This window comes from Vicugna pacos, chromosome 3 (assembly GCF_048564905.1).
Source record: "Vicugna pacos chromosome 3, VicPac4, whole genome shotgun sequence".
In the NCBI taxonomy this organism is placed as follows: domain Eukaryota; kingdom Metazoa; phylum Chordata; class Mammalia; order Artiodactyla; family Camelidae; genus Vicugna; species Vicugna pacos.
Genome location: NC_132989.1, coordinates 101,250,960 through 101,395,138, shown reverse-complemented (window position 1 = coordinate 101,395,138; position 144,179 = coordinate 101,250,960).

Here is a 144,179-nt window from a genome sequence, read left to right as displayed (position 1 = left end):
AAAACTGATGGCTAGAACTCTGAAATCAAGTTGTTGGAAGGGCTATGCTCCTTCTGAAAGCTCTAGCTCCTCTATCATCTGTTCATTAAAGGCAATCCTTGGCATTCCTTGGTTTACAGCTGCATATCTTCAATTTCTACCTTCACCATCACATGGCCATCACGACTCTGTGTATGTCTGTATCCATGTGTGTGTGTGTGTGTTTCTCTTTAAAAGGACACCAGTCATTGCATTTATGTATTTTTTTAACTTTTTATTATTGATTTATAATCATTTTACAATGTTGTGTCAAATTCCAGTGTAGAGCACAGTTTTTCAGTTATACATGAACATATATATATTCATTGTCACATTTGTTTCTCTGTTAGCTACCATAAGATCTTGTATATATTTCCCTGTGCTATGCAGTATAATCTTGTTTATCTATTCTACAATTTTGAAATCCCAGTCTGTCTCTTCCCACTCTCCGCCCCCTTGGCAACCACAAGTTTATATTCTATGTTTGTGAGTCTATTTCTGTTTTGTATTTAATGCTTCGTTTGTGTTTTTGTTTTTTGTTTTTGTTTTTGTTTTTTTTAGATTCCACATGTGAGCAATCTCATATGGTATTTTTCTTTCTCTTTCTGGCTTACTTCACTTAGAATGACATTCTCCAGGAGCATCCATGTTGCTGCAAATGGCATTATGTTGTCGGTTTTTATGGCTGAGTAGTATTCCATTGTATAAATATACCATATCTTCTTTATCCAGTCACCTGTTGATGGACATTTAGGCTGTTTCCATGTCTTGGCTATTGTAAATAATGCTGCTATGCATATGATCATCTCAATCGATGCAGAAAAAGCATTTGATAAAATTCAACACCCATTTATGATAAAAACTCTCACCAAAGTGGGTATAGAGGGAACATATCTCAACATCATAAAAGCTATATATGACAAACCTACAGCCAGCATAGCACCCAACGGTGAAAAACTCAAAAGCTTCCCACTAAAATCTGGGACAAGACAAGGATGCCCACTATCACCACTCCTATTCAACATAGTCTTAGAAATCCTAGCTGCAGCAATCAGACAAGAGAGAGAAATTAAAGAGATCCAAATTGGAAAAGAAGAGGTAAAAGTGCCACTATATGCAGTCATTGCATTTAGAGTCCACCCTAATTCAGTATGACTCATCTTAACCTGATTATATCTCAAAGACCTTTCTTTTAAAAAAGGTCTCATTTAGAGGTAAAGGGCAATATTTAGTTTGAGGGAACACAATTCAGTCCAGAACAATCATGTATATTTATGAACTCCAGATTCAAAAAAGATTTTGGAAAAGAGAAGATGATGGGCCAGGCTGTTTCTAATGGATATTATTAAACTGAATAGTTGGCACTTACATATTCCTTTTATTTAGGGTGATCAAATAATTTTTTGTCCAAACTAGGCCACTTCAAAGAGTGAAATGGGTGTAGTTAATTATACTCATAAATCATAGTCCTAAATCAGAATCATCCCAGGCAACTCAAGATGCATGAACATCTTAGTTCTTTTTTAAATTTTATGTCCATAATGTTTCAAAGGAGGAAGATAATTTTATTCAGATTAATTCACAACAATGTTTATGGCTTTTTCAAAAAGTTCAGATAATGTACTTTGACACACAGTCATACATCATTTGTTTTGAACCTTAAGTTGTTGATTTCATAGCAAATCAAATCAGAAGAAATAGCTCACAAAATTGCCCTGTTAATAAAATTCAGGGCAAAATATATATATATCAATCTTCAGGGCTAACAAAGCATGATAATGCATTGAGATCTTTTCATATTCTTGCCACTAACTCTTTAAATAAAAGGCAAAATTTTTGCAAATAAATAATGTTAAAACCTTGCTTGGACTTAGAGTAGAAATGTCCATAATAGTTGACTATCATCCTTTAAACCATCACTTTGAAAAATAATTGCTTATCTGTGAGACTGCTTATGTAGGAAAGATATATAAAAATAGGCTACTCAATTTTCTCCCTTACTGAAAGAGCTAAGCTGGCGTTCCATTTTGTATTCAGATTTGACCTTCCACTCACATTAAAACTGACCATCTGGGCTAAAAGCAAACATCAGTTTCTCCAAATGTCTTGACAATTACAGACTAAAGTTTCACTACCTCCTTTGGACTCCCAAGGGGCACTTCTGCTGTATACTTAATGCATTCTGTTCAATACAGTAGTTGTTTATATAATATTCTATACCCACATAAGTTTTTGAGATTATTTAGTTTAGAATAATAATTTATTCATCCTTATATTCGCAGGAGAAATAGACTAAACATTTTGCATAGAGAAAGGTCATTAAATATTTGTTGAGTGCATATTGTTGAGTGGATACAAGAAAGACCACACGTAGCATGGAAACAGGAATCTTGTGGTTTACCTTGTCTACAGTAAGGCCATAATATATTCTTTCCATTGCATAAGGACTAAGAATTTGTGCGTCATTTAGAAATTTAGTTATGTATTGTTTAAAAATGTTATGACGATAACTGAACCACAAGTATATCCTCATTTTAATTATTATTGTCTCTTTAAGCATTTTTCCCATTGACTCTTAAATGAAATCTCCCATCACAGGTCATCAAAAATTCTCCCAAACTCCAAAACTTCTCTATCATTCTGTTGTAATTCATGAAAGATGTCAGATACTCAGTTCTTATAGTCTTTCAGATATTTTAATCTCAGCAAAATTTTATTCAACCGATCCTGGTGGCATCATCTACATCTTTTGATATTCCTTGTCATCTCTTGGAAATATCTTACTGAGCAAGCAGGCAAGGCAATTCTTGATGTTTCTTATTAACCAGAAGCAGAGCTAATGATTAGTGCATGTTGGGAGGGGTCCAGAGAGGAGAGGGTTGGCAGGAAGGAAGAAAAGAATACGGAAGTTCAAACAATGCATAAACTCAAAATAGTGTCTATTCAAAGGTGAGACATTGACATGACTTTTAAGGCTAAATGAAACAATTTAGACTAAGGAAGTTGAAAGCAAGACCAGGAAGCCTGTAGGGAAGGTGGTCAAAACATGGCACTTTTATATTCATCTATTATCTTCACCAGCTATGGGGAAAGACCCATACCCTGAACCTCACTGTGTCAGTTGTGGAGTTTTCATGTGTTATTGGAACCTGGGTGTACTTAGGCAAATAACAGAATATTTATCATTGACAGATGAGGAACATATTTTTCTCACATGATCTAATACCATTGGCAAAATCCTTCTCTCTCATCTGAATAATACTGTGAAGGTAATTTACAATTAGTCATATTTTAAATTGACAAAATGTTTTCTTAATGACTATTTCTATCTGAAAATGTGATATGCCTAGTATTGAGAAGGAAGCAACTATCTCCATCTATTTATTATACTCATTCACCTTCAAGCACATGTCCTTGTGCCTTTTCAGACTTGCAGAGTGGTCATTTGAATATTACTCTCTGTCAGGAGCAAATAGGAAAGAAAATGTCTCATTTTCTTCTCCCCTGCTCTGTGATTGCTCATTAGTAGTTTAACACTTTATGTATTCGCAGATGTATCTGCAAAGAGGTAAGCGTCTGTGTTCTCAATTGAGAGCAATTACACAGATTTTTGTTTGATTTTGCTAAGTGCATTTTTCTGTTAGAACCTTTTTCTATATTTAGAACTTCAAAAGCTATTCAACCTAAACTTCTAAGGAAAACTGTTTGTATGTCTAACTGAGCAATAAATGCAGAGGTACATTATACTAATTATGTTGACAAGTGAATTTGCAATCAATAAATTAATTCAAGTCTGGATAACTAGCATAATAAATATGGCATTACCTAAAATAAAAACTCAAGGGAAAAATGTGAAATACTAAGAGTACTGAGAGTAATTGGCATTACAATTTTTACTTTATTTTCTATAGCCGTTTGCATTTTTTAAGCACATCCACCAGAATTATCTCAATTATGTTATTTCTACATACTCATACCTTCAAATTTATGGCAAATCATAAAATTAAGTTCAAAGAAGTTTTCTCTGAAATGGAAAAAAATGTGACTTAAACAGTCTCTATATGTACTATGAACCTTTTTTATTTTTTACCTCTTCTTTTTTTGAGGTGTGTAGATATCTTGAAATCAGTCAAATTACATAAACAATTATGCAGTGAGACTTTTTTTAGTACAAAGGAAATACCAGCACATAAAATTGATTCACGTTATTCTGACCATGATAATCACCTTGTATTTAAACAGAATTTTGACTACACTAATAATGACATCCAAATTTTTGTGGCAAAACTATGTCTGCATTGCTTATAAAGTGATCTGTTCATATCTGTAGATCTGCAAAGACTGAGAGTACTGCAGTTATGGACATTTTTGATAAGGTGGCTCTCTTGATTCTCATCTTCTGGTGACTATGGAAACACAAGAAATTATTATAAGGTTGACTTAGTGGAAGTCAGCACTCTTTCTGGAATTCTTTGATTTATAATCTTTCTGTCGTTCTTTTCATTGGCAAGAGAGTGTTAAAAATTTAGCAACTCTAACTAACCAAGTTAGTAAAATAATTCTTTCACATGTTGTGGTACACAGACCCCAAAGTGATCTTCAAAATCCCACCTCTTAGTATCTACCTCTTTATGCAATCTCATCCTCTAGGGTGTGAGCAAGACCACTTACTTGTAACGAATCCCTCAATTTAGTTACATTATATAACAAAGAACATGGGATGTCATTCCTGTGATTTCATTATGTTATCAACAAGACTTCATCTCAGCGACTGTAATGAAAGTGTCTCCATGCTGGCTTGATGAGGTAAACAGCCATCTTGAGGAAGCTCATGTGGCAGAGAAATGCAGGTGGCCTCTAGGAACTCTGAGCAGCCTCTGGAAACTGAGAGTGGCCTCCAATCAAATCCGAGATTCTCTACCATTCAGCCACAAGTAAATGAATTCTTCCAAACACTTAAATAAGCTTGAAGGCAGATTCTTCTGTAGTTGAGCCTACAGGTGAGAACTTAGCCTCCACCTTGAGGGCAGCCTTGTGAAACCCTAAGCAGAGTGAATACAGAGCTGTGCTGGGACTCCTGCCCTGCCATGAAATGATAGGTGCGTGCTGTTTTAAGCCACTAAGTTTGGGTTGTGATCATTGTTTGTGCAGCAATAGAAACTCATTGCATGTACATAATAATAATTTTATATATACATATCTCCAAGTTGAAGTGTTATATGCCAAAACATATACAATAGATGGATCCATTTGTATACATATAATCATGTTCTTCTCTTTCTTGATAATCAGTGCCACAAAATGGGTTTAATAAAAATGTTGATTTGTTTCAGCCATCTTAAACACAAACACTTGACCAGGCCGCAAAAACATCAGGCCATGAAGCCATCTGTCTGTAATATCCTGAGTCCAAGTAGGTCTTATAAAGCTATTTAGTGGGAGAAGAAAATGGTGAGGTGGGAATGGCCACATGAGTGGAGCAAATTGAAGAGCAAGTATCAGGAATGTAGCCAGTGGAAGATTCAGAAGCTGCTTCCAACTGCCACTCCCCATCCCCCATTCCACCCCAGGCCAGAGCTATTAAATAGGAAAATTTGTCTGTCTGACAAATGCTCTGGAACATCAAACTTCATGGAGCAGAAGCCTTTTTCTAACAATAAATAGATCTTTGTGAGTAAGAATAATCTCATTTTTTTGGTAATTTACCCCCCCCAAAATATTTTGGACTCCCAGTAATGAAAATCAACCTACATAAAAATGTGCATTTTTAAAACATTACTAATTTGGGTATGGCATATTGAGAAATTCAAAGATATATTTTACAGATGCCAGTCTATACAAGATCAATATATTTTAAATGTGTCCAATAAACAAGCATTGCCTATCAAAACAACCTGGGTTTCCTGTCAAACTGGACTATTTGATGAGGAAGTATCTATCGTAACTTCCAGCTTCTATACATGCCTCAGGTGTACTAGAAGTATGATGTATGATTGGAAAGTGCTATAGAAAACAATTAAATGGCCTTTGCCAAATAGTGCACTTTTAATGCAGCTGACCTCTGTTAATTAGAAAATAGGATCAAATAGAATGTAGTAGCAGTTTTCTGGAAAACCTTCCACTGTGATTTTTTAAGGAAAAAGAAACAAAGGAAAAGTGTGAAATTGATGTCACCTTTTTTTTTCTCTCATTGAAGGAACTTCTGCCTTATGTTCTGTGTTCAGTATTCACATGGATTAACCATTACTATTTCTGTATCTGTGTGCAGCTCACTGGGCCAAACCAGAGCAAATCCATATACTTGGGACTCTGATCCAAGCATTAGACTGATTTTAATGCACTGATCCAGTGTTTTTGATCTGTGAATGGACTTTGTACATAGGCCTTTCTTCTTGGCCAGTGGCATCTTTTCATTTGTAAAAAATTTCTGTGGAAATTTTCTTTTTGTAAATTTTCCTTTGTAAAAAAATTTGCTAAGTAAATTTTGTTGAACAAATTTAAATTTATTTAAGTAAATGATATATGTAGGTAATCTGTACTGGAATTTCTCAGAATCCTAAAATATCTTAATGACAGAATAAATCAAGATTAAAAAATGAAATAAAATCATTTATTTTATTTTATTTATAAATAAAATTATGTATTTTACTTTATTTTAATGAAATATATTAATAAAATCCTCAATTTCATCATTTAAATATAAAATAAAAATATTTAGAAAAACCTGAATGAAAGAGAACAGTAATTTAAATGAGCAATTTTCCTTGGCTGTAAATTTACTATAGATTATCATTATAAGACAAATAAATGGTTGAATTTATCTAATCTTTATTAAGGATGAGTAGACAATATAGCCTCATTGGTACTAGCCATATCACATCTAAAATAGAGTAAAACACCACATGAATTCAAATTGTAACACAATGTCATTGGTACTTCAGTCATCCACCGAGACCGATTCTCTTGGGGTAATGCTAATGCTCTTATTTTGAGGGAATATTGAGAAAGATACAAGTATGAGAAAACAAGGCTTGGAAATTTGCTCTTCCTGGGAATCTCATCTTGGCTATTCACAAGGCGGGGGGATGGTCTCAGAGTCCCTGGAGGTCTATTTTTAAAATAGAAGACTATCCTGATTTTGTTGCCTCAGGGAAGTCTGTCTCAAACCATGAAATTAGCTGGAAATGACTGTAAGTTTCTTGGGTTCACCCCTGGAAGCTTCAGCTAGCCACAGGAACCAGGGACATTTGGATCATCCAGAAGGACCTCTGGAATGCTTGAGCTGCCTGGATTCTCTCTAGCTGTGTATTTCATCTCAAGAAGTAAGAACCAAAAATTTTAAAGAGTTTTTGTTTCTAAGAAATTTTTGGTTCTCATTTATTTAAATGGGGCTCAATATATTACAAGAGGAAAGTTGAGAGATGAGAGGATATTTAGAAAATTTAAATGTGCTATCTTTGATCCCAAGGAATGCCACAGAAATTTATGTAAGTACAGAATTGCTTTGCAAATAAAGAGTCTAATAATGAGATTATATTGAATTATTCTTGGAGGTAATGACTTGAGTTCCTCATCATTTAAGTTGATCAATGAGAGACTAGTTAACTATTTCTCCATATATTGTGGGAAGAAGTCTTAAACACTGGATATCAATGGATTAGATGAATGCTCTCATAAGAAATCCCATTCCTGCTAGTTCTTGTGATCCAACAATCTTCAAAATGCTAGTGTAGGTAGAAATTGTGAAATCCTATTTAAAGGATTTGTAGGATTCTGATTTCTTGAACAAAATAGAAAGAAAAGTTCTTGAGGACTTGAGTTAAATAGACTTGATTTAAAACCCTAATTCAGTCATTTTCAAGCTAAGTGATTCTAGGCAAGCTACTTAAACCCTTGGGAATTAAGTTTCTTCATCTATAAAATGGGGATAATAAGACAAAATTACAGAGTTATCAGTAGAAGCACATGAGAACATGATTATAAAATGACAATCACAGGGCTATAAAAACTCAATCATAGAAAAGAAATGTGGCAAATAACACAAAAGATCCATCATGCTAGAAACTGAAAAGTGCTTGACTAAACTGTGTAAAACATACAGTAAAACCCAACATGGCTATTTAGAATGTATAGAGACGTATAGTATCCGGATGTTACATTTGTGAAACTATTATATTTGGGGTTTTTTGGTCTTTTGCATTGCTGTGTATAAATGTCTTGTAGCCCTCCGTATTTCAGACTTGTCTCAATGCCTTCAACAACAAAGTAGACTCTTGGGGTTGGAACTGTTTCTTAGGTACCTACTGTCTTATCTGTCTTGGATTGTTTACTGGACCTGATTTAAGGTAATGAAACATCAAAAAATGTTATTTGTGTTGATTTATTTTAGGAATAACTTGCAATTTTACTCTCAATCATGTATAGATATAATAACGTGAACAGAATAGTGTCATTTTATTTCTGTTGCTTAATATGCTCTTTGAATATAATTGTGCATCATCTGTTTTGTGTTTTGTGTTGATAGAACATCACTTATTAAAAATCTAGGCAAGCACACACTTTGTTCCATCTGTTTTTAGTAAGAAAAATACAGAAAATAGGAGTCATGTTGGCAGGAAAAATTAGTTTACCATATGAATTAGAATTTTTATGATACTTTAATCTCAGAGGAGAATTGATGAAGCAAAGAATGCTCAAAGTTGATCAGTTGCATTTTTATCAATATTAGTTTACTTATGTGCCACTATAACCAGTTTGTTGTGGATCACAGACAAAATTCCAGAATAAGCAATTTTAAACAGATACTTACCTTACACAATTCAATTTAACAATATTTTTCTAGTATCTATTCTGTCCATGGCACAGTGTTAAGATATAAATAAATATCGATCATATTTATTTTATTAATAATGTAAATAATTTTATTTATAATAAACATTTATTCATAAATAATTTTTATAATAAATAATAAATGCACTTGCTTATAATAAATAACATTTATTAATGATATAAATACATATACAAATATAAATAAGCAATAGTCACTGACCTCAAGAACAGATTACAAAAGGCATCAATGTAAATGAGTATTTGCCAACGAGGGGATAAAGGTTCCTATGGAGGCACATGTAAAGTTATAAAGTGTTAACAACACACAGCCAGGGAAACAATTAACTCCAATTAACTCTGCTTCATCAGAGGGGTTCAGGAGTAAGGCAGCTAAATAATTCTTTAGGAAAAGAGTTCATGTAGAACAGAAAGGAATGTTAATATATAATGATGATTTAATTGTATTGTATCCAAAGATGTTTAAAAAGAAAGCTGTGTATTTCTGCTCATGGACTTTGAACTGAATTTCTGTGCCTAAAGCCATTGCTTGAAATTTAACAAAGCAGACAGCTTCTCCAAATTCCAAATAGCAACAAATCCTAAGGAACAGATAGCTACAAGCAGATTTTGTGGACTTCCTTCAATGGTCACGAAAATTACAGAAATATTAAAAAAATGATAAATTGTAGATGGCCCTCTCTGAGTCAGCAAACTTGCTCTCAATATATTTCTACCTTGTGCCATGCCCAATAAAAAAGAAGTCTAAATTTTGCTCACAATTGATTGTCTCTTAATAGTGTGAATAATTTGCTTGCCTTCACCCTCTCTATCTGAGGGTTCAGCCTGGCTGAACTCTTATCTGGAGACTCTGAGGAAGAATTGGCTTGCATTTCGTTTCAGTTGTTGGCCGAATTCTGTTTCCTGACCTTGTCCCTCTTCACTTAATGGCCGTCAGTTGGGGCTGCCCTCAGCTCTTAAAGGCTGCCTGCATTCCTTGGCACGTGACCTCTCCCATTATCGGATATTACTTGTGCTTCTAACCTCTGGCTTCCTTCCTTCTAAACTGCCAGTGAGTGAAAATCTGCTGCTTGTAAGAGGCTAGTGTGATTATATTAGGCTCGGTGGAATAATCCAGGATAATCTCCCTATTTTAAGATTAACTGATTACGAGTCATCATTACATCTGGAAGGTTCTTCTGTCACGAAACATGACATATTTGAGGGCATGATTATCTCCTTATAGTCACAGTCCCCTGATATCTCCTCACATTCAGTCCTCATATTCACAGTCCCCTGAATCAGTCCTCTGGAAATCTTGGTGTGCGTGCAGTTTTAGAATTCTGCTACCATAAAAGAGTTTTAACCAGTCCTCCTGTGCTGTGTCCTACCCCTCCCTAAGTGGTGATTTCTGCTTCAGTAGAACTGGGTACCCCGGTGTCTGACACTACCCACTGCTTCTCATCAGGAGACTCACGTGCAGAGCAGCAGTTGTTCGCCTTCCCAGCTCTGACACATCAGTTACCATGCTCCCCCCCTGCTTGTCACTCGAGAACGTTAAGGACATCTCCCTCTTATTGCCTGATTGTCTATCTCTTTGTTCTTTTTCTCTCCCCATCGTAGAACTTTCTGGGTTTTTAAATGGTGTCAGAAGTGAATGTGTCATCCATTCCACCCTATTTAAACAGCTACCCACATCGTTTGCCCCTGGTGGGCTCCCTGGTGAATAGGCGAAACTAAGAAGTACTTAACATAAATGATGAGGTAGTGTATATAAAGTCAGGTAAATGTGGTCTTCTTGAAGCCACCTTCTGCAAGTAGTTGCTTTCAAAGAAACATGAGTATGCTGAGAGTCTTGTAAATTTTTGTGGACATTTAATATAAGTATATTAAGAAGAACAGTGTGGGGACTTCACACATTACAGTAGCAGGCAGCAGCAAATCAGAGAAGAGGGAGGAAGGAAGGACTAGGTAGCTCACTGTCACACTACGTGTCACATTCCTGTACACAGTCTTCTCACTTCTCCATTCTCCTTTCCTTCGCACCCTCTTCTCTCTCCATTCTGCACACTTGCCCAACTCATCGAAACACACGTGACCCAACACGTGGTCTTCCCAGCTGTGCACAGCCTTCCTTTAAAAGGTATTATTTCTCTTCCTCTGACACCCTTTTTAAAACAAAAGCAGCTACTTTAAGAAATCTGTTAAAAATGCCTCCTATGTGTAATCAACATAATTACTATGTTTTCATGGTAAAATCAAGCATTATGATGGGAAGGAAAAATGGGTAGAATTCAAAGACCCTTGATGTTACCAAGAAAACAAGCATGTGAAAATATTTTGGCCTACTTGTATTAAATAAATATTTTCCACACTGGCTCGATATAAGACACTATTTTATGCACTTCTCTCTCAGAAGATGATTATACCCAGTACCCCTGGGCCTGGTAGCCACAGTACACTTTCCCTTTCATCCTGTCACAGCTACTATTTATTCTTTCTTGTTCCCCCTGTCGGTTTCTCACTGCCACATCTTAATTTCTCTCTGTAGTTTAAAACCTTTGTCACCCCCAGTTATATGTCATATTTTTAATTAAAAGTGGAAATTACATATTAAAGAGGAGAAAAATGTAAAAATTAAATTGACCTCTTATTTTTATTTTCTTATTCTTTATTTTTGGATATTTTCTTTTTTCCCCAACTTCATTGAGCAATAATTTACAAACATAATTGCATATATTTGAAGTTTACAATGTGATGACGTGATATACAGGTACATTGCAGAATGATTACCAAAATAATTACATTTGTCACCTCACATGTTTAACTTTTGGTGTGTGTGGTGAGAATGCTTACGATCTCCTCTCACCAACTTTCAAGTATATGATGGTCTTATTAACTATAGTCACCATGCTGTATATTAGTTCTTCAGAATTTATTCTTCCTATAAGTGAAAGGTTGTACTCTGTGACCTACATTTCCCCACTTCCCCTGCCCACCCAGCCCCTGGCAGTCTAATCACTATTTCATTCTCTGTTTCTATGAATTTGTCTTTTTTTTTTTAAGATTCCACATATATGTGATACCATGCAGTATCTGTCTTTCTCCATCTGACTTATTTCACTTAGCATGATGCCCTCCATGTTCATCTATGTTGTTGTGGTGGCAGAATTTCCTTTTTCCTAATGGCAAAATAATATTCCTTTATATATATTCCATGTAGATATATATATATAAAATATATTTCTATAATTGTACATTTCTATCTATATAGTATATGTATTCCTATATAATATATATTCCTATATATAACATATATTCCTTTGTATGTTTATATATTATATATCACTATATATGTGTATATACATACATATCACATTCTCTTTATCCATTCATCTGTTGGAAAACTTTTAGATGTGTTTCCATATCTTAGCTATTGTGAATAATGCTGCCGTAAACATGGGAGTATAAGTATGTCTTCAAAATACTGATTTTATTTCCTTCAAATATATATCAAGAAGCAGGATTGCTGGATCATATGAGAGTTTTATTTTTTATTTTTTTGAGTAACCTCCATACCGTTTTCCTTAACGGCTGTGCCTTTACATTCTGACCAACAGTATGTAAGTGTTGCCCTTACTCCACAACCTCAGCAACACTTGTTATCTCTGTCCTTTTCATAATCATAACAGGTGTGAGGTGATGTCTCTTTGTGGTTTTAATTTGTATTTCCCTTGATAATTCATGATGTTGATCACCTTTTTTATATACCTATTGGCTGTATGATTTCTTTAGAAAAAATGCCTTTGTTCATGTTTTAATTGGATTATTTGTTTATTTTTGCTATTTAGTAATATGAATTCTTTATTATTTTGGATATTAGTCCCTTATAAAATATATAATTTACAAATGTCATCCCTTATTCTATAGGTTGCCTTTTCAATTTATTATTTCCTATGCTGTGCAGAAGCTTTTTATTTTGATGTAGCCCCAATTGTTTTTTTGTTTTTTTTAACTTCTATTGCTTGTGCTTTTGGTGACTTATCCAAGAAATCATTGCCAAGACCATTATCAAAGTTTTTTTCCCATGTTTTCTTTTAGAAGTTTTACAGTTCATGTCTTAACATGTAAATATTTGATCCATATTGAGTCAATTTTTGTGACTGGTGTGAAATAGATGTCCAATTAAGCTATATCTCACTGGGAACCTGTGTTACCATTTTTTTTTCCTACAATCTAGTTTCATGGACTTGTACATCTGATATGTCTGATTTCCAGAAATCAGACATTTTATGGCAGGATACTGAATAAAAGAAATTGTATGTTTTATTTGTGGTAATGGTTGAGAGGTTTTCAAAATGGGTTAAGTTGAACAGCTTTTTTTCTTTTATTTAAATTCTGAAATGAGTTATAGACTTAATACTTCTCTTCCTTTCCATGAAATATTTTATTTATATATTTAAAGCACATTTACTGAAGTCTAGCAATTCTGAATAACATTCTAGGAGCGGGAGACTTTAAAATAATAATAGTAATGATAATACTAATAACAAGAACAGAAACTATCATTGAGAGAACCATTGCTATCCAAAAATATACAGTCACTAAACGTGTTTTGCATGCATTATGAAAATGCTTGGAGTTTCACATGTTGTTCCTCATTGAGAAAACCAAGCTTAAATAAATTCAGCAATTAGCCAGAAAGCAAAAGTCTGGTGCCTGACTTGGGTCTACCATGAAAGCCTCTTAGCTGAGATAGTCTGCTGAGTCATTTTAACCCAGATACCCATATTCCTAAGTCTGGGGACTTGAACTTAAACTTCATCACAACTCTATAACTTAAGGGAACACCCAGAAACTTAGAAGTAAAGACACAAGTTAATATGATCTATCAATTACTTTCAAAATTGTATGGTTTGTCTGAATTACCTTCTAAGTTAAGTCTCAATGTTTCTGAGGAATTAATATATGTTGGGAATCAACAAAGGAAATGACTAAGGTAGAATTTGGGAGTATAATGTGTTTTAGCAGAGGAAAGGCCTTGCTGTTACCTTAAGAGGTTCTGGATTAATCAAACAAACAAACAAACAGCAAACATCATGAAGGTAGTGGGTCCCAGTGGTAGGAAAGGTTGGGACAGGTGTGAAGAATAATATTGGGTCTCAGCAAAAACAGATTTCTGATAACAGACACTATACTGTCTGGCAATTTTCCATTCCTACATTCTTCCTTGCTAATGGAACCACTGCTCAGAAAAGGTGACTATATCATCATTTTCAGGGAGAATCATAAATCATTTGAACCAATCAAACTATTGTTGTCACTAGTGACTGCTTTTGCCATAAATATGTTACCCAAATCTTGACGTGCTAAAAAGTCAGGTGTCTTATGTGGTTGAGCCTTCTGGGAAAGGTTTCTTTCCTCTAAAAGACACCATAAAAATGTATCCATTGTATATATAGGATTATATTCAACTTTTTAAAGGATGTTAGTCTAACATAAAAGTGAAGGGCTAAAGAATGGCAAAGCAGAAACATGGAAATAATTTGAATTCTTAAGGATATCATTGAGTGGCTGATATGAAAATATGCTCTATGATGTACTTCACATAGTTAAATTTATTCTTTTTAGTAAAATTCTGCCTAACTCACATCCATAAAATACCAAGATGAGCTCTTGTCAAACTAAAATGCCATCACTGACCTGCTTTCTCATAACCTCTGTAGCATAAGTTAAGAAATAAGGCTGTAGTGAGTTAGGGGATAAACTAGCATAAGTGAGAGAACTCAACGGTAAAAATTCTGAACTCACTCTCTCAGGGAGGTCTGGAATTAGCTGTTTACAGAGCATAGATGTGCAGAGGGAATTTATGAACTGCACTTTGCTGATTAACAGAAATTGTCTTTTAAGTTTCAGGTAATTTGTTCTTTTTTGAATTAATTTAAAGCAAATCAAAGAACTGAGGACTCACACCTATAATGACTTATCAATTGAAAGTAAGAGAGAAAATAAAAGAACGTTTAATTCCGCTCTCCTAGTCTCCATGCCCTTTGATCTCTGTCTTATTGATGTGATCCCTGTTTCCTTGGACTGAGAAGGAGCTTATAAGATATTCTGCTTTCATGTACTCAACATAAAATGTGAGCCGAATCAAAACTCTTCCGTTAAAAATTGGTATGTTTAATTCCCTTGATTCAAGTTAAGCAAAGTTTAATGTAATGCTATTTAAATAGACAAATAGCCAAGAATTTTCAGTTCCTTCATACAACAAATATTTACTGAACACCTATTACTGTTCCAGGCATCTAAATATTCAAGAAGTAAACAAAGTAGAAAAAAAGTGTTCTTGACCTCATTGAACTTATATTGTAGTGGGAAAATGAAGAAACAAGTAAATATATTAAGTTAGAAGTTATGCAGTAAAACAAGGCAGATAAAGGGATAGGAAAGACTAGCTATGTATGTATATGTCTGGTATCGAGAGGTTAGTTGTACTTTACAAATGATGGTCAGAGAAGTGTCACAATTAGGCAATATTGAGCCGACACCTAAGAGAAGTGAAAGGGTAAGTCATATAAATACATATTCAAAATATATTCCAAGTAGAGAGACAAGCAAATGCTAAGACCTTGCTACATAAAAGTGTTTGACATACACTCTAAGGAAGCTGCTATTGCTGGAAATGAATGAGGTGCCATAATATGGGATAAGATCAGAGAAATAGCAGGGGACCAGGTATCCTGGGACACTGTAGGCAGTTAACTTCAAGGATGTTGGTTTTTACTCAGAGTGAGATAGGAACCCATTGGAAGGTTTTGAAAAGAGTGAGACTCAAGAGTTGGTAACTGTGATGTTGGGTGGGTCAAATCTTTGTTGTAGGGGGGCTTCCCTACGTCTTCTAGGCTCTTTAGCAGCATCTCTGGCCTCTGTCCACCAGATGTCAGTAGTTTCCCCCTCAGTTTTCACACCAAAGTCATTTCCAGACGGAGCCAAATGTTCCAGGGGAAACAAAATCACCGCTAGTAAATACTCACTGTTTTAAATGGATCACCATGATTACTTTCAGAGAAGAGACCCGAGGGCTGAGGGGGTGGAGGAGAGGGAACATGAAGGAAATTCTGTAACAGCTTTTACCAGTAACCCCAAAACACTCTATGAAGCTATGGACTTCCATCCTAGTAGGTATTGGTGAGAAGTGGCTGGATTCTGGGTGCATTTTAAAGACTGAAGCCTTGCAGGATTTGTTAATGTGATATAAAAGGAAAGAGAGGAGTCAAGATATTGACATGCTTTCACCCCAGTATTTATAAAATCTACACTATTATATACATGTTTAGATGGTTCTCAAATATAGCTCAGTTAACAAAATTTATTGTATTAATTCTAAGTCTAAAAGTTTAAGAATATAAATATCCCTTGGAGTTTTGTTTACTAAGGTAAGAAGGGCACAGAAGAAGCAGTTTTGAGGCTGAGAAGGTGTAACCCAAGACTTTAGTTTTGGACCTGATAAGTTTGATCCAATATGGATTTGAGCATATGAGGTTAGAGGCAGGAGGAAAGTTCTTGACTGAAGTTACCCACTAGGGAGCTGTCAGTACACATATTAAACCTTACAACCGGGTGAGATAAATCATCAATTAGCATAACTGATACAAAACCCAGTGATATTTAAATGTTAAGACATTAAGGAGATAAGCGAGAAGCTGGCTAGGAGACTGAGAGAGTCTTCAGTGAAATAAGAGCTAACCAATTGTGGGTGATACACTGGAAATGTGAAGAAGCTGCCAAAATACTATGAATAAGAGAAGAAGAAAAAAGGTAGAGAGTTTATTCAGGAACATGGAGACTCTCTGTGACCCTAGGTAGTTGTTTTAGTGGGTTACTGTGATGCTCACCTGTTATAGTGTGTTCCAAACAGAATGAAAAGAGAGGAAAGAAACACTGAGGATGTGGACAACTCATTCACAGAATTTTGTCATCAAAAGCTGGGGTTGGGGTTGGAGAGAGAAGTAGATTGAAGTTTTTTTCTTGTTTCTTTTGTTTGTTCTGAAATGGGAGGCGTTAGAACAGGTTTGCATGCTGAAAGAAATGATCCAGTTGGGAGGAGAAAATGGTGCAGAGGAGAGGAGGGTAATTGCTGAAGCGATGGGCTTGGGTACACCCGACGGGAAGCAATGGAATGTAAAAGAAAATGGTTGACTAAGAGAGAATCTAATTTAAGAGTTTATCTGTGACAAGAAGAGAGAGGACTGAGCACGTGGCTAGCAATAAAGGTAAATTGCTGTGGAGACTGGAGTATGTGACAACTCTCTTATGATTACTTCTGTGTTCTTACTGAGATTGGGAATAAGGTATTCAGCTGAGAGGGGTGTTGGAAAAAGTGGTGAAAGTTTCAGGAGAAAATGATGTAAAATAATCATTTAGAGAGTGGGAGATTGTTCTAAAAAAATAGAAAAAGTTTCCTGGGACCAATTTGTGTGTGTGTATGTATATGATTGTCTTCTTTAAGTATAATATGTTAAGCAGATGTTTTCACATTCAATCTACATTGGTTTTGCTTGCATGTTTAATTAAGTCCTCTGCACACCCATCCTCACTATTACATAAATGTTTACATAGTTCTCAAATACAGCTCAGTGAGAAAATGTACTGTATTAATTCTAAGTCTGAAAGTTTAAGTTTGAAAGGATGTGAATATCCCTTGAGGTCTTTGAGAAGGTCTTAAAAACTGGAAGCAATGTAGAGTAGTCATTACTTCAAAAGAAAGATGACTTACAGAAGAAGAGATCATAAAATAAGGTGAAAGTTAGTCCTAAATTATTCAAGCCTCTATTAGTTCCTACTATGCTGTGTCCTAAACACATAAGCAAGTCATGCAGAGTAAAAAATGGATCATTATTTTATTGTAAGGGCTCTAACAGTAGCTTAAAAAAAGGCCTGAGTGTCATATTTCAGATCAGTTAATCTATGAAGAGTGCTTTAATAAAAAGCTTCATGCAGCAGGTGACATATAATCTGGATCTTAAAGAATAAATAGGAGTAGAGACTATTTAAAACACAGAAATTAGACGTTGGAAGGACATATAATTCTGTGCGTAGTGTGAAGGAAAAGCAACTAACTCTGGTTACAACCACTTTGGAAAGAGGGAAATAGAAAGAAACAGACCCATCGCTCTGTGAGGTGTAGATTCTAGAGGTTGCTGAGGAAGTTATTTGGAAGTTTCCTTTAGGCAATGAGCAGCTGACCCTTTTCAAAATGACTTGACCATCTTCAAAAAGAAGAATTGTATGATAAGATTTCTACTTTAAAAGTTAATGGCATGGAGAGTGGACTGAAATGGGGACGACAGAGTACAATGAGGTCAGTTGGCTGATTGACTGATTGACATCGTTGGGTAGCTCCTGATGAGTGACAGTGTCAGTGAAGTGGGTGAAAGGAAGCATCTGACCTGTAGAATGGGAGGATGGGGTGATCAGTGAGAGACTGAAGCAGTGACATCTCCCTAGCTATCCTTTGAAATTACTGTTCAATGACATTCAGTGAACTGGATTAAGAGGTCTTAGACTCAAGTGAGTCATATTCAAATGTGAGTATGATTAATAGAAGGAATGCTTTGATAGGAAGGGAAGAGATACTGCCTCTCTACTTTTCTCAGGGCAAGGGACACCTAGGTTAACTGTGTTTTCCATCTCCTTAACAGATGTTTTTAATAAGGTTTTTTGAGGATTTTGTCATAGTTGTTGGTAGAATGGGGTTGATTTTGGTTGATCATTGAGAAAAAAAGAAAATAAAGTCTACATTTCCTTCATTCCTTATGAATCTGTGAGTTATACTTTTACTTGGATACCCTGACGCTCTTTTATTTCTAGATCCGACAGTGCCGTAGACTTCAGAAAGCAGCAGTTAATGAAATAAAAGCCTAGAGCACACACAACAGTCTTTTATTGGCTCTATAGTTGATATAGCAAAACTTTCAAAGTAGTAAATCCTTTCTTTGCTAGAAGGGTTAGAAGCTGATCTGGCAGTTCATATACTAAATCCAAGGGCAGTAAATTAAATACCCTCAGAAAATTAAAAATCACTTTATAGTGAACATTCTTATTGCAAAACTGAACCATGATAAATAACAGTCCATCTCTATTCTACTGTAAAGGACTATACATGGTAATTGGGAAGAATTAATTCCAGTGAGACTCATGACTTTTCCCCCTGATGACATTAGTATAAACTGACAAGATTTTGTCAACTGTTAATTAAAAAAAAAATCTGCACTAAAATTATCAGATTATTAATTCTATTTTCATTTTTAGTTGTAGCTATTTTTTTAAATCATTGACAAAAGAAATGCTGCCAGAAATAAACATGCTACTGAGGATTTATCTCCTTATAGATCTGCTTGCAGACAGTCAGACAGCTGCATTTTCACCTTCCCATCAAGCTAAGCTAAACAATTGATTTAAATTATAATCAAGATATTCTGGAACATTTTCCATAAATAATGCTTTTCAATTAATAATATTATCAGAGGATGCTTTTTACTGTAACATTTAGTGAAATATGATTTTCATTTTCTTGATATTTTACACTAATGCATTTAACATTTGCCAGCACATGAAAAATCATAGTTTTCAAAACCAACATAAAATAGAAAGGGCTGAATTTGTCAAAGAGGAAAAATAATTCTTCACAAAATATATTAATTTGTTTTTTTTTTCTGAAAATGTTAAAATATAAACCAAAGAATATTAAAATTGTTAAGAAGCTGTTTGACCAGTGATTTGGTTTGCTTACGTGTGCCATGATGGCATTAGAGACCTCTCTATCTAATGGCCTCACTGTTTAATTAATTTAAACTCTCCAAACACAAAGAAAGAACCAAGAGAGCAATCAAAATTACCTGTAAAAATTATGCTGATTTTGATTAATCTATTTTATGGCCTCTTATATCTGCATATTCATTATAATAAACTGGGAATTATGAATATTTAAATATACATTGACCATTAGATGAGAGTTTACCTATAAACTTATATATTTGTTTGGACAAATATCTTTCACATTATACTTTTCATGCACAATCAGTCACAATTTTATTTTGTGATGCAAACAAAATGACAACCAAGTTTAGAAAAGAACCTATATTCTCTGGGACCTTAAATGATTCCTCTTTATTTGAGAAATTTCCAACATATACACATGTTGCCAAGAACTAGTCAGGAGTGTTTTGATCCCTGGAATCAGCATGGAAAATACTTCAAATGGGTTTCCATTTGCTACTGAAGTAGTGTTGTTAATCATGGGGCATAAAATAGTGATAGCTGTGCATCATGATCTTGTATGTGTGTGTGTAAGTATGTGTTTCTATTTAAAGCAATAAAGTGTAAAATAAAAAACAATGAAATGATGTGATATTGTATAGAGAAAACCCTAATGACCCAACCAAAAAACTACTAGAACTAATGAAATCAGGAAAGTTGTGGGATGCAAAATTAATACACAGAAATCTACTACATTTCTATACACTAATAATAAACTATCAGAAACTGAAATTAAGGAAAAAATTTCATTTACAATTGCATAAAAAAGCCTACGAGTAAATTTAACCAAGGATGTGAAAAATTTGTACTCTGAAAGTGTAAGATATTGTTGAAAGAAATTGAAGACAACAGAACTAAATGTAAAGATTTATAATGCTCATGAATCAGAAGAATTAATATTGTTAAAATGTCCATACCACCCAAAGCAAGCTTCAGATTTAATATTCAACCCCTATCAAAATGCCCATGACATTTTTCACAGAACTAGAATAAAAGGCCTTAAATTTGCATGGAAACACAGCAGATCCTGAATAACCAAAGCAATTCTGAGAAAGAAAAAAGCTGGTAGTATCATGCTCCCTGATTTCAAATTATACTGCAAAGCTCTAGTAATCAAAACGGTATGATACTGACACCAAAAAAAAAAAAACCCCACATAGATCAATAGAACAGGGCAGAGAGCTCAGAAATAAACTCTCACATATAAGGTCAATTAATCTATGACAAAGAAGACAAGAATATACAATTGAGGAAAGAGAGTCTCTTCAATGAATGGTGTTGCAAAAACTGGGCAGCTACATGTAAAAGAATGAAACTAGACAGTTTTCTTATACCATATGCAAAAATAAACTGAAAATGAATTAAAGACTTAAATGTAAGACCTGGAACTATAAAGCTTGTAGAAGAAAACATAAACAGAACACTCTTTGACATAAATCCTAGCACTGTTTTTTGGCTCTGTCTCATAATGCAAAGGAAACTAAAGCAAAAATAAACAAATGGGACCTAATTAAATTTAAAAGCTTTTGCACAGCAAAAGAAACCATTGACAAAACAAAAAGACAACCTACTGAATGGGAGAAAATATTTGTGAATGATATGACTGATAAGGGGTTAACCCAAAAAATATAAAATAGCTCATACAACTAAATATCAAAAAACCAAGCAACCCAATCAAAAATGGGCAGAAGACCTGAATAGATACAGTTTTTACAAAAAAAGTCATACAGATGGCTAACAAGTACATGAAAAGGTGAACAACATCATTAATCATCAGAGAAATGAAAATCAAAACTATAATGAGCTATCATCTCGTATCTGTTAGATTGAGTATTACCAAAAAGATAAGAAAGAAGTATTGACAAGGACGCGGAGAAAAGAGCCCTCATGCACTGTGGATGGAAATGGAAGTTAGTTCAGCCACTATGGGAAACAATATGGAGGTTCCTTAATAATTAAAAATAGAGCAGCATTATGATCCAGCAATTCCTTTTCTGGGTATTTACCCAAAGAAAACAAAAACACTAATTTGAAAGATATACACATCCCCATGTTCATTGCAAAATTATTTACAATAGCCAAGATATAGATGTAATTTAAGTGCTCATCAATAGATGAATGGATAAAGAAGGAGTAGTATATATAGACAATGGAATATTACTCAGCCACAAAAAAGAATGAAATCTTGCCATTCAGAACAACAGGGATGGACCTAGAGGGTATTATTCTAAGTGAAATAATTCAGACAGAGAAAGACAAATGTTGTATAATTTTACTTATATGTTCTCAAACAAAAAACAGAAACAGACTCAGAAACAGGGAACAAACTAGTGGCCAGTAGAGCAGAGGAATCTGGGAGTTGGGCAAAATAGTTGAAGGGTGTTAAGAGGTATCAACCTTCAGTTATAAAATAAGTAAGTCATGGGAATGTAATTTACAGTATAGAAGATGTAGTCAATAATTTTGTGATATCTTTGGTGACAAACAGTAACTAGATCCATAGTAGTGATCAGTTTGTAGTGTCTATAAATGTCAAATCACTGTATTGCACATCTGTAACTAATATTGTAAGTCAACTGTAATTCAATAAAAATTTTAAAAAAGAGAATAAAAGTCAAAAATGCAATGGTTATGAATTAGAGACCATGCTCTGTTACTTATATTGTTTGATAATTTTGTGAAGTTTTTTCATGAAATCTTTAAAATAATAATTCCAATATGGTGAAGTAAACTGGGTAAAATCTATGCACATTCAGGTTCTCTTAGACCTGAACAATTCTGTGACAGTTTCAAGCATGATGTTTGGCAAATTTTGTCTCTGGGGTGAAAGCCTGTGTCCAAAACACAATACATTTGTGGCAGGCTCATTTAAAATATTAAATTATTTTTGACCTCCCAGTGGCTTTCTCTTCCTCATTTTAAGCACATAGGTGGGATTTGTAACTTTTTGTGTCCTAGAGTTTGGAGAAGCTTATGTCAAATGAACGGTTTGTTTTCATGAATGTCCATTTCAGTGAAGAGGTAACTTAAGCTGTTCTAGAGAGTAGCAGAGGGTTTAGGAGAAACTACTACAAGGAGAGAAATCCCCAATATTTTTAAAAAGACTAGGACCTGTGATTCCCACCAGCTGTGATGACAGAATTCTTGATTCCTGGTCATGCCCTAGAAAGGTGGTAAAACCTAAGGAGATTGTTAAAACAGCAAACCCAGGGGTGCTGCGTGATATACTCAGCATTTTCCAGCATCATCAGAAAGTTCAAGTCGTTTTTGTGACATTGAAAGAACAGAGAAGCATATAGAGTTTCCCCTCAATGACATGGAGTAACGTAAGATGGAGAAACCTTTAGGTGATATGGTATATGATGACAAACTCGGAGACAGAAATTCTCAACAGTTCAATGTTAGGAATTTAGTGTTGCATTTATTTTGACCAAGGGTAGACAGGCAGGCAGATGAAAGGCAGAGAGTGACAGAAGAAAAATTTCTGTGTGGCTTGCACAATGCAGTCCTGAAACCAGATTCACACCCAGTACTGTGTGTGAACAACCAAAAGTGCTAATGCATCCGACCCTAGTGCTTAATTTTGTTCTTTTTAAAGAACTATTCAGTGTTTAAATCCATTTCCACAGCTGTGAAATAAGTATTTTAATATTGTGAAATAGACGCAGTGGTATTTTCCCCTTGCCTTCAGAGATGATGCTGAAAGTATGAGCTGTCATGCCAAACATGAGTTATTGTATTTGCAAGGTTAAACTGGGAGCAGAACAAATGATTTCCCTTCTGTGAATCCTCTGGTCTCTCCCCGACCTTTCTCTGCCTGGGTGTGGACTTTTTTTTCCTCCTTATAGAGGTCCACACATGATTATGTCCTCACATATCCTGCAGGGCAAGCCATGATCATTTCTGTCTGGAAAGCGTTAACTGTGGCACGCAGGATGGAGGAGGTAGTGGGACAGCGGCCAATTGTGCATCTGGAGGAGCTGCTCATTTTATGAGTTTGATGAGTTCGGAATCAGAACTACATTTTTGCTTTGCCTTTTTACAGCAAGCAATATATAAATGTTAAGAAAGTAAGAAAGTCACAAGTCAATTTGGCTACTGTTGCCACAAACGTGAACTTTTAAATGAGATGCGTTAATTAAGATGTCTTCTAAAATCCAGGTAGTTTGCATTTTCTTCCTCGGTAAAATTGTGAAGGAAAGGAATGATTTCCGGAATTTAACCTCATTAACAATGTGCATGTCACATTGAGTAATTCCACATTTCACCCTCTTTTTATGGTTTTGGTCATTGGTAGCCGGAAATATATTTAATTTTGAAGAAATTGTCCTTTGGACTCCAATCGACATGAGGACAAAATAAAAATAAGTTAGCAAATCTTTCAACTGTTACTTCTTTATACTTTTTAAAATACTCTATATGCTTCAGCTTTCAAAAACGTGAAAAGGCAATGCAGGCAAGTAGGTCCGTTTCCTGCCAAAATGAGCAAGTTTGGTTGTTTGCCAGCAAAAATTCTTCTGTAGTTCAAGATTTTTTTCAACGTGAGAAATCTTTCGGAAAAAAGTCCTATTCTCATTTGTAGATCACGGAACTATTTTTGCTTCCTGTCCATTCTCACATTTGGATAAAACAATTTTGGTTTTGAATGCATACATAAGCCACCTGGCTTGCTTTTTATCCTCAGCCTAATGGGGGAATGGAATGAGACTGCCAGCAGCTTGAAGCAAATCTAGAAAGGGCTGTTCTGACAATTTCTAACTCCTGAAAATAGCACACTGCCTTGCTGATAGTGTATTCAATTTATTTAAATTGTTGTGCTGAGCGAAAATCATTTTTCCTTCTGTTGCTCTTTCCATTATTTTCAGCTCTTTTGCCATTTGCACTTGATTCCCTGACTCTTGGACCCCTATCACCTTCCTGAATACAACCTTGAAAATAGATAACTTTTCCAAGGATGGAGGCTTTTTATTTTTCACAGGTCAAATTCAATTTCATATCTAATTAATTATTAAAATATACATATACAACATATATGGATATGTTTGCAACTGGAGACCAATTGATAAAAGCAGTGGGTCTGCAGGGGTCAATATCCCACATAGAATTAGAACCCAGGCAAAATCCTTACCAGTGCTTACTGACAGAATAATTCCTAGAGAGGGAAGGAAAAAAAAAAAAAGATTGGGGCATCAATTCCCTACATTTTTGTCAAGTATTTATCATTTTGAGTTGGAAATGCCAACATGTTTCTCTTCAAGATTTTTAATTTATATTTTGTATTCGTGTTTTTTTTTTTAAATATATAGATGTCTCACTTTGTTTCAGAAAGGATTTAAAGTGATTTAAATACATTCAGTACAAAAGGAGATGTTGAAAAATGCTTTGGAAAAAAATGATATGCAGAGAAAACATGAATGAGAAGGATAGTGCCAGCAGAGCACAAAGTACGTGCTTCGGTCAAAATTATTTGCCAAACTTATTACTAATAGAGGGTAAAAATGATCTCAAACCCATCTCAAAGTTAACGCAAAGAAGGTGAATAACGCAAAGTCAGTTAAATAATTCATGATGGTAATAAAATCAAATTTATTACGTAGGAGCTAACTTCCAGTTAAAATTCAGTAAAATCAGTTCTTAGTGAGTTGGAATAATGCAGTCCACAGATTCTTTTCTGCCGTTGCTGAGAGTACCTACTTAATGACACCAGTTAAATGGTTTCATTGTATCCCTTAACATAAGCCAGTCAAATGCGGGAATGTAGCAGTAATAACAGCAACAGAAGCAACACTCTACCCCATGACCTTGACTCCGTAAATTATGATTTACTGCCCTTCAGTTGATTCTGATTTACAGAAGTAAGAGAAGAGGTGGGATCCCCCAGAGGAGACTTCTCTGATCATGATTTCCATCAACTCTGATTCTCCCATGAATATTAAAGTCTTTTATAAACATCAGTATCCAGAGTTCTCTGCTCAACTCTAGCTCTTTAGCTCGTTGCGCCACTCTTAGCACAAAACCAAAGACAAGGCAATAAAGTCCCCAAGCTCATATTATTCCTAATAGAAATCTCTTATAAAAGTGAAATAAGGAATCACTTTTTACCTGGCTTAGAGTAGTCCTCTACAGCTTGCAGAGAGAATATATATATTTAGAGAGAGAATAACTCTGAGGTAATATTTAATACCAGAGGTGCCATTAAAAATGTTCTGTATTTATGATTTCCCTAAGAATCATTATTATTTAAAAAATGCTATTTGATATATCTGTGTCTAAACTGATTATCTGTAAGAAAGGTATCCAGTATTTTCACCAATATCAGGATTGAAGTCCCTAAACATGATCAGTTCTGCCCTGCAATAAGTTTTCAAAATAAGAACAAAAGAGTTCTCAGGAAGAGATCCTACTTCTGAGACAGCAACTGCTTTGGTTTGTAGTTCTCAAGCTGGGTCTCATATTAGAATCACATTAGAATGTCTGGTCCCTGCTTCTGGAGATTCTGATTTAATCACCCTGAGGTTGGATGCAGGGGATTGGGTATTTTTAAAAAAGCAAGCAAGGTGATTTTAATAAGCTGAGATTCACCATGTTAAACCAATCAGTTCCAGCTTGCCAGGAAATTAAAACAAGTCTAGTGAGAAAGCTCCAGGCTCATAAAGTGAAAAGATCAATTTTCTTAAAGTTTTCAGAGTTAAGTCAACTACTCAGTTCTTGTAGCATGTATTTGTGTTTTTCCTGAAAATGTTGCTACAGTGAGAGAACTAACTATGAAAATGGAGACACAAAATTTCTAACACACAACAGAAAGTAAAATTACAGCCCAATTGAGGAGCTAAGACATGGAGGTCCTAACTTATGAAAATCAAAAAACAAAACCAAAGATCAATAGACAGATCTTTGTCATTAGGTTGAGCTTCTAATATAAAACATTACAACCACTGGATTTGGTTTGAACATATCTGGAGGTTCCTCCCACTCACCCGCAGATCTCCTTCTACACAAAGCAAGCCGAACCCTCTGATCTAGGGATAGAATGTCAACTTGGGTATATGAAGTGGAGACTTTGCAGGACTTCTGGCTCAGATCACCTGTGTTGGATTGGAACTTACTGATGAACTAGCTAGATAAAGAGTATTCTTAACATGAGAGTTTCAACCACTGAACAATCAATTCACAAAGCCTTTCACCCTGGAGAGAATGTCAGGCAACCCTGAAGTCGGTCTCATGAGCCAGTCTTTAATCAGAACGAGGCCAGGGAAATGCCCTTTTCTGAAGAGAATAGAATGGACAGTAGTTAGGAACAGACTCTCACTATGCCTTGATGGAGCATGTAGGGAAATGTATCTTTCCTATAAAGATAAAAATATGTGAATTTTTAGATTTAGAAATTTTAAAATGTTCTCATTGTGCTAAAAAAAAATCTAAATCTAATTAAATTACCCTTCCAAGTCTTTAATCTTCCAATATTTTTTTCCTTGAGAGAAGGACAATAAATTAAAGATAGTCATCATTCAGAATTTTCCCTACACATCACTGATGCTCCTGGGTAAGACAGGCTGCACTACATTCTCCAAACAAATTTTGTATAAATGTAGTCAAGTTAAGGAAAAGATAAAATTTGAGGCCTTTCAAATTTTATTTTTACTTGAGGAGAAAGAACTATACTTAACTCATGCACAAATAATTAGCAGATATAAAAATGGAAAATTATAAATTATATATTTTCCAGTTGTAAAATTAGAGTCAATAACACCATCCCACAACACCAAGACAAACTAATTTAAACACAGTTATTGAGTTTTTATTTTAAGAATATTAATTTCTCAAAAATATATTAAACTGATAGAATATGTGACTTATCTCTAAAATATTTTTGTCTGCATGATCTGTAATAGGCTCTGCTTATGACAATAAGTTGATGATGTAATTTTTTTGGTAGAGAGAATATAAAGATAAATCAATCTTTCTTCCAGCGTGGTGATAAGGAAAAAAGAAACATTGTTTTGATAATGTCACAACTTATTATTTGCCAAGTCAAGTAAAATTTTAGGATTGCTACCCATTTGGGAAAACTTCTATCAAGAATCTTTCACATCTAAACTGTAAGATTTCAAGGCGTTTCAGGTTGTTTTTTGTTCTTTTTTTTTTCAAAGATTTATTTTAAATTCTCTTTAAGGTGATGGCTCCCATTAAGGTCTTTGTTATTGATATATTCGTGATGGCAGCATATTGTAGGTTTCATGTTTTCTTTGTCAATCACAGTATTTATTCCAGTCAGCAAGAAAATTAAATGTTTTCAAAATATGCCATATGATTGCTCTTTTTCATGAACTGAATGGTCAAACCATCCAAGAATTAATTCATTACCTGTATTGAGAAGTTATTTCTTCCTCTTAATGAATTATGCTATAATTCAATCCTCAATACCAGAATAATTTCTGATAATGTTGTTGCTCATCTTTAAAGACCTTGTTCCATATTTCATTTATTTTTAGCTGAGTATTCTCTCAGTTCTTTAATTAATTGAATGATGTCAAAAGAAGGATACCTTTATATATAATGTCCAAATTGGAAGTCTGTGATTTCTCTTTTGTTTTATGGAAACATTTAAAAATGGCTTTTCAAATTACAGTCAAAATGGTATATTTGAGCTTTATTAACTTTTTAAAAAAACTGTTGCATCTTGAAAAAATTTATTAAACTGAGAGCGAAATAATACGTTTGAAATATAATGAAAATATATTTCCAATAAACACTACTGGGTACATTCACTACTGCTGTAAAATAGCAATACAACAAGCTATTTAAAGAGTATTGATAAAAATATGGTACAATTATTTACCAAAATAAATCTAGGGTTTTTTAGTTATTTTTCTGAACATTTTTCAACTTCCTCTCCATCACCAATGACATGGCTTTGTTCTTTCAAATTGAGAATCAGTGAACCAACCCAATAATATTGATTGAATTAGAATGTGGCAGGGCACCTGAGTTACTGACAGTAGATAAAATTGAATACATTTGTATTAGAGGGCCCAATGCATGAAGTCAGAATTCCTCTGTGCCATGGGTGACATTTTAAAAATATCCTATTTATCATACCATCCTTTACTTACCTGAAAGTAGGGGAAGGACAGTAGAGACTGAAATAAGTATTTTTTACCACTCCCTCCATCCCCTCAATAGGATATGCTTCATCTTGTGTCAGGTCACCATGTTGTGTGTGTGTATGTGGTTTTGTGTGCATGTGTACCTTTTGACCTTCTCTCTCATCTATCCTTCCTTGCCTCTCCTTTTGGAAGGTTGCTGACTTCTGTCTTACCAAGGGCAGCGGTCTGCTTGATTCTCATTGGCTTCTGATTCTACAGATATGTCATACTTAATTTAAACCTTCCACACTCTTTCAGGGCAGATAATACTCCTCAAAGAATTTGGGGATTAAGTGTACATAAAGGTCACCTCATGTATTTTAAGAGACATTGCAGGGAGTCTTAAATAATTGCAAGATTATATGATTTGAAAATTATATTACCTAGATTTATCTAGGTAGTAAAAGGAAAACAACTCTTGGACCTAGGCATATGGAAAGAATTGTCTGAGGAAAATGCCTCCAATCATAATTATATATTTAGCAATATTTATGAAAATTACTTGTCATGGATTTTGCAATTAGGAAGGAATTACAAAAAAGGAAGAATTTGTTTACACAGTGTGTGACTGAGCAGGAGTTAACAATATGGTACAGAGTCAAAACATGGACCAAATACACCTGTTTTAGACTCACAATTTGCTTGTCCTCTAATTTTGTGATAGTTTCTTGCACATCATTTCTTTCCTTAAAGCAAAAAAAGAAAATAGATTGATATAAGGGTAATTTTGATAACAAAATATCAGTTATAAAAATAGCTAGTACAGTGCTTGACATATATTTGATGGCTTGTTAACTTATAGCTACTTTAAGTAAGACAACTTGTTGCAGAGCTGTTCATTTTGTAATCATCAGACAACAGGTATAAAACTTCACAACAATACCAGTAATTGTAAATATTTGCCGAATTTATGTTTTGTATCTAACTTGGTGCTAAATGCTTTACATAGATTATGACATATAATTTTTGATGCAACTCTGTCCAAAAATATTATCTTACTCATTTTGTCAATAATGATACTGAGTCAGTTTTCCAGATCAGTAACTGATGGTATCAGAACTCTACTCCAAAGAGTCTCAATCCAAATATCTTAGTTTTAGCCTCTATACTATCCTATTTCCTTGCTGTGTCTTTGCCATTACATGAAATTCATGCTTCCATAAACGCTTATCCCAACATTTGCTCTCATTATTTTGTTCACATTTTATCTCATGCAACTTTTGCAATTTCTCTATCATAGGTTTACAGACAATTTGTAATTAAACTAGGACTAATGTTTTTTTTTTAATTAATTCTGCTCGCAGCTAATTTGATGATCATTGTACGTTATCTGAAACGGAAGGAAAAACAACCTAGATGTGTGTTCAGCTATCTTAGCCAGCAGAATTATTCTCATTAAAAAAAGTCCAAAGGACATAGTGATATTTTCGTTGCATGCGAAGTTAGTCTCCTGGCCTTTGATGTGCTGGGAAAATTCAGAAATACTTTGGCCTAAATTCTCCCTTAAAATCTTTAAAAAGAAATGTTGAGTGACTGCAATGGGAATAGTAGAGTATGGACCTCTGAAAATCTGCTCCACCATAAAGGCAATGAGAACACCAGAAAAAAAGCACGACTTTTTCAGTGTTGTAATCTTACAAGAGTTTATTAAAAACAAAAACTGAATCTGCTAAGTAAAAACAGCAAGTCATGGCATTTTTACTTATCTATTCCAACACCACTCTACCACTCTCAGAGCTCTGTAATAGCCTTGAAAACCAAAAGCCTTGTAGCAATAACAGTAGCCAGGGAAACCAGCATCCTAGAAATCACTGGAAGGGGCAGAATGGTTTTGAAGCTCCCCAGAAGCCTTACGTGTAGGTGGTTCATGGAAACCCCAACTTGCAGCTTTATGTTTATTTTACCTGATTCAGAGCTTATATTTACTGCAAGGAAAATGAATTTGGTTTGTTTTTTTGTGAGTAGAGGGTTGTCCAAACAATCAATAGCAATTGCTTAATATTTCTGTTTCCTGAGGCAGTGATAACCACTGGTGCAAATATAGAATAAAACCAGAAAACTTAAAAGGAAAAGTTGGGCAATTGATGTGCATAATGGGCCACAAAAATTCCAGCCTAGTCCTTGGAATTTAGAAAGCCATGTGCATGTGCAGGGCTGTGTGCATACTCAGTAAAGATGTGAAAGACTGATTTGTCACTTCTGTTTGGCCTTGAAGCTCCACACCAGCAGACAGGGAAGCTTAAGGCAGAATTATAATCTCCCAGCTGAAGTAGACCTTGGAAAAACACTGAAGAAAGGAACACTAGGGAATAACTCAAATACACTTGAAGAAATAAAGAATGCTAGTAAAGATAACTGCATAAGTAAATATAAGACAGTACACGTGTTTTTGGCATTTTGTAGGGGGAAGACTTTTATTTTCCCATTTAATTTAAAAAAGCAATTCCATAAATTAAAAAAAATTGTGTTGATGGACTTATAATGTATAAGTATACAATTGTATATCAATATTAACACAAAGGGGGAAGAGAGATAGCATTGAAATGAAGTTGCTATTAATTGGAAGTAGATCACTGTAAGTTAAGGCATTAATTGTACTCCTCATAGCAACCACTAATAAAATAATTCAAAGAATACAGTTAAAGTAAAACTAAGGGACTAAAAATAGCAGTGTAGAAAACACTTATTTAACACAAAGCTAGGCAGTAAAGGAGGGACAGAGGAATAAAAAGGCAAACAACATAAAAAATAGTAATATATCAGACTGAATGTTACATTATCAGCTTATCAGTAATTACATCAAGGGTCAGGGAAAACTCTTCAATCAAAAGACAGATTGATGGATAAAAACATGATTCAACTAAATGCTGTCTACAAGTAACACTAGATTCAGTGTCACAAATGTGTTCAGTAAACAAAGGAGAGCAGAACTGGCTATACAAATATTGGATAACATAGATTCTGAGACAAAAATTGTTTTCAGAGACAAAGGGCATTTTATAATGAAAAAAGGTCAAGTCATCAAGATGTAACAGTTGTAGACAAAAATAACTAAAGCACCAGACTCCCCATATTTTATGAAGTACAATTGAGAGAATTAAAAAAATAAATAGGCAATTTAAAATTAATAGTTGGAGAATTCAGTGACCCACTTTTAATAATGGATAAAACAACTAGGCAAGAGATCAGTATGAAAAGAGAAGACAGGAAAACCATTATGAACTAAGTAGAACTAACAACCATCTATAGAACACTCCACCCAATGGTGGCCTAATACACATTCTTCTGAAATGCATATAGAACATTCTCCATTAAAGAGCATATATTAGACCACAAGAAAGCCTCAGTCGGTTTAAAAGGATAAAAATCATACAGAATTTGTTCTCTTACCAGATGGACTAAAATTAGGAATCAAAAACAGAAGGAAATTTGTAATTCATAAATATATGAAAATTAAACAAGATACTACCAAATAATCAATGGATCATAGAACAACTCACAAGGGAAATTAGAAATAGTTTGAGATGAATGGAAACAAAAATCACAACGTATGTAAACTTATAGAATATAGCTGAGAAGTGCTTAGAGGTAAATTAATAACTATACAAGCCTATATTAAAAAAGAAAGCATCAAATTAGTACCTAACCTTCCAACATAAGAAATTATAAAAAGAGTTTTTGTCTTTTCTGTATATATGCTCAGGAGTGGGATTGCTGGATCATATGATAAGTCTACTTTTAGTTTTTAAAGGAACCTCCAAACTATTCTCCATAGTGGCTGCATCAATTTACATTCCCACTGACAGTGTAGGAGGGTTCCCTTTCCTCCACACCCACTCCAGCATTTATTACTTGTAGACTTTTTGATGATGGCCATTCTGACTGGTGTGAAGTGGTACCTCATTGTTGTTTTGATTTGCATTTCTCTAATAATTAGAGATGTTGAGCATCTTTTCATGTGCCTGTTGGCCATCTGTACATCTCCTTTGCCATCCATTTTTAAACTGTAGTATGTAGTTTTAGAGGTGGGTTGAATATAAACAATAAATAAAAACAGTAACAGCCCTTTAACTCAGAATATCTTCAATTTGGAAAGCAGTTTGCTTCTCTCAATTTTCAATCAGTTAATAACTTAGACATAAATAAAGGGATACAGATTGGTCTGTCTGAATCTGCTTCTTTCAGGAAATTCATTGTGAATAGTTGTAGTTGATGAATTATTTGCCATTACACTTCTAAGATAAGTTGAAAGAGGAGAATCATTTTGATAGTTTTGATTATTACAATGTTGAAAACCTCATGTTTAAGATCTGCATCTCAACATGTGTTGAGTTTACATGTGCTGTAAAATGAACCACATAGATGTAGGGCTATTTAAATAAAAATAATCATCACCATAGAAATAAGCCCCTTGAATAAGAACTTTTATTTAAATAAGTTATTTTTCTCCTTATAAAACTATCAGTGTTTATAAACAATTATTTGTTTTATCAAGTATTTTTAAAGGATATTTTAGATAAATACTCCAATCAAATATGAGAAACATTTTTTCTCTTAGCCTTATGTCTCTTGTATATTAATCTATTTCACAACCTGTTTTCTTTCTCAATTTGCCCCCTTCACGGTGAAAGCACACTTATGGCAAGTTGACATTTTTATAAATAATCTGTAGAACAATTTCAAGTGCAAGAAAAGGTAAAATAAAATTTAATAAACAATCAAATCCCAGCTGCATCTCATGTCTAAATTACTTTGCACTGCTCAGTAAGAAGCTTTCTGTGCCATTCTGATGGAACCCTTCTGTTGCTTTCATCAATTTTATTCATTTCCCCCACCCAGATCACAACTATAGATTATAGGGGAGTTTGTTGGAAGCAAAATGAGTGAACTATGCTTGGTTATGGTTGGTTCATTCCTTTTCTCCTCATCTCTTCTACAATTCATGAACTGCCTTTTGAATTTTGTAAGGCAGTTTTCTGATCAGTTGGAAGTCAGCAAAAATTTAGCATTAATGAGTTCATTTCCACAAAAATTGGCTCATTACCATGCAGACTTGCAGTGTTATATGCTAGTGGTTTTTTAGTCATTTTCCCTATTCTGCTATAAAGATATTCTTTTACCTGCCACATGTACAAATAATGAAACTTGGAGAGACTTTCTTTTCATAAGTAATTATAAGTAATAAAAACATCACTTTCATAACTCATGGTAAATGAGCTAAGTAAAATAAAATTTATGTATAAGAAAATTATATATGATAGCTGAGAAATCTTTATTAACCCTATTGTTTTTAAAATAAAGATTATAGTGATGATTTTGTTAATAATAAAATCTCATAGGAAATTTAGATAATTGTAAGTATAAGGCTTTTTAGTGAATATTACATAAAATGTTATGTACTCAAGAGACTTAAATATAGGCATCTGAAAACAAATTCATATCTGAAAATTATTTATAATGATTGATCACAATTTTTTAATTTGCTTATTTTCTAGTGTAAATGTTTATCATAATTTATAAAGTGAATGTTAACTAATAAATATTATTTTCCTGTTTCTTTTTGCTTTAGTTCATAATCCTTCCTTGATAAAACTAAAGGTAATGTAAAATAAATTATCTTCAAGGAAGAATTTTATAAAATCATACCCTTTTCAATTAATAATTAAAGTTATTCTTATATAAAAAATATAGAGGTAGCACCTTATAAACTATCCATGATTAATACTATTTTGTCTGTTCTTTGAGCAAATGGTCAGTAAAACATACTGTACACCAATACAATTTTTGTATAAAATTAGAGATTAGCTTCAGTGATTATAACTATACTGAGTAGTTCAGACGTGATAGTTTTTCAATACATTGAACTAGAGACATGAAAATTTCCTTTTTTTACCTTATTGGAGGAAAACAAAGTCATAATAATAGTCATTTTGCAATTTGAACTGTAAGTGAGTATTTTTGAAAAATTGATTTTTCCTAAAATATAGTCAACTCTAACTTTAATAGAAAATGTTTTTGAAAACTAGTTTTAACATTTATACCAATGATTTTTGAGAGTATTTTTATAAAACAAAGTACAGATATTAATAATCTTTCAAAAAGAAAATTCTAGTTTAATAAACATTTCACTCTTTTAATTTTGTAATTTTCATCTTGAACATCAAATCCTTTTTGTTTAGGAGCATAGTTTTTCATATAGGAGCCAAATATTTCAAACACTTATTTTTATTTCTGTATTTATTTGCCCTTATACAAAATGACACTAATCTTTATGGGTTTTATTATTTTTGTTGTATTTATTTTCTTTATCATAACTTACCTTTCTCTTTCAGTCATCAGTTGCAAATTGTGATGATTTGTCATTGTTCTTCTGTTGAGCTGTATACTCTGTTTTCCAAATGGCTCCTTTTAATATACCCTGGGCCTGGAAAATGATTAGTATGACTAGGAAACTATATTTTTTATAGAAGGTTAAAGCTCTTGATTGAACTATGCATGATCAATATTATAAGAGGGCAAGGCAGTCAAATGTTCTGTGTTTGTCTGTAAATTTAAGCTGTAATAATTCAATATTTTTAAAAAAACCCACATATTCCAGAATGAGATAAATTTCAATCTTCTTTCACATTCAAAGAATAGGCAAGGGAGATAAATGTGATGTCTCCAATCAAACTACCAAAGATCTGTTTGTCCCTTTAAATCCCCATCTTCCCTCGCATATAGGTGGAGCCTTATGATTGTGTTACAGCCAATTGCATAACGGTCAGAATGATGGAAGACACTTCTAGAATAGATCATTAAAAGTATTTTTGTGAGGTTCTTTGGTTCATTCTTACCCTGATATGGCTTCTTTGGCAGCCATGTTATCTTAATAAGAAATAGTACTTCTCAAACTTAATGTTCATACTGCCATCTAGGGTTCTGGTTACAAGCCAGATTCTAATAGAGCATACTTGTGATGGAGTGTGAGAGTGTCCATTTCTAGCAAGCTTTCAAATGATGCTGTTGCTGCTGGTTCCTAGAACCCCCTTTGAGTAGCAAGGTGCTGTTTTGCATAACTCAAGATAAACTGAGAATCACTTAACTTAGACCTGATTTTAAATGAGTAAGAATAAAACATCACTCTTTAAAGACAATGAGATATCGAAGTTTTATGGTATTTTGCTATTCCTTTTAATTTTAACCATTCTAGTAGGTTGTACCTTATAACCCTAATTAATAAACTGGGTGTGGGTTTTTTTGTTTATTTTTTTTAATTGATAATCTAGAGATTTTGAGTTTGTATAATCTTTAATGTACCTGTTCCTAAACAATCTGAAGGATAGCTGAAAACAGACCTAAAAGTACACCTTGACATCTCTGGACCAAATGGGCTGACAGGGACCAGTTTCACCTACCAACTTAAACAACTACTAAATGGGCAAAATATCTGAGGTTATGTTTTTCAAGACACTGACCATCAGGCAGTTAAGAACAATAATTGATAAGAGACAAGGAGCAAATAAAGTAAGCCCCACATCTGCCCAAGTTTACTGCCTTGAAAGAATTCCAAGCCTTGGGTAGGGAGGGGAAACCCGAACAGAGCTCGAGAGAACCCATGGTGTTGAGGAGCTTGAGATGAAAGTCCCAGGAGAGCAAAGAGAGGGTGTCAAGGAGGAGAAAGCTGCACAGCATGCACTGCAGGATCTCCCTCCACTGTTTAAAATATATTTTCAATAGCTGGTACCTGTTTCTGAGTGAATTATTCCAGGTTCCAGCATCCTTCAACAGAAAACAGAAGGGAAATACACTGCCCTAATTATTATCTAGGAAAAAAATTTCCATATGTCAATTTGAAGTATAAAACCAATTAATAAGGAAACAAATAAATAATGTTTCTAGTTCTCCATATAAGTTCTCTTAAATAATCCATTCTTTCCATTTTCAACTTTTTCTTGGCATTTATTTAATCATATATTCTTCCATGAAAACAATTACTTGTTTTTCTCGTCTTGTTGTGTTTTTATTATTTCTTTATTTTTAAAATTGTATTAAGGCACATTTTACAGGAAATATAGCACATTCTAAGTGTATCATTAGATTGACTTCAACAAATGTGTGATTGTGTGTGACAACCACACCAATCATGTTAGATTACAATGCTGTCACCCCCAAATGTGCCACCTTGTAGTCAAATCTACAGTCGCCCTCACTGATTTGCTGTTATTATAGATAAGTTTCACCTGTCCTAGAATTTGAAATAAATGAAATTATACAGTATCTATTTTTTTTGTGTATGACGTCTTTTGCTCAGCATAAGGTTTCAGAAACTAGTTCTTTTGCTTGTTTGCCTAAATATTTTGACCTATCTGAGTAGTATTCAAATGGATGAATATGTGAAAATATGCTTATCCATTTATCTGTTGATGGAGTTGGGTTGTTATGTTTTTACTTCTTATGATTAATGCTCATATGAATATTCATATACAATTACTTTTTGTAGACAAATGTGATGTGTGTGTTTGCAGTATGACATGTGTTCGGTGTTTTTACAAGAAAATGCTAGACAGTTCTATAAAGTAGTTATACTATTTTACACTCCCAACAGCAAAATATGACTTCAAATTGGAATATATTTTTACCGACATCTGACGTTGCTATTCCTTTTAATTTTAGCCATTCTAGTAGGTGTTTAATAATAGTTTCTGTGGCTTTCTTTTTCATTATGCTGATGAATAATGGTAGTTTCTTTTTATGCATATACTGGCCATATATGTCACAGTTTATGAAATATCTGCTCAAACTATTTGTCAAAATTTTATTACATTGTCTTCTTTTCATTAAATCGTGCTATTTAAATATTCTAGATCAAGTCACATGTGAGATATAGATATGGCATATATATTTTTCCGAAGAGTGGCTTGCAGTTTCGTATTTTTAATAAGATAAATAAATTTATAATTAAATTTTATGATTAGTCAGGAAGTATATTTTATTTTTTAAATCATTTTCTTATATAATTAGTGATTTTAAGTCTTATGTAAAACATATCTTCCTACCATACTGTTGTAAATGGCTTTTCATTTCTATTACAACATTTTCTGTGCATTTTCTTTTGTTTTATAAATGTCAAGATTCATTTATTGTTAAACATGAATGGTGTTGCCGTCACCTGTTATCAGATGAGCTGATGTTTGGTGTGTAGGTGTATGGTTTGAAGAGCTTTCACAAGTACATGAAGTCATGTAGCTGCCACCGCAACCAATATAAAGAAAAAACCCTTCATTGTCCCCAAAAGTTCTCTTGTTTTGCTCTGCAGTTATTATCTTCCAGCACCACCTGCCTCAGGCACAGTGATCTGCTTTTTATTTCCCTAGACTGAATAAACCTTTTCTAAAAGTTGACATAAATAGAATTACAAAAAATGCATTGGCATCTGGGTTCTTTTCTCAGTGTTGTATGGTTTTGAGATTCATCCATGCCATTACTCGTATCCGTAGTTCCTGTTTCCTTACCTACTTCATGTTTTATTCTATAAACATATAAAGCCAAATAATTTGCCTATAAGCGTCTTTTAAAAATAACCATATCATTGGGCACTCTCTCTCACATAATACACATAGTTGAATTAATAACCAGTAAATATATCATCTCAATGGTGAGTTCAAAAGTTGAAATAAAATCTGTAGCCCAATTTTCAGCTTTATGGAGTACTCTCTCAGAAAGACAAAGAACATTAGGGAGTTATTCTGAGATGCTAACACTAACATTATTCTTACCTCACTCAACTTTCTCTGCTTTACTGCCTTCGAAATAACGTAAGTATAATTTCTATCGCATGTAATTCATAAAGCCATGTTTGTTTTTACTGATTTTTGTTATTACTTAGAAAAACTATAAAAGATCTCATGAATTCAGGAACTTCTCAGAAAATGCTCAGTAAATTTCATATTTTAAAATATAAACAATACTCAGAAATGCATAGACATATTCTTCCCTTATAAATGTGAAGCATCCTAACACTCTTTACATCACCCCGACTTGGACAGTAGGCATTTTCTCACTATAAATCTATTTTCTATATTAAAATATTTCTGTGAAAAGTCTTCAGAAACTTAAATACATTAACTATGGTTATTATTAGTGAAAGTTTTCTATAATGCAATAAATGAATCATTTATTTTGATTTGTATGGCCACTAAATAAAACATGTGTCACAGAAGTGATGCGTGGTACATGGTATTCTGAAATACACAATGTATACGTAACTACACTGTGTAGCTACACTGCTTCTGCCCTCATTGTTTCAGACTGATTTAACAGCTGTCACTCACTGGCCATTGCTTATGTAAGTTTCAGCATACAATATTAATGGAAACATAATATAATTTACTGTTAGTAAGATGAATTTCCAAAAATAATGGAATCATTCATTAGGCATTATTTATTTACTACGTGAAATAATGTGAAACCATTAAAATGTTGATATCTAAAATTCTTTAATGTCATAAAAATATTTAGTGAGATAGTAAGCAAATCAAAACCTAGGGAAGATGTAGGCCCTATATCTCGAATTATAGAGCTTTAGATGTACATTCTGACTGTCCCTCTGTCTCTCTCTCTTTCTTATATGGTCTTTTTTTCTTCAGTTGATCAGCATTTTTCTCATTTTAAAAGCAGAAGTCTATACAAATTTAATTTCTTTCTAAAATAAAACGATGTAACAAAATTGAACATGTTGAGGGATAGCCCCATTGTCTTAGTTAAGTCTGATTGAATTCAGATGTTCACAAAAGAGTGTGTTTGAAATAAAAGAGAACTTTATATAAGCCCTGTATTTTAAAAATCATTTACATTTACTATAAAATACTACAATGCAACATGTGAGAAAAAAAGTTTAATTTCATGAAAAACAGTTGTCAAAAATAATTGTTTGGGTTTCTGTACATTATTAACAATGGATTTAATAATTATTTAAAATTAAAATTACCTTTCAAAGTTATGATTCTCTGAAATTAATATAATAGAAATATATTATTTGTCAGTTACAGTTTATATAAGAATATTAATGCAAAATTTTTTATATTCAGTGATTTCTTTCTGTAACTTAAAATTCATACACAATTTAGAGAAAACATGTTTAAAAATTGTTTCAGAACACAATGTGTATTTTCCAACCAAATGAAATATTTGAAATTATTCATTATTATGACCATCTAGGTAAAAAGTGACATTCTGATTGGCTGTTTAGAGTATATTCTATTTATTTTTCCTGCTAGAAATTATGCAGTCTTCTTTATATTTAAGTTTAAGTTAAACAGGGTTGTGTTTGCATGCAGTCAGTTAATTGTAATAATAATAAGGACTACCCAACTCTACCTGTGTTAAAGCAGAGTTCAGTATACTTCGTTAACGTCTTTTCTGTTATTATTTTCATTAATTTTCACTATGCTCAGCAGTACTGGTGCTGATTTGCATTCTAAAAGATAGTTTCGAATGGTATCTTGGATTTAGCTTGAAACATAAAAGCCCAGAAATTCAAAGTTAAGCTCATATTCGATTTTGTTATAATCCCCATTAAAACTGGGCTATTTCTAAAAATTTGCATATTTTTCTTTTATAATGCTCTCTAATAGGGTTGGCCTTACTGCTCAAAGAGACAGAATAAACACTTTAAAACTCAAGATTTAAGAGACTTTGTAGAACCCTTAGTCCATCTGTGATTCTATTTACCCTCACTGACTAAACTATTTACTGTGAAAAAAAAAATGTTTCTGTTATCCAGCATTAGTCAATGTGTACCTACTGTGTGTGACACTTAGCTTGTTGCTGGAGATTCAGAGATAAAACTCACAGACTCTTGACTTAGAAAAACTCACAGTATGATGGAGAAGACAGAATTGACTCCCCAAATTCAATCTCTGATGATAAGTGCTTTCAAAGATAAACTGCTAGATTGCTTGGCAGCACAGAGAAAGGGCACCTAAGTCAGGCCTGGGAATTGTGGAGGGAGTATGTTACTGAAAAATTGGTCTCTGTGCCCCAAAAGGTGAATTCAAACTCAGGGACAGAGTTTGGGAGCAAAGAAGAGAGCAACTTTATTGCTTTGCTGGGCAAAGTGGAGTCACAGCAGGCGACTAGTAATGTGACTCCATCTTGGGGTTGGGGCTTGGCAAAAGGGATGGAGCATATCAGTGATAAGGTACAATAGTCTTTTACAAAAGTTCATCTTGTGTCAAGGGAACTTTTGGTGATTTGTTGCCTGTGACCTTGGCATTATCTGGTCTGATTCCTCTGGTATCATGGGGGCTTTTGGAGGATCTGGCCATTCCTTATTGTTTTATGACCTTCTTTTTGGAAAATAGCTCCTGAGTTTAGATACAAGTTATTTAGGGTAATTCATAGGGTTGGGGTCATTAAGCATGCAGTCATTCAGGCAAGTTAAACAATACTAGTAACAAAGACAAAGACAGGTTAGTCAGTTAGAAGTAACTCAAAGAAAGCAAGTTAATTAATCACAGTGCATTCCTGAAGCTGCCTTAGAGTCAGGGAAGCCATTTTGTGACTCCTTCAAGTATGTTGAAGGTTTCTTGAAGAAGAAAAGTGATTTGACTCAAAGAAGAAGCTATGGAGGAAAAGAATATTTAGGCCCCAGCATGCAGTTTGTCTTCTAATAGATCCACTTTCCCTCCAGCCTTCCCTCTACATGGGCAGCAGGGAAATGAAGCTGCAGAGTAGACCAGGGCACCACTTCTCTCCTATTGTGACCAAGATGGCTTGTTGGACTAAACCTTATACAGGCTTTTATCTGACTCTGGGCCCCTGACCTCCTTTGTTTTTAGATCATTCACTTAAGAAAACTTTGTATTGTAAATTCTTTCTTCACCCTTTTAAGGTGTAAATCTTCTCCCAGCCTCAGGCCAGTTTTATAAACCACTGTTGTCCCCTCGCTCAAGGACCTGGGAGCTATCCCATTGGAATGTAATCATCAAGAAAGACAGTGCCTTAGATAAACAACACGATCCTACTGTATAGCATAGAAAACTACATTTGATATCTTGTAATAACCTAGAATGAAGAGACTATGAAAAATAATATATATGTACAACTGAATCACTATGCTGTACACCAGAAACTAACACAATGTTGTAAATCGACTACACTGCAATTAAAAAATGAGTAAAATATGTAAATAAAGAAAGCTAGTGCCCTTATCTCCTAGTAAGAGCCAAACATCCCCTAAGGACCAGTTGGCACACACAGATGACCTAATGACAGTGAGCAAACTCTCTCCTAAGGTCCTTCAGTATTTTTCCACCCAGTTTCTCTAGAACTTAAAAACTCTCCCTTTTTTGTTTCAGTGGAATTGAGATCAATCCTTCTTCCCTGTTGTAATAGTCGTGAAAAAGTCTTTCTTGCCTGTTTAACTCCATCTGGTGTAATTTTTCTTTGACAGTTCAACGTATGATTTTTGTCATGAACCAACCTTGGTGTAGCTGCACTGAGTCAGTCCTTGTCAGAGAGAAGTAACATCATTTTACAAAATAGATTTCGCATTTTAATAGTTTTGATCCCAAAGACATAATATGCATCTTTGTAGTGGAAAACCAAAAATGAAATATAAAATATGCTTTAAGATTAAAAACATTTTTTAGAAATTTTAACTTAAAGGTTGGCATTAATATTCATCCTAATTACATGCAAGACTGGGATGTCGTGACTATTGTTGAAAACTCATGGATGTATTTTCTTTGCTCTGATTAAGCAGAATTCTCCATAGAGAGGTAAAATTTGTTCATTGTAATGACAATGTAGATGTATCAGATTTTCTGATGACAAGAAAAGAGGAAAAGCATCTTTTCATACAAAGTTAAAAGGTTAAAGAGCAAGACTCAAATGCTTTCCTGCGTGTATGTTTGTACTTGCACGTTTGTGTGTATATTTATATATTGCAAACTGTAAGAAGATTACCATTTATTGACCATCAACAAGGACACAGTTATAGAAAAATGTTTTGGCATTTACTTTTAGTTCTAACCTATATATAATTAGTTTCTTGTAAATATCAAAAAGACATATTTATTTAAATGTCACAATGTTTACTTACATCCTAGCATCATTTTTCTCGTGTCTAGGGCTTGTTCTTTTAAGAATTTTGCTAAATAAGTACAAGTAAAAAAGGCATTTTGTTTAAACTTACAGTTCCTTTTAGCTGCTCTACTTCATAAATCAAGAACATAGCAAGCTCACAGAGAGCTTTCCCTTTAACAGACATGGCTTTCATGTATTTCCGAGCAATTTTAAATGGTTAGAAAGCTGTCTGAACCAATTCATAGCTAATAAGTTAGCTTTGCATAATCTTGACTTGAGAAGATACTCTCTTCCTTGAAGTTGGTCAGGAAAGTAAGAGTGAAATATGATACCAGGCAAACCTTCACTCAGAAATTGTAGACCAAAGACATTTTATTTCCTTCTCTTGGTTTTCATTTATATTCTTGACTTTTTAGATGACACTGAGGTTACTAAAAATTATTTCCACTAATTTAAAGCTTCTGAATCATGGGGAAATCTTTTATAGCTATGTAAGCATAGGACATGTGCTTTTAATATTTTGTCTTCTACAAAATTTAAAAGAGTAATGTGTGGTTAGATGAAGAAAAGACTAAAGTTTTCATTTACTTTTGATTGTATCTTCTCCAAAATGTGATGGGAATCCAGTTTGTTATTAAAATATTTCAATGGTATGTGTAAATAATAAAGATTATCTAGTTACTATAACAAAATAGCAAAACAATTAAGTTTGAGTAAAAAAATAGGGTTCTTTGTCACTTCCAATAAAAAAAGTTGTACACAAGTTTTAACAATTCAGACAATAGTCTTGTAGTTAAGCAAAATGTAATTGATTCATTTAAGACAAATTTCAATTTTTAAATTCTGTTTTTCAATATTCTACTACACTGTTTATATTTAAGTAATTTTTGTGAGTTCAAATTAACACATAACTTGACTGTTAGTATGAGAAAAGGTTACACTTTATGTCTGCATGAGATATCTTTTCACCTCTACTATTTCCTTCATCCATCAATTTTGTGTCAATTAGGATTACGTGCAACTGTACATAATGAAAAGGAGATCTTATAGTGGCTTAATCACAGAGGTACATGCTTTACTACCATGAAATGAGGTCCAGATAGTTCAGCTCTGGTGCTTTGTCTTAACGAGGACTCAGAATCCATTTTCCCTCCACTGTCTATATTGTCATTTTCCATCTTTACACATGTTGCCTCCCTGTTGTAATACGACTGCTGTATTTCCAGACACGACAAAGGAAGAAAGGTAAGAGAAGTGAAGGCTGTCATTCAATGAGGCTGTAGGAAGGACGCTTCCAACACTTCCCATTGCCAGGCGCTCTGCAGTATGGCCACATTTAATTTCACACAAAGGGTTTTCATAAACAGAATCAGACTTCTTCTAATAAGGTTGTTCTATATGAAAGCAGAACCTACCACAAGCCTTCACCTACTTTGAGATAAACAGAACCCAGTGATCCCCCTAAGGCTCTAAGATTTACATGATTCATTTTTCTCACTCATCTTTTTAGACCTCGGTAGTATGTACTAATTTTATACCCTTTCAGAAATAAACTGTCTTGAATGGATTTTACTTTATATCAAGAGATAAAAAGGCTCACATTTGTTGAGTATTTAATCTGTACTCAGCATTGTTTTTTAACTGTTTATGCATAAGGATTATCCACAACAATCCTCTGAATTACTAATATTTTCATTAAATTTAAGGATAAAAAATTGATCAGAGGGGGATGAAGTAACTTACTTAAATTCTTGTAATCAATACGCTTTTGAACTTTCTGACACAAAAGAACACGTTTTAGTTGGTACCGTGTATAGTACCACCCACCAGTGTGACTAAAAAGTATATGACAGAAAATGTCTTCTGTCTAGTATCAACATGTTAACCTAAAAATGAATTTTGAAACAAGTAAATTTTCCAGTAAGGAAACAGTTTTTGGTGTGAAAGATTTTATTTCACTCCATGATTTTTAAAACATGACTTCCTCTTGTGGTTTTTCTTTCAGTTATATTTGTTCCATTCCATACGTTAATATTTTTAGTTATCCATGTTTCAGTATGAATGAATTTATTGGTTACATTTAGTTATGAGAAAAAAAAAGTTTGCTTTCAAAATATTCCAATCATTTTTATTACTATGCCAAATAATTTTGCATTAGATTTAATAACCTAATATGGGATAAAATGATACCATATAAGGAAGTCTTCAAAACTTTCGAATATTCTTGAATGTATTCAGTCTAAAAACCCTTACACATATTCAAATCTCAAATAAATTATTTTTATACAAAATAATGTGAGAGCTTAAAGTATTAAGCAGCAGAATCCTTTTGAATCCATGACTACTATCTGTTAGTGGCCAGAGTTGTATTTAAATATATTTATATCACATCTACAAAAGAAAAAAAGTAATATTATCTTTTTATTGTGTCTTTCTTTTCAAAATATACTGTAACTAATATCCCCAGAAAGTCTCTCATGATAGAAAGCCTGTATATAATGAGAGCATCAACCCAGGCAAGTATTTTACATTTATTCAAACTATAAAATTGCTAGTATCTAGAGAACTTGTGCTGAATCAACTTTATTTAAATGGAATATTGCAGCACATTCACAATGGAAGACTATACCTTTTCCTCTGCATGATAATATAAGCCTTTATGTTGTTCAGAAAGAAAATTCTCAGAACACTAAAGAAGGGAGAAATTCTTATTATTCAAGAAGTAGGGTAGAAGAAATGTGATGACTCTGACTTCAATAAAAGGCAAGTTTTATTCCAAACAGTGGATTCATTTTTATTAGGCTCTCTACGTTTTTATGGTAATTGCCAGTACGTGTGGGGAAGTTTGAACTATGGGCTAATATAAGTTTCATTATTTTCTGTAGAAAAGAAAGTCTATCTTATCTCAAAGACTGATATATTCTGATTTTTTATTTAATTTTCTCACAGTATTAAACTTAGGGGCCGAGGGTTTTGGGAAAAATCAAAGTTTAATGATATACACCTTACACTTACACAATGCTATGTGTCAAATCGATTTCAATTTAAAAAACACACGAAGTGTAATGAGTTTTCCATATTAACTACGTATGTGTGGCCTTTAAATTCTCATCATCAGTTTTGAAAATCTTTTTCAAGGCTTTTTTTCTTGCTGTTTCTAACTTTTCATTTAAGTATTGTATATCCATGCTTGCTGCTACCTACAGACAATTTTCTTTAAAAATTCTGTTCCATTGAAGTCAATTACATTTTTTTTGGAGTCAGTGTAGAGTTCCTACAGTGCACCAGGTGCTATTCTTGACCAAAAAGCGAAAATTACATTTGATACAATTTCTGCTGTTGATGAGTTAATTGTTTAATTAGTCCATCTTCCAAATTAAGTATCAATCATTAAATAACTACTTTTATTCAGTAAGTATAGTTGACTATAGCTGTAACACATTTAATTGAATCCAAAATAAACTTTTCTGGTAATGTCTTTCCCATTTTAAATACATGTGACTGAGGTTCCCATGCTTGAAAATAAGGAGAGAAAGAGATGTGATGAGAGATGAGGGTGTGAATGAAGCAAATGGCTAGACCATAACTTGTAATTCATAGTCAAGATCTGTGTTTCAAATCCAAGTTCATTGGAAAGTTTGGGAGAGTTTAAAGAAGGGAAATTCCATGATTTAAATGATTATGCTTCAAAGTTATTTTAAAAGATGAAATAGAAGACTTGGAGCATATAATAAAAACTCCAGATGGAGTCTAGGGAAGTAATATTAAAAGATAACATTTCAAAACGAATGAAAACCATGAATCCAATCCTCAGACCAAGAAAACATAGTTGGCTTGGGCAAGATAAGTAAATATAAATGAATATCAACAGGTCAATTAGGACAGAGAATATCTTTTTAAAAGTAACTCCAAAGAAAATGCAGATTACTAAATGGATGGGATATATCTTTAAAAAAAAATGTAAGCCAGAAAGTGATAAAATAATTTCTTTAAAGTGCTCACACTTTTGTTTGATTTAAATGTCAATAAACTATTTTCAGTAAAAAATACAATAAAACACTAAGATAAATGAACTACAAGAACTGCTAAAGATGGCATTTCAAAAAAAAGCAGCATTGAATCTAGATAGAAAGAACAAAATGTAAGGAGGAATTTGGAGAAAATAAACTGCTCAATATAGAGGAATTTTAAAAGATGTTAAGTTTGGAGGTGGAACATATTGCATGAATATAATGCATCCAAATGCCATGATAGGAGCATGCAGTAAACTGACTTAAAGATTTTTAAGGATCTTATACTGTTCAGCTGGAGGGAGGAATACTAATTAATTTTTCACCTTTAAAATAGATACACATGTATTTTTAAAAAAGATAAACATAAAAGGAAAAATGATAGAATTTAGACATTCTAAACCTTCTGTGTTGGGTGGAATGGCAACTAAACGCAAAGAAAACAGAAAACTTGATCAATCCACTAGGAGGCAGAAGAGGAGAAAAACTAGATAGAAAATGAATGATAATAATACAAAATATGAGAGTAGAAAATACTAAAATTACATTAATGGTAATAAATACAAACCCCTCATGATATTTAATAAAGGTAAACAAAAGACTGAATAAAAATGTAAATTATCCAATACTCAGATTACTAAAGACAAATCCAAATCAAAACGATATAGAAAAGTAAAAAAAGGTGGGATGGAAGATACATGGGTAGCCAGATAGATGATAGATAGATAAGATAGATAGATAGGTAGATAGATAGATAGATCCCACCCACATATACCTCATGTAAACAGAGACCAAATAATGCTGGATTAGTCCTGTTAGTGTCACATAAAATCATCTCATAAAATGTCATTGCTAGGGATGAAGATAATCACTACAATTAAATAAAATATTAAATTACTGAAAATTACAGCACTCTTAATGTGATATACAACTAATAAAACTCAGCAATATATGAAGCAAAAAAATCAATATAATTACAAAGATAACTGATAACAATGCAGTCAGAATGAAAGATTTTTAATACCTCTCTCATAGTAATAGATGAGGCAGAAAAAATTGATGAAGATTTAGACAACTGGCAGAACATAATTAATAACAACGATTGAAGATATGTATAGAAATCACTACATGCAATGCATAGAAATACGGATGATTTTCAATTACATGAGGAACACGCTATTTTAACATGAGCTAGGCTGCAAAGAAAATCTCAACCATCTTCAAAAATGGCAAACATAAGAATTTGTTCTTTGATCAAAATGCAATTAAGATCTTCGAATACATATATGTCAGTACCTAAATACTTCAAAGAAATGCTGTGTTCAAAGAAGAATTCACAATATAAAAGTGGACATATTTATAAATGAACATTGATATTTCATTTTAAATGTTTTAGTATGTAATTTAATTAGTCACTAGAAGAAAATGCAAATTCCCAAAGATATACACATAAATACACACATTTATCAAACTCAAGCAATGTACATTTAATACTTGTGTACTTCATTGTGTTCAATTTTACACCAAAAGACAAAAAAAGTCAGCATTTTTTGAACTCTGGTTAATAAATGCATTCTGAAATATTTAGGAATAAGCATATTAATATCTTCAATTTACTATGCTAAAAAAATAAGATGGATGAATAGATGGATAGAGGCATGGATAGACAACTGATAAAGCAAAGATAGCAACATGTTAATGTTAGAATCCAGGTTAAAATACATAACAATTCTCTGTAAAACTCTTTTCATCTTTGCTGTATGTTTGAAATTTTTAAATAAGATATATCTTAAAGGATGTAAAGCGTTTAATCAGCACAGATTGGGAGTCATCTACGGTATCACAGCAATGAGGTAAAGGAGATTGGTACAGTTGTAGATACGGCTGTTGCTGCTGGAGTTAAATAAGGGCTACTCTCCTTTTATGGATATAGGCAAGATACTTTGTGTACTTACTACTCAAAAGGAATAAAAGCATCCCTCTCTTATTGTGATGCTGCTCCCGTTGTTGCTTTCAGAAAATGTTTAATAGCTTGGCATTGTCATAGACAGTGTACTGGAATGTAGACATCTGATTTTTTCCAAGTTAAATCTAAAATTATTTTATTGAAGTATATTGATCTACAATATTATATTAGTTTCAGGTGAGCAACATAGTGATCTGATATTATTATAGATTGTACTCCATTTAAAGTATTTATAAACAATTGGCTATATTTCCTATACTATATGGTTTATACTTGTAGCTTATTTATTTTATACATAGTAGTTTGTGCTTCTTAATCCCCTCCCCTTACCTTGGCTCACCTCCTCCCATCTCCTCACTGGTAACCACTAGTCTACTCTCTATATCTGTGAGTCTGTTTCTGTTTTGTTATATTAATTCATTTATTTTACTTTTTAGATTCTACCTATAAGTGGTAATATACACTACTTGTCTTTCTGTCTGACTTTTTTCTCTAAGCATAATACCCTTCAGGTCTGTGCATGTTACAGCACCTGGCAACTTTTCATCCTCTTTCATGACTGAGTAGTATCCTAGTGTGTGTGTGTGTGTGTGTGTGTGTAAAATATTATATATATATGTATATAATATATATAATGCTTCTGTGAACATTGGGGTGCATGTATCTTTTCAAATTAGTGTTTTTGTTTTCTTTGAATATATGCCCAGTAGTAGAATTGCTGGATTGTATGGTAGTTCTATTTCTAGTTTTTTGAGGAACCTCCATACTGTTTTCCATAATGGCTGCAACAACTTACATTCCCAAAAAAAGTGTACTAGAGTTCCCTTTTCTCACCATTCTTACCAGCATTTGTTACTTGTGGCCTTTTTGATGATGGCCATTCTGACAGGTATGAGATGATATCTTATTGTGGTTTCTATTTGCATTTCTCTGATGATTAGTGATGTTGATCATCTTTTCATGTGCCTGTTGTCCATCTGTTTGTCTCCTTTGGACATACAGATCTCTACTGGAAAATGTCTATTCAGATTTTCTGCCCATTTTTTAAATGGGTTGCTTTTTTGATATTGTGTTGTATGAGCTGTTTATATATTTTGGATATTAATGCCTTATCAGTACTATCGTTTGTAAATATTTTCTCCCATCCAGTAGGTTGTCTTTTCATTTTGCTGATGTTTTCCCTTGCTGTACAAAAGCTTTTAAGTTTAATTAGGTCTGTTTGTTTATTTTTGCTTGTGTTTCCTTTGCCTCAGAAGACACATCCAAAAAATATGGCTATAATCTATGTCTAAGAATGTTCTGCTTATGTTTTCTTCTGGGAGTTTTGTTGCTTCCAGTCTTGCATTTAGGTCTTTAATCATCTTGAGTTTATTTTTGTATACTGTGTGAGAAAATGTTCTAATTTCGTTATTTCACATGTAGCTCTCCAGTATTGCATTGCCACTTATTGAAGAGACTGACTTGTCTCCATTGTAGATTCTTGCGTCCTTTGTCATATATTATATAACCATAAGTGCATGGATTTATTTCTGAGCACTCTATTCTGTTCTATGATCTATGTGTCTGTGTGTGTGTTTTTTTTTTCCTTTGGCCTGTGCTGTATTGTTTTGATTACTATAGTTTTGTAGTATAGTCTGAAGTCAGGGAGAATGATACCTCCAGCTTTGTTCTTATCAAGATTACTTTAGCTTTTGGGGGGTCTTTTGTGGTTCCATAAAAATTTTAGGATTATTTGTTCTAGTTCTGTGAAAATTATTGTGGGTATTTTGGTAGGGATTGCACTAAATCTATACATTACTATGAGTTGTATTGACATTTTAACAATATTAATTCTTCCAATCCATGAACACAGGGTATCTCTCCATTTCTTTGTATCATATTCAATTTCCTTCATCATTGTTTTCAGAATATAGGTCTTTTAAACTCCTTGGCTAAGTTTATTCTTAGGTCTTTTTTTTTTTTTAATGTGATTTTAAAAGGGACTGTTTTCTTGCTGTCTTATTCTGATAGTTCATTATTGCTGTATAGAAAAGCAACAGAGTTTGTATACAATCTTGTATCCTGCAACATTACTGATCATTTACTAGTTCTACTAGTTTTTGGTGGAGACTTTAGGGTGTTCTATATATAGTATTATGTCATCTGAAAATAGTGACAGTTTTGGTTTCCTTTTATTTCTTTTTCTTGTCTGATTGTTGTGGCTGGGACCTCCAATGGTATGTCAAATAGAAGTGTCAAGAGTGGGCATCCTTGCCTTGTTCCTGATTTTAGAGGAAAAACTTTTGGCTTTTCACCATTGAGTATGATGTTATCTGTATTTGTCATAAATGGCCTTCATTATGTTGAGATATGTTCCCTCTATACTAACTTTGAAGAGAGTTTTATCATGAATGGATGTTGAATTTTGTCATATGTTTTTTCTGTGTGTAGACATCTGAATTTTAGACTTCAGCTTAGACATGCATTGTGACACCAGATATCTATTTCAGGCCATACACCATTCAATTATTACTTACCTACTATGGCAAATCACTAGACTAATCTTTGAGAAATTCAGATATTAATAAATGTTGGTCTTGCAGTAAAGAGAAAGTCTTGGTAAGCTAAAGATGTGTGAAAAATGATCAGTATTTCTGAAAAACTAGATTTTATTAGATGGCAGAGATGGAGATGATGAGAAATATTTCAAAGGTAGAGCTAGTAGAATTTAAAAATGGGATGGCAAGTAAAGGAATAAGAGAGAGACAGAGAAAGAGAGAGGGAGAGAGAATCTTCTCTGTCTCTAAATCTTTGATATGGACATTTTATATTTAAATTTAACACCATGGAGCACAAAGTTACCACAGGGGACATAGAAAATGCACAGGGTATATTTTAAATTTTGAGGGAAACACAGCAATGCTCAGAACTATGTGAATACACCAGCTGGAAGAAGTCATTCTTCTCAAATAGATTGCACTTGACTTCTCTCAGTGACATATTTTGGGAAGCTGAGTTTTTACAGGGCCTTATGTAAAAGGCAAGTGCATTGCAAAAATCAATATGGAACGTGCAATTAGAGTGGTAGTGTCAACTCAGAATGGTGTGTTTTAGAAATTGAACAGTATTTGATAGGTATTGGTATTTTTTGTAATGGAACAGATGATATGCTGAATAAATGGAAATATTTGCTATCGTTACTGATGCTAGGTGACAGCAAGCCTATACAAGAATTAAATAAAGTATTTCTTTTTCAGTTTTTGTAGATTATTTTTTAAATGACCATTAAGTTGTCAGGACATAAATACTTTTAACTTATAGAGCTCACTACCTAATAAATTGAACTGTTATGTATTTCTTTCGGGCTACATGTGTCAGGACCAAAAAAAAAAAGGTTACTATGGGCATCTTTAACTCTGATAATATGAAAACCTCTGATTCAGCAGAAAAGTCAGTAAAGACACCCCAAAGCTAAGTACATTTCCCAAAGCTGTACATCTTTCAAATGACCTCTTGAAGTTTTAAATTCAAGCTCTTTAGGTCCTAAGCCTGTGCTTATTACATTGTAAAATATATAAAATGTATAAATATACAAAATATGCAATCAAATCTTATGAATTTATTATTGGAAACCCTAGAATATTCTGAAAAATAACAATAATTAAAGTTTAATACTGTAGATATATTTACAAATTCATGGTCTGCAAACATTCTGTAACTGTGACAGCACAAAAGACAGTAACATTTTTGTGTGTATTTGGTATGAGTCATACCTGGTGACAAGATGACACTCCCAGCAAATACTTTTTTGTCTTTTGTTTTCCCACTGAGATAATTGCAGGTTGTGTGTCTTTGTTTAAGAGTACAAAATTTCATACATTTGAGATATCTTGAAAAAAACTATTGATAAATTGTACTTCATCAAAATTAATTTTTTTGCTTCAAAAGACCAGGTTAGGAAAATGAAAAATCAAGCCACAGACTAGGAGAAAATATTTCCAAAATACATATCTGATAAAGGATACTTTCCTAAACACTCAATATAAGAAAAAAACTGTAACAGTTGGACACAAAATTTGAACAGACATTTCACTAGAGGCGATAAATCAATTACAAATAAACGTATGAAGAGAGAGTCAACATCATTAGTCATTAAGTAAATGACAATTAAAACCACAATGTGATATCACTACTACATAATGGCTAAAATCAACAAAATTGAAAATCTTAAATTTTGGTGAAAATGTACTAAAACTGTTACTCTCGTATGTTGCTGATATTGTTCAGGAACCTGAAATAGTGTCTCTACTTTGCAAAAATGTTTGCCAGTCTCTCACGAATTAAACATACATTTACCCTATTGCCCTCTAATATTGTTTCTAGTTGTTTACCCAAGAGACATGAAAATGTATAGCAAAACCCTGCCTTTGAAAGTATAGTAGCTTTATTCATGATCACCACAGACTGCAAAAAATTAAGTGTTCCTCAGCTGACAAACAGATAAACAAATTTTGGCATATCTGTACAACAGAATACCACTCGTCAATAAAGGAGGCCAAGTGAAGTAACATGCTGACAGGAATGGATCTCACAAATAGTAAAAGAATCCCAGCAAAAGAAAAGGCTTCATGATTCCATTCATATGTTGTTCTGGGAAAGACAAAACTACAATGAAAGACTCAGATCAGTGGTTGACAGGGTTTGGGTAGAGGGGAGGGGGCTGACGAAAAAGAGGAACAAGGGAAACTTTGTGATGATGTGGTGGTGGTTATATAATTATATATATTTGTGAAACATTAGAATTGAATTTTATAAAGGTAAATGTTACTGTATATGAAATATGTTTCAACGATCCTGACTTCTTAAAAACCCAGTTTTACTTTACAAGACTCATCTCATATCAGAAACACAAATAGATGGCCATTTTTTTCACAGCTTTCTAAATAATGCCTCCAACATACGTCATTATAATTCATTGTTTAATGATCACTAATATCTTTTTGTCATCTAGTATAAAAAATTTAAGATGTAAACCAGATCTCTGATTTTCTAAACTATCATATTTATACCATATAACTTTAATAGATACATATTTATACTACACATAATGCAATGAAAAACCAATTTAATTGTCAACTGAAATCTGATAGTCTACTCTTTATGCCCTTCCAAGCACAGGTGGATGCAGTAATAACTAGCCTAAGGCTTTCCCCCTCTCTCTATTCTCTTCTGGAGCAACACATACTTGGACAAAGATGAAAAATGTCACCAGTCTCCCAGCTGTTGAGTTTACTTTTTTTTTAAAATCAGCTTAATACAGTTAATCAGCTGCCAAATTTAAAGTATCACTTTCTCCATTTTTATTATAACCTAATCTGTCCCCACCTTCTTCTTGCAATTAGCGTCTGGCTGCACATAATTTCATGTGTAATTCCGAGTAAGCTTCTAGCACACATCTGGCACAAAATATGGGCTCCAAACTTACAGCCATAATGATGATAACTTCTATTATTATTTTATCTTCAATATTTTATGTGATTAAAAGGAAGTTACTTTCTTTGTAGACATTTATTTCTCAATCCATTAAGTTACACAGGCAACAACTTCTCATAGTATATTATATTTCTAGGCATGGTTTAAGATGTGTTTCACTATTTTCTATTTTGAGAGGTTTTTAAATATTAGAATACAATATTAGTATTCAAAAATAAATGTATTAAAAGTGTATTCTATGCCAGACATTATGCTAAGTGTTTGGGATTCAATAGTGTATAAAACAGATGTCCATTCAAATCATAGGAACATAGTTCATGTACCAAATGGTATAAATTGCTTATCCCAGTCTGTCCCTGGGATTTCAAAATTTGTAGATACTAACAGGCATATGCAGAATAGATAAACAAGATTATACTGCATAGCACAGGGAAATATATACAAGATCTTGTGGTAGCTCACAGCAAAAAAAAAAATGTGACAATGAATATGTATATGTTCATGTATCACTGAAAAATTGTGCTCTACACTGGGATTTGACACTACATTGTAAAATGACTATAGTTCAATAAAAATGTTTTAAAAAAATTGTTTATGTAGAAAAATATATGATATTTTGTATTTGTTACATAAAAATTGGATAACGTAATCTTCAGTAGGGAAAAATTAGTCCTTTTTGGTAAAAGTTTAAGGCTTTAAGTGAAATATTGAAAAATAACACATTTAGGTTTTATATGTAATTTTTACCATATGAAATAGTCATGTTAGTATTATAAGGTTTTAGGGAAATTTTATCTATGGGATTATATATATGTGATTTCAATACATGAATAGTTATTTCACAAATCAAATGAAAATGTAAATGAAAACAAATTGGACACATAACCAATCACAAGCCATTAAAACTACATTTTCAGTGAATTAAATTTTTTGTTTTCATTAAGTTATTATCTCTTTGTTTAGATTTGGTGAGATATTTTAATCAAGCAGGAAACAGCAGCTATATAGAAAGAATGGACAACTTACAAAGACTAAAACTTACAGATTTCAAAAACACATTCAGTAGAAAACAGATATTAAGAAAATATTTACAATCCAAATTATCAATAAACTCTTACAATTTAACTACTCACACAAAGAAAACCATGACATTATATAAATAAATACTGACAAAGTATTTAGGTAAGGAATTAACAAAGACCCAATCAAAATAGCCAAATATGCATTTATATATAAAGTTACTGAAAACTTACAGTAGTCAATTAGAGTAATCCATTAAATAATTGTGTACCACCTATTCTTAAAAATATGTAGACATTTTTTGCAAAGGGACAAACAAAAAATATTTTGGGCTTTGTGAGCCACATGACCTCTCTTACATGTATTTGACTTGGTCATCATAGCACAAAAACAGCCATAGATAATAGTAAGTGAATGGGTGTGTTCATGTTTACTTACAAAAATATGTGGTTAGTTAGATTTGGCCACTTTTTGGACTCTGCCATTATCATATTTATAATTTTAAAAGAGAAAAAAATATCTTTCATCCAGTATGTAAAAAAAAAAGTGCTGTTACATGTTGTTGGTATGAATGTTAGTTATAATAGCTTCTTGAAAAGCAATACTAAACATATAAATACCTTTGGTCCAACAGTTACACTTCTAGGGATCTATTACAGAGCAAAGATGGAGGAAACAATCGTACACATAGATATTGATGCACAGACACACGACATGTTTTGTAGCAGAGGAAAAATGAAAATATAGAATATAAAAAATGCCCATCAGTCAAGATATGGCTCTATAAATTATATCACATCATCAACATATTAGGCAACCATTCAACAGACAAGCAAACAACACATCCAGTACTAACTACACTGGTTGCACAAGTACTACATGTATCTGAGGAAATACTTTCACCAGGAGCAAAAGGTGTAAAGAGGTAAACACTATAATAATGTAACATTATGTTGTTTAAAAAAAAAGGATCCTAAAATATCTAGGCAAAAAATTCTGATTATCAATGAAAGAGAAGGTAAACTCTGCCTAAGAGTTGTTGTAATACTTAATACTGTAATTCACAAGTCACTGATACACCTTACACCTTCCTTTGTGTTGGAGATTAAAAAAAATAGTGTCCAAAGTATTATGTACATCTCATGAGTAGGTGCTAAAGGATAGGGTATTTAGGTTTACTTCCAGACTATTTAATATTATTGAATTTATGGTGTGCATTGAATCAAATTGATAACTCAAAGAAAATTGTATTGATAGACACCAAGATATAATTTTGTGATATTCTTAGTTGTTATCTTTTAAAATATTATGAAAATAATAATGAAATTAAGCCATGGGAAGGCTCATATTTAATATATGATGAACCCTAAACATCTAATAATAAGAATAAATAGCATCTCATTAGATAACTTCACAATTAAAACATTGTGGAAAACACTCCTATAGTTTTAATGATAATTAAATATTATATGTATTCGACAATATTGGAGACATCTAAACTGAACATTACCATCATCCAAGGAAAGTTGTTAAAGGTAGACACTCATATTAGGACTGAGAGTTCATACAGGTACTGCCTTTCTAAAGCAGTTTTAACGTGGAACATAATGAGCTTTGGAAAGTATATATGCTCTGTGATATACAAATAAACTGTTGAAAGTTTATGTATAGGATATGTTTGGATAAGTCACTATGTTATTGATGAAGCTGAATTATAAATAGTATGTAATTGTGATTGGATGATAGAATTTTTGGTGATATGTATTACTCCATTTGCTTTTTAAACGCTTCATTTACTTTTTAATGTGCATGTATTGCTCTAATATTTGGGATATGTAAGTAAATATATTTCTAAGTTGTCTTTAAATCTATTATTTATAAACAGATTAACATTTCACTCACATGCCCTGAGGGGCTTGTCTCATGTATAAATTGTGATGAAGTCACCACTTGACAGATAATATAACAAAAAGTTTTATACCATGAGACTATTTTATATATAAAAAAACCCAAATATGGTAACCATCTTAAAAGTCAGAAAAACAGAAATGTTTTATCTCACAGCTTTGGGAGCTAGAAGTCTGACATCAAGGTGTCAGCATGGTTGGTTCCTTCTGAGATTCGTGTAGGAGAATCTGTTCCATGACTTTCTCCTAGATTCTGGTGGTTTACTGGCAGCCTTTGACATTGATCACCCTGATTTCTGCCTCCATGTTGATGTGACATTCTGCCTGGCTGCATCTCTTCTCCTCTTCACATTACTTTTTTTTGGAAGAACAGCACTCATAATGGATGAGGGGTCCTTCATACTCTACTATGACCTCGTCTTAATTAATTATGTCTGTAATAGCCCTATTTCCAAATAGGGTCATATTCTAAGGTGCTGGCGGTTAGGACTTCAACACAGGAACTTGGGAGGCACAATTTAATATAATAGACCCTGTAATATATGTTCCTTGAAAGAAAAAGATGTAGTATTTTATATTCTACAACGTATGATTACTTCAGTGATTTCAGATGTATTTTTTTAAGTTTACAAATTTCCCCTTTCGTTTTTTGTGTTCTTATTGAACATGTGTTACTTTATTAGAAAAGAATATTTATTTAAAACTAAATTAAAATAAATGAATATATTGAAATACGTCATACTTTAATACAAGTTTTTTTCCAGGAAATATTCTTTAAGGAGAGCTGTTTACCTTGTTTTTACTTTCCTGAGAATAAAATTCTTGACAGTAAAATTATGATAAATTCTCTCAAGCCAGGATTTATCTTAATTTTTGAAGGGATAGTTTTGAAAGAATTTCTGAGCTAATATACTGGAACAAAAGCAACATTAATTACTGAGTTTATGAAAAAGATAAGTGACTCATATTGGAGATTTAAAAAAATAATAAAGAGTAGGGGAAACGGGGCAGGAAAATTTGAGCAGAGAAATACAGAAGGAGAAACTGCACTCTTAGAAGGATGGCCTCCTAAAAGCTCATTAGGGATTTCTGCTCTTTTAATGTGCCAAGACTCAGAAGTGCTGTAAATCAGCTCCATTTGGTGAAGGGTTGGAAGAGAGAGAAGGAAAGGGAGGTAATGGTGGTGGTTTACAACCATATGGGATGTGTTAGAAAGGATAGCAGGCAGGATTTTCATTCCCATTCTTCTCTCTTTCCTCTCTTCGCCTCCAAGAAAACAACTAAGAACAATAAATGATGCAGATGACTGACCGCCCTTCCTGTGGGTTTCCCCACTTCTTAGAACACCCCCTCCCCACACTCACACTCTAATTCAGAGCTTTGCAGGCAAAGCTGAATTAGAGAATTCCATTTAGGGACATAGATCTGAACAAACACTTCAAACCTCTGACTACTGAATTTCTGAACTATTTGCTGAGGCACAGAGACCATACCTGACTTGAGTTTTTCAGACTCAGACATCAAAGAGCAGACCAGCCCTGAATGGATATCTTCTCTAATTGTAATAGGGAAGCAGGAAGTATCTGAGAATAGTGATCATCAGCTTAAGAAGTTCACATTTCACCCCAAATTATTATTTTGGAAGAATAGAAGAATTAATTTTGGTGTATAAAATTAGTATAAATATTTTATGCTAGTATTTTGATATCATGTTTAATAACTACTCTATATCCATGTCTTGAAGATATTTCACTCCAATACCTTTCATATGTATGTCAGCAATACCCAGGAAATTTTTGTGTACATTAAGGGACAAGAATACTTGATGCAAAATTCACCAGCAACTTTACAGACGGGGGAAGTTCTCTTGTTTATAAGACACTTACAAAAATAGTATTTGCTATAGACCTGTGTCCTGTACTTGAATGGTTTTTTAAAGAGTTTTCAACGTTGGAATTTCTTATATTATGTATGATATAATATAAAGAAATATAATAGATATATAGTAAAGTGTATATGTATGTATACTTTTTTCTGATTATAAGTTTAAAGAATAAGGTTAATAAGTATATGTTTAAATTATCTGGGAAGGTTATTTGTCTTAATGACTATGGAAACATCAAAGGATAATATGTCCAGCTCCTCAAGTGTGAATTAAGTGAACACATTATGGAAAGAGGTAGCTTGCCTCTGTGCCCATGTGAACAGCATCATGAATATCAGGGTGAACTTTACTATAGCAACAAAATGAGAAGTTGACTGTAGGAACAGCCTAAGAAACAGATTTAAAAAAATACCAAAAGAAATGTTCGCCGAATATGGAAATGGCATTCAAAGAAGCAAAAGATTTCAGAAGTTGTGTCTTGCTGTCCAGCTGAAAAATATACTAATTTGGGAACCATAAGAAATTTGTTTTTTTTTTCTTTCTCATATCCTGATTTTATAATCATATAGTGTATTATGAAGGTGATGTTAAGTATTTTAAGCAAACACATAACACTACAAAGTCCAGTGGATTCACTGATGGTGGGCTAACAAGACTGACAGATGGACGGAACAGTTAGAAAACAGGCAATTTCATGGGGGTCTGCAAATTAAGCAGGACAAGCCAAACCGAGATCACAGGAACACTGCTTCCTGTGCCAATACTGACATTCCATGGGTTTAATGCTCCACCATTAGATCAGTCACTACATTAATCACTTACAGTTTGGTAATCAGGGATAGAGGATCTCTGTAACCCATCTTATCCACTGTAGACATCTTCAGTGTCTGCCATACCAAGTAGCAGAGGGAGAATATGGGCCCTTCTTACTTTTCATGGGAGGCAGTAGAAAGAAACAGGCATCAGGGATTATCATTCTTTTGAGACTACATAAAATATGGGAGTTCTCCAAAAGGACACCTAGAGAATATTTTTTTAGCTGAGGAAAAAGAGGACAACTGTTGTGTATGGGAAATAGAATAGAAATAAATGTCTGCTACACCAAGGAAACCCTTGATAAGCAACATGATTTCTCAAATACTTTATTCCATGAGAAATGCTCTTGATAAATTCATTTGTATTCCAGTAGCTGAAAAGAAAATATACATTTCATTAATAAGCAGACATCTGGTTTGTTCAATGTACATGTCTGAAATTAATCAGTATAGCTTCATAATTAACATATCTGTGGATAATGAGAAAATCTACTTTCTCTAGATTTCTCAGAGGCTGAAAGTCACTTTAAATGTAGATGATGCTCGATTTGACTCCTAGATGGTTAATTATCAAATAGCTATTCAAAAGGAAAATCCAGGGATGTGTGCTTAGGAAGTATGATGATGTATACTTAGCCTTAGGCCTTTTCACACTTAACAAGGAAATTTGTCTGAAATGTAGAATTCTATTGAGTTAATTCTTCTTCTTTTTGTTTTCTGTCTGGGATATATTCTTCAAGAAAAATTTTTCTACAACCCTCTCCATTTTTCTGATGTATCTGGCTAAAGGTTTAGATCAGACCGCACCCTTATTTCTTTATTTTATCTTATTTACTTCCTTATTGTCCCCATCTCAATACACAGTTACATTGGAAGTTAGAACTTCAACATATGAATTTGGGAGGAAGATACTAATATTTAGTCCATGACATTTGTTCTGTGAAATCATGGGATTCCATTTTCTTAACTTGCTCTGTTGATTTTCCTTCTTGATTTTTTCCTTCTTTACTTGCTCTGTCTTCATTCTCTCCTGACGCTGCATCTATTTTCAAAATATAGCAAGTTAGGTTGACAATATCAAAAAAGCGATTAATATTTTGCATTATGTAATCCAAGCAGGATAAGGAAATAAATGAAGGCAAGAGAGAGACAATAAAGGCATTAAGGAATTAAAAGTGACTAGTAAACATAATAACAGCTATAGTGATAAAAATGTATTTGAGAATTAGTAGGTGATTATAAACACATTTTAAATATTCAAGCTATGAATTAATAGGTAGAGAATTTTGGGTTTATGACAATCAACAGCATGGATGCCTGAGTGCAGCAGATGTGAAGAATTATCTTCTGTTAAGTGCTCAAAACAACGTAGGGCAAGTTTGTTTTGTTGTTTGCTTGCTTGTTTTTCCATAAAAAACATGAAAATCACCTAAGATGATGATTTGTGGCTGGGGAAAATTATTAACAACTGTATGTAAATGTGTTGATTGCTTAAAATAATTTTTAGGATTGATTAGTGACTTAAATATTCCTTATTAATAAGAAGTACAGGGTATGCATATGTGTGTATACATTCAGATTTTAAAATATCACTTTTCTTTATGATCTTTATATTTTGAGGTAGCTGGAATAATATTATTAATTCCTGTTTATTTTTTAAATCTTGGGTCAAGTTTCACCTCTTTCTCTGATTCCTCTTCTCCACTAATATCCAAATTCTTGGTTCTTTTGTGTATCTTTGCACATCGGTAACAATTAACATTTCCAGCCAGTTATGTATTCATGTGTGTATCATCCATGAAGCTGTAAATCCCTTGATGAGGTAGTATATTTCCTGTTTTTTTTTGAACCACAGTAGGTATCCAGTATAGGTTTCTTAAATAAGTGAATGAATGAATGAATAATGAACTCTTTTCAACATTTAATAACATTTGGTGTTTTTCATTCATGACAGACTCATGTTCCCAGTACTAAGAGAGGAATTTATTTTTAAGTACCCAACTTTTATTTTGATTTTTGATAAAGAACTAAAAAGATTTTTGGCATTATTGCCAAATTAAGGAGTTTATGTTACCAAAAGTTACCTATATCTTTGCCAGTTATGCTCTAAGTGATACAATCAGAATATTGCAGAGAAATAAAAAGAAAAAAATAGAGTTATAAGGAAATAATAATTGCTCAAAAAATACTGACTGAATGTTTGAAACATATGAACTACTGTTGTTGATATGTTTATAGCAAAGGAAGAATGAGAAAAAAATAAAAGTTCTGTCTTCATGAGTTTATACTCCAAATATAGATATTTATATTCACCTACCTATTTCTATAGATACAGATATTTACTGAAAATTGATGGCTTTCATTTATGCTATTTTATTACATATTGTACCTATGAAATGCCATAGATATAATTATATTTCACAATTTTAAAATAATATACTGTGCTTCATAAAATAGCATTTACTTTACCTATTGTGTTTATATTGTCTTTGAAATAGTAGTAATAATTTACAAGTTCAAGGTTCTTAGATTTTGGTCTCTATTATGAATAAAATAAATTATATATTCACCTCTTCCCCCCTAGATTTCAACCTACACCTCTCCCTTCCCAATAAATACGCATACTCCACAGACACAGCAAGATATGCTGAAATATTTTTTAGTATGTATCTGAACCAAAGTTATTGTGCAAACCTAATTTTCAATAAAAATGAAAACTGACTTTATACTTTAAATATATATAGTACAGTTTGTTGAAAGACACTAAAGATGCCTGATTTTCCAGTGGGCTAAAACCACTAATTTCCAGGCGGTGAAAGTAACATTTTATATAAAGAAATGCAGGTACTTTGTAAAAACTCCTCATCTAGTCCTTTGCCCTACAATCCACTTTGAAATTGAGTATTATACATTTGTTTTAAGTTAAATGCCTACCATGACTGGTTATTTTAAAAATCAACTTATAATGGAAGCTTACATATTTTAAGCATCCACTTCTAAAACTCAGCCTGTTTTAAAACCATATTTTACATTGTGACCTTTCATTTTCATTAAATGTGCAATGTAGAACTGAATTTTGATGTAGTCCCTGCCTTAGTCATAGCCCTCAGTGACTTATAAAATCAAGAAATTAACATATTTTGAAAAAAGTCCTTTTACTTCAGATTGTCCTAGTGCATTTCTTCCACACCGTTGTGTCTGACTTGACCCATGGTGCCTGACCCTGTAAATGATTGCTCACGGAATACTTGGAGATCATCATACCACAAAAACCCACATGAATGTAGCGTTCCTCTCCCTTTTAACAAGCTATGTCAAAGTAAGGAGACCTAATTTCACACTTTAGAGAAGAGACAGAAATGCTAATCAGTGATGAAGGAAAGTACATGTGAAATGAGTTTGGTGTGGGTGAACATCTTTCCAGTTACCCAGCTATATACTACAGGGGAAAGATGATAATAAACAGGAGAATGAATAGCCTTTGCTTCACTCCTTTGTAGAAAGGAAAGACACTGATATTTAATATGAAGTGTTCACTGACTTGTCGCACAAAAATATGGCAGAAAATGATTTAAATTTCATAGAGTGGCAAGTTATTTCCCAAACTGAAAAGGCATACAGATCTTAAAATTGTAAGTGTGACAGTGGAACTGGCACAAACAAATGGTAGTCATAATGCAATTCCCCCTTTTTAATTTTCATTTAATTAGAAAAATGTGTAAATTTCTGTGTACCCCATTAGAGAGCAAATACAATAAAAGGTTAAATTGTTAGAAAATCAGAAAAACATGAGAAACTTTTTGAAAAAAGAAATAACCCAGGCCTAGCAAAAAAAAAAATAAATAAAGGTTCCTTTTTAAAAACAAGAATTAGACACATTTCTTATGCTAAATGCTCACATGTGCACACACCAACACAAACAAATAGACTCACCAGGGATCACCATCTACACTATATGTTCGAACTCTAGTTGCTTTTTCCTTCTTTCCGCAGCCCCATGTAGATAATGATTGCCACCTCTAACAGATGAATATTATCCCCTTGGGTTCTCTACTTCCAAATCAATGGGTAAAGCAATTACTATGGTATCATCTTTGTAGCTCTACTTCTTATAATACTAATTACAGGCTAATACTTATAATAAGGATATATATATGTATCAGTATAAACTTTGCGTTTGTCAGATGTAATTAACATTTAAATTAGGCGACTTGGAGTGAAGCCAGTTATCCTCCATAATGCAGGTGGACTTCATCCCATCAGCTGAAGGCTTTGAGAGCAAAGACTTAGTATTTGCTGAAGAAGAGCAATTTTGCCTCAGGACTGTAACATAAAAACTTGGCCTTATTTTCCTGCCTGCAGATTTGGGACTCAAGACTGCGAGAGCAACTCTAAGCTGAATTTCCAGCATGCCAGCCAGCTCTTCAGATATCAGGTTTGCTAGTCCTCATAATTTCATGAACCAATTCCTTACATCTCTCTTGCTCTTCTGTTGTTTCTGTTTCTCTGTAGAACCTTGATATGATGATGACAATGTGATAGCATCCATAATGTTTGTAACATTCACATCACTGGAATTTCAGAAAGAGAGGTGAAAGGATGTTGTGTAAGAAAAAAATGTTTGAAGAAATAATAGTTAAAACTTTTCCAAATTCAAGCATCTTAGAGTTTGTATAAACATACACAAAGGTTTTTTGTAGCTGCATTCATAATAGCCCCAAAGTAGAAACAGCCCAAAGATCCCACACATGTGAAATGGATAAACAAATGTTCCAGACCCAGTGGACAGTGGAATACTGTAAAGAAGCAAACTTGATACATGCAGCAACTTGAATGAATATCAAATTACAATGAGTGGAAAAAAAAAACAGCATCAAAAAGTTATATACTGCATGTTTATATTAATATAATCTTTTGAAAAAAAACACTATGGTTTTAGAGAAGAAATTAGTAGTCAGCAGGAGCTGGTTACTGAGGTAAGTTGTGACTGCAAAGAGATAGCATAAGGGAGCTTTTTTGAAAGTGACGGAACTGTGGTGATTATGTGAATATACACATGTGCTCAACTTTATATAATGGTACACAAAACAGTCAACTTTACTGTAGGTTAATTAAAAATAGGAAAAAAATTTAAAAAGGCATATGTGTAATTTATGCATTTTAATTAAGCATTAGTCTCTCCAAATCTCAGAGCATGGATATTATGTTTATGGTGTTAGATTTTTGGGTTTTTGGTTTTTTCTATTTGCGAAAACACACTTATAATGATTCATATGCTATTTCTAATTCCTTTTCTCTAAAGTGGGATGATATATTTCAGATACTTCATGAATAAACTTGAGTAAAAATCCACTCAAAAAATGGCAAAATGAATAGGTGAATACAAGGGGAAAGTACTACATCATTGCATGCTCCGGAACTTATTTGACTCCTTATGAGGCAAAATTTGGCCTTGAAACTCAGGAAAAGTCTGTACTTACATCTCCATAGTGTTTGTGAGAATTTAAATGCCTTTAAGTTTCTGGGATAGATTTCTCATTACATAAAAATTATTTTCCTATTGTGACTAAAGGGATTTAGGAAATTTATAGTGTTTTATTAAGCATCTAGATGCTCTATCCATTTTATCTCATTAAATCCCAAAATTTTATGAATTACTTTTTATTAGCTTGATTTTGCACATGTGGAACTTGAAGAAGAAATTGTTTAGATATATTCTCCAATGTTAGGCAGCTGGTAGGAATAATAAGTAGAACAGAAACTAGATATTCTTTTTTATATTAATAAGCATTGCTTGAGTTCCAGTTGTATCTAAGTTGGTGAAATATAGAATAATGAAAAATAAGAGTGATGGGGGTTTCTAGGAAAAGTATAGAGAGGAATATGTCTGGTCTGTATGACTGAGAAATACAGATGTTCCTCACTCGGGATTCTGGGCAGCAAATTGCCAAGTGATCCCGAATCTTGTCTTTCCTCCTCCCAAGAAATGTTGCTGGGTACATGACTGTATTACCATAAACTGTGTTTCTGGACGAGAAGTACCCATGAGAATTTGAACTTGCCAGTAGGAAGGAAGTGAAAGATAATTTTTCTACTACATTATTTGCATAAAATGAAATTGCTTGTCCTCCTCCTCTGCTTTTTTGTCCTTTCTGCATGCCAGAATGCATATACAGCGATATATAACCTAGCTGCAACCATGCAGACTAGGACAATGTCTTTAGGTGCAGAGAAGGAAGCTTAATCTCTGAATGGCATAGTGGATCTGAGTCACACTCCACTGCTGGTTTTACTCCAACCTGTCCCTTGAGAGCTATGTGAGGAGTAGGAGAGGTGAATAAGAAAATGAAAGATAAAACTCTAATTTATGTGCCTATATTTTTGGATAACTATGTTGCAAAAGTTTTTCTATGCTCTGGAGGCTGTATTTGGAAAACTTGCTATTTATATGTATAGAAATATAGTGAAAAATTTTCACAAGACAGGTGAGAAGAATAAATGTAATAAGGTATAGTGGAAGAAGTAGCCATGTCATTTTGTATGTTTGGGTGTAATCTTGGTGAAATGTAATGTGATTGTTTTGATTAAGATAACCATTTTCCCCAAAAAGTGATGTTATATTTAAAGGAAAGCTCATATATTCATATTTATATTCTGATTGTGTATATTCTCATATGTATAATATTTCAGTCATTAATAGGCCATTAACATTTTACATAATCATTATGATCAGACGTCTGTCAAGATTATAAAGCAATCCATCATATATAGTTTACTATTACTCATTTAATTTCAGTTCATCAAATTGCAGTTAATAATTTCAAAGGCTAGAATAATAACATGGACCATATTGCCACCAAATGAAGATACATAAAACAGTTTGCCAAAGAAATAGTCTTTACTAAAATATAAGAAATAGAAAAATATATATTAAAAAGCAAATTAAAAATCTTTACTTATAATAAAGTACCTATTCCTTGGACTGTATTCGGAAGTAAATTATATGAAGAAGTTAAGAAATTTTTCAGGTCCACAGAGTGAAGTAAAGGTTAAGGACTGAGAAAAAAATTGGAACATCTTCTACTGGAACACATTTACATTTCAGGAACAAGTAATTTGTGTTCCAGAAGTATGTTCCTGAATCAGTCGTTGAAAGCTTGAAACACATATCCCTTTCACAAACACTGTTGTCCATGGAGTAGTTTCTCACACTACCCTACAAAGTTATCTTACCTATAAACTACCTGAAGGAAAGTATAAATCATACATCTCTATCTGTCCTATCATTTTAATTCTCCAGTCACTCTGCCTCATTCCCAAGAGTTGACATTTAACAATTTGTCTCTTCCACAAATATCACAGTTATCCCAAGTAATTAATCGAGGTTCCTGGTCTTTTACCTTATTAAATTACTTACTTCAGCCAGCAAAAGCATGGCAGCGTCATAGTTTTTTCCTACCTAAAACACATTCCACCACTGAAAAAATCTAAAGCCTCTAAAACATTTAAATAATTCTAAATGCTTACCACACATGTATTTGATTTTTTTCATAGTAACGATACTTGTCCCTAGGTCAGCCTACTTCATCTGACCACCATTTGTCATTTCAACTATTCTTCTTAACTTCTTTGCTCAGTTGGCATTCTTAACCTTTTTTTCCCCCTTATTCTGCTTTCATTCTAGGGTATTAATTGCTACTGAAAAAAACAAAACCCTACATTTTGGTCATTACATATTCATTACCAAGTTCACCTAGTCTTTACTGCTGCTGAGCTGCACCATATTTGCAAGGTTTACTCTTTCTCTTATTCTCTGTAGGGGGATATTCAACTCTCCCTTTTTATCACTAAATTTGTTTCCTACATTTCAGATCGAAACTCCTTCAAGTTGCAGTCACTGTAACTGTAAAATGTGTTTGCATCTGCTTTCTTTCTTTGTCAATCAGGACTGAGTCAGGAGAACACAAACTGTTCTAGATCTTTCAACTGGATATGGAGGGAGTTAGGTATTGGCAAACCTATGGAAAAACTAATAGATTGAAGGACCCAGAAAAATGCCTCTGGGTTTCAGAAAATAAGGAAGCCCTCAACGATGATCTCAGTCACTAGGAGCACTAAAAAGGGTTATTTTCAAGAGCATTCTCAGAATTAAGGGAAAATTTTTATTTCTTCTTCTTTTTACTCATGAAATTCCTATCCTGCTGGAAAGCATTATAGCTTCCAGTTTCTAGGTATCATGCAAATGCCTCCTGATGGTGGATCTATATTGACAAGAACTCTGAGAAAAATTGATTTAAGGTTTCCAGTCAACATATCAGAGACGCAAAGTTGATAGTGCTGAAGCTTAACTGACAATGGCGTCTCTGACTCACATCCCTTTGCTTTTGCCAACAATTGCAATAGAAGAGATGTCTTCTCGGGGCTAGAAGTAAGTCTCCGTATGTTAGCTGTATTCCATTCATTTCTGTGCTCCCTAGAGACATTTTTCTATCAGTGATGCCTTTTATCACTGTTGTCTTCAGGATATTCCTCTTTGGTGGTTCCTATCAGCACTTAAATTCAATTTTTCTCCTATTTCAGGAAAATATCACAAATACAATTTTGTAGACTACATACTGTCATTCTAACACATTAGTTTTCTGTAAAATCAATTTTTTTATTTCCAATAATCATTCTCTTGCAATGTTTCTAAAAGTAATGCCTATTCACTGTATTTTTAAATTGTTTTTACTATTTCAATCTCCTGAATGCTTTTGGTATTTAATGCAGAATATTCTGAATGCTTTAAGCATATATACTAATACTTAACTGCGTAATCATTGTTGTAAATAATGTCCTTCAAAAGTGTTATTGATGAAAAGTCCTCTACCAATTAAGTTAAGGTTAATCAAATAATTTTACTTATCCCATTGAAGAAAATTATCTTAATTACAATAAAGAATAGACTAAGCAGCTCCATATTCTGTTAAGGAAGGAAATTTAAGCTATTATCTTCTTAATCCGGACAATCGTGGTTGATAATGTCTGAGGAACTAAGCCTGTCAATTCTTTTGGAAGCACAGAAATTTCTCCTAAGTCCTAGCCATACCGCAGAACTGGATATGTTAGAGACTTACTTTTCTTGTTTAGTGCATCTTCTCAGTGTTAAAGTTTTCAGCAGTAACATGGCATCTAATCTTAAGTATGCATCACATTTCTGACTAAACAAACATCCATCCATCACAATATCTTCCTAGTCTAACAGCTGAATGCAAGTAGTTTCCCAAATTAAAGGCTGTGAAAATAAAATAGAGGTCAGTTTCTTAGAAGTCTCCATAAATCATGCTAAGTTGTCCTTAGACCAGCTATAAAGTTACTATGTACTCTCTAAATAGTTAATAATACAACATGCTAGGCAACTTTATAGAAATAAAATTATTTGGGAACTTTCTCTTCACTTACATATTGATAATGTTAATGTCAGTAACTTACTATACTGGGAAAATCAGATATAAAATTGAAATAGAATAAATGATAGGAGTTACCACCACTGGCTATCAGTAATAAGAATTTACATAAACATGTGTTGTTACAATATAAAAGTATTGATCTCGAATTTCTTATTTAACATTCATTTACTAAGCATTGGATGAGGACTTGGGAAAATAACAGTTTATTAAGGAATGGTCTTCATCCTTTGTAAGAATACTTATAGTGTATCAGTGAGTTCTCCATAGAAACAGAGCCAACAGATTGTATTTAAGGAATTGGCTCACGCATTTGTGGAGGCTGACGAGTCCCAGGCTCTGCAGGGTGAATCAGCAAGATGGAGAGGCTGGAGAGCTGATGGTGCAATTTCACTCTGAGTCCAAAGACTTGAGAACCAGAAAATCTGAAGGTATAATTCCAGTCTGAAGGCCAGCAGGCTTCAGCAAACCTGGAAAGAGCTGATTTTGAGTTTAAGTTAATAGACAGGAACTGCCTTACTTGAGGGAGATCAGCTTTTTTTTATCTATTAAACCCTTGAGCTGATTGGATGAAGCCCACCCACACTAGCGAGAGCAGTCTGCTCCGTTTACTGATTCAAATATTAATGTCATCAGAAACCCCTTAACAGACATGCCGAGAATAATATCTGACCGAATATGTGGGCACTCCTTGGCCCAGGTCAACTTGACACCTACAGTGAACCAGCACAGGTAGTCAGACTTCTGACTTCATAATTACAGTGGCTCTTCATTTAGCTGAGTTAGTGTTTTGACTATAATTCTAGGAATGAGTAAAACAAAAAGTTTTAAAACTTTACACAGAACACTTTCATATACATAGAAATTACAGTTTTAGTTACAGCAACTAAAAATTTATAATGTACTTTTGTACATATTTATCTCATTAGATCTTGACAACTGCATTTTTTTGGTATATTAACTATTTTACTAAGTGAATTTTATTAAATTCCATATATCATGACTGTTAGAGAGAGTGACATTTCCCAGTTATGTCAGTGGGTATAGAAGTTAAATTTACAAGTTTATTTCCCATGTATTCCATAGTGAAAATTAAAGTAGTATTCTTGTGTACATTAATAATATGTGTAAGTGAAATCTAATGAATTTTTATTGCATTTGTTCATGATTGAATGAATACATATGATTGGTTATATGCTGGTCTGTGATGTTGCAGTTCAAAGTACTACATCCAGATGAATGTATATTTGAAGTAATAAATGAGCAATTAATGAATAGATGCAATCTAAATACACTAGAATAAGGGGTAGAGTTTGCATTGAAATCACAGTTGTTTTGGGGAGTAGTAAATCATCAATATTATAGAATTAATCACAACTTTTTATTAAGGTCTGAATTTACAAGTTAAAGTGGTGCATACTTACTGAAAGGAGCAATGATCTATTTGCTAATCATCAGAGGCTCATGTGTATATTACCCTCAAGACATAGCTTCTGGGGTCAAATACTTTATCAGATATAAATAAACTCTCTGAATTAAGGAGGCACTTGTCTTTGATTAATAAATCACAGTACCTGAGAATTTCATTACTTTGATAAATGTGAACATAAATGTGAATGTACTTAACATCTCCATCCCCAACAACTTGGATTAAAAGTTAGCGTGGAAATAGAGGATGAATGGACTTTGTAATCGAGTAATCTAAGATATAAATTTAAACTTTAGCACTGGCCAGTGACATAATGTTAGGCAATTTACTTCATTCTAATGTTTTAATATTTTCACATATATGTTGGGAAATAATAGTGCTGACATATTTGTTTTAATAAAAGAACATTTAGTTTGGCACATAATAGTTGCTAAACTAGTATAGATTTGCCCTTTCCATATCATTGAATTAAATGCTTGTATTATCTCTGGAGAAAAGCTAAATACCTGCATGTAAATACTGCTCCCCTTTTGGATAAAATTATGTAAAAAAAAATGAAATTACTTATAATTGGTTAAGAAATTCAGAAATATACTTTTAAGTTAAACTAATTTTATTTGATAACTTAAAAGCAACAAAATTATAAAATCCTTTATACATTTGTTTTATATGAGGTGTGAATAACTATAAATGCTTACAAATTTCAATTCTACATATGAAAATTGAAGTACAATTTATTGACCAACATTAAAGTGTGGCAACAAACACTAGAGACCAAGTAGGTATCTCTTTGCCTCTTTTGTGTTTTTCCCCCTAACATCCCTTTTTCTAACAAGGCACAGGTAACATCTCCTTCTATCTGTCCTTTAAGATGAAACTTTTCATTGGAATGTTTGGTTTACCAAACCTAACAGTGAAGGCTCAGCCACAACATAATAGCCCTACACTAGCCTATGAAATTCAATCATTTCTACATTCAAATTCAAATTACATTTCAGCTTAAGTCCTCAACTTGCAACTTGAGTATCATAAAACAAGCCAGATTATGATAATCGTTGTATCTAACTTATTCTAAAAACATATGAGATGATTGGTAATCAACTATGACAAAATTCTGAGTGTAATCCTGGCAGTAGGAACAGGTGAGGGCCAATTAAAATTCTAGGGTGGAAAAGAAACATAACATGTATCACATGATTGATGTTTCTCCACTTTTTTTTAAATATGGCCACTTTTTATTTACTTGAATAGGCTTTAATGCAAGCATATTTGAGAGTTTTTAAAAATGATTTTTTTCTCAGAGGATTGTATAAAAAATTCATATTAATACTGAATATTATCCTTTTGAAGGCTTTTTCTGATTTTTGAAATGAGAGGCTCAAAAAGCATTCTGATCCTTATTAAATTGTTTGTTTTGTAATGACAAGCCCTATGACATTATGTCTTACAACATTATGTGCGCTAATCTTCTGAGACCTCTTGCTTTAATAAATTGTCAACCAACTGGGAGGTGATTTTCCTTCTTGACATTAAAGAATCCCACTTCAAAGTAAAGTGCTGTCATAATGGAAAGCTTAATTCAAATTAACTAAAATCAAAAAGCCAGAGATTTCTGAAAGCAAAACAGAATCCAAACGACTTTTGTCACATGAGCACTCTGTAACATCTAACTCTTTAAGTTCCATTAAAGTTTTTATAACATCAAGTTAATACAAATAGTCTTGATAGTATTTTATACATAAGCATTCATATTACTAACTCATAGAAATGAAAGCCCTTCTAAACCGTTTTAAAGATTTCAGTAACACGTTTGCACTATTGAGAAATCTGAGAATGGTATTTCCAAGTAATGCATAATTCCTTAACAATATTTGCCTAAATGAAGTGAAAGATAGTTAAAAAGGGATGTAACATTATTGATAGGATGATTTTATGAACTGAAGGTGCTGACTGAATCAAGTCACAAGGTCTGTGTCCAGAAAGTTTGCATGTGGATATGTGGTTAAACTATTACATGTAAATTGCTTATCTTAAATTATAAACACCATTGCTACATTTCTCTTTCATTCATTCAAAAACAAACGTAATACAGGATATTTTGTTAATCTTGAACATCTAGAATGTTGTCAAATAGTTTGAACTGATATATACTCAATATTACTATTATTTTTCTGACAGAAAATGTAGAAGTGATAAGCACCTAATTATCACTAAATAGTTGTATATTTATTTATGAATGAACAGTTTTAAGGAGGTAAAGAAGCAAAACGTAGAATCATTTATTCAGAAAGTTATTTCAAATAGCTATAATCCCCTCTCTCTTGGCAATATTGTAGTTTACATTTACTCGAAAATGGCCTACTTTATTTGAATGATAAAATAAATCTAGTTTTTAAATACTGGATTAAAATGATTATGTATAAATTTCAGTGCCTCCAAAAAGACCCTTTTTTTAACCATCAAAGACATTCAAATTATGGCATAGGATAGTAAATTATATTTAAAAATTTTGTCCTTTTGAAAAAAAAAATCTCTTTAATCAATCAAGTAACTAGTACTGCTAGGTATACGTATTCAACATCCAAAGGAAAAAAGATGTTTCAACAAAAGTTATACTTTAATAATCCTTCTGATCCTTCAGTGTGGTTTTGAGGGAGAGGAAGCTATACTTAGAAGGAATAATATCACATTTAAGAATGAACTCGAAGAATAATAAATAAAATATAGTATCACACATGGACTACATTATCATCAAGGGATACAAATCTTTTGATAATATTATTAAGCTAAAAATCAATGCTAGATTTGTGTAATCAATTTTAAACATTAGTAGAGTCAAATTAAGCATATGTGCATTTCTTCATATGTAAAGTCATTGAAGTGATGACATTTTTCAAAATCCTGGATAATATCAAACAGGATAAATAAAACATGTTAGAATTGTTATTAATGTCTTGAAACTAAGCGTACTTTATGGGAGAAGCAAGGTAGGATCTTAAATTTATCTTACAGCAGCTTTTTAAAAGACAATTTTATTATAATTTATATAGTCCAGTAATTCTCAAATGTGCCCCCTTGTTAAAAATGCAAATTATTAAGCCTGCCCCAAACCTATGAATCCGAATCCTGGAGTCAGGCCCAGGAATCTATCTTAACAAACCAAGTAGTACTAATGCATTGAAAGAAAGAAATGGATAATGTTTGTAAAATTGATAGCTGGGTGTCTTGAACATTTAAAGGCTCAAATTTAATGAAATTTCTATTGTTCTATTTAATTGTATTTAAAATATTTTAATACCCGTTTTGAGTAAGCTATTTTTCCATTGTGTTGAATTATTTGTTCAATATTTATGTATTATTAGGTATGCATTGAATTTCTATTTTGATGCATTGATTGGTCTATGCCCATGTTATTATTAGGCTGATTTTATACTAATTTTTTGTATTGCATTCCCTTAGTAAGTCTTATTGCTGTCTTTCATCACATTCTTTTATCATTCATTGTTAGTACAGTGCTTTCTAGTTTGTTTTATTTTGTTTTTAAACCTTCCATATACCAGACGGTGTACTAGCTTCTGAGAATACAGTTATGAAAAGTGCAAAAAGTCTCTGAATTGCAGTGGGAGAGAGAGATTGTGTTCTCAGTGACAATATACCAATTCGGTGATCATCTCTTGCTCCTTAAGTGGGATGTATGAATTTTCCCCCTCCTCTTTCTAAGGGGCTTTCTTAGAATCCCTCAGATATTTGCTACTCTAGATCATGATTTATATTTTAAAGAGAAATGGGCAGAAGGAAAAGTGCTAATCTTCTCAGTCTTAAAAAGGAAAAGTAAAGCTCCCTTCAGTCTTACTTCCCACTACATATGCTGGTCCTGCTGGCTCACTCTCTGTGATCCTGTTCACTCTCTATGATTCTGTGATTGTGACAGTTAATTTTATGCGTCACTTTGTCTGGGCCATGTTGCCCAGATATTTGGTCAAACATGTTTCTGAATTAATTAATGCTTCTAGAAGCTAATAGAAAGACACACATTCTCCTTTACAGCCTGTAGAAGTAAGCAGCCCTGCTGATACCTTGGTCTCTGACTTTTAGGTGTTTAAGCCACCCAGCGTGTGATTCTTTGTCACAGCAGCCCTAGCAAACTAATACATACAGTATAATTATTAATAAATTGATTTAAACCTATAGATTTATAGAATACTATTTTATACAAACAAAGTAAATGATTTACGCATTTGTGCTTCAAATAATATAGAAGAGGAAATCAAATTAAAAACATCATAGGCATTTATAACAATTCTTACATGGCTAAAATGTAATAATATATATTCTCAATACTACTTAACTGTCTTTTAATTATATGCTACATTGAACCACAAAATAATTCATAAAATTGAAGTTCAACTCTTCTCATCTTTGGGTTTTGGAAAAACAAAAACAAAACACAGAGTTTAACTTACAATGTACAGGTGAATAATGTAAAACACAGTTGTTACTGACCTAGATAACCAATTGTCTGTATTGTGTGTGATTAACCTTGGATAACAGCAAAAAGGTTAATAATAAGGAACAAAGGACACAGTACGCCAGCCTAGTTACTGTCTTTTATCTACTCCTATCACAGTGATTAACTTGTCTCTGACCTGGTGATCTTCCAGAGGTAAGATAAATATGATTCTGAAACTGCCCTCACCATACTGTGCTCTCTGTGACTCCTGGCTTTTCTTTGATGCAGGAGCTTCAGAGCATTTTATACATCTAAGCATAATAGAAATAAAAGCTTTTGATCACACTAATTCCTCTTGCTGTTCCTAATCTATATCTATGACTCTCATCTGCTCCTATTCTGACACAGCTGCTGCTGGACAGGGGAAAAAAAAAAGGTTCCTGCATTCTACTTTAACTGAATGGAACTCAGAATTTAACTACCAGGATCAATGCCTGTTCCTGTCCACGACTACGCTCCTCTGACCACAGTAGGTTCTCACATGTCTGTGTTGAGGACTGACTTTTAGAGTCTCCTTACACAATAGCAGTCTTTGAACTGCTTTAGAAATCACTTGGCAAAGACAGTGAAAATTGATAAAATATGTTTATTTCCATTAAACTTCAAAAACTGTAACACTTAGATTTCTGTCAGAAGCAAACTGTCTCTCAATAGATACATGTCCTTTTTCAGCCAATTTGAAATCCCTCCTTTCATTGTGAAGACTTAAAATAATTTGAGAGACTACAGAAATCTTCCGAAATTACTTTTTAGGTGTCTTAAGTCACCTCATTATCTAAAATTACTCGCAAATTCCATTCCTATCCATCCTCAATGTCTTTCCCTTCTTTTCTGCATAATTTGAGGTACTCACTCTTCTTTAACCTCTGTCTGCTTACTATCTGAAATATCTTACTGTTTATACTTTGGAGACTCGCTACTTACCAATTTTAAATATCTACAATAAGAAATGATTTATTTACATCTGATAAAGGTAGTTTTATTGTGTGTTTTGAAAAAACATGAATTTCAGTGAAACTAATCAAAAACAAAACAAAGTACCACATTTTGCATAAGTGCAGTGTCCCAAAGGGAAAAGTAGTTGGTAGTGAAGGCTAAAGTATGGGTATTTGGAAACATTAGATGTGTGAGGACATTAAAATGAATAAATTACCGAGGGGATAATGGTCTTCTTGGAGGATGAGAGAAACCTTTCTTTCTCTGAGACGTGATAGAACAACATGCCAGACACACCTGATACAATACAGAATAACAATTTTTAAATTGTCTCCAATGATTTAAACCTATACAAACTCATTAATTGATTCAGCTTTTGTGTGAATCAGTGTTTTTGTGTGGCTATGGAGCATAGTCACTGTAATAAATAACTGGAATATACAAGCAAAAAAAAAAAAGTCTTCTATCCTTAAAGATTTTCAGGGAATGTATGTACATATCCTAGAATATTTTGATCAAGAGAGTGTTACATTGATACTCCTATTCTCAAATTTGAAGATTGTGGTAATTTTTAAGAGAGACAGAAGCTGTTGATAGTCAAATGCATAATTTGTATGCTATGTTATTGTTTAAGTTCTCCACCCCACAGATTATTTTAAATATAAATCTCGAGGTTAATAATCCTTTCTAAAACTTTAAGGGCCTGCTTAAGATTATTTTAAAAAAGTATGTAATTGTACTCTAGAAAAATGCACAATTTTGACAGTTATAATGATGATAATATTGACATTAATAAAAAGTAATATTTATTAAATACTTAATTAGCACAGTGCTGTATTCTATGTATGACATTGTATAAAGTCTTCAATAACAGATTTATAAGAAAAAGTTCATTAAATTAAATTTTAAAAAAGAAGAAAAGGGGTTAATGGAAACCAAGAATCAAGTAACCCATGGATAATTACCCAGTAAATTCTATGTGGTGAAGTCTTTATGCTTTGAAGACTAACATTATCTGACTTTATTCTCATTCTAAATGCCTCACTATTATTTTCTTTTTACTCATTTCACTTTACCACATAACAACTATTTTGAGCGTGAGTTTTGTTCATTTTGGCTTAGGGGCGTAATAGTGTTTCTTTGGAATGAAGATTATTTGAAAAGAGGAGACAATAGAAAACAGTAGTTCGGAGCAGCCTGTGGATTGAGACTAACTGCTGCATCCTGGATGCTTTAATCCTCACAGCAATCTAGAGGAGTCACCAGACTGCTTAGAAATGAATAAGTAGGTTTAAATACATAATTAGCCTGAGACCACACAATTTGTAAATGGCAGAGTAGAAATTCAGAAAAATGGTATTTTCACATCATAGACTGTATTATAAAACTACGATATGATCTCTTTTTTAAAAAAAACTCTACTTTAAAGAAACACTTGAATCATTAGAACAGAAATAATTGAAAAGCATCATTAAAGTAAGTTTGCTTTTAGCACACAATAGACCCAAGGGGAAATGACTATAAAAGAGTTGATTTAAGAAATTTATACAATAAACACCCCTGTGTCTCTGGAGTAATACATTTTTATTCCTTATATACCTTTCATGTCTCTGAACTGGAGCTATGGCATCCATGAATTAATGTAGCACTTTTGAATTTATAAAGCACATTGATTTATTTATTTAAATGCCTTGGAAAATAACAGATTTTACAGTTAATTAAAAAAATAGGTCTGGAAAGTATAATTAATGAGGTGAATTGATAAATTATTATTAAAACTACTTTAAAACTACATGTTAGGGAAATTGTACGATTAACGTTAACTGTTGAATTTCTAAATCTTGAATAAGATATAAGAATAAGGGAGGATTCAGAAGAGAAATGTATTATGTAGGAAAAAAGAAAGACAAAAAATAGGTTGTAGAGAAATAAATCAACCAGACCTTCACAAGAAGGAGAGAAAGGGCTTGAGAGATCTGTGGTGACTGAGAACCCACTGCTACTTCCATCAACTGGCCATGTCCACGTGAGCGATACAGCATATCTTGTGCTTTCCTGTTGTCCCACCTAATCTGGTCATCAGCATGGCAGCATAGAAGTCTAGGCTTTTCTGGGAAAAGCCTTTTCACCTTGTTCCAAATACACGTTGTTCTGGTATCAATGCAATCAGGTTTCCTACTAAGTGAATTTCTCTCCTTGTCTTTCGCATTATTTATATTGGTAAAATCAGTCCAAATGCATAGAAGAGTCAATATGGATTTAATTTAGTGAAGCAAAGGTAGATTAATCAAGGGTCTTGGTTTTACTTTATTTAAGTGATTTCATTCTATCTTCCTCTTTATCTCTCTTTTTAATTTTTCTACTAAATTTTGATTTTTTTGATAAAATAACTTATAAGTAACAAAAGCGTATTTAAAAATACCCAGGGGACAAGCAGTATTCACTCCAAATAAATATTTATACAGAATTTTTACGTTTCTCATTTAAAAAACAGCAATAAGTTATCTTAACACTGATCAGTATTTATGGTTTCCCCCATGGAAACTCAATATTAAATATCTTAAAGCTCCATATGGTTGGACATAGTGATGTCTTTCTCTGATGGAACAAAATAGCTATCATTAAATATTTTAAAATTTTTATTGGAAAAAAACAATAGATTTATTCCTTGAGTCTCATAGGGAGAGAATTTCAATTGGATAAAAATTAGTAAGAAATGTTTTAATTGTATATAAATTTTTGGTAATTACTAGAATTTTCAAATAATTGCATTAGCCCTGTCATCCATAGAAGAGTCTCCATCCAGGTCCTGGAGCAAACAGTAAGCAGCAGCTGATCAGTCACATGTCAGTGGTCATAAGGGAAAGCCACATATTGGTTAGTAAGTTGTAGTATATGATCTCTAAGCCAGTATTAATTGGATGTCTTCTGATTTCAGGTTAGATGGGCTTTCAGACAATTCAACAACATACATAGTAACAGATAAACATACATAACCTATGAACTTTTTTTTTGTTGCTATAAATGGTTTAATATGTTTTATTGCAAATTCCTCAAATTAGAGTCTAAGATAAAGGTTTAAATCTGTGATATTACTATTGAAAATTTACTATCAAATTTAGTCGGCTACATTTTTAATAGAAAATAGAGTCTGGAATTGTATAGTGGACTACCCATAGAGAATGGCATAATGGTTCACTCTTGCTTTCCATCATTTTACATGGTTAAAGAAAAGAAAGTATAGCTATGTCCAATTAAGGGAAAATAATAGGAGTTGAAAAATACTTGATTAAAAACAGGTTTGAACAATATGCCCTTACCTTATATTCTTTAACATGTTTGTATGTTACTTTAATTTCTTAAACAAATATAAATGGCACTAAAGATCAATATTAATAGAGGTCTTATATGTTTTAATGGATTTAAAATTCAAAACAAATTAATTAGGAGTTAACCTTTTAAATGGTAATTGAAACATAATTAGCAAGTCATTAATATGATGAGCTTCCTTTACATGAAATTAATTTTACTGTCATAATATAGGGGCGACGACAAACATATTTTTCCTGGAGAATAGCTCCTTTTTTTCCTGAAGAAGACACTACTACAGTAATGTCTTATGCCACATAAGAATACATTACTTGGGGCATAGGAGAATTTTTCACTTGGGGACTATCTTTAAATTGTTAAACAAAATTCTTTCTGTATAAGAGAAGTCTGACCTACAATGATAGACATTTGAAATTGGTAGTTTTATACAGATTTATGCTCAAAGTAAAAAAAAAAGAAAAGAAGAAAAAAGAAGTTATTTTAAACATATGGAATATGTTTAAACTCCACCATGAGGTGGCGAGATAACCATTAATGGAAGAATTTTGCCTGAAACTGGGTGATTAATTCTTGCGTATGTTGTTGCTGAAAGTTAGTCATCTTAGACAATTTTAACTTGAGTGATTATTATTCTAAGACCTCCTGAATGGTAAATTTAATGTGACATAAGTTTTGTATATACGCATGACTAGACTTCAAAGTATGAATGATGGATGATAAATGCATTAAAATAGGAAAATGTCAAAGAATATAACACTGATTATTTTGAAGAGTCTAGAAAAATCAAGTATAACATAGGCTAAAAAGCCTATGCAAATTGCTGTCCAGTAATGTCTCAGAAATTATTTACTCATAAAAGAAACAATTTACTTTTCATATAATTGGCCAAACCAGGTAGACAGCTCCTAATTGGCCGGTATATTTCATTCTGGACAGTCACCTCATTGTGGGCTAGTTCTGTTTCCTAAATTGCTTATGAAGTGAACTTTGGAAGTTATGCTTTAGACAGAAGAGTAAGAGTAAAAAGTAACATAATACTCAAATGCATATATATTTGTTGCAGATTTTAGAAAATAAAAAAATAACAGTGAAAAACAAAGTAAAGGCTTTAGCTTGTATATATGGTGCTAGGCTGGGGAGTGTGAGGGCAGTGACATGTAGAGGCAAGATTTCAATTGCCTTTTACTTTAATAGGTAATGATTTCCATAGATATGATTCCTACAATTATCAGAACCATGATTTTATTTATGAATGTGTTCTCATATTGTTTATTACCCTTTTTAAATTTAGCAGAAAGTAACATAAAATTATCCCTGGCAAATGTTTAGTGCTAAGAAGGAAAGCATATCATTTTTATTTCTGGCTTTCACACTAAATAAAAAAGAAAACTCAAAGTAAATGAGAGAATTATTGTTTAATTTAGTCGTTTCATTTTCCCTGATAAGTTTCTGCTCCCCTTGTAAAGGTTATCTGTATTATTTCCAGTTTCACGAATTTTAACATTACATTCATTTTATTTATATTTTATTTCATGCTAAGTTTTCTTCTTTTTTTTTTTTTCTCCTGAACCCTCTTTCCATTTTATTCAGAGTGAAGACAATTACCAGTTACAACAGAATCTTCGGGAGGCTTAATTTAATTTTCTAAATTCAGCCCCTTTTTAAAATGATTTTTTTGTTGAACCTGGACAATTAGGCACTTTTTTCAATTTTAAAAATAGCAAAAAAAAAAAAAGGAAAAACAATAAACCACTGTAAGTATGTTTACTGATTAAATAGGATGACAGTGGATACAGAGAAAAGTAAAATTGTACGTAGAATAGATATATCTTATCAATGGACATTTATCAGTGTTGCTTAGTATAAAATCAATCATCAGCTCAATGAGAATGTCCAGGAACTTTTTGCTGACAGCTTCGTGTTTTTTTGAATCTCAGTATTCAGGATGCAATTTAAGCCAATTGAGTACTGCCCTCATCCAGTTTGATTTACACTGTCTAAACGATATCATTTGCAAATGTTTAGAATAACTTGTAACATTATTTTCTAATAAATTGTGTGCTTATTTATCTAAAATCATCTCAGATACCTCCATGCTAATCGGTATCACTAAGATAGTTATCAAAGTTTGAAAATTGTCACCATTTTCTTTACTCAAGGCACTGGAAAACCACCAGTTCACATTAGGCTGCATTGTTCACAGTTTTCTCACATCAGGACTTTACCAACATGTGACCTGCAGTGGCCAGGATGTCTCCAATGTCACAAAGTATTGTCAAATATAGCTCACATACCTCGTTAAAATATTGGAAAATTGCTAGACTAAGGCTACCATATTATACAATATTAAAGGTAAATTGAGTTAATATAGTTTATCACCCATATTTTTCTCCCCTGAAATAATCATACTAAAGCAATTTTAATTTGTGTATACATTCTGAAACTCATTATCATTAAATTAAATGGACACTCAATGAACTAAACCCTTGAAATCCCTTAGAGCTTGTTATTCACAATCTACATTCTTCTTTGCATTTATAGGATCATGATGCTATCTGTGGTGCACATTCTATGGTCCATAAATCATCATCTTCACATCTTTTACAGGCAAAAATTCTCCTCATGAATTCGGACTTGTATATCATACTGCCTATTTATCACTGCCTATTTGGTAACTCCTAATCACTTAGGTGTTACATACTAAATAACACTTTTAAAGATTGCCTAGTTAGACGACTTCTACAAGTTATGTTTCTGTTTTCTCCAATCTTCATAGTTACCAAAGCCAGAAATCTAGGATAATTTCTGTATGTAGGTATGTATTTATTTATTTCCCTTAAATCTACTTGATCAAAAATTCTGTTGGACCATTCTTCAAATGTATATTTGTATTTTTTTAATTCTCTTCCACCCCTGACTATTCTCAAACTTTCCACTATGACATAAAGTCTATGGTATATTTACACTGGGACAGCATCTGGTGATGATGTCCCCTTTTGAAGGTCACTCTAGGTGTACAGGTCTTCTGAATAGCCCTAGGAAACTGCATGATATTTATATTATGCCTTTCCATTGTGTTAGGCAAGTGTTAGGCAAATAAATTGTTCATCTCTATCCTTTATAACACATATACATTCATTAAATTCTGTTCTTTCAAAACAAGGCTGCAACCAAGAATGCTTTTCATTACGAATTATGTCTTTGTTAAAATAAGAAATAAAAATACTCTATGGCAATAATAGCAAAAATGTACATGTGTATATTATTTTTCAGATTATTTTCCATTACAGGTTATTACAAAATATTGAGTATAGTTCCCCATGTAATATATATATAATGTAATATAGTTCCCTAGGTCCTTGCTGTTTATCTATTTTATATATTCTAGTAAGTATCTGTTAATCCCAAACAACTAACTTTCCTCCCCGACACTATTTTCTTCTTTGGTAACCATAGTTTATTTTCTGTGTCTGTGAGTCTATTTCTGGTTTGTCAATAAGTTCATTTGTATTATTTTTTTTAGATTCCACATATAAGTGGAATCATAAAATATTTGTCTTTGACTTACTTCACTTAATATGATAATATCTAGGTCCACTCATGTTGCTGCAAATGGCATTATTTAATTTTTTTAATGGCTAAGTAATATACTACTATATATATATATAGAGAGAGAGAGAGAGAGAAAGAGAGAGAGAGAGAGAGAGCGAGAGCAAGAGCACATTTTTATCCATTCATCTGTTGATGGATATATAGGTAGCTTCCACTTCTTGGCTGTTGTAAATAGTGCTGCTATGAACATTGTACCTTTATGAATTATAGTTTTCTCTAGTATATGCCCAGGAATGGAATTGCTGGATCATATGGTAACTCTATTTCCAATTATTTTCTTAAGGAACCTCCATACTGATCTCCATAATGGCTACACCAAATTCCATTCCCACCAACAATGTAGGAAGGTTCCCTTTTCCCCACACCCTCTCCAGCATATATTATTTGTAGACTTTTTTAAATGATGGCCATTCTAACTGGTATGAGCTGATACCTCATTGTATTTTTGATTTACATTTCTCTAATAATTAGCGATACTGAGCATCTTTTCATGTGCCTGTTGGGCAGCTATATGTCTTCTTTGGAGAAAAGTCTATTTAGGTCTTCTGTCCATTTTTTGATTGGATAATTTGTTTTTTTGATATTAAGCTGTATAAGCTATTTGTCTATTTTAGAAATTAATTCCTTATTGGTCACATCATCGGTGAATATTTTCTCCCATTCCATAGATTGCCTTTTTATTTTGTTTATGATTTCCTTTGCTGTGCAAAAACTGTTAAGTTTAATTAGGTCTTATTTGCTTATTTTTGCTTTTATTTCCATTACTCTAGGAGATGGATTGAAAAAAAATATTGCTGTGATTTGTATCAGAGTGTTCTACCTGTGTTTTCCTCTAGGAGTTTTAGAGTACCCAGTCTTACATTTAGGTCTTTAATAATCCATTTTCAGTTTATTTTTGCATATGGTGTTAGACAATGTTCTAATTTCATTCTGTTACATTCTGTTGCTGTCCAGTTTTTCAATAAGCACTATTTATTGAAGGAACTGTCTTTTCTACATTGTACATTCTTGCCTTCTTTTTTAAATAGATTAATTGATCATAAATGCATAGGTTTATTTCTGGGCTCTCTGTTCTGTTCTAGTGATCTATGTACATACTGTTTTGATTACTGTAGCTTTGTAGTATAGGCTGAAATCAGGAAGCCTGATTCTTCCAGCTGTGTTCTTTCTCAAGATTGTTTTGGCTATTTGGGGTCTTTTGTGTTTCCATACAATTTTTTTAAAAATTTCGTTCCAGTTCTGTGAAAAATGTCATTGGTAATTTGATAGGGATTCATCTACTGAACTACTGTAACTAACTAAACTAAACTATAACTAAATAAACTACTATAACTAAATATAGTTGTAATTTTACTTGTATTCTGAATTTTGGCATGCAGTCTTCCCCCTAATGCAGTGGCTTTATCTGGGGTTTTAAAAAAGGTAAGAGGTTCCATCATGCTTCTGGTAGCTTAGCACAGACATGTGACCTTCACATTGTGTAAAAGTGTTCACATACTGATTGGCTATGCCTCATGTAACCAAAATTGTGTTCAGGTCTCAGAGAATATCTTTCCTCTTTGCATGTGTGCATAGTAGTCCTACAAGTTTAAAGGTAAGCATATAGATCTCGCTGTCTGAAACAGGGAGTTTGGATAGGGAACAAAACAGATTCTTAACTATAATTCATTTGGTAAGTAGGCTAATATTTTCAGCATTTCCAAGGGATATACTTCTGAAAAAATCGATTTGATGAAGGAAAAATCATTAATTTCAGAGTACAATTTTACACAAAACAAGGGAGCACATTAAGAGTAGGTCCGAGTTACCCCTGATTGTCAAGGCTACTACGATTTTAGTTTCTGTACTAAGTAAGCCTCCATTATCCTCAGTTGCACTGTAGATGTTAATTAGAGTACATTTCCTCCTCCAAAGAGTGTTAGGATGCTGTTCTCATGAGGGTAATCAATTTATGAGATTCCCCATGAAGATAACCCAGACAGATACATCATGACCTAATTTTCTTTTCATCTATTCAGTAAATCAACTGTGAGAATAAGAACTGACCCATGTGTTTGGGGGCTAAGTGTAATTATAGACAACCTAATCAAGATTAAAAAGTCATCTATATTAAAAAGAAAAGATACCAGATCAGGAAGAAATTAATAATACTTTATTGAACCACACTTGAATTTTGCATTCCTTTGTTACAGGTGGATATAGATTGTGGAGGTGAGTGAGGAACTTTCTATGTGCTAATTAAATACTTGCAGAGATCTGATGTAAGAATTATATTTGGCCATCAAGGTGATGGTAATATAAATTTAGCAGAATTTTATCAACGCTTACAAGTCAAATAATTTCTCTAATGTATTTTCATTTATGCTGGAACAATCTCTAACACTCATTCTGTCTCTTTCGATATACTTATATCATAATCCAAGTTACTTAGAGTTTTCTAAAACTCTATATTCTGAATGCTCTATTTGTATATATTTTATGCAAATCTTTAACGGTCAGAGAAGTTTAAAGTAAAGGACATTGTATAACCTTCAGAAAATTAGTAATAAATAAGAAAATGGAATATATCATTATATTAGAGTGCTCAGTATTTGAAATTTCCCATCAAAGGGAGATTAATAATGTCCGTATTACAGAGTAAATATGAAAATTAGTAAGATAGTAAAAAATAGTTCAACACTTAACAAAAAGTAAATAAACCCCATTTTTTCTTTTCTTTTTTCTTATTTATTTTTTAATAATTTAAACGAAGGGAGTTCAATGGAAGCTGTGATCTTCAAGGAAAAGTTTTTATGAGACGTGAATCTGAATTGAGATTTTTTAAAAAATTACAGACCCTGAAGAGTTTGAAAACCTGTTGTTTATGGTGATCAATGTAAGAGAAAGTAGGAATAAGCATAAATTAATTAAATAAAATGACAAAAATTAGAGTGAATATTAAAGAAAATGGATTAACTCACCACTGATTTTTGTAGTGTAACACACAGGCAGAGGGAGGTGTAAAAAGTTCATATTCTTTCCAAATCAGGTTTAAACTTTCAGACAAAAATTAAGCTGTCATGCTGGCTTGTAGTGATTTGGAGTTTCTACATCTATGAATTCAAAATCTTAATTTTGAATTAATACATTTGTATCACCACATATAAGGTGAAGGGAAAATACAAGACCAGTATTTAGAAACTAGTTTCACTCAAAATACTTGAGAACACTTTCAAGGGCACTAAAATAAGTAGATGAAATTTTCCTGCTGAAGATCACAAGAATGTGGAACACGACTTTTATGCCAAGTCCTTAGATTATTTGAAGGAATTAAAAATAACATAATTGGGTTGAAATATAAAGTGATACACAAGCCACTTATTGTGAAAGGGGGAAAGCAGTATCACTGAAGCACAGTCACATGTGGGAGGATATCTTCCCAGAGGCAGGCTAGGGGCAGGAAAACCATTGTCTCTATTAATAGAAATAGGAAGTTGTTGTCACTTAAGGAGCAATTTTGTGTGCATGGCAGTATTCCTCTAGGTGAGAGAACGGTGCTGTCAGGAACAATTTTCTATGACGGTGCAGCATATTTGCATTATTGACTCATCCATGTTTAAATTTAAATGAAGGATTGCTTTAAAAGATGTAAATTCATGAATGTGCTTCTTAAGTTTAAATATTTCAAAAAGTGTATTTTGCTTAAATGTACATATTTTGGGATTGTACTTCCTGCAGATATCATAAAATAATTTATACAGAACTCTTAGAGATGTAGTAAAACCAAGGATCAGTTAAGAGGGCATTCTGAGGGAGAATGGTTGAAACTGAAAATATCACAGCTATTCATCTCTAGATTTGAAAAGACTTTTTAAATTTAGAAATAATGTATTTCAGAAGAACAAAAATCATACAGAGAATATCTTTATACTTTTGATTCACCTTTCACTGATGTTGAAGTCTGATAATGTGTCTTGGAATGTTCTTTGGATTTATCTTGCTTGGGTTTCCTTCAACTTCTTGATTTTATAGATTTGTATATCTTGTCTATTATCAAAACTTAGTAATTAACTTCAGTACAATAATAATAGCTAAATTACAGACCATATCACATTTCTATAGTTTTTCCACTTTTGTCTTTTCTGTACTCCAGGATACAATCCTGGATATTAACATTGCATTCAGACATCATGTCGCCTTAACCTAATTTAATCTGTGACATTTTCTCTTTCTTTTTTCTTTCTTTCTTTCTTTCTTTTTTTCCGAATCTAGACATTTTTGAAGGGTACTAGTCAAATAACTTATAGACCACCATCGTTCTACGTGGATATATGCGAATACCACAAAGGTGGTGTTCTCATCCCATTATGTCAGGAGATACATAATATCAGCATGACACATTCTCAGTGATAACCTTGATGATTTAATGTGATATCTGTCAGGTTTTTCTATTGTAAAATGACTGCTTTTCCTTTTGTAAACTCTATTGTAGAGAAGGAAGTCACTAAGTTCTAGAAGAAGGGAGCCAAACTCCATTTCTGGACTTACATAAAAATAATAGTAATTAAATAGACTGAAGGAGATATTTTGAAGCTGTGCACCTATTCTGCTTCTCCTTAAAGCTTTTGAGCACAAATTTGAAAATTCATTAGCCCATGACGACTATTATTGTGCTCTAATGTTGATTTTTTTAAACAATTAAAACATGTTTCCTGACACTTGTTAAAGATGGTAAAGAAGAAGACTATTCCAGAGGGACTTCTGCTGTAGAAGAGAGCTCAGGCTCAACTCCTAATATAGCAAGGGAAAGTGGAGATTATAGCCATGGAATAGAGTGGGGATCAGCAGATGGAAATTACAACAAGGAACATCTGATGAAAGAGAGGATTCTGGCCAAACCAATGTGACAGGATTCTTGTAGGGAGGCCAAGGTGGTCAGGTAGCACCTGAGGGATGGCAGGGGATGAGGAATTTGATCAAATATCAAAGATAATCAGATGTTAAGAGTGAGGATTTTCACTAACCTGACCTACCAGGATTCTTGCTCCTGAGGGCATGGCCCAATGATGGAGCCTTCTTGAAAACAGGCTTAGAGGAGCCTGAGTAACATTTGATTAGGAGAGTCTTTGTCATTACCTCATTCCTTTGATATTTATAATCTGACTTCTCCTGTAAAGATTTTTACCTTCCCTTAGGTTTATTTATCTTATCCTATGTTTCAGTTTGATATAGATGTTTATTTTATAGGTAGGTCACCTGGGCAGAAAACCCTTAGTTTACCTACATCCTATTGGGTGAGTCTTTCTTCTGTCTTCTCCATTCTGCTCTCCACCACACCCCAGCCAGTGCTAGAATCTCTCATTCTTTCCCCCTTATTTCTCTCCCAATCTTCCTGTTGCAGTGGATTTCCACCAATGCAGACTACATTTTTTAAAAATCCTTGTATATTAAGGGATATATCATATATGTGTGTGTGTGTGTGTATACTATACATATTTATATATTATATATAATACACTTTTATACATACATATATTTTTAAATGTGATGTAGCTGGATGGATTTTGCAAGTGCCTCCTATGCCTACCAAGTCAACACCAAATGGGATAATTTTCTAAATATTCTCTCTGATCTTTCATGACACTGGGTGGTGTTGCAAGAAGAATAAGTCTGCAAGCTCCTCCAAATTGCCCTTTGTCTCAGGTCTGCTAGAGCTTCACACTATCGTGCTAGCCCATAATTAGTCTTTAGAAACGCATTTAAATGTTCGAGTTGAATCTACCAGCAAAATGATATGACCAAATATCTGTCCCAGATAAGCAAATACTCAGATTCCATTTTTCTCCTCATACATCCATCTTTCTTTAGATTAGGTAAGTTGTTTGACCTTCAGCTGTTCAATGTTTTCCGTAAAGGACATTAATTTGTACTTAGTATAACTTCTTAATCTTGTTTTAAGGATGAGGACAATGTTCTTTCTAATTTTTTCAAATTGTGATTTGAAAGTTCTGCTCATTGGTCAAAGTTTGAAAAGCTAGAAAGAGTAAGAACAAGACAAAAAGCTCTATGAACTGTAGCAGAGAAATGATGAAGTGGAAATATGGAAACCTGAAGTCTATCTGCTGTCTCCTGCCAAAAACATCTTATTAGCATTTTATAAGTTAAATAAGCTAATCAAAAGACTCATTCTTTTTGTTTCCCATAAAATCCTGGAATTTGAATGAACAACTTGGAGCGAATCTGTGAGGAAACTATAATCAGTTTAAGAAGAATGATTCAATAATGAATTTACTTTTTTTTTCTAGCTACAGCAAAGCATCTTGAATAGATTGATTAAATATAATAGGATTGGCATTGATATTACTTTTTTTCCACAAATGGAGAAAATAGTAAAACACATGACAAGGTAATTGAGTAATTTCTGTACTATAAATAATACTATTATACACACGCAAAATTTAGCAGTACTCTTTTTACACTTAATTGAGTGAATCAGAATTTATTTTATCACATCTTATTTAATTATAATTTTGCCTTTCAGTATGCTTTATAACATAATGTTCCATGAATCTGATGAAACAGAAACCAGGAGATGAAACATTGATTTGGTTAACTTAACTAATGTTGTCTTCCTGAGCAACTGTAGAGTTGTTTTCACTCTTTATCAAACACATTTTTCCTCAAATACAATATTGCAGTTACAGACCGTGCATGAAAATGTCTGTGCATTGTACTAGTGCCAATGAGTAATCTCCTGTTTGGGACTATAAACATTTCAGTTCAGCTGTTCAATGCATGTTTACATAAGCTCACATCTTCCCACTCAACAAATTTCTAAAAGAGCACAGCTCAGTGAAAAATTCAAGCAAGAATGATGAGTAGAAAACAAGTCTATTCTTAACAAGCTATAATCAAATCATTATATGAAGCTCTATGCTTTATTCTGCATTTGGTATGATCATCCTTCAAGCAAAAGAAAGGGAATGGGAAAAAAAAGTTGACAATTATCGTTACAATTCAAATTGAAATTCTATGCATCTTAAGAAACACATGCTGAGTCACAAAAAAAAGATCATTAACAGTATTTTCAAATGGCTCTGTAAAAGTTTTGTTTCCAGATACAGGTTACCTATTGAATATTGCCATCCAATTTAAATTAGGTGTCGTAACTGAAAATCACAGGATATATTTAAGAGATAACACATTGCCCAGATTTCTAAGCCCCAATTAAGAACTAAAAAAGTTGAGTTGCTAAGAGCCAACACAGAAAGAAAAATACAGGCAACTCCTCCTAAATTATTTATTTTGATGAATATTTTCACTCTTTTTACCACTAAATCATGTATTTGTCCATTTACCAAAAGATAAAAAAAAGTGATCAGAGGTAAAATGTCTGCTTTGCTTTTAGTAAAATATGGTACAATGAAGAAATGTTTCATTAATGATATTTCTACAGCTACTAGAAAGGTGAAATGATCCCAGATCTGTAGCCAACCCACAGATGGACTGTTGTATGGTAGGCAAAAAGCAGGTGTTTAATTTCATTTGAAAGCTTCTGTACTCAACTTAGTGAAAATGAAATCAGTCCAAATCAAGTCTAACCTGTTTCCTGGAAATTTTTTAAATAGTTCTTTTTAAATAATTTCATTTCAAATTATACCACTTAAAGATGTGAGAATTCAACCCAAATACATGAATTATTAATTGATAAATAGGATATATAAGAATATTATAATATGTTATCTATGCATGAAATATGCAGATAAAATTTTGAAATATAAGATAAAGATAAAACATTGAGTTTATGTTTGGTACAAATAAATTCATTAAAACTATTACTTCTGCCATTTTAATGAGGGCAATGTGCTTGTACATTTTTCAGTTTTTTTGCTTTTTTTGTTTTTATTTAGTGGATGGAAGATGTGGTTCTAATTTCATTTTAATTTAACACTGAAAAACCTATTTCCAAAAGAGCCACAGATATACATTTATCACTGGCTCTACTTACTAATCTATGGTACTTATTTTCAAATATATCAATTATTTAAACAAATATATATACTTATGTAATATATACACATAAATGTATGTGTAGAGTTTGGTAGTTACATATGCACACGTAATCATCTGTACACAAACACACACACCCTGTTATGTGTGTGATGTTTTTAAGAGATGGCTGCAAATTCTTTGATGCTTCTGCCTTTGAGAGGTAGAAGTCTCTGTTCCTTTCCCATTGTCTTACCACCTTTTTGTCTACTTCATCTAAAGGAGAAGACAGAAGTGATGTTATGCGACTTACAAGGCTAAATGATTAAAAGCAATGTATCTTTCTTCCATTTTGGTCTCCAAAACTCTCAGGGTTAGACCTTGGGCTGACAAGTAAGAAGTCCAATTATGCTGTACCAATTATACAAACAGATGCTGGTTGGAACTTAAACAGAGATATATCAAATTCCTATTCAAAAATCCTATTGTTGTGAAATGATATTTAATTACAGAAATGAAGAAAGCTTTATCTGCAATTTGTTTAAAATATCTTGTTTTGTATATTCTGTGTTGTTAAAACCACTTATGATGCTTGTGTTAGAAGGGTTAATAAAAATTTTAACTTTTTCCCGTGTTATAAAAAGACATGCAGAGGACATTACTGTGTAGCAGGAGTATTTGATGTCACCTGCAACACTAACTAAATCTGCCTTAATGGAGGAGTTCTTTACTTTTTATTCTTTACTTAATAAGCAGATGCTATGATTTGCTTTGCTCTATTCAGAACTGTTACTGTGCCAATTGTAACTTTAATCCAAATCCATTCCTCTTGTACAAGGGAATGATTAATTATTTTCAATGCTTCCTGTTTCAGTAAATCTCAGCAATAATCTTATAGGCTTATTTTTACCATGTTTTTCCATTTAACTATGGTAACCAATTCTGACTACTAAAATGTATGTATGTGTTAGTTTCTTTGAACCAGATATGACTATTTCCTCCATTTTTTAATTCAGCATTTAGTACAAATTATTACTTTGTTTAATTTAATTGTTGTTGTAATAACAAAAAAGTTCTTTACACCTAATCTTGTCCCAAAAAAACCCTCATTATATTTAAAATAGTTAATTCAGCCATCTAGAGAATAGACTTGATGAGGGTTTCTTTTAGTAGACACTACTGTTTAACTGCAGTCTTGATTCATACAGAAACATAGTGAAATTATTGGGGTCACCTTTCTGGAGAGTAAAAATAATACATTTCAAAATAGTGCTACTTTGTGTTAAGCAGATAAAAAAATTACTTACCTAAAACTCCATAATATACAATTATATTTTGGAAGATTTATCTAAATATCTTAAAAATTGATATGGAGATGTAATAAAATCAAATGTTTTGAATAATCTCAAATTTATGTTCCATTTTGTGTTGCTGAAATTATTTTCTGATGTTCACTTCTCCTGGTTCAGACAAGTTTTCTTGCCTTGCCCTTTTTAATTCTCTAAGGACAAGTATACAATCTGAGATCTGTTCTTCATATAAATATAAACTGATAATTGATTATGAAAGAAAGTATTTTTTCTAAAAACTGTTTTACTTCATGTAAAGATTATTTTTTATTTTCAAGACATACGTGACTTTCATGAAATTACTATCAAGATCAACCTCTTCAGTTGTGTGATGCATTCAGCTTGCATATATTTCTTATTCTAAAACAAGGTAATAGACTAGAAAGGAAGATAATAATAATAAGATAATAAAACAGTAAAGTCCACATTGAATTTCTTAAAAAATTTAAATTACTTTATATAATAAAGTTTAATTTATTAAAGTATTTATTTCCTCTGTTTCAATGATTTATTTTTATTATATATCTCTCACTTGTACAAATAATTATTAACCCTTCCAGTAGAAGTAGAGAGTGCATTTCTTCCAAAGCATTTTAGAATTTTGTCAGGTATGTGTGATTCAATATGTGGCAGAAAGTCACTGGTAAATTTAAGAATACATTTTCCAAAGGAGTGCTAAACTTTTCCTTGTGTTTTAAAATTCAGTTACTAAATGTTTCAGTAATAATTGTAAATCCAACTTAGTAATTATAATTTCTATGTCCTGTTTTCCGCAATCTATCTGAATTTTTGTGGTATCTTCCAATTCATTCATATTTTAGATTCTTCTTTTCTTTCTTAATCAGTTAAAACATATATATACTATCTAGCCTGTATCCAGAAATCAACCATCATAAATTTGTGGAAGTCCTTGGAATCATTTGTTATTGCTTTGCTTTTCTTTGCCCATGGAAGAGTGATCTCTCTCTCTCTCTCTCTCTCTCTCCTTACTTTTAGTATACACTTTATTTAGCATGGCTTTGTTTTTGAGCTTAACTCTGGCTTGGATTGAGTGTTTATCTTACCAAGGAAAATTTAACCTTACCGTTAGGTGTCCTGTGTTGAGAAAGATCATGGGCCTAGAATATGGAACAATGAGGAAAGAAGGCATTCATCAATGATTAGGGACTGCCACACCACAGGGTGTACCTGTGTCATATACTTAAAAGATGATCGCATGTTCTGTTTGCAACAGCTCTATTTTATTACCTTCACTTCTCATTCAGTTTAGCACTTTTTCTGGTTTTTCTTTTCATAGCAAGTTACTATTTATTTTCTTCCCCAACCTTTCCAGATGCAACAGAATAGATATTTACCTTCCAAGGACAAAATATGACTTTAATGAGAATTTGAGTATTGAATTTCAGTATCTTAAGAAATTTGATGATGAATATGTAACTTGAATAAAATGTTGACATTTGCATTCACTATGGAAGCTGTAAGAATATGGTCATGTGGGCCACAAATATGTTGAAAGAATGATAACTTTCTTATTTAAGAAGGCTATCTCACAGGAAGAGGAGTTATTACAGTACCTGTATAAAATGTCAGTGGATATCACTTTTTGAAGCCCTATTTTTCATTTAGATCAAATAACTTCTGTCCTAGGTGACTTTACTCATATTCTGTTCCAAATTTTTCCTGTACACATGCAACACGAAGCAATAGGTGTCAGTGTGTTGCCCTCTTCAGCAGAAGTTTGGAATTCTTTTTAAACCAGATTTCAAATTTAATTGTCCTTCTTTTTACTTTTTGTCACTCTAATCGTATTTTAGAAATGTTTAAACCCTTGAAGAACTATGTTGTAAATCAGTTTATCAGTTTATATGCTACAATGATAGTAAATATATTTTTGTTAATGAATCCCTTATATTTTGGTTGTAGTTTAATACCAGTTGGCAATATTTAGTAAAATATTACATAGTTAAAACATTTAGTAAACACAGCTTTAAAGCTCTTAGTGAACGGCAGCTATTAAAAAGAAGTATTTCCAAAGGCTAAGGGATAAGACATCATCCCTATAAAAATAAAAGAGGACCTGAAAATATTAAATAACAAGAGCTAAAATAATGAACATGGTTTAATTTTGAATATCTCTACTTGTTGGTAAAATATTTTCATAGAACACTCATTTTTTAATTAGATGTATATCCCATACCAAAATAGAATAAAACATAAAAGGACTTTGACTTTTTAGTCTGCGCCTCTAGGAAAATATACTGTTAATAATCATAAATAGAATTTATTCAATGAGTTTCATTTTATAAAATGTTTGTCAAGGATAGACACTCTAAATGCAGAAAAAAATGCAGCATCTGTGAAAATGCTAGATCTTCAATATTTACATATTCATATGCAGAAAAAAATAGTTTTAAGAAAATACTCCATTAGTAGGACTTGTTTTCAGCTCAGCACTTTGAGAGAGATTACTTTTTCGATTAAAAATATTATGGTTTAAAGAAAGAAGTGTCTCAGTTTCAAATTTTGCAAGAGTAAAATAGAATTTGAAGATAATTGCTGGTGCTTTTATAAAAAATAAACTAATATAATCATAGTGGAAAATGGAGTTATGAAGAAAAAATGCAGTAAGATAAAACATTTAGGGCTGAGAAACTGATTCATATAAATTAATATGCAAAGGACTTCCTCTGCTCATCTTACTCTTAATTTGTTGCTTATATAATAAAAATAAAGAACAAAGTAAAAATCTTGTTTTACTGACAAGATTGTATTTCTGGTTTAGAAATAATTTTATTTTTGAAAATGTTGTAATATAAATATTTATTGTATCTTCCAATATGATAAATAATTATTTTGTTAAAACAAGAATATTTCAAAATTGGATTATTTTAATTGTATCCTCCTTTTTGACTCTGAAAATTGCTCCTGTTTCAATGATAAGTTTTATAGTCAGTCATAGACTTGTCACCTTTCTTTTTGAACTTTTCTTTACTATCAGGATGAGAGTAGAACGGGAAATGGCAGGAATCAGTGAGATTTTCATTTTAATCGAGTGAGTTATCTAGACTATTCTTGTTCATTCTGGATGCTTCCTGACTGGATGCTTCCTGAAAAATACACTGCAGTGACAGAAGTCAATGATCATGAGTGAGAATGAACATGGTGTAGATGGGAAATGCATGCTAAACCTAATCTATGATATGATGTCTCCCTTAAGATTGCCTTGGCTGGAATCTGTATCAGATATTTTAATGTTCATTTGTAATTGGAGGAACAACTCATTTCAGTTAAAGTAAGGAGGTAGCAGACCTTTTTGCAAAAGTGTTAAGGACCAAAAAGTGTTCAGATGGTAAAGGGTAAAGATGTATGAATTGAAAAACAAATACACTATAGGTCAAGTGAAAGGAAAAAATCACAAGGTATCTTTCTTCTTACAATAAATTTCATCCTTAAGGACCAATTGTGTGTTAAATACTAGATATAAGCTGTTAAAATTACAGTGTCTATTATATGGAGTATATTGTAGAGATAGACATTTAAAAGGTTGAAAGATATTTATAATCGAACAAGAGAGTTTAGGACTGGTCATATATGAAAATTAGGATAGTAGAAAATAAGGAAAAGATCTATGAACACGGTGTAATTCTATCACTGAGAGAATTAAAAAATAAAAATAAAAAAGGAAACTCCCTACAGGTAAATCCAAGTCAGGGAATGGTTACTCAATACCCCAGTTTCCGAGTTACAGTGATAACTGTTCTGCTAAGGCTGGCTGCAGATCTGAGATTTCCATGGAAGCATGAAATATCCTGTGACAGTCTTCAATTACAGCAGCATGGTTCCATATTCCCAAGGACCTGGTCTTCAGAAGCAATATTGCAAGGCTGAAATCTGTCACATTAGCATTAAAAAATGTACATACTTAGCTGTCAGAGCTCATCTCTGAGAGGACTGTCTAAGCTTTGCAGTTCCTGGCTAGATCCAGGCATAGAAGCCAAGGAGATTCTTGATAAGTTGGTAATAGAGCAGGGTACGAGCTCCATGTATAAGTATCTTTAGGACCTTATGAAAGAAAATAGATTTGTAAAGTTGCAGAGAGCTAGAGGAACAATAGGAAAATATGCTAACAAATAACAGACAATCACAGATATTGTTCATAATCTTCTTGGAAAAACAAGGCTTTCCTTTGCAAAATCCTGAAGTAGAGAATTGAATCAGAGATAATAACGTGTTTCATGTGAGAATATAGCTTAGGGAGCCTTGCGTCTCTGTAAATGAGTTACATCCTGTAAGAAGCCAAAAAATCAGCAGGGAACTATAGAAGCTGCTGAGAAATAATGAATTATATAAAAAGTATGGGCAAGAAGATTTCCTGCTAAAGTCCCTTTCTCTGAGATCTGAGCAGGAGGGTAAATCCTTAGGTCAAAGCAGAGAATTACTGACTGAAAGACAGGATACAGACAGCACTGAGCCAGGCCCTGGGTATCAGTAGTGGAACAGCCGTGACTGTGCAAACGTATATAAGTGAGCAAAGAATCTCAAGGCATAAACAGAGTGTAGACAACAAAGGTTTGAAAAAGAACCTGATTCGTTCCTAAGGATGCAAGCCACATATTTCTATTACATAAGACAAAACTCAAGACATCCCACCAAATTTCCTTCCTGAGGATAGAGTTAGAAATCTTAAAAGAACACGTGTTAGTCAGTTTCTTGTTTGAGCACCATGGGATCAGCTGACTGTACTGTTGGTTAAAATCAGGAACCCATGTGACTGACATAGCTTGGAGGGGTATATGAGAGAATTTCCCTTTAAAAGCCTCTCTTTGATATAGATCAGAGAATATAGATGTGCAGGAGAGAGACTATTTAAATGCAGTTCCTGATAATAAAGGCTTCCTGTAGCACTCAGTATTCGATGGATAATGTACAAAGTAGAGACAGATGATATGTGTGTAATAGTCTGCTTAAACAATTCATCCATGAGTCAACCTGCAAGGTTAAGAGAAGATTCATCTAGAAGAGAGCATATACCTATGGAAAGACTATAGAAAATACCTAGTCACAAGTTAGACCTTAAAATTCTCTTTTAAAAATATAAATACAACCGAATAGGTACAACTTCTCTTCATTACAGTGAGGGAAAGGACAGGAGTATGAGGGGGAGGAAATGCTTTGAATTGATTGTTTAGCAAAGTTCTTTCTGAAATAGCAACATTTTAGCAGAGCTCTGAAGGATAGTTCGAACTCAAGTATAAGAAGCATGTTAATAAAAATGATTATATCAGAAGAAACAGGAAGAGTAAAGCAAAGCACTGGATTACAAAAATATTTGGTCTACTCAAGAAAATGAAGACAACCGATGCAGCAGAAGAGGAGACCCCTGGGGGTAAAGCCCTGTGAGAGAAGGCTGGAGAACAAGTGAGTTTGGGTCCAAGATGCAGTCATCCAGGGCTTTGTAGACCATTGTGGTTAGTTTTTTATTTGTTTTGTTTGTTTGTTTGTTTCTTGGTATCTTCAAAGATTCCCACCCCCATTATATAGCGCCCTCTAGTTCTATGTGTGCATCTAGATACATGGGTTTGTTTCAGTTAGTTATCTTTGGCTTCATTGGCCCTTTCAAATTAAGAAGAGTTATTCTTAAATCCAAGACAATTCTCAGCAATAGCCCTTCAACAGTTGCTTCTTTGCTATTGTATGCTTTTACTCAGGAAAACCTATTAATTGATGGGGTCTGGAAATCTCTCTGCCATCTTCCTATACTTTGCTGTTTTACTCTCCTAATATCTCCCTTTGTTATATTCTGAGTGAATTTTTAAATATATCCAGTTGACCAAATTTTTTTGATTATGCCTAGTCTGGAATTGATTTAATTTAGGACGTCTCACCACTCCCTTCCCTGTGGCAGTCATAATACCTTCCTATCTTCTTTTACAGGTTTCGCTTTCCTCTTTATCTGGGTACCATTTTCTGATTTCTATCATCATGTGCCCTTAAGCACTTTACTTATCCTTTCTTCTCTTTAAGAAATATACATGCACTTATTTTAAAATCATTTTCACATTTCCTACTATTGAATTCCTTTGCAAGTTACTTTATTTCATAAATAATGAATTTTTGACTTTTTTAAATCATTTTTTTCTCAGTTGTTTTGTGACCTTTATTTACCAGCTCATTTGCTCATTATAAGAGGTTTAGGTTTCCACATTGTCTTTTGTTTTGTTTTGTTTTATTGTTGGCTTTTTAACAGTGCCAACTTTTTTCCAGCTTATGATTCTTCAGTTGCCTGTCCCCAACTCTGGGCACTACAACTTGAGGCTGTTGTTCACAGGTAACCAGGGAGATATATTCGCTCAAGTAGCCTGGCCCAAGCCAAGGTTTCATGCGTGCCATTTTTCCTCTCGCCACCCCAGGGGAGCAGTATCCATAAAAGTCCCAGCCATCAGGCTCCATTTCACATGGCTATAGTCTTCATTCCTGGGCACTGAAGGGCCTCTTCAGTGACTAGTTTCACGTCGTGAGCTTGGTTTTGGTTCCCTGCAATGCACAGACCACTTATCCACCGAAAATCAAGCTCCACATGCCTCTCCTGTCCCTGGAATTGAAATGCAGCAGGCTCATGGTTTTAGCGTTTATTTCCTGCTGATAAATTGAAAAGTTGATCTTATTTTTGAGCATGTCCATATTTACAACTATAATGCAATATGAATTTGAATCACTTTATGCCAAGGAGTGACAAAATCCAAATTACAGTTTAAAAAAGATCACTCCTGCAGCTGTGTCCAGAACAGATGAGAGGGGCCAAGTGGAAACGATAATAGGAGTTTGGGGAAAGAGAGGCACCTGCCATGATGTATTCGAGCACAAAGAAGGGAAACAATGATGTGAACCACAGGTGTCTGACCTCACGGTATAAGATAATGGTCTTTGCCTCTTCCTAGAAAGTGCAACTGCATGTGGGAGAATCCAGTCCCCTAAATTAATTCCTCTCATTTTTCTTCACCCTTTTTAGTCCTCAACATGGATCACAACTCCCACTGACTTAATCACTGTCCTCTACTGGTAGAATTCTGTGTTTACTTTGTTTTACTTTATTTTTATGGTTTCTTGACTTTCTTTAAGTTAGTAATTTACCAGATTTTTGCATCTTAATTCTCCTTTCTTATTTCTTCAAAGGCAGAATAATGTGGTCCAATTCTTTGATGGTAATAAAGTTTCTGCCATGAAATAGGGTTGAAAATGTGTGTTTTTTTAGGAATTGTGATATTGCCCAGAGTAAGACAAAATTCAGAATAAAAAAGAAATGGAAGTATGAACTCAGTTGAAGAAAACTCTCAGTGGCTTCCCCAAATTTCCTTCTGGTTTTAAAGATTTAGCATTCATATTTGTTCCTGCATTTCAGGTATTTTCCCTGCACATAGAAAGATAAACTGTCCTACCTTTGAATACTTTTATGAAATAATCGTAAAACAAGAAGTTAAAAAATACTGTGACATGTATTCTCATGACAATGATTCCTTCAGTTGATCTTAATGCTTAATACATTGAAAAATGTACAGAATCAAGGAGACTGATGTTAATTGGAGTCTGAAAAACTGTCATATGCAGTTTGCAAGAAATAGTTATGTAAGCATAGCTAGCTCTCACTACCACAGTTGTTATTTGAGGAGTATCATTATTTATAATTTTTATAGAGCACCAGGGTACTATGAACTATGAAACACTTGACAGGCAGCCAGCGTTATCCTAATCGATTCACCCCCCAAAAGTAGCTTTTTAACTAAGTGGTTTGAGACATTTTTAAAACTTTAACAGAAAAATCAATATAACTTTTCATAATTGTCATGTGAGATAGTTAAAACTCTGATTATTATGGACATGAAATACTGACTTATAAAATGCCCAAATGCCATGATGTATCTGTAAAAAGAATTATCTGAATAATATTTCATTTAAATAAATATAAATTTATTGAATATTTTAAAGGCTACAGTATATCAAAATGTGTAAAAGTGTAAGTCAAAAATAATTTACAATTGATTTTCCTCATATTTCTCCACCTTAACATTTCTACCTGTTTTGCAGTAAGGTCATTTTCACTGGTACAAAGAGACATAAACTTATGCTCTTCTTATAGTAACAATTTTGCTTGTTACTCTGGCCTCCTACCTTCTTAGTGAAATTTGCCAAGGCTTAATATGGAGCTTTTCTGTTTGTAGATCTGCCCTTCACAGAACATAAACCGCATGTGGCACCTTCACATCAAAAGCTTCCTGCTGGAGATGGAAAATTTTGCAGATTGTGATTGAACTTTTCTTCCCAGGCACTATACAACCCCTCCCCCAATCTCAGGAGGAACTTTAAATTTCAAAGTTAAGGTAGAAGTTTCCCACATACATCACAGTGCCCCCAAATCCATCAAATTCTTGCTTTTTTGGCCTTCACGTTATGTGTATATAGTTTTTACCATTCTTTTGATTTGAGCAAAATTTTCTATGATCATTACTTCTTCTATAGTGACATTGACATTTGATATATTTTTCTGCCACATGGGTTTTTTTCCTTAATAATTGACTTTGATGCATACTTCATAATACTTTTCTTTTTCTCCTGTTCATTTTTACTTTTTTTCCTCTTAAAATAATGATGCTTAAAAAAAAGATAGATTATTTCTTCTTTTTACCTGAACTTCTCAGTAATTATTTCACTGGATTCATATTTATTTGCATGTGCTCTATTTCATATTTTAAATAATTAAAATGCAGCAAATTTCAAAGGTTAATATCAAACCATGAACATACCACCAAAATTAACTGATAATAATTTTGCAGCATTTTATTCACAGCCACTTTTTTTAATAAATAAAAAATTACAAATAAAACTGAAGTTTTCTAAGGGGTCTCTCCAGAGAGAGAGGCAATTAGAATCACAAGTTATTTAAATTAGGCAATAATTTTCTACATATTGTGGTAGGTAGCATAATGGACACCCAAAGATGTTCACACCCAAATCCCTGGAACCTATGAACATATTATGTTACTTGGCCAAGAGGAATTAGGGTTGCGAATGGCATTAAATTTATAAGCTAGATGGTTAGTTTATAATGGGGAGATTATTCTTGGATGATCCAGTTAGGCTCAATGAGAGTGAGGCAAGAAGATGGATCAGAGTCAGAGAGGGATTTGAGGATGCTGTGCCTTTAGCTTTAAAGAGAGAGAAAAGAAAAAACCCATAAGGCAAGAAAGCAGGTGGCCTTTGGAAGCTTGTAGAGGCCAAAAAAACAGGAAAAAAGGATATTCTCCCAAGACATCTAGAAAAGAATGCAACTCTGCCAACATTTTGATTTTAGGGCAATGAGATTTGTAACCTAGATAATAATTTTTTTTTATTTTATCCGCTAGGTTTGTGATAATTTCTTATAGTAACACTAGGAAAGATATCCTTCTTTAAAGTTTTAAAGAAATGTATTGCATTTGGGGGCATAAAATAACTTTTATTTTTCTGATTTCAGAATTTAATTGATTTGGAGTTTTTGCTTATGACATGTTATGGAAGAATCTATCTTTTAAAATATGGATAGCACATTGTTATGTCCAGTTTATTTTTTTTACAATTTATTTATTAGATACTATATCCATTTGGGCTTGGTCTAAAAATAATGATTTTTTATGTCTACTAGGATTTACATGAAAGTTGGACAACTTTAAGGGAGTGGAGTTTGGGAAAGTATCAAAGAAAGTAAGAAAAGCTGCAGCTGCAAGTTAAGGACACAGATACTGGAGGCTTTACCTTAAAGCTTCAAAGCTGTGGGTTTCCTGGTGTCACTAGGCATCTGCAGCAATTTGCAAGTGTCTTTGACAGAGTTTCCACCAATTAACGCGCCAACTACAGCTTCAAATCCATTTTCAATTAATTGCCAAGTAGCTATCACGAATCACATGTATCTTATTTTTTTATTCAGTCACATTGTTGAGCTTTTATACTGATTCTAATGACAAATAAGTTATCAAAGGCATTGTATATAGACCAGGATTTCCTCAGCAACTAGTAATATTTGTCTTTTTAATTTCAAACTTTATACGTACTTAAAAAAATTCTCTAGAATGCCCAGTGAATTCAAAATGATACCTTCCATAGTATGTAGACTTATTAAACGATCTTTATTTGGCTAAAGACTATTCCAGAAATGCTTAGTTTGCAAAAAACCCCACCAAATTATCCTTAAATTTTGTTAAGTTTGATTTAATAATTTTTCTATGAGTTGACAAAATAATATTTATAATTTTCCTCTATGATCTTTCAGTGTAGTGAATAACATATATAATTTTACATTTGGAATCTTAGGGATAAAAACGCTAGACATTGATTGTTATTTTATGCATATTTCAGAATGCATATTAGTTATATTTATTAGAGGAGTTCATATACTTGTACATAAATAAAGTAGATTTACATATTATTTTATTGTATATTAATACTTACAGGTAGAATAAATTTAGATTTTATAGGAAACTTGTTTTATTAGTAAGACAACTGTAAAAAGTATATTACTAGTATTTAATAAATTAACCCATTTTCATATTTTTTAATCTATTTCTAGAATAAAATGCTAAAGCTGAATATGAGCATTTATTTAGTTTTATTTTTCTTCTCTTTTCCGGTCATCTTTGTATACACTCTTATTTCCATTCAGTATAATTTGGATGGAGCTAGATTATTAGAATATTGCTTAGCATCTGACTACTGGTTTGCATTTTTTTTTTCCTTGAAAAGATTAAGGCAAAACCCATGTGATCAGCAGTAGATATATTTCTCCAATATTACAGAAAGCCCTCAGCTCAAAATCATGACAGAAGACTCTGATAATTAGGGTCCCATATATGCACATTTCACTACTATGCGTAAGGAAACTTAACTCTCCAAGGAATGTACTTTATATGAATTCTGTACTGTAAGATCTGAGAATACAGATTTGTAATTTGGCTTTTGGATGCTATTATGTACTCCCAGCTGGCACACTGACACCCACGGGGATTATTCTCAGTGCATGGCTCACAGTTTCGTTATTGCCCAAAGGCCTAGATGGAAGAAAATGTATAAAAAGTACTTTCAAATCAATCTCAATTAAAACTCACTTCAAAAACTGGTGAATGAAATCTCAATGGAAATTGCATTAATGAGAACCAAAGGATTTGTTTTGTTTTATCCCTTCCACATAGTTTATCATTTTTTTTAACATACATAATGCTTTCAAAGCTACCACTGTGAAAGAACTGCACAGAGCAAGCGCATCAGTATCAATTTTATCATCTGCAGTTAGAAATAAAAATATCTGATGGTCTTGACTATTTAGTGTATCGGAGTATGTTTTATTTTTAGTACTTGGACTATGGATAACATAGTACTTTGATTTAATATAAAGTCAATTAAAATCAAGACACTGTTCCTTTTGATTGAAGTAATTTTGCAGCAAATTGAAAGCTAGTGGAACCATTTCCTAGGGTTGCTTTGCATACTAAGTAAAAAATGTGGATTGTCACCAGTAGTATTTTATGCCACTTTAATACTTCTGATGAATGATATTTTACATATCATTCCATATTTTACATATATATGTACAAAACTTTCATGATGAAACTTAAGTTGTTTAATAGTTCTTTTCTACAGTCTATTAATAGCTACCAGCTATTCCACTGAGACAGAAAAGTAACTCAAAGTGTCTCACATGATAATGCATGTGGGAACAAGTAAGCAAGCAGACAAATTAATAAATTAAATAATGAGGCCATTTCACACAATTTACACACACAGAAAACTGCAAAATTAAATAAAATTCTTAGATTGTCCTTGCTTCAGAAACATCCTTGATGACCTCAGAGCTTCAGTATCGTGATTTTTACGATGATTTCTCTGTCTTTGCTTTGATGTGCATTGAATGAGGTGGTTTTGGTCTTACTGACTTGGGACAGCATGCTTTCGGCACTTACACTTTCCCTTGTAATATTATCAGTTATCACAAACATACATTAAAATTAAAGGAATCATCATCATTTTAAGTGAATGAATCCTGGGCACAGACCTGATCACACACTGGGTGTTAAGAAAACGAGCAGATCTCAGATGGCCTTTCCCTGTAGGATTTGCTATGGTCTATTCCTGTGGTAGCCAGGACTGAAGAAAGATACCTAGTTTTTTTCTGAACCTTCAAGAGGACTAAAATGAATCAAGCGTATGAAAACTGCAGATTTGAAATTGGGGTTATGAAAATATAATTTAGTGTTTTCTCAAAACCATGAAAGGCAAAACTGGTTTCCTACAGCACCGCTGGCCAGAGATTCCTGTGCATGTAAATTGGAATTGATTGTTCTCTCTGATGAGTGAGTAGAAGGCTTGTGGGCCTGGGTTAATGAGAGACTGCTCTCTGAATAAGTAAAATTTCAACTGAGTGCTTACAGAAGACAGGACTGTGAAATGGGAAAGATGCAGAGATTAGTTTGCTCCAAATGTCAAGGACAACTTAAGTAAAGGAACAGAGGTGGAAGAGGGCAGAATATGTGAAATGAATGAAAACTAAGTTTGCCTCCTTATAAAGTCCAGGCGGGCAGTTTTAGCATCCAGCTTGTATTGGTTCTCTGAGAGCAGGAAAAAAAAAATGCTGCAAAGATTTGTTCTTGAACTTCTTGAAGACATATAGCATCCACAGCATATTTTAGGAACTAATGAACCCATATTCAAGATAATACTGATCTTACATTTTTATAGTGCTTTTAAATTTACAGAATTTCTAAATATAGGATCTCATTTGACCATGACACTTAGAACAATCCTGTAGCATGTAAAAGTCAGCTATTTTGAAATTCACTTTGAGTTCTCATTTAATTAGTTCTAACACTTCCTGAGCATCTTCTATGCCTGATTTTATGTTCTGGAAATAAGAGTGTAAATGAGACATCTCTCTTCTTTAAAAGAACAGCAGATTAAGAAAAATCTTTGGTGGAAGACACAGACATAGAAATAATTATCTGCATTGTAACAGCCAAATATTTTCTGCTAAGTGAATGAATAAATAAATGAACTGGAGTTTTCATTTTCACCGTTTTAAATTAATATTCAGTAATTCAAGGCACATTGTACAGTTTTTAATATTTAGAAAGCAAAGGAAGCACTAGGAGGAAGCCAGGCTAACTGGGCAAGTGGCAGATTTCTTAGGCTTTTCCTGGATTAAAGAATATAAATTCAGAAATCTATTGAAATAAACTTGTCTAATTCAGTGTTCAAAGAACAGATAAAGATCTAGGGCTAAATGCTGACCTCCATGGCATACGTATATGCTACTTGTGTTAGAGCAGGCAGGTAGCTAGATGTGAGCAGAGAAAAGGGGACATGGGGCCAAATGGCGGGAGACTATACATCTTGTGAACAAAATGGGTCCTAGGGCAGACAGAGAAAGGCGGAAACCTCTGAAATGACAGGAAACCACACATTTTGGGATGACAAGGATCCTAGTGGCAAGCAAAGAAAGATGGGAAAAAGTGGGAATCTCTGGTGTCTGAATGTAACCTTTGCTCCTTATGCCCTCATTACAATAAAATTAGCCTTGCAGATTAAAAGTACCCATTATGCACTGATGACATGACACTTCTGATCCAGACTACATAATGACAAAAATCCCTCCTCCCCTCAGGAATGTCCATGGCATGAAAATGGCATGAAAATCAGGAAATACGACCCAAAACCCTTCCCTCCTCATTGAATATTCCATGCATTCATTTTTACACCCCATATAACTGCTTGCCAAGGAAACTCAGGGCAGCTACTCACCTAGTCTGCCCACTCTCCCCTTGAGAGCATTACTATCACTTAATATATCCTAACCTTGCTTTCTTAATCTCCATGTCTTGTCTCTGGATTCTTTCTGGGACAAGACAAAAACCTACTCTCTGGTAACACTTGGATACTTAGTGGGGGAAATATCTGGGGCCATGTTTTTGTCATAGTTAATTTAATAAAGTGTGTTATATATTCTCATGGCCTGGTCTTTACTGAGAGAGAAGCTAATGTAGCACTGAATCATCCTGAGTTCCTTAATCCTATGATAAAGGTCTTGATGTTTCAGTATGTAAAGAGTCATCAAGAAAGATGATTAAGATTTTACAAGGCCTTACCTTTGACTTCTGAAAGAATTATGCTGCTCAAAGTGTCCATATATATATTACTTTACATTCTAATATAACCCCAAATCTACAGAATTCTACCCATCTCCAATTTTGTGAATTCTGTTTTGTATATAACAGCTGCTCTTCAGTGATAATGAATTTAAAACCTGAATAAGACATGGAAATCTCTTTTAAAAATTCTAAAATTGAATGAAAGTATAAATAAAATAAAAATATTTATAGATATCATGGTCTACATGAGAGCTTGTCTGTATAGTTTACAGGTTACAGCTTAAATATTCCATCAGTGTATATCCCTAACTAATTCCTCTGTTTTTTTCATTTTCAAATCAGTAATGATTCAAGCCACATTAGTTTCCTGTTGTCTGAGTAGTTTCCTGTGCACCTATTGTTTTTATTTTTCAATCTTGAATACCAGCAGAATGTGAAATATTGTTATTTAAACAGCACCTTTCACTACATCAGTGGCAGAAACATCTGTTAAATTCAATGAATGATTTAAGTTTACCATGTGCAAGATACTATCTTGCCCTCTAAGGGTCACAATAAAGAATCCACAAACATAAACCTTTTTTTAAAGTATTTTATAAAATAATTGAGGGCAAAGATATGATCATATGCACAGTTAAAATAAGAAAGTTATTCCTGGAGGTAGGGTGTGTTATGTATTTTGCAATATTCTTATCACTTACCAGGAGAGAGGAATGTGCCTCTAGGCCCTATTCTTTTGTAAAAAGGAGAGAAATAAGGGGGGCCTGAAACAGCCTTGAAACAGCACAATCATGACAACCACACAAGTTCCTGAGAACATAAACAACATTGAAAAATATTTATGACATGCCTGGCCCTGTGTTATATGCTTTACATGCATTCTATCATTTTATGCTCACAACTCTATAAGACAAGGCTTTTAGATATATAATATATATTTCTATAGATTATACATATACACATATCCACATAAAATATCCTGCTTTAAACGATGAGAAAACCCAAGCTTACAAAGCTCAAGTACAGTCTAAATTCATAGTTAGAATAAGTCATGATGACTCTGATACAGGATTGCTAAAATTAAAAGTGCACTACGATGGGGAAGCTAGAACTCAACAGCCATTTCAACTGTATCCAAAGGAAACTATTTCATGAGTTAAGGTTATTTTCTAACATTTATGTTTACTTTTCTCTTCCCTTAGAAGTCCATATCGTATCACTTTTGCTCATCTGTTGTTTTTGATAAATATTAAAATTTTTCTATCTTTGATATAATGAAGTTGGGAGATTGTAGTTATTTTTAAGCTTTAAGAAACATTTAAAAATTTTAGAAAGAATTAAAACCACCATGTGAGGCTTACGAGAAATTGATGATATGTGTAAACACAATTATTCCTCCTGATACATTTATTTCTATATACATATAACCATGAATATTAGTCTAGGTTGGTCAACGACCAGAGGTTAGAGTGAGCCACAGACATGCGTTTTATTAAAACTTTGGCATTTACTTTTCTTACTGTTTTGCTTTTAGATCCTCTAGATAAGCCATATAAGAAATAAGTAAGTGTTTTAAAAAATCTTTTTAATACAAAGAAATGTTCTCCCTGTTTATTGCCAATGTGCCATTAAACACATTTTATTATTATTCTAAATGCAAGGACCATTAATTGGGTACATTAACAAGTCATTGAAATATATAAATGGCAAAAAAAAAAAGATTGTAAGACTGATATCATTTTGGAAAGAAGCCTTACAACTGTGTCTTCAGTGGTGTCCTGTTCAACATTTAAATCAGTAATTTGGATGAGGAGATAGAGAGGAAGCTGTTATGTTCATTAAATTCTTGGATCACTGAAAACTTGAAGGGTTAGTGATGCATTGCAGAACAATTAAGGTCCAGAAATGATTGGTATAACCTGTAGTGATGGGCTGAATTGAGCAAATGAAATATAGTAGGAAAGCTCACGTGGAACACACCAGACTTAGATCCAAATTGCAAATGATGCAAGTACTGAGCTAACATCAGCTTGTGACAAAAATGTTTAAGTGATTCACAGCAGAGTAAATTCAATATGAGTTAGCCTGTGATGTGGCCTTCAAGAAAGCTAATCACTCCAGCTCAGCCTGAAGTCAAACAGAACTTGGTTGAGTATGTGTGATTTCTGTTCAGATTATTTCTGTTCAGGTAATACCTGAGTGTTACACTTAATTTTGACCAGTACATTTTAAAAATAATAATGGGAAATTTCAGGACATTCTATTTAGGACAGTCTTAATAAAATAATCTAAATAATAATCTTGTAAACATTATTTAAAGGTTATTATCTTCGAAGAAAGACAGTTTTCTTTAGAGAAAGTATAGGGATCATGGAGGCATTGGTTGGGCAGGCAGCATGAAGTAGGGAGATAAATATTCCAAATATTTTTAAAACATCATTTGGAAAAGTGAATGCATTTTATATGCATAATTTGAAGGGTTAAAAACATTAAGCAAAGACCAATGGATGAAAATTACAGGAGAAGCTATTTAGTGTCTATTTGTTTGCTTAACACCTACAATACCTTTAGTATCGTAGTTACTTTTCTTAGGGATAGAAGATGCATGTGTAGACATGCTCTCGGCCAAGAAAGATCACACAAATTAGTGCTTCGGTATAAGAAGTTGGTTTCATTTAAAGATCCCTTTTAACTTGACAATCTATGACTCTTTTATTTCATAATCTGAGCAATTATAATTATTTATCTAATTATGTCTACATTTTAAAATAGCCATGAATATTCCTTGATGATGAGTGTAAATCTGCATCTAATTATTTGCATTGTAAGCAAGCAAAAATACGTTTTTAACTTGACCTACGGTACAACTGAAAAGCCACTATAATTGAGAACCTAGGCCAGTACCACCGTTATGATTCTAGTATGGTTCTAATAATAAAAATGTTCAGGCTTCAGTGAAAAAACTTGAGCATGCAGTTTGGTTCAGCCAGAATGTGAGCACATAGACCCTACTCAGGATGTGGGGGGAGGATCGGTTCTTGCCTCATGCAGGGAAGAACAAGAGCAAGACATGGAAAAGTGAAGGCAGGTTTATTTAGAGAGATGCACACTCCGCAGAGTGCAGGCCATCTCAGAAAGTGAGAGAGAGAGTGACCGTGAGGTGTGGAGTTGTTAGGTTTTATGAGCTTGGTAATTTCATATGATAATGAGGATTATTCCAACTACTTTCGGGGAGGGGTGAGGATTTCCAGGAAATGCCCCTACTGCCCGCTTTTGGACCTTTTATGCTTAGCCTAGGAATTATCATTGTGCCCGTGGGTGTGCCATGAGGCTCGAGGTTTACTGGAAGTCAAACCTTCTGCCATCTTGGTTCTAACCATTTTGTCCTGGACTCAATTGCTGTGTCATTCCTTCAGTGGTTGTCCCCTGCCCTATTTCTTCTCACTTCAAGGAGACAGACAAAATATACTCTTTGAAATGTCTGATGGGAGACACCCCCTCCAAGAAACCAGCTTTCACATATACTCCCATAACCTGATCCATGTTAAGGAAAAATATCACATCAGACTGATGAACAGAGAGAAGTTGGTCTTGCTGTCAGCAGTAGAGGAGAGAGCACAGACCAAGACAAAAGCTGGAGAGGTTTTAAGAGCTAGGATGGGATGGGGTGGGGGGTAGTCATAGGCCATCTGTGTTTTCTCATAGGCCTTATTCGAAGGAAACTTCCTGTCTTTGTTTTACAACCTGGAGCAATAAGCCCTGTGCTGCTCCACAGGATTTTCCTCTTACAGAGATGAAGAGACAAAGGCTCTCTCTTCTTTAAAGATTGCATGATAAATTGGTGGTTCCCAAGTTTGTGAAAAAGACCTTACTGGGTTGTCAAACTGGCAAGAGGCTCTTTAAGAAATAAATATACACCGCAAAGAGGCAGAAAAAGGATGACGAGTTTTCTCAAGTAAAAGCTCTAAGAACAGGGAGGTCAGAGGCCCAGAGTCAGGAAGAAGCCTGTGTAAAATTGAGTCAAGCCGAGGAGAATCTTGAGGCCATCCTGGTCACTTTGTAAAGCCAAAGAGTCTTGAATCAAGCTGAGGAGAATCTTGAGGCCATTCTGGTCACCTTGTGAGGCCAAAGAGTCTTGCAAGTGGACAAATCACTCAGCTTTAGAACCCTTCCAGGAAAAAGACCTCAGAACAGCTGAGATCTTTCTCAGAATGAAAGCTTGCTCAAGCTTTCCTTTGACTAATATTTTTTTATTATTCAAAAGATATATTATATATAATATAACATATATATTTGAATAAAATATTTTATTACTAGTAAATCCTGTGGTTCTGAGACATTCATTCAGGTGGAAGTAGCCATTTTTCAGGGAAGATCAGAACCCAGGACATGGGAGAGAATGTTCATCTTTCAGTTCTTGGCATAAGCTGTTGACATCAACTTTGGAGAAAACAACTGTGAAAGCTGAAGTTTTTATTGGAAAAGGCAAAGATTTATTTAGTTTGATTTTTAAAGAGAATAAAGGGTTTAGAGAACTGAAGACAAAGTTTTTACTATAAGTCTTAGAGTGAGATGTAGGCTGAGATGTAGACTAAAGTCTGCCATATGGGAGAGGAAGACATTTTTCTGAGTCTTGGGAATGGAGAGAAACCTTGAAGATAAAACAGAAATGTGATTTGGGTAAAGATTCTACTTAGGACCTCAGGAGGAGATTTAAGTCTCCCTAAACCCTGGGCTAAACACAAAGAAGAGAAAGATGAGACGTTAGTAACACCAGATGGGTTCATGAAGAATCAAGAAGGCCCAGATGTCCATGGCAGGAGGTTCACTGAAGAATACTCACAGAAGCATCACGTAGGAGGATGTAAGGGCAGCAGGACTGGCAGAAGAAGATGTCGAGCTGTCTGGGGCTTGAAAACTCAGATGTGCTCACTGAAACTAGCTCATCAATCAGTTTTTATATGAAGGCTGCCATGTAACCTGGAGGTGGCACCTTCCTTCCTTCCAGGGAAGTTGCTAGAGAAGGGCTCAGAAGTAACCCTCAGCATGCAACTCCCTTGGAAGCTTGGGAAGTAAGTGCCTTGGTCCTGAGGAGAGATTCACTCAGGTTCAGTAGGCCACATTGGGTGGAACATCTCAGCAAAGGCCTCCTAATGGGAGCAGATTGAAGCCATATAATCTGGACCTTAAATGAAATTATAATTTTGTGAGTAAATCAAAACAACTAAAAGTAACTATTTTATAGCATAATGTATGTTAGAATAGAAGTATTTACATATTAGTAGAGAATAATGAACTCTCAACAGTGGTTTGAGACTAAATAAAAATATGATTCCTAGGAAGTTAGCACCATATCTAAGCTTCAGAAACAAAGGTGACTTTTCCAAGAAGGGGGAGGAAAAGATTGACGTGGGCATATTAGTGAGAATGTAATCATTACAGACAAGCGATGAACATGAAAAAGTGTGAAGTTTTGAAAGCACATGAGGTACTGTGATGCCAGTCCAAAAGTATGAGGAAATACGTGGAGATGAGTGAGGATGTAAAAGAACATGAAACCAGATAAAGAATCTTGGATGGTGCACTAAGCAGAATAGGCATGCATTTGTATGTAAGGGGAAGGAATTACGTGGCAGGAGAAAACAAAACTAAACTGTTTGTAATTGGTTTTGTTAGCATTCGGATTGAGAAGAGATTTGAAAGGACCAAAGTAATGGGAGACCATTGAGAATGGTATTTCGAGTGGTAGTAGAAATAAAAGGCAGAGGACAAGGCAGATTAAATATCAGGATGTAGAAGTGGCAGGACTTGGCAACTATAGATAGAAACACAGGAATAATTTCCATGTAACTCTGATTAAAGCAACTGTATAAGGTGGATCCATTGTGTTAACACTGAGAAAGTGTTAGGAAGCAAGATTGCATGAACGATGAAAGAATGTAGACCTTGGACTTTGTGATTTTGTTAACTAAGGAGAGCTTCCAGGAGACAGTTGGATGTAACGGATTGGAACTTTCCTCTAGATAGATGTTGTAGAATTGTGACTTTCCACAGCAGAAACTAGATTAAAACCTTTACCAGATAATCACTTCAGCAGAGAATGAGTAGCACCAGTCCTGATAGGGAGGTAAACAACATTAGACTAGAAAGTCTACAGGAAATGCCCCAGAAATGCCTCAGGGTTTGCCAAAATAAATGCTTACTGTTACTGATTGAATGGATTACTGGGGGCAAAACTAAATTATAGCCTGTTAAAAATAAAGAGGAGGTGAGAAACTGGAGAAATTTGGAGTATAATCTTCCAAAAATGAAAATCTTAAGGAAAAGCATGTGTTTTGTTTTTGTTTTTTCATTTTGTTTTATTTTGGGGGTTTTTTGTTTAATGAGCAAGTGATACTGAGGAGAGAGAATTTTTATGCAGATAGAGATGTGAGCATTTTCATGAGTTAAAGGAAAAAAACAGTAGAATAAAGGGTGTGAAGATTTGAGAAACATGAAGGGTGCCTGATGGAGCTAGCACCCAGAGGAGATGTGTTGGAACTTGCCTTCCACTGAGATAAGAAGGAATAGGATAGACGGGTAGAAAAAGAGGTGAACTAAAGTATGATGGGGAGCTTACTGCTGTTACAGGGTTTTGGTAATAAAGTGACATTTTATCCATTGGTCTTTGAGAGTGATAAACTATTTGAGAACTCCTGGAATTATGTCGGATCTCCGACATAAGGGGAATGAAACAAGTTGCTGAATGTAGTGAGGGGAAAATAATAAAGCGAAGTTTTGCGATAACTAATCAAAACAAGAAACTATAGATCTGCAGTTACCGAGTCTAAACTTGTTCTGGTCTCTGCACAACAGGCCAGTACATCGGGAGACTCGTGTTGGGGAAAGGAATAATGACTTTATTCAGAAAGCCAGTAGACCAAGAAGACGGGGTAACTGATGTCCTAGAGAACCATCTTACCAAAGTCAGAACCTAGGCTCCTTTTATCCTAAAAGGGGGAAGGGATGTGGTCGGTTGTTTCAAACTTCTTGGTGTCACAATCCTTTGTTCTCACAGCTGTCCACACAGGTCAGGTCACCACGTGCCTGTAAACCTCCAACAAGACAAATGTTATTCTCTTGCAACTTTTTCCTGTCTATATGAATAGAAAAGGGTTACACTCTTAAAGGTCAGAGCCTTGAGAATGGGCTATCCTGTGTATTTCAGACTGTAGGCAATATTCTTTTACAGAAGGTACGGAACCAGCATGACTAAGCACAGGAAACAGAGCACAGGGTTAGAGCCAAAGGAACAGATCCAGTATGCAGTCAGATTTGTTCTCCCATATTACAGAGGTATCAATTAAACTTGCTAACATTTATAAGACACTTACTGAGTATTAGACACTCTCATAAGATATTTATGCAGTAACTAATTTGATTTGGACACCGACCCTATTTTTTGAGTCTATTGATCAATTGGCTCCAAAAATCGGAAAATTCCAGGAATTTTGTAATTCAGATTTTCATATTTATTATCAATAACTCCAGTTATTTTAGCTCTTTCTCTTTTTCTAAACTATCCATAGCAGCGAAATCCAGAGTTTCAAGGATAGAAAAGCAAACGTTCAGAGACTGCGTTTTTAGAAGTTACTTTCAGAGGGTTAGTCTATTGTTTTTCATATCCTTATAACTTGACAATAAGGGAAACTCCACTAAAGAACTAAACTCCACTAAAGAACTTAATTATCTTGAATACTGTCTTTCAAAAGCTTATCATTAAAATGTCCAGTTTCTTATGAATGCTAAGCTATATTTATTTGTCTTTAAGCTTGCTTCTTAGAAATAGTCAATTTTTTATGGACCACCTTGGTGAAATACTTGGCATTAGGAAAGTATTTTCTGACATTCCCAGAGGCCAAAGGAGTGTAAACAGTCCATCCAACACTAATATCTATTCTAGTGTTTACTCTTCCCTTCATATCAGAAGATTTCAGTAAGTTCAACTTGCAACAATTCATATCTCTGGCTGTTATCTTTGAGACCAGCACCATGGCATCACACAGTCTGTGGGTTTTTTGCTGGAAAACTGGCAACTCTGTGGTGGCAAAAGCTGTTTGGTCTTGGGTGCTGATTTCTCTTCTGTGTACTCGTGAGAATTTCTGCTTGTATGGCCATGAGCCCAGTGAGCGTTAGTTATGACTAGTATTGATAGAACATGTTATTCTGTCCACTTTTAAGATCGCCTTTGCCAGTGGGAATAGTCCGGTGTTTTTTCATGTGTGACATAAAGAGATTCAGACCCTGAAACTCTTCTGGGAGTTTTATTCATGGCCTTACTTTCATCTCCTTTTCACCAGTTTCACAGTCTTGATTCTAGCAAGACCCTGAACATGTAGTCCACATCATAATTATGTCTCAAGAATCAATGTAAATCTGATATGTAACCAAGGAGAACAGGTTGTTATAGCAATTTTTCTCAAAAGGTATTAGAAACCCATAATAGAATACACTACCAAATTGTTTTTAGCCACTGCATGGTTCAGTATATCAATCTATTATTTATAGTCTGAAATAGAGATGATTGCTTGGCCCTCTGTAGTACTGAGGTATGTGACACGTGAACATGATAAAGCAATCGAATCTTTTTCTCTTGAGATGTTTTATTGCTTTCTTTTTCTTCCTGTACCTTGGCAAGGCCCAACTGATTCCTCAGTAACAGCTACAGCAAATACCTATGTGTCATGTTTGGATTAGGCAATTTAGTAAGATGCTGCCATTGAATGTAGACAATCATGATGACGTTTAAGAGTAAAATACCGGCATGAGCTCTCACATTATTTTATTTTGTACATTCTGTGTTCATGACATCTTTCTTAATTAAATACCTACAAATACCATTTCCATATATTCTTCCAAGAATTTTAACACAACTCCTGGATCTCTCCTGTAATCCTTCTCTGTTCATTTCCTCTTCTTACCCTGATCTTTCATATTGCCCTTGCATTTATTATCCATAATGGGGCAATTTGAGGCATTTGTTTTTTGTTAGATTCTTGGGGGAAATATTTAGGAAGTAATAGGTTTAAATCATCAATCACATACAAGACATGCCTGTGCAATTGTTATAATTCCATTTTGCATCCTATGCCCCCAACTGGGATATTAACATCAATCATTGCCATTCTGTAGATTAGAAATTTTAAACAATGATATAGTTTCATTCATTGACTACTTGGGGAATATATTCTTATGTTTATTACTGGTGATAAGGAAAATTTGTTTCCTGCAGCTGGCATATAGTAACAATATTTTTTCATGCCCATCTTTTGCCTGGCAATGAAGGACCTGATTCCTTCTATTTTTCATAGCTATTATTATTTTTCATGCACTCTTTTTAAAAACAACACTTGGATATTAAAAATTACTTTATAAGATGGTGATAAAGACTGAAAAAAAGCTGAAAAACATTAAAGAATAAAAATTAAGTCCATTAGTTCAAAATATTAGTTGAACTAAATTGACTGCTTTTTAACTTCCCATTCAAGGGCAGTCCTCCCATACCTTCTCACCCCCCATCCCCACCCTCATCCTATACACATACACATAAAATGCTGAAGCCAATTTTGTGTAGATTTTGTCAGTCTACAAGCCCACTCCTAGTTCTAATTTATATTATAGTTAGTCTTTGTGTATGTGTGTAAGGGGCAAGAAATAAAAAATCACTCATGCCACTTTAAGCCATTTTAATCTATGTGTGGACTTTAAGTATCTTGCTACTAAGAGATTGTCATGAATTTGTAAATTAACAATTATTAAGTGGAGCACATTGTGTCATATGGTGAGCTGTGGTTAAATAACAGACCACAAGAGAAATATAAATAGAGAAATTTATTGCTCACAGGTCCTGGAAGAAGTACCTAGTAGCTTAGAAGGGGGCCACACAGGCCAGTCAATGCAGGTTGCAGACACAGACAGGCAACACTTAGAGCCTGTGCCTTTTTTTAGAGTCTGTGAGTGGAATGTTTTGTAGCTAAGGCCCATACTGAAGTATAGTTAATTCATAATGTTGTGTTAGTTTCAGGTGTACAGCACAGTGATTCATATATGTATGTATGTGTATGTATATGTGTGTGTGTGTGTGTATATATATATATTTTTTCAGACTCTTTTTCATTATAGGTAATTATAAGATGTTGAATATAGTTCCCTGTGCTATATAGTAAGTCCTTGTCTATTTTATATATAGTAGGGTGTATATGTTAATCCCAAACTCCTAATTTATTCCTGTCGCCCACTCCCCACTTTCCCCTTTGGTAACCATAAGTTTGTTTTCTGTCTGTGAATCTGTTTATGTTTTGTAAATAAGTTCATTTGTATCATTTTTGAAGATTCAACATGTAAATGATATAACATGATATTTGTCTTTTTCTGTCTGACTTGCTTCACTTAGTATAATAATCTCTGGGTCCAGCCACATTGTTGCAAATGGCATTATTTCATTCTTTTTAATGGCTGAATAATATTCCATTGCGCATATATGCCACATCTTTATCTGTTCATTTGTCAGTGGACATTTAGGTTGTTTCCATGTCTTGGCTATTGTAAATACTGCTACTAAAAACATTGGGGTGCATGTATCTTTTCAAATTAGAGTTTTCTCAGGATATATACCCAGGAGTGGATTTGCTGGATCATATAGTAACTCTATTTTTAGTTTTTAAAAGAATCTCCATACTGATCTTCATAATGGCTGCACCAATTTATAGTCCCACTGACAGTGTAGAAGTTTTCCCTTTTTTCCACACCCTCTCAAGTATTTATTATTTGCACACTTTTTAATGATGGCCATTCTGACTAATGTGAGGTGATACCTCATTATAGATTTGATTTGCATTTATCTAATAATTAGCACTATGAACATCTTTTCATGTGCCTATTGACCATCTTTATGTCTTCTTTGGAGAAATGTCTATTTAGGTTTTCTGCCTATGTTTTGATTGTTTTTTTTTTAATGAGCTATATGATTTATTTGTATATTTTTGGAAATTAATCCCTTGTTGGTAGCATCATTTGCAAATATTGTCTCACATTCTATAGGTTGTCTTTTCATTCTTTTATGGTTCCCTTTGCTGTGCAAAAGCTTTTAGGTTTAACTAGGTCCCATTTGTTTATTTTTGTTTTTATTTCAATTACCCTAGGAGACAGATCCAAAAAAAAATGGCTTCAATTTATGTCAAAGAGTGTTCTGCCTCTTTTTTCCCATAGGTGTTTTATAGTATCTGATCCTACATTTACGTATTTAATCCATTTTGAATTTATTTTTTGTAGATAGTATTAGAAAATGTCCTAATTTTATTCTTTTGTATGTAGCTGTCCAGTTTTCCCAGCACCACTTATTGAAAAAAAAGATCCTTTCTCCACTGTTTATTTTTGCCTCTTCTGTCATAGATTAATTGACTAAGTGTGTGGGCTTATTTCTGGTCTTCCTATCCTGGTCCATCGATCTTTGTGTCTGTTTTTGTGCCAGTGACATCCTGTTTTGATTACTATAGCTTTCTAGTATAGTCTGAAGTCAGGGAACCTAATTGCTCCAGCTTCATTCTTCTTTCTCAAGATTGTTTTAGCTATTCAGGATCTTTTATATTTTCATACAAATTAATTTTTTTTTGCTAAAAAGATCTTACATTCACATCAGTGAAACACTGAAAACATGTGTGTAACAGAGTCCAATGCATCAGCTGTATTTTTCTTCAACTGGAATAAATAACCCTTTGTAATGTAAAGAGTACAGTTCCAGTAAAATTATTTATTAAAATGATTTCCTAGTACAGATATGGCCTTCTTCAATGTAACATAGTATATGAAAGTTTGACTTTATACATATTTAATTTAGTCTGTAAAAATCATGTTATCAAATTGATTTAACAAATGGGTTATGTCCTATATAAAATAGAATATATTTCATATATTTGAGTTAAACTTCTATAAATTTACATTTACATAATTATATATGTTGAAAATAAGAAATATATTTCCTGACAAGGAGAAAAATGACAGCACTTTAAAAAAAAGTAGTTAAACAAATTTTTTTTCATTTTCTAATCATTTTGATTTTCTCCAGTTTCTTTTCTCTTTTTTTTCCTAATTCTTTAAAATAACATTTCTTACTGAATGTGAACAAATCATAAGTGAAAAGTTTATGGACTGTCATAAAGTGAATACACCAATGTAGCTACTATGTAGGTTAAGAAATAAATGTTAACTGTATTTCAGAAGCTTCCTCTTATGCTCCTTTTCATTCATTGCCTTCTTCCTGTTCCACAAAAGAAAAATAAACATCATGATTTCTAAAATCACAGATTAGGTTGCCTATAATTTATGTAAATAGAACAATACAATATTCATTCTTTTGTACCTGTCTCAATCAGCTTTATGTTTGTAACATTCATCTATGCTGTTGTGTGTAGCACAGATTAGTTCTGTTTCTTAACACGATGATGGAAATGTTCCATATTGGTAGCAATTTTGAGCAACACCTTTATAGTATATATTATTTAAACTTTCTTTATTCATTCTACTGTTGAAGATCATTAGGTTTGTTTCTAAGTGGGGCTATTATGAAGAGTGGTGCTAGGTATATTTGTGTATATATCTATTGGTGCACATATGTACTCATTTTTGTTATACCTGTATCTTTATTTATATAACATGTATCTAGACCTAGATGTCTATCTAAGGGAACGTTTATGTTCCAATTAAATAATGTTAAAGATTTTTCAAAATACGTCATAATTTACTTACACTGACAGTCATGAGAGTTCTTACCGTTCCACAAACATTTCAGCAATCAGCATTATCATTTAATTAAGTTTTTTTTTTCAGTTTTATCCATTCAGAAGAGATGTAGTGGCATCATATTTTGATTTTTTTTTTGCATTTTCTTGATCATGATAGAGGTTGAATAACTATTGTATTCTTATTGACCAACTGGATATCCAATTTTGTTCTTGTTAACATGCAGAAGTTAGATCATTCTGGCTCTGAATCTCTATTGTACCTGTGGCACATATCTGCTACTATTCTGTAGCTTTCCTTTCCTCTTAGAAAGGGGTTATATGATGAACAAGTTTATTAAATTTTACTGTAGTTACACTTATACATGATTTCCCTTAAGATGAGAGTGTTTTGTACTATATATTAAAAAAAATTCCAAATTTCAAAGCCTAGAAAACATTCTTCTATGTTTCCTCCTGGAAGCTTTATAGTTTGATGAGCAACATTCAGATCTGCAGTTTCCTTGGGATTGACTTTCAAGAATGACATAAGATTCAAATTCTACAGTTTTTCCATAAGGGTACTAAAAAGATTAACCTCACTTTTTCTAAAATAAGTGTTCACATATATTTGAATTTTGTTTGCTTATTTGTTTTGTATGCACTATTCTGTTGAATTGACTTGTTTATTTTTGTGCCTTGCTCCTGTTGGTTAGATTTTTCACCATTTTTATTTTTACCACTTGAAAACATATAAGAAATACAGTTTTTATTGTATTATTTATTATATGCAATCATATGACTGAACACTCTATTTTTCTATGTCACTCAATGTTTAGGGATTTTCAGAAGGAGGATGGTGCTATCTGTAATAGTGATAGTATTTTCTTGTAACTTCTGGTATTCATGACCATATGTGTATGCATGTGTTATTTTACTAGAAGATTCAGATCAATACCACTACCAATGGTTATCGTATACGAGCATGCCTTTTTTTTATTATCTCGAATATAAATGTGGCTATTATTATGCTTATACATGATACTGAATTTTCAACTGAGGTAGAAATTTGTTTTGTTGTCAAGAAAGGATAAGATAATTTTAGTTCTAAGAAATAACAAATTTAAAAACAGACAAATCTGTAGTGAACACAATTATAAACAGTATTTCTAAGGAAAGAATTACAAAGGAATCTTATTCTGAATTGAATAGCACTTCCTTTTGTTAACATTACTAAATTTCCTGCTATTCTTAAAATCATACTGCATTAAAAAAGCATGTAGTTCACTTCATCTTAGATTCAAAATGATGGTTTATTTTTTTCAATGACATAGATATTAACTGTCATTTGATATATTTATGTATTTATTTTTGTTTCTGCTTACATTTTTCTCTAAAAATATTATTGACAGGTTGTCATGACTAAATTGATGAAATATATTTGGAGCAAATACATAATTTGATCCCTATATTTGTCAACTTTTAAAATTTTAAATCCAATAAAGCGTTTGTGCAAATTACATGTGGCTACCAGCCTAACTGAATGATCATTGGAAGAAAACAGGCTACAAGAGTAATATAACCTATTTTAATTGTAACAGTCTGTGAAAGCTGGAAAAGTGGGAACATACTTTAATATATTGGAGAGGAAGGCCAGTGAATAAGCAGAGCATAAATCTAAGTTATGTGTTAGGGCCACTGGGGTTAGTGATTTCCATCAGTCAAAACATATTACACACTTACTGAACTTCCTTCAACAAAAGCTATCATTAGAACTACTATCCCTTTAAAAGTGTATTGTGTTGAGACAACTCAAATATGTAGTCACACATGACTGTGTTAGAGAGACTACATGTAAAATGTTTCAAATCCCTCCATTGACAAGCCGCTTTACCCTAGAAGAGTCAGTTAATCTCTCCACAAATCAATCCCCTCATATGTGCTTAGATAATATAATTAATAATGAAGGTATAGAATTTTGTGAAGATTAAATGATACTTCCCCGGTAAAAGTGACAGTATTTTGCCTGCTGCATATTATCAGCTCAATAAATGTTATTCATTATTATCTTTGTTGCTATTATTGTTCTCCTTTAATTTGAAGCCATTCAGATCTGCAGCCATCCAAAAGGATTAAAAGAACCTTAAAAGTCTAACACAGGTGGATTATTTTGCAAGGAGTGTTCTAGTGTTCTACACACCAGCGAAGTCAGTTTTGAATTTCCTTACTTCTAGTTTGCTAACACTGCATGTAGTTAAGAGAGTTCAGTGCTAAATTATGGCATGGGAAAGAAAGCAAACAATATTTAAATTATTCAAGTTTTTCAGTAAGCTGGCAATAATAATTCGTTCTAACTTCCTGATCAGTAACTGGAAAGGAAAGGGACAGAAATGCAGCACTCACTGAATATTTTACAATCCATTTACATACATATTGGTGAAATAAACGATATTTTTTAGAAAGCACAGAACTCTACATCTAATAAAATATGCCCCTCTCATTATTATCAACGGGACAGGTTCTAAAAATGTCGGCAGATCTATATAGTTAGGTTAGTAGGATTCACTCCTTCACTTTTATGCTTATATAAATATATCAAAGGTGGAAAAACGTATTTGTGAATGTGCTATATTTTATTTCTAAAGCATATATTTAGAAAAGGAATGATTTCTTGCCCAATGACAAAAACACAAAAAAAGAAGCTGTATGTTCATCTCACATGACTAAATAATTTATGATAAGCACGTAAAATTTTGATTAAATGCTACTTGAAATCCTAAAGCTTGTTCTGTTTTGGTTGTATGTAGTGATAGTATTACACTGACAAAAACTCACGACGAACTGTGAATTTTAGACTTGTTAGGACTAGTTTATGCTACGTGATTGACTCAATAGCTGCAGGAAAATATCTGGTAAACTTTGTAAGCCCATTAATGAAGTTCATAGTGGAATTACTGAGTTAAATTTGATGAAATTATCCAAGTATGCTTTATTTGTTGTTCTATTTAAACAAGTAGTTCTGGGTGTCTGCCTACATTTTTACAGTTATTTTTTAAAGCTCTTTCTTGATAAGCCACTTCTGAGTTGAAGATGGATTAGAAAACTTGAGTTCAAAAAATGAAGAAGTTAAAGTAAAATGAAAAGTAAATTAACACAGAAGTTGCTGTCATTTATCATGCCTTAATAGAAAAGTTCTCTCTCCTGCAGAATTTAGCAGTCCATCATCTCCAGTGATCACCTTTGTAGTTCTGAATGCTGGTCGCTGCTTCATTTCAGAATACTCACATCAATCACCTCCTAAAGATTTCTAGTCAGTGGAGTTAATAAGACTTGTGCACATCACTTTATGATTTAGGAGAGGTGAAAGAGAAACTCCTGATAATACAGCAGTTGGAGACATTATGGGTGAATTACTGTTTCGAGGAAAATTTCAGGAAAAGTTACCAAAAAATGTCTTGATAACTTCAGACGGATATATTAGTTACTGTACTTAGATTTCAACTATTGTGACTTAGCTGTTTGGTTTGAGTTAAGATCACATCAAGAAAAGCAGAAATGTTTATGGTGTGTACAAGGTTGCTGATTAAAGGCATTTGATAATTTCGAGTAGTTTAGTTATTTTAAAATAATTATCGGCCTAATACCTACTTTGGATATTGGAATAGAAACAAAAACGTAGTGTTTTCTATAGACACACTGAAATAAATGCATTTATTCAAATTTAAGTTGTACAACGTACTTTCTACATCTGTATAAAATTCTAGTGTATATTCCATCTGGCAAAAAAAGTAGAAGAATTCTATGAAAGAAAAATGGAAGAAGCAATAATAAATATTTAAGATTGTTTAGAGCCAGAAATGATGATAATTATGAATAAATACCACATTTTATCTAGTGAAAGACATAGTGTCATAGAATATGTTTATACTTAAACCATGAGGAAACTAAAATTACATTGAAACTTGAAATACATAGAAGAAATATTTAGTTTAAATAAATAAAATACAAATTCTCCCATATAAAGATAACATAGACAAGAAAGTCATTGTTTTGAAAGTGGGTGATGTTCTCCAGCACTAAATAGCACAAAAACACTGCCACCACAGAGCAATTTTGTTTATAATAAATAAATAAATAAATAAATAAATAAATAAACACCCAATAAGTACTACAAAGAAAAATAAAGAAGATGAATAAAAATATACATACATACATATATACATTTAAAAATATACACATACATATACATGCATATGTACTTGTGTATACACATGTTCATATATTTATATGTGCATGTCTATAACTAGTTTTTAAAGGTAATTTATTTTTAAATTAAAATCCACATTTTATGAAATCAAAGAAAACATATAAAGAAATGAAATCTAAACATAAAAATCTATATATTTCCACCCTACTCTGAGCCACATTCTCCTTTTATGATTATGTACATTATGAGAGAGCATACAGCTCTACTATTTACAATAATATATTTTGAATGTCTGTATGGTACTCAGTGGTTCGTGTCGGATTTAATCAATTTTATTTTGAAGTTGTCACCTTATTATCTCCAAAGTACTTAATATTGTATTACTTTTGTATTTAGTCCTTGCATGAATCTTAAGTGATATTTTCGTCAGCTTTTGGTATTATGTTTATGATAAACACAAATACACAATATGGTTCAAATACATTATCTCATTAAATGTTCTTGGAAAGTTAAAGTATTATCAAAAACATTTGCCTTAGACTTGAAACTTCCTTCCAATACAATTGTTTGCTAATAAAGCTGTTTAGGCATATATATAGTCCTTTTCTGAAAAAAAGATAGTCTAATTTTTCTTAAAATTATCCTTTTATTTTCATACAATGTTTTATGTTGTTTTATATTTAATATCATTCTATGTATCCTCTTTCTTGTGTTTTTATTGCTATTTAATTTATTTATAAAAATTATGAATGCAGTCCTTGAAGCCGTCTCCATTATTACCACCCAAAGGGAACACAACCCTGAAAAGATAACCCCATTCAAGATATAGTATGTTACCAGCATCCACAAACTCCTTCATGCCACCCACATGCCATTACCCTCCTGAAAATGTAACCAATATTCTAACTTCTATTACCTAATGGTGTAGAGAATAATGGTCCCCCAAAGATGGTCATGTCCTAATCGCTGGTACCTATGAACATGTTACATTACATAACAAGGAGGAATTAAGGTTGCAGAATGAATTCATGTTGCTAATAAGCTGACCTTAAAATAAGGAGATAATCCTGATTATCCAGGTTGGCCCAGTGTAATCACAGGGACCCTTAAAAGTGGAAGAGGAAAGCAGAGGAATCAGAGTTACAGGAGATGTAACAGTAGAAGCAAGAGGGGGAGTGAAGCAATCCTTGTCTTTTAAAGATGAAGGAGGCACAAGCCAAGAAATGCAGCATCCTCTGCAAGATAGGAAAGGCTAGGAAATAGTTTCTCCCGTAGAGCCTCCAGAGGGATGCAGCCCTGCCAATTCATCAGTTTTAGCTCAGTGAGACCCATTTCAGACTCCTGACCTCCAGAACAGTATGAGAATAAACTAATGTTATTTTAAGCCACTGAGTCTGTGGTAATATTCTACAGTAACAATAGGAAACTAGTGTACATCCAGATTACTTTTTTCTCTTTTTGAATTTTGCATAAATGCGATAAAACAGTATGGACCTTTTGTGTCTGGTTTCCATTATACAGCACTGTAATTATGGTAGTGATGTACACGGCTACTTTGTCCAATCACTGCTGTTTCATATTCTGTTATAAGAATATATCAAAAAATATGTCTCTCTTATAGTCTCTGCTGACCTTTTGGGTATTTCCAGTTTGGACAGTTATGAATAAGGAAATTTCAAAGAGTGCACATGTATTTTAGAGGTGGATAGATGTATAGATAGCCAGGCATGAGTACATGGGCAAAAACATCCGTGTGTGTGTGTGTATATATATAATTACTTATATATAAGTAGAATTTCTGAGTCATAATGTATGTGTACATTTAATTTAGGGGATATCGTCAAAAGTTTTCCCAAGTGGTTGTACTAATTTACCCTCCCACAGTATATAAAATCCCAGATGCTCCACATCTTCAAATACTCAACATTATCATTTACTTATTTGTTTGCATGTTACTTTAATTTTAGTCATTCCATTGTTAACGTGGTAGACTATCATAGTGGTTTTAATTTGTATATTTCTGATCATTTTATTTTGCACAAAGCCATGTGTGCCCTGTAGAAATTTGTTTCCAGAGAGTCATACATTTTAAAAAGTGTACTGACCATTCAGAATATTTCCATCATCCCCAAAATGAAGTTGGACGGTCCCACTGAGTTCACCTTCATCTGCTCCCACCCTGAAAACACTGATCGTTTTCCTGTACCTTTAACTTTACCTTTTCCAGAATATCATATAAATGGAGTTATATTCTAATGTAGCTTTTTGAGTCTGGCTTCTTGAGACTTACTGGGGCTGAGGTGTGAATCAATAGTTTGTAATTTTTTTTTATTATTGATTAGCATTCCATTTTATGGATGTACTACAGTCTATCTGTTCACCTGTTGACATATCTAGAGCTTTTTCAGTGTTATCAATGGTGAATAAAGTTGTTATAAATAATTATATATATATGGTTTTAATTAACTTAGATAAATACTTAGAAATATGATTGCTCAGCCATACCCATATATTTAACTTTATTGATAACTGCCACATTGTTTTCCAGAGTGGCTCTACCACATTCAGTTTCCAGCAACAATATATGGGAGTTGCAGTTGTTAGTATTGCCAGTTTTTCTTTCTCTTTTTAGCCATTATAATAGGTATTTACTGGTATCTCGGTTATCTCATTATTGAAAAATTATATTTTCTTAATAGAGCCATCTTTCTGTATGGTTATTTGCTATCATATATGTATACATATATCATTTGATTAATCATCTTATTCAGTCTTTTCCCTGTTATTTAAAAAATTCGGTTATTGTTACCATTAAATTTTAAAAGTTATTTATATATATCCTAGATGTAAGCCTCCTGTTAGATAAACGTTTTACAAACATTAATTCCAAGCCATGGTTTGTATTTCCACTTTTAACATGTCTTTCACAGAACATTTTTTTTTCATTTTGATAAAGTCCAGTTTATTATTATTTTTTCTTTTTTATATGTTTAACGTGTTGTATCTAAAAATTCATTGTGAGACACAGTCATACAAGTTTTCTCCTATTTTTTTCTCTCAGTCTTACAGTTTTTTGTTTCATCTTTATATTGATTGCTTTATTGGAGTTAGTTTTTATGTAAGTTGTGCTGTATATGGCAGGAATCTTTTGTTGTTGTCATTGCATACAGACATCCAGTTATTCCTACTTAATTTGTTGTTGAAAGTCTATCCATTATCCAATGAATTGTCTTTGTCCCTTTGTCTAAAGCAAATTGGCCATATCGTTGACAATCAGAGCTATCTCTAGGCCGTTTATTATTTTCTCTGATAACTTTGCTTGCATTTTATACATTTCTTAACGATTTGGAAATATTAATTTGTAAAGTGTCTGTCCAAGTCCTTTGCCCATTTGTTGATTGGATGATATTATACTTTTTAAATGTATTTTTTTAATTTTATGGATTTCTAGGGATCAATTTTAGATAAATGTCTACTTTTTTAATCAACTGATGCTAATTCTGATTTTTGTTAATTCCATTTGTAAATTCTACATATTATTATTTCTAAGTTTTGTATAGTTATTTTACTTTATTTTTTACTTTCTTGATATACATGATATGTTAATTTATTTTCACTGTTTTTATACTATGGCTTTTGTTTCTGAATATAGGGTTTTTTCTTATATCTCCACCATCTATTCATAGATTTAATCTTTATTCCCTGATCTCTTCACCCAGTATGTTGTGTTTTAATTATTGTCGTGTGTCTCCCAGTTTCCTTGGAAAGCTGGCGAATTCTGGAAATTGTTTTTGCATCACTAACCCAAGCAGAATCTTTTTTTCTGCTTCTGCAGTTTTAGTTTCCTCAAAATATATCTTTATCTGAGTCTCTCTCAGTGTGTACAGTCTCTTCAGATACATTTTGGTTATTTCCCCTTGTGTTCATATATTTTATTTCCAGAGGCTCATGAATTTTAAAAATGTACAAACAACTAAAATCCGGCTTGCAATCTACCTTACTCTGTATTTTCATAATGCATTGTGCAGCAGTTAGTAATGAGTATAGCACATTTTATTATAATTTCAGATTTACATGCCTTTCTTCCTTCACTTACTCGTAAGATGTTTAAGAGAGAAACTGTGTTTTATCTTTTAATCCCCAGAACATAGTAGAGTTTTTGTCGGTTTCCTATATAGCTATCTATATCTGTATCTATCAATCATCTGTCTACAGAGAGAAACATGTATTTACTAACACATTTGTTTCATCATTTTTTCCCATTCTCTGCACTGCTTATTTACAGCAGGTTATTTTCAGAGGAACCCATGATGTTGTTTTTTTTTTTTTCTCTTAAAAAAACTTAGTAACAATAGAACTTTTCATTAGGAGTGTTCTGAAGAGTTAGGGTACCTATAATATCACATACACCGTCCCTTTCTCTAATCACTTTGTTTTTAAAGAGCAGATACATTTGTGCTTCCCCTAGACATATGCCTTTTTTTATTTCCTAACCAGTCAAGCCCTTAATATAGTGCTAAACAAATTGTGTACTAGCCTGAAATAACACAACCTAAACCTTCTGAACTTATATTTCTTGCAAGTCATTTGGCATTGTCAGTTCTTTGCAATTGATGATATTTGCCTGATCTTGGTCATGGCAAAACATTTTAGATTCTCAAAAACCTATTCATTTTTCCCTTCTGATTGTGGTATCTCAAACCATCATGTTATCATTAAAATGGATAATTTAACAGACTGTTAATAGCATATTTTCAAGAATATTCCCAAAGCAGGTATATGGTTTCCTTCTGCTTACTTAAGACCTTGAAGTCTGATTTAGGTAAACCTGCTATATGAATAAGGACCACTGAGGAGCAACACTGCTTTTCAATCTTCTAGATATATGTTACAAGAGGGCATAAAAATCCTTTGGAATTTGAGTTTAGAATAGCTTTGAGAAATGGGAGGAAAAATTAAACACATTAAAGGAGTTTTCCCTAATACTTCATGTCCTTAAAAATCATATATCAGTTATTCAGCATCACTGGCTGTAAGGCTTCTAACAACTGGAACATTAATAAGCCATAGAATTTATTTGATTGTTTAAAGGCAGCCTCCAACCTCAAAGGACATCTATCCTGTCTTGCTTGGACATAGCCTGGACTCTCATTAGAGTGACAACTAGGTCATCATTAAATAAAATTGTTTACTAATGAACTGAGTCCTTATAAAATCAGCTTATATGTATCACTGGTTTTTATCCTAGCCCACTGTCCCAACTTACCGTCCTCACTTTCTCTCTAATTATCAACAACAACAAATATGATGTAACAACAATGTAATTAACTTATGGAATTAGATTGACATTTACAGAAGATGTAGGATATCTTAGAAGTCATCATAAACTTGTCAGATCTCACATAGCACGACTGATGTGTGAGGAGCTAGCAGCATGTGACTAGTTACTATAAAAGAAGGAAAAACATGGGAATGCGTATGAGTCTATATTTTCACTGGAGAATGAGTTAAATACCAAGAGAGGTCACTGAAATTCTGAAAACACTTGTGAAGAAATGACCCTTTTTAAGTTTGATGCAAAATACAAATGTGAAATGAATGTTTTCATGTGATTTATCCTTAAGGAAATTAATTATTTGTATATAACTTCTTTAGGAAACATATAAAATAATAATATAATTCTAAATAAAATATGAAATTTTATAAATGAAATTAAACAACTATTGAGATGTATTTTTCAAGAAAAGAAAATGTAATTTTCATAAAAGTAAAGGTTTCCTCTTTTTAATGGATTCACTTAAAGTGGTGTCTGCCAGTTGGATATCTCATAGGCATTTCAAGCTAAGTTTGTGCAAAATTAAATTCATTATTTCTCCATGAAAAAAATTATCTTTCCCCAAGTTTATACCTCTCTCTAAATGATAACTCAGTTACTCCAGTTGCTCAGACCAAAATTTTGAAAAGTTTTAATTTAAATCTCTTACTTAAATCTCTTTTTCACATCCCCCATGATCAATCCATAAGCAATTTCTCTTAGCTGAGTATTAGAAATGGATACAAACCAACTAAATTCTTGTCAAATCTTTACTTCTGTTATTTTATTTCAAGCTACCATTATTCATCACTCAGAAAATAGCAGCCACTTCCAAATTATCTCCCTGCTTCTGCTTTTGCCTATTTCAGTTATAGTCTCTATCCGTCAGCCAGTGATGCTTTTAAACCTGACGTAATATTATGTGACTTTTATACTCAAAACTCTCCAGGAGTTTATAGCTCACTCAAAATAAAATTTCAAATCTTCATTATGCTCCATAATGCCCTACAGGATATAGCCCCCTCACATACCTAATAACATCTCTGACTTCATCACCTTCCAGTATCTTGTTTGTTCAGACACCAACCTGGTTTCTTTGGTGGTCCTTGAACTTTCCAAACATCCTCACTGTCCTGCCCCTTGGCTCTGTTTCTCTTCCTGGAATGCACTCTCCCATGATCTGCATCATCTGTTGCTTCATTTTATCTAGGTCTTTGCGAATGTCTCCTTATATAAGATGACTTCATTGATTATTATTAAATAACCCTTCAAAATGTTCTGTCCCATGATCATACTTCAGTTTTCTTTACCACAGTTAGCATCATTGATGGGATATATATTAATTTGTTTATTTCTTTTTTTTCTGAACATAGGGCCTTTCTTTTTGTTTACCAAAATTTACCTCATGCCTAGCATTTAGTAGATACTCAATAAACACGTCTTCCAAATAGAACATGTTAATGGCAATGAGTAAGGGTGATCGAGGATGTCAAAGTTACTAGGCACCAGAAGTCAAGATATAAGTGCTGTCTACTTAAATTATTGATTTTAGTATGTCTGAATATTGTGGGGAATTTCTAGTATTAAGAATAGACCTAAAAATCCATGAGGCTCTTTTGTATGTACTTAACCCCTGTATTTACTGTGGATTTTATAATGAATATAGGCATTATATCCCTCTCTCAAAACTATGAGATAATCTTGATACATTAACGCTAAAAGTAACAGTAATATAAGTTATAGATGCAACTTATCAAATATTTGTCACCAATCAGATAGTGATCTTAGCATATAATAGGTATCATGTATTATCTTGTCATGTAATGCTCTTTAAAAAGTACTCTAATTATACATCTTAAAGATGAATAAACTGATTTAGAGAAGTCTAGAAATATGCTCAAAGTTGTATTCCATGTGACAGAAAACCCAGATGTAAACCCAAGTCTGCCTGGCTCTAAAATCTTAACAATGCCATCGCTACCAAGATGATACGGATTTCCCAAATTAAATCTCCGTATATCACAGCCTATAATGATGATGAATGAAGATTCACCTCCGTCCTAGAGAGAGGAATTAATGGTTAATATTTTTAAGCACTTACTTGCCAGGCCTTAATCTAGGGCTCTTTTCATGTATTAACTGTTTAAACAGGAAATGTATGGTGTTGAAATATTATTCTAACCATTTCATATGTGAGGATCCAGGACATTAAATTATTTACACTTCTCCAAGTTGCAGTGCTCAGAAGTGGCAAAATAACTTCTTGTATCCTCACCCTATAATTGAGTTTTATACTGAAACAAAGGGCTGTACCATCCTAGGGAGGTCACAAGGGGTGCATGGATGAGATTCTTCATTCAGTGTTTCATAAGTACATGCCTTTGTGCACCGTCCTGCTTTTAGAGAGAGTGGTCCAAGTAAGCCTGAATCTATAGACACCAAGAATCACCCCTGCACCAGCACCTAAATGACTAATGGTGCTGAGAACCTCTTCTCTGTCCAGTAGGTAAAGGATAACTCACATCTCCCTCTGCTGAACATTACGATTGTCAGAGATGACCATGTTTCCCTGATTGACATGTTCCTTGTATGGTTTTTCTTTGACTCATTCATACTTTATCAGTTCACTGCCCAACTTACATCTATCAACTCTGAGGAATCTAGCCAGCTTCAAACTGCATTTTTCCATTTGCCTCTCTGATTTCCTCTTTGTGAATGTATCATTTTCCACAGTTCATTCAAAGTTCTTCATGGTGGTTTATTAAACCAGAGACCAAATTATTAGCGAACTAAAAGCTGCTTCAATTTACAAGCCTTCAGGGAGGGGAGAGTGGTCATGCATGACAGTAAAATATTTCATAATTCTTGCAAATCACACACACACTGTGTGTGTGCGCTGCTAAGTGTTTACCAACCAACTCTTCAGGAGCGAAAAATGTGATTTGTATGTAGTCTTTTCACTTCTCATGATGTAGAAACTCCTGCCATGGCAAATGCCAAGCCAGTGTGTTAGTTTTTCTAGAGCTGCATAAGGAAGCACCACAAACAAAAGAAAATTATTATCCTATACTTCTAGAGGATGGAAGTCTATATTTAAGGTGTCAGCAGGGTTGGTTCGTTCTGGTGGCTGTGAGGGAAGGACTTGTGCCACGCCCTCTCCTTGGCTTGTAGATAGCCATCTTCCCTCCGGATTGACTTCTCTCTGTATGTGTCTCTGTGTCCACATTTCCCATTTTTATAAAGACATCATCAAATTGGATTAGGACCCACTTTAATGACCTCATGGTAACTTGATTACCGCTGTACCTGTCACTAAATGCTGACCCTGTCACTAAATACAGGCATATTCTGATGTACTTGGGCTTAGGACCTCAACAAATGAATTATGAGGGGGACACAATTGAACCCATACAACTACTTAAATGATGTACTTGCATGATATTGCTGAATACAGAGGTGAGGAGGAATTAACAGTAGTGCAGCATTATAGTTCCTCTGCCAGAGAGATACAGTAGATAAAAAATAATCTCAATAGCACAGAGAATAGTAAAATTTAATAAAATAATTAGAAAGCAATGGATTGTACTTTGTTTTGTTTTCATATATTTTACTTATTTGCTTATAAATAAGTTAAAAAAAACCTGCATTTAACACCTAAATCACAAAATTCTTAGAAATAGGCTCTTGATAGCCAAGGTGAACCAGTTCTAGTAAAACTACGTAGAATCTCTCAGCGTTTAATTCAGGCATTAACTTAGGCTTTGATATCTACTTAATTCCCACCTTCTCTCAGATCACTTCTTTAATAAATAGTGAAAAAAAAATTGATCCCTGCATCTTTTGCTTAGTTTTGCTGTAAACCTAAAACTATTCTAAAAATAAAGTCTATCATAAAAATGTACAGTCTTCTTATGTGTATAGATCTTCATGAAGAGTTTGCCTGTGTATTGATGTAATTTTTAGCTTAGGTTTCATTTGAATCAATATCCTTGTATATAGGTAGTGTATTCCCTCCTGTTTGCAACTTGTGAATGCATGCACACTCTGTGAAGTTTGTATCTTAGAACATATACTAAAATAGACTAGATACATGATGAAAAAATTTTACACTCTAATATTCATTTTTGTCCATTTCTGTAATATAATGATTCTTAACCTTTATGTTTTAGATGTTTTAAAATATAATGAAAATTAGGGGCATTATCTATATAAGTATTCACACATTCATACATACTCACATATGGATGTATAAGTTCCAAAAGTTTGTAACAAATAGTCCAAAGCCAGTTTCAAGGAGAGAGTTATGAACTCTTTTTAGAAACATTTACTGTAATACAAACAGAAAAAAAGAGAAGCCTTTCTAATATTTTTCTTGGAAGATCAAACTTAGAGATTTCATGTTTAGTGAGAAAAAAAAGAATGGTTAAATATTATATTTATAAGAGATTATTAGAACATAGCTAAAATCCACATACTGTTCAAATGGCCATTTGCTACATGAATCATAATTAGATTTATACTTTAATATCAGAGAGTGCAGTGATGTTATTTCTTTCAAATTCCATAGCACTAATACTTTGGGTATTGATTGTGAGTGCAGAATATTTTCTTGTTAATTATTTTGCTACATACAAAATTTGCAATAGGTATTGTAAATGCAGATTCTATTTGAATGACTTCAAACAAAAATATTTTAAAACTTCAATGGTTCAAACATTTCTTCCCATGAACATAAGATAAACAGGTAACCATTTTTAATTCATGAATTTACTGTTTGTGTGCTGTGAATACTGACTTTCAGTCATAAGATATAAATGACAAAATCAATGGTCTATTTTTTAAAAAATAAATAAGCACTTGCTTTCTTTCCACCACCTTGTTATTGAATTTTTCGATTCTCTTCCCTCTAGATTTCATAGCGTATTTCCATGTGATGTCTTACTTCTTTTCTGTTATGACTCAGCCATCTAGGATTAACTCTACTACATCTACCATTTGGACTTTTGAAACACTCTCCTAACAGAAGTAATTGCCTCATGCATATCTTGCTCCAGTGCACTATAAAAACCTCTCTCAAATTAATTCTTACTAATTTGCACATATAACTACATAACTGTCCCCCTCAAAAAGTCTTCAGTGGACTCCCGATTGTCTATCCCTTTAGTAAAAGCCCTGAATGAGCCGTTAAAACTCCAATTAAAGTATGCCACAAAAATATCCACACAGACATTTATTCAACATGATTTCCTGAAAGCATATTTTACAACACATTGTGCTATGCTAATGGGAATACAAAGATGAACACAACGAGATCTCATTTTAAAGAGGGCATAGTCTAATGAGACACACAGCAAAATAAGTGGACACAAATCAATGTGATAAAGAGGCGTATGGTGTGCTAACAAAGTAAATATGAAAAAAAAAAAAAAGAGTAATCTGCCTGGAAGCCTGAAGAAAATCCTCATGTGGAAACTGATACCCTGTAGAGTATGTTTCCCACAGTGTGGAAACAAGACTGTCTAGAACATGTTGTCCCCAATGCACAGAGGCTAACCAGAATGACTTCCTGGGTTGAGGTAGTGTCATTCATCACTTTAGCTAAAGTCAGGGATGAATTTTGCACTGCCTTATCTAATTAGATGACCTCTATCATAAGGAAAATTTTTCAGAGGGTGAATTTCATAACAAGTGAAATATACCTCCTGGAAACTTCTCCCAAGACAACAGAGGATATTTGGAAGGGGTGGATATATTTTGAATATGTTTTGTGTGTGGGATGTGCATAAATCTTTAGAGATCCTAGGTAGATGGTGTTAGGCTGAATAATTTTTCTCCTTTATTTTTGTGGTAGTAAATCTGAGTCCTGATGGAGGGGCTGAGAGGATGGTCTGTGATGCACCAAAGAGGCTGGTGAAACAGACCTGAGGATCAGCTGCTGGATCCATTCTTCCCAGAAGCCTGATCTCACAGAATTTCTACAGGATCAGGCAGGGGGATCCCGGGATGAGATGCCCTGGTGTGTGAGTCCCCTTCTTCCAGACTTCTAAGAAGTCTGCCTCACACCACCTATCAAGAAAACCCCAGTCCTCATTCATGCCTTGTCTCTCCCCCCAACTCAAACTCACTGCACCAAGACCTGTCAACAGGGGCTCAGTCAGGTGTGTGGAGGGGAGAGGGGGTGGGTGGGAGCCTCTGGATCAAAGGCTGGGCAGGAGTGGGACTTCCAGGCCAGAACAAGGGAGTAAACTGGGCATATGTGAGCCACAAATCTATAGCCTTCCAGAAAGCCCAGGGTCCCTGGACAGCAATGTGGGCTTCCGGTGCAGAATCCTGTGACCCAGTCAGACTGCTGTCAAGGTCCAAGTGGTCCCCAAAGGACATCCATGTCCTTATCCCTAAAATTGGTGACTGTTCTCCTATATGACAAAAAGGGACTTTGCAGATGTGATTAAAGTAGGGCTCCTGAGATGCAAAAATTATTCTGGATTTTCCAGGTTGTTCTAATTTCTATTACAAGAGTTATTATGAGAGGGCTAAGGGGGAGGTTCTATCATGGAAGGAGACAGCAATGTGACCACTGAAGCTAAATACTGTGCTGCTGGCTTTGAAGATGGAGGAGGTGACCATGAGCCAAGAAACACATGTCAGGAATACAGATCTAAAACCTGGGAAAAGCAAGAAACTGGATTCTCCTTTAGATCCCCTGATCTTGCTGACATCTGATTTTGGACTTCTAATCTCTAGAACTTTAAGTAGTAAATTCATGTCTTTTTTTTTAAACTGAAGTATAGTCAGTTTACAATGTTGTGTCAATTTCTGGTGTACGGCATAATGCTTCAGTCATACATGAACATACATATATTTGTTTTCATATTCTTTTCTGTTATATGTTATTACAAGAAATTGAATATAGTTCCCTGTGCTATACACTATAAACTTGCTGTTTGTCTATTTTATATATAGTAGTTAGTATCTGCAAATCTCGAACTCTCAATTTATCTCTTCCCATCCTCTTCCCCCTAGTAACCATAAGTTTGTTTTCTATGTCTGTGAGTCTGTTTCTGTTTTGCAAATAAGTTCTGTCTGTCTTTTTCTTAGCTTCCACATATAAATAATATCATATGATATTTTTCTTTCTCTTCATTTAGAATGATGATCTCCAGGTCCATCCGTGTTGCTGCAAATGGCATTATTTTATTCTTTTTTATGGCTGAGTAGTATTCCATTATATAAATATATCATGACTTCTTTATCCAGTCATCTGTTGATGGACATTTAGGTTGCTTCCATGTCTTGGCTATTATAAAAAGTCCTACTATGAACATTGGGGTGCATGTATCTTTTTGAATTAAAGTTCCATCTGGATATATGCCCAGGAGTTGGATTGCTGGATCATATGGTAAGTCTATTTTTAGTTTTTTGAGGACTCTCCATTCTGTTTTCTCCACACCTTTTCCAGCATCTATCTTTTGTGAATTTTTTAATGATAGCCATTCTGACTGGTGTGAGGTGATACCTCATTGTAATTTTGATTTAATTTCCCTGATAATTACGGGCATTAAGCATTTTTTCATGTGCCTACTGGCCATTTATATGTCTTCATGGGAGAATCGCTTCTTTAGGTCTTCTGCCCATTTTTGGATTTGTTTTTTTTATATTATTACTAAGTTGTATTAGCTGTTTATGTATTCTTCTCATCTTTTGCAAATATTCTCTCCCATTCCGTAGGTTATCTTTTTGTTTTGCTTGTGGTTTCCTTTGCTTGCAAAAGCTTGTAAGTTTAATTAGGTCCCATTTTTTTAAAATTTTGCTTATATTTCTATTGCCTGGATAGACTGCCTTAGGAAGCCACCAAGTTTTAGACAATTAGTTACAGCAGCCACTAGTGTGGTGTCTGACCTGGAACTGTCTCCTGCTGTTTTCCAAAAATTTCTTGGTAAAGTGAAGGAGGATGCTAAGCAAATCGTGGTCACAATGGTGTTTGCAACAGTTTTGAACAGTTGCACAAGGGTGTTTCCCTTTTATGAGGAAGGTTGCAGAGGGAAAAAAGATGACTGATATTCTTCCTACTCCCACACCTCCAAGGATCTAATGTATTCTCTTTCCAAGTGCCAGGCCTTTTACTCTCCAAAATTGCCATGAAATTGGGTGGGAGTCCCATGGCAATAGCCAAATATTAACTTTTTTCCTAATGATCTTCAACTCACATCCAGGACATTTATCTGAAACAGTGAACTACTAGAGGGTCAAAGATATTTCTTTACAAAATTCACAGAAGTGTATTATGTCTCAAAATTTGGTCCCCATGAGCCATTACAGGGGGACTCAGCAGCCAGCAGTGAATAACAAATGGTTATTAGAGTTCTATAATATGAAATGTCATGTGTACAGTCATATAATGACCATGTAAATGTAAACAGTCATCATAATTGTGCAATCTAGAACTAGAACATCACAGAGAAAACTGTCTCTTCAGTACAGTTGATTGTGTGGAACACATGTTGATTTTCCTTTCCTGATTTCTTGATCAAGATAATAATTACATGCTTATTTGCGATATGATGTTTTTAGGAGGCTATATTTTAGAACAATTTTAGATTCACTGCAACATTGAGTAGAAAGTGAAAGAGTTCCCCTGTATGCCTTGAATGAAATTGTTTCCTTAGTTTCACTTTTGGAACATTCATTGCAAGTATATAAAATATAATTGCTTTTATATTGTGTGTGCTGTTCTTGTATTCTTCAAGCTTACTGAACTATTGTTTGTTGATTCTAATAGTTTTTTTTTTGGTGGATTCCTTAGAATTTTTATGGAATGGAATAGAAGATGATGTCATCTGTAAATACATATAGTTTTACTTCTTCATTTCCAATCTTCATGTCTTTTATTCCTTTTATTGGCCTAAATGCCCTGGCTAGAGCCTTCAGGATGATGTTGAATACTAGTGCTGAGGGCAGATGTGCTTGTCTTGTTTCTGATCTTAGGAGGAAAGCATACAGTCTTCACCATAATATATGATGTTACTTGTGGGTTTTCCTTAGATATTCCTTATCAGGGTGGGGAAATTCCCTTCTATAATTTGCTTTTTTGAGTGTTGTTGTCATGAAATGATGTTGGAATTTATGAAATGCTCTTTTTGCATCTACTAAGATGAATGAGTAGGTTTTTATTTTTTCTTTTTTATCCTATTGGTACTATTTATTATATTAACTGATTTTCTATTGTGAACCTTTGAATACATTCTCTTAATAACATTTGATTGTGTTCTTATGGGCAGTTAATTGGAACCAGTTGAATCCTTTCAAGGTTAGATTTTAAAATTTACTCTAAGATTCAGAGCAGTCTTTATTCAAGGGTTAATCTAATCCTGTCCTCATGGCAGTAAACGTTTGAGAATTCTGCAGCTATGTCATATGTTATAGAATCTTTTTTACCAGTGAGTATTACAACAGTCTATTAGTTCTATGTGATACACAGACATTGTTCTGTCTATTCATTCATGTTGATTTTTGCCCCAGTCTCAAGAAGTTTCCTCTACACATGTCAAGATCAGAAATTAGCAGGGGAAAAAGTCAAGAGTTCCCACTGCTTAACTCCAAAGTGGTCCTACTGTGTAGCTCCATCCAGTACTCTGCTTTGCAAACGCACTCTGCCTTTGCTTCCCAGACTCCAGCAATGCCTGCAGGCTTAGGGAGACCATCACACTCTCCCTGGGTTCTGCCTCCCTGTGTTACAGTCTTCAAACTGCCTCAGTTATAAGGCAATCAGTCTTCCCCCTTATCTCTGTTCTTCTGTATGTCCTTTGATGACTATTGTCTAAAGTCTGAAAACTATTACTTCATATATTTTGTCCAGATTTTTAGTTATTTAAGACTGGAGGATAAATATGACCCTTATTACTCCATCTTGGATAAGGATAGAATTTCTTTTTGTACAACAATTTATCTATCTAAGTCAGTGTGATATATAGATAACACATAATGACTTCCTATTTTATGTAATGGGTTATAGCATTATTCATATCCATAAACAAATTTTCCCATATTTGTCCCATACTTCAGGCTGGCATCTATGTGTTTATGACACTACCCCATCATTCTTTGCACATTTGTTTTCTTACACCTTGATTTTTTTGCTTCGTTTTGTTTCTTCATGCCTTTCTGGAGTCAAAAGTCTGAAGAGCCCTGGCTGAAATTTAGTGGAGAATAGTACTCATCTGTTAATGGACACTTGTTTGCTTCCATATCTTTGCTGTTGTAAATAATGCTACAATAAATATAGGGATGCATATATTTTTTTTTCAAACTAGTAGTTTTTTTCTTTTAGAAAAACACCTAGAAGTTGAATTGCTGTATAATATGGTAGTTCTAGTTTTAGTTTTTTAAGGACTCCCTAACATCTATAGTGGCTGTATCAATTTACATTCCCACTAGCTGTGCATGAGGGTTCCCTTTTCTCCACATCCTCACCAACACTTGTAATTTCTTGTCTTTTTGGTAACAGCCATTCTGATATGTGTGAGGTGATACCTCAGTGTTGTTTGCATTAGCATTGCCCAGATGATTACTGAAGTTGAACATCTTTTCATGTACCTGATGGTCATCTGTATGTCATGTGGAAAAATGTCTATTTGGGTCCTCTGCTCATTTTTTAATCTAGTTTTTTTTTTTTTTTGCTTTTTTGACATTGAGTTGTATGAATTCTTTGTATATGTAGGATATTAACCCCTTGTCAGATTTGTCATTTGCAGATAGCTTCTATTCAGTAACCTGTTTTTCCATTTTGTTAATAGTTTCCTTCACTGAGGAAAGCTTTTTGGTTGATACAATCCCATTTGTTTATTTTTTGCTTTTCTTTCCCTTGCCTGAGAGACATATCCAAAAAAAAATTGCTGAGACCAGTGTCAAAGAGCACAATGCCTGTTTTCTTCTAAAATGTTTATGTTTTCAGTTCTTACATTTAAGTCTTTAATCCATTTTGAGTTTGTTTTTGTATATGGTGTAAAAAAGTAGTCCAGTATGATTCTTTCGCAGGTAGCTGTCCAGTTTTCCCAAAACCATGTATTTAAGAGGCTGTCTTTTCTCCACTGTGTATTCTTGCTTTCTTCTGTCAATAGATAAATTGACCATAGAAGTGTGAGTTTATTTCTGGGTTCTCTATTTTGTTCTGTTGATCTTGGTGTCTTGTTTTTGTGCCTGTACTATACTATTTTTTGAACTGTAACTCTGTAATACAATTTGAAATCAGGGAGTGTGGTAACTCTAGTTTTGTTCTTCTTTCTCCAGATTATTATGGCTACTCAGAATCTTAATGTTTCCACGCAAGTTTTAGAATTATATGTTCTAGTTCTGTGAAAAAAAAATGGCTTTGGTGTTTTGATACAGATTGCATGGAATTTGTAGATTGCTTTGGGGAGTATGACCATATTAAAAGTATTAATTCTTTCAGTCTATGGGTGTGGTATATCTTTCCATTTGTTTGTGTTACCACAATTTCTTTCATATGTGTCTTACCATTTTCCCAGTACAAGTCTTTTACCTCCTTAATTAGATGTATTCTTAGATATTCTACTTCTTTTGATGCAATTGTAAGTGAGATTGTTTTTGTAATTTCTCTTCTGGTACTTTGCTGTTAGTATATAGAAATGCAATAGTTTTTTTGTATATTGATTTTCTATTCTGCAACTTTACTGAATTCATGATGAGTTCTAATAGTTTTTGATGTCGTCTTTGGGATTCCCTGTATGTAGTATCATGTAATCTGGAAACAGGTGTAGTTCTTCATTTCCAATTTCAATGCCATTTATTTACTTACTTACTTATACATACTATTTGTCTGATTGTTATGGCTGGGACTTCCCATACTGTGTTGAATAAAAGTAGTGAGAGCGGGCATCCTGATCTTAGAGAAAATACTCTCAGCTGGTGGATGGTTAAGCACCCGCACTAACAGGGGAGAGGGAGAACTCCAAAATGGCATTTGCCAGCACCAGTATCCTCATGGTAGAACAAGTCTCCCAGAATGGCCACTGCCAAAGTCTGTTTCCCCAGGGGCAGTCCCAGTTTCCTCCTGCCTCTCCAGGGGCTCTCCAAGATCAACAAGTAGGAGTGACCCAGGCTCTTTTCAAATAACCACCTCTGCAACAGGATTTGGAGCAAGTGAGATTTAGCTGGAGCCCTTTAGGAGTGGAGTCTCTGTTTCCTGCAGCCATCCTGCTCCTCTGCATCAGCCCTGCTGGCCTTGAAAGCCAGATGCTCTTGGGCTCATCTTCTTGGTGCAGGATCCCCAGGCCATGCTGGAGAGCCTAATATAGGGCTGAGACTGCTCACTCCTTTGAGAGAACCTCTGCAGTATTTGTTATCCTCCTGGGTTGTTGTCCCGTGGGTTGTCTACCTGGGGGTGTGGATCACCTTCCCATGGATGTCGGTTTTGACTATACCACACCTTCACCTCCCCCTCCCCATTGTGGTTCCTTCTTTATATCTCTAGTTATGGAAAATCTTTTCTACTAGTCTTCAGGTCATTCTCATAGATAGTTGTTTGTTTGTTTGTAAATAGGTGTAATTTTGGTGTGCCTGAAGGAGAAGCTGAGCTCAGGGTATTCCTTCACTATCTTGGCCACATTCCTCCACAGAATACAGTTCTTAAGGATGTTAGTAATTAGGCAAGCCAATAAAAGGAAAATCTACATTACGCAAAGTCAAGCAGCTTTGTTACTGTAGGGCTCATCAGAACCATTAAAAACCTAATGTGCACAATGATCCGTGTGGGTTTTGTGTTGGAAATAAGGATAACTATTGACCTTGAAATATTGTGTTTTGCTCATCTACTGTAAACAGCTTTCTGAACTGAGTTCCATGGAAAGTTTTTTGGAAATGGTATTATCTGACTTGGCTGTTCTTTCTTGTTCTAATACAAAATTTTGTGCATAATTTTTCATCCTTCTTTTAATGATCTATTTATATTTGAAAAAGTATGTTTTTCACTATTTCTACTTATATGTCTTTAAGATACGCACAAATTGTTTATTTGCCTATAACTGCTGTTTCATATAGATGCATGTGTGTTAATAATGGTCTAGATCATGGATAAACATTATAAAGTTATGTTGTTTAACATATCCAGAACAAGCTAGGCAGAGGGTGTGAATATAATATATTAAAAGTATCATATCTGACCAGTGTAACATACTGAAGCTTGTCTTTAAAACAGTTTTATGTATTCATAATATTATACCTTCATGCGTATAAGTAATATATAAATTAAATTGTCATTTAATATCCTATGTCCATGAAGGAAGGACATAATGCTTAGTTTGAAAAGACTTTTAAAATGTAGTAAGATACAATTTTTGTATATCCAAAAAATCTACAATAACTACATAATTGTCTTTACCAATGAAAGACACAGTGATGATTAATCTTGCCACTTTCAGAATTCACTTGAGTAATTTTACTGACTATATTCTCATCCATGTAGTGTGTGATTTGACCTATGTATCTCTAAGGTCTCTTCTACTTGTAAATTCCTGTGAATTATTTCTAAATTAAATTTTAAAAATAATTTGCTTTCCACCATGTACCAGACTAAAGTGTATGATAATGTGAGAATTTGCTTTAAAACAGACAGGCTCTATTCTTTAAACTGTGTGATCTTAGAAGTTTGGCACTGACTTTATTTGGATAATGCAAATAGTGAAATCATACCCTGTTTCTATGACGATTTTTGGCCCTTTTTCTCATAGAAAAAGAAAGGAAAAATAACTTTTCATCACTAAATATCACATTTTATATCTAACCACATAGGGCATTCGGTCCTGTTGCCGTGGAAGCATCTGGCATCTGCTTTGCTTGGATGATCTTGGGAATTGAAATTTTCAGCAGCCAAATGAGTTCCCAGGAACTTCTAGGGCCTTGGTGGATAGGATTTTAATGAAGATCAGTTTTCATTTTTATACACAGAATTTCATTTAAAAAATACTGAGGTTCTTTAAAGCACCAATATCAGGTTTTGTGGCAAAAGTTTCATGATGTTAAATTAGTCATTTAAAAAATCATAAAATTATTTTCTGCATTAGTTTTCATTTTGATTGCAGCCAGTAAGATTAGTTAAACGTATTTCATTATTTAGATGTATTCTGAGTGATTGGATTTCAGTAAATATTAAGCATTCAGTTTTTACTTTGGTTCTATCTTTTCTGCCTCACATTATGGTATAGCATCAATGAAGAAATTTTTTTTAATTGGATCTTTCTTAGTAATAATTTTAGGTTTGTTTTATTCCCATCTTTTCATTTTCCCAAAATAGTAATATTTAGAAGATCCTAAAAAATATTTTAGTAGGTCACAAAAAATTTTGGTGAAGACATTGGCATATATTGACCTGTACCGAATTATTTGTTAGATAATTAAATTTATGTTTTCTGTGGATAGCGATTGAGAAGTTATAAGTAATTTACTTTTATAATCATATTTTGATAATTTTCTTGATTCTTAAGTTCATATTTCATTGCTATAGAATAATTTAGATGAAATTATTTAAAATATTGATCTTAGATAACTGATGTATAATAAATTTATTATATAGTAACTATGATTTTGACAAGCTTACACATTCTATTTTTACTATAGAATAGTAATGTGTTCCTTGAAATCATTTTTATTACATTAAAAAATATTTTATATCATTTTTTCTTTCCTCTTATGAACAATTTATTAAAAGGTACAGAATATTGAATAGCTGCTATCATTTTTATTTATTTGTTTTATGCCTTTGGTTCAGCAGATTAGGGATATTTACTTGAATTATAATTTCTAGATTTATTAAACTTTTGCCTGTTTACACTAAACTAAATTCTTGAATTAATCTAAACTAAATCAATGGCTCTTCTAATATCTGTGAATTACACATAACATCCAAATTATAAATGCTGATTATCTTTCTATACCTTTACCTATACCTATACCTAACTCTGTCTAAATTATTGATATTTATATAGAGCAGTAAAATTATAAAAATGTGGTTAGAAATATTAATTTCAATTAACAAAACTAATTTATAATATTATGACAAATAACATGATAACACTAAATCATGAAACACTAGTGAAATAACACTAAATGATAACTAATAATAGCTAATAATAACTTTTAAAAAATTACTGTAATCTCATTATTTTCTTTTTCCCCCCAAATAAATAATATA